This window comes from Lontra canadensis, unplaced genomic scaffold (genome assembly GCF_010015895.1).
Source record: "Lontra canadensis isolate GAN:19392208 unplaced genomic scaffold, GSC_riverotter_1.0 scaffold171, whole genome shotgun sequence".
In the NCBI taxonomy this organism is placed as follows: domain Eukaryota; kingdom Metazoa; phylum Chordata; class Mammalia; order Carnivora; family Mustelidae; genus Lontra; species Lontra canadensis.
This window is the reverse complement of record NW_022631165.1, coordinates 878719-994935: the sequence shown is the minus strand read 5'-3', so window position 1 is coordinate 994935 and position 116217 is coordinate 878719. Positions and strand designations below refer to the sequence as shown.

General features: G+C 65.7%; 5 protein-coding genes across 6 annotated transcripts; 4 read left to right on the top strand and 1 right to left on the bottom strand.

Annotated features, from left to right (window-relative positions):
- Window positions 1–1464: 1464 nt before the first annotated feature.
- Window positions 1465–2949, top strand: LOC116860135 (serine protease 29-like). Its single transcript, XM_032846021.1, has 5 exons — window positions 1465–1522; window positions 1684–1864; window positions 2013–2278; window positions 2493–2656; window positions 2742–2949. The coding sequence occupies exons 1-5, from the start codon at window positions 1465–1467 to the stop codon at window positions 2904–2906; spliced, it is 834 nt and encodes a 277-aa protein (XP_032701912.1). The 3' UTR covers window positions 2907–2949.
- A 2902-nt stretch (window positions 2950–5851) lies between these two features.
- On the top strand, window positions 5852–10788 carry LOC116860165 (serine protease 33-like). Its single transcript, XM_032846057.1, is given in 8 exon segments — window positions 5852–5942; window positions 5945–5997; window positions 6252–6304; window positions 7065–7220; window positions 8996–9279; window positions 9598–9743; window positions 10593–10601; window positions 10603–10788. Coding segments are annotated over 8 exon segments (978 nt in total).
- Window positions 10789–13996: 3208 nt separating this feature from the next.
- LOC116860085 (tryptase-like) lies at window positions 13997–15597 on the top strand. The gene is made up of 6 exons (XM_032845922.1): window positions 13997–14013; window positions 14223–14283; window positions 14438–14609; window positions 14703–14968; window positions 15110–15273; window positions 15433–15597. Exons 2-6 carry the CDS (start codon window positions 14223–14225, stop codon window positions 15595–15597), a joined length of 828 nt encoding a protein of 275 aa, XP_032701813.1. The 5' UTR covers window positions 13997–14013.
- Window positions 15598–20373: 4776 nt separating this feature from the next.
- CACNA1H (calcium voltage-gated channel subunit alpha1 H) lies at window positions 20374–75544 on the bottom strand. The gene is made up of 35 exons (XM_032846005.1): window positions 75417–75544; window positions 74816–75135; window positions 41727–41838; window positions 41510–41643; window positions 40968–41065; window positions 39804–39963; window positions 38709–39027; window positions 38456–38548; window positions 36619–37405; window positions 35637–36079; window positions 34061–34212; window positions 33265–33450; window positions 32863–32980; window positions 32530–32685; window positions 32217–32307; window positions 31894–32102; window positions 30377–30787; window positions 29843–29943; window positions 29590–29713; window positions 29429–29497; window positions 29143–29327; window positions 28909–29035; window positions 28646–28771; window positions 28445–28534; window positions 28050–28242; window positions 27634–27651; window positions 26232–26383; window positions 25480–25589; window positions 25191–25324; window positions 24875–24945; window positions 23798–23876; window positions 22846–22967; window positions 22342–22735; window positions 22079–22242; window positions 20374–21473 (listed from the first exon to the last, which is right to left on the bottom strand). The coding sequence occupies exons 2-35, from the start codon at window positions 75115–75117 to the stop codon at window positions 20460–20462; spliced, it is 7044 nt and encodes a 2347-aa protein (XP_032701896.1). The 5' UTR covers window positions 75118–75135; window positions 75417–75544; the 3' UTR covers window positions 20374–20459.
- Window positions 75545–109030: 33486 nt separating this feature from the next.
- Window positions 109031–115116, top strand: TEKT4 (tektin 4). 2 transcript variants are annotated; one of them, XM_032845948.1, is made up of 6 exons: window positions 109031–109458; window positions 111638–111708; window positions 112111–112254; window positions 112739–112961; window positions 113811–113965; window positions 114824–115116. In XM_032845948.1, the coding sequence occupies exons 1-6, from the start codon at window positions 109153–109155 to the stop codon at window positions 115038–115040; spliced, it is 1116 nt and encodes a 371-aa protein (XP_032701839.1). In that variant the 5' UTR covers window positions 109031–109152; the 3' UTR covers window positions 115041–115116. The 2 variants fall into 2 exon arrangements, with proteins under 2 accessions (XP_032701839.1, XP_032701838.1); XM_032845947.1 differs by having other exon boundaries at window positions 109031–109686.
- The last annotated feature ends 1101 nt before the right edge of the window (window positions 115117–116217 follow it).

The window sequence follows — 116217 nt, the reverse complement described above, 5'->3', positions numbered from 1 at the left end:
CGGTTGCAAGCCCCCTGCCGCGCGGCCCCCAATCCTTCCTCTGATGCTATCGCTCTGCCTTCTCTGGGTGGTCTGGTCCCAACCCTATCACCGCAAGCAGGTGTCCTGCCCCCGGGGGCCGTTACTCAACAGCTGAAGCACCGGTGGCCAGGGAGCGAGGGGCTGAGGTTGCTGTCCTCTAGATAAGGGACCCCGTCCTCACCACTGGCACAGAAAGCACCCTGGGTGCTGCCATGCCGCTGCTGCTCGTTCGTGCCCCCAGCGTCACTCCCCGCGCTGTGGCAGCAGAGGCTGGAGGGTGTGAGGAACTGGCCATCGGGCCCAGCTCTGAGTCGGGAAGATGCCGGGCCCCCGTGCTCCCTCCTTCCATGCCTCTAGATGGCCGTTTTCCCTCAGTGACCCATGTCCTCCCTCGTCTCTCTTCCCAGATGCTGGGCGCAAAGATTTCTCTGATGGGCTGTCGGTCTCGGGCGTGCTTGGGAGACCCCAAGCCTCCCCTCGAAGGCTGGGGTGAGGGGCTTAGACCCTGCTCACTGACTCCAGGAGGACCTCGCCCCCTCCGCCTGCCCACAGGCTGCCGTGTTTGGCGCGGGGGTCTCCAAGACTAGGGGCCCAGGCTTCTCCATGCACGCATGCCCCGTGGGGTCCCCTGGGCTCACTCTGTCCTCTTCATTGCCCTGTGCCCCCGTGCCCTGGACAAACAGGGCTGGGCCGGGCCACTCAGCACGGGTCCCCTATCACGGCCCTTCATCCTCTGTCCCCGCTGGAGGGGAGTCCGGGTCGAGGTATGCCATCTCCCCAGCGACCTTCCCCCGGGTTCCTGAGGCCCAGTGGCCCCAAGCCAATCCGAATCACTGTCACCATCGACCACAGGCGCTGTTCCGCACTTGGAGCTCAGGGACAGGAGGCTCTGAACGGGGCTGGGGTGTCACCTTCCTGAGTTGCTCTTGGGAAAGATGACACACAGGCTGCTCCTGACACGTGAGAGAAGGAGGGCCTGGGAGGGTATGGGGTGTGGAGGCCTGGGGGCTGCAGCCGGAGGCTGGTTGGCCCACTCAGGGTAGGGCACGGGGCTGGAGACTCTCCCCAGGTGGGGAGGCCCTGGCAGACCCCATAGGACTTTGCACCTGCCCTGACAGGTCAGGCCAACGCAGGGGAAGACAATGTGTCTGCAGTGGGTGAAAGGGGGGATTTGGGGGCAGGCGGTAGGTGGGGAAGCACCCAGGCCAGGCCCGCCCTTCTTCCCCATCCTCCCCTCCAAGGGCATGGCTGACCCAGCCACCTGTTTACTTCCTGTGACCAAGAGATAAAGGGGCTCAAGAGGCCCCCAGAGCAGAGGCCCACGGAGTCCTGGCAAGGTAAGGGTGCTGCCCCTCCAAGACACCTGCAGAAGCTCCCGGCCCTCTCCGTCCCTGAGCCCGGGGCCTGAGTCCCAGCTATCCCTCCCTGCCCTCTCTCCCTCAGATGCTGTGGCTGGCGCTTTCGACCTTCTTCTTGGGGAACTCCATTGCTGGCAGCCCAGGTGAGTCCTGACCCCATGGAACTCCTCCCTTCCCCAGAGACCCCTGGAACCTTGTGTCTAGTTCCAGCTGCTGTGGGGCCCTGGGGTGGGGGGGGCTCAGCTCAGCCAGCTCCTCCGGCCACTCCGGGAGGGCCTCAGCGCCGCCCCTGTCGCTTCCTCAGCGCCCGTCCCTGATCGTGAGCTGGTGGGCATCATCGGCGGCAACAACGCCCCACAGGGGAAGTGGCCGTGGCAGGTCAGCCTGAGAATCTACGCTTACCACTGGGCCTCCTGGGTGCACATCTGCGGGGGGTCCCTCGTCCACCCGCGGTGGGTGCTGACCGCCGCCCACTGCATATCCCGGTGAGTACCCCACGCTGCTGTCCAGCTCTGGGTGGGACGTGGCAGGGGAGTCAGGGCTCACGGGAGGACCCAGTCTGGAACTGCCAAGGCCACCCCCCGTGGTGGCTACCCCCGGGGGACCCACCTCCGTGGCTTCTTTTGACCCCAGGAAGGAGGCCGACCCCTCCGCCTACCGCATCCACGCCGGGAATGTGTACCTGTACGGGGACAGGGCGCTGCTGAACGTGAGCCGTGTCATCGTCCACCCTGACTACGTCTCTGCCGGCCTGGGCGCGGACGTCGCCCTGCTCCAGCTGTCGAACTCTGTGGAAGGCGCTGCTAACGTCAAGCCGGTCAGGCTCTCGTCAGCCCAGCTGGAGGTCATCCCGGAGGACCAGTGCTGGGTGACCGGCTGGGGCTCCATCAGGATGCACGGTGAGTCCGGGGTGGGGGCCGTCATCCCTGGGAACTCCTGGGGGGCGGGTGGTGGCGGGTGGTGGCGGGTTCCGGGAAGGAAAGAGAAGGGGCCACCGGGCGCAGGGGCGGGGTCTCTGGCCTCATCTCCCGCCCACCCCAGCCCTCCTCTCCGGAGGGAGATCTGACCCAGTGGCAGGACGCGCTACCAGCCCCCGGTGGCTTCTCTCCCCAGAGCCGCTGCCCCCGCCTTACCGCCTGCAGCAGGTGACAGTGCAGGTGGTGGAGAACGGCGTCTGTGACCAGCTGTACCACAACGCCTCCGAGCACCACCAGCTTGGGAAGATCATCCAGGATGACATGCTGTGTGCGGGCACCGAGGGCCGAGACTCCTGCTACGTGAGTCCCATCCTGGGCCCCGCCCAGCCCCTGCTGCGGGGGGTGGGGGCCGGGGGACCGCTCAGCCCTCCCTCTCCTCCCGCAGGGCGACTCTGGGGGCCCCCTGGTCTGCAAGGTGAAGCGTGTCTGGTACTTGGTGGGCGTGGTCAGCTGGGGCTACGGCTGTGGCCTGCGCAACATCCCTGGGGTCTACGCTCGCGTCCAGACCTACGAGCCGTGGATCACGCGGCAGATCCAGAGCAGCCCCTGAATCGGCCTGGGGCAGCGGCTCCCGCCTCCTCCTGGCACCTGCTGCTTCAGCCCTGGCCCCTGGCCCCTGGCCCCGGACTGGGCCCCACCTTCTCGTCTGCTCTTCTCCGTGTCCACAGCTTCCCAGACCACCAGCGGATGGAGCAGGGAGATGCTGGGGAGCGGGGTGAGAGGCCACTGGGGCGAGGGCGCCTCATCCTGCTGTCTCTGTCCGATTAAAGAGCTTGAGGAATGTCCGAAGTGTGGTCAGAGTCTTTGTGGGACGGGCTGACCATGGGCAACGTGGCTTTCCAAGGGAGTGTGTCCCCCAGCCCCCATGTGCAGAGGGCTGCCCTGGGGCGGTGTCCTTCCAGGCTTGGAAAGGGACAGCGAGGCTCTCAGTGCCGGCTCCACTCCGGGGTCACAGCCTCTAGCTCTGTCCCGCCCCGGAGGTCACTCTGGTACGGTGGGGGTCCCAAAGGGGACGGATCCGAGTCCCAGGATTTGGTCACTCACCCACCCATCCCTCCGTCCGCCCAACTTCTTTTGCAAGGCTTGTTCTCTGAATTAGCCAGTCACCATGCAAACGTGACCTGGATGTGACTCGGGTGTCTCTCCCCATCCCGGGAGATGTCTGCTTGTTGGGTGCGAGCCTTCCCTGACCCTCCCAGGGTGCCCTCTCAGGTTGGCTCTGAGTTCCAGACGCTGGGCTCCGTGGGAAGAAATGCCCACTGGCAGCTGGGATCAGGGAGCCAACAGGCTGATGCTCCGGCCCTGGGGAGCAGGGGGCAAGAGGAGGCCAGAACGTGGGTGTGCTTTCCTGGGCTGCCCCAGAGCGGGCCCCACGGCCATGACAGAGAAGTCTCTGGACACTCACCTTGGCGGGGTGTTGGGAGCCGCGCCAGGGACAAGTCACACCTTCCCCAGCCTTACCCACGGTCCTGAGGAACTAGTGGCCTGAGCCCCATGGGGGTTCACGGCTCTAGGCATCCCGCAGGACTAGAAAGCTTTTCCACACAGGTGAACGGACAAGTGAATTACGAGTGTGTGCCCAGGTGGAAACAGGAGTAGCTGCAGGTCTCCCTCGGTGGGGGAACGGGCCGTGCGGATGTGTCCACTGACCCCTGTGAGATGAGTCTGAGCCTGGGGTGGATCGGTCAGCGCCTGGGAACTCCTGGACTCGGGTCGTGGGGATCTGCCGGCCCGCCGTGGGGACACGCCGAGGGGCCGAGGGGCCAATGCAGGACATTCCTGACCGTTGACGACAGGGGAGAGGCTGGGCCCTCGGCAGGCAGCACAACTGGTAGGATCTGGGGTGGTTTTACTTCTTGGCCGTGACCTTCCAGACATCTGTATCTTCTGTTCGGAAGAATAACATGTCTGTAACCGGGAAACAAATTACGATTTTTACCACGAAGACAAGAGAAATTTTCTGGTTGGGTTTTTAAACCACGGAAGTGCGAGCTTGAGCCGCCTGGTAAAGCACTCCTGTGCAAAGGCCCTGGGGCTGGGGAGGGCATGGCTGAGCAGCCGTGGAAGGCTGTGGTACCAGTTTGGTGGAGAAAAACACCCCGGAGCTTGGGGCGCCTGGATGGCTCAGTGGGTTAAGCCTCTGCCTTCAGCTCAGGTCATGATTCCAGGGTCCTGGGATCGAGCCCCGCATCGGGCTCTCTGCTCAGCAGGGACCCTGCTTCCGCCTCTCTCTCCTGCCTCTCTGCCTGCTTGTGATCTCTGTCTGTCAAATAAATAAATAAAATCTTTAAAAAACAAAACACCCCAGAGCTCGATGGCGGGAGGGCGGACAGCACTGGGAATGCACTCAAGGCACTGAGCTGTGCACTCGCGCTGGTCCAGGAGTGGAATCGACGTGTCCTGCATGAGAACGTGCTCACACACGCGAAGGCCCGCGCCAGTGCCTGCATTTATGAGGGGCCCGGCGAGGGGCCGAGGGCACAGTCTGAGCCAGACGGAGGGCCGCCCGCCCAGCACGGGCCACTCTGTGAAGAGCCAGACCTCCCGGCCCATGGCTGCCCTGCGCCCCCCAGGGCTGGCCCCTCTGCCTTCCACCTCCCCGGATGGACAGCATTTGCGGGAAGCCAGAGGCCACAGGGGCGGGGGCAGGAAGGGGAGTGGCTGCCGGAGATAAGACGCGCTCAGGTGTCGTCCGCCTTGCCAGAGTCAACAGGGACACAGCTCCCTGGGGCCGGCAGCTCCCGGAACCTCCCAGGCCTTCCCGCTCTGTGTTTGTTCTGCACCCGGACTAGGCAGACACTGAAGGTCACTCCGGGCCGGGCTTCTCACCTCAGATCCCACCCCGTTCCCCGAAGCCTGATCCCTGACCCCTGGTGTGGCCTTGCCTTGCTGGGATGGCTGTGTCCCAGAGCCTGGGGCTGGGCCCCGGGGGGCCAGGGAGCCACCAGGCCCTCTTCCCCGAGTGCAGGGCAGGAGACAGAGCTGACAGCAGGACCCTGAGGGGGCCGGCTGGGAGGGACAGCTGTGTGACCACGGTTGTGTGACACCATTGCCCATCAGTGGGACCCAGCCAGCAGTCACAAGTGGGGAGTCTCCCAGGGAGGAGGCCGGTGGTGTCTGGGACAGTAACTTATCTTCAGGGGGCCCTGGGGTCACTTCCTGGCAGAGGGGACAGGGCTCTAGCCTGATGGGAGCACAGCCAGGGCAGAAAGGAGCAGCTCTGTGTCAGGGAGCAGGTCCCAGCCTGGGACCTGGGTCTCAGTGATGGCACAGACCACGTGGCAGGGACGGCTGACCTTTCTTATCTGTCCCTGGCAGGCAGTGAGGGGTGGAGAGGTCTCCAGGGAACATCAGGAACCAAGCAATCACCTTGGCTGGCTGCCAGCACCTGGGGAACCTGGGATCCCTGTGCTCTGGATCCCTCTGCTTGACCCCCACCCCAACGCCCTAGTACCGCCCTCACACCAGCAGCCAATGGCTTCTGTCCCTGCCGTGATGCCAGGGACAGGGAAGAGATGGGAGACCAAGAGGGATGGGCTGGGTGTCGCTCTAGGCCAGCGTGACACCATGCCAGAGTCAGGAGCCACAAGGCTCACGGAGAACCTAGAATCCCTTGCGGGCTGCGGCCGGCATCTGTCCCGGTGAGGAGGGGGCTGTGGGGAGCAGGAGGGGCAGGTGTCCCCTCTCCAGCCCCCTGTCTGCATGCGCTCATTTCCGGGGCGGGGGTGGTGCGGACCCCCACAAGGGCAGGGTCACCGGCTGGGGGCCACCTGGTTCATCCTCTCTGGAGCCCCCGGTCTTGGCTGTGGGGACACCTGTGGGGAGGCTGGTCCCGCAGCCCCCCACCCCTGCCCACTGGGCTTCCCGCACCCTCCACCCCTGCCTCTGCCTGCAGATGTGGCTCCTCCCGGTGCTCCTCATGCTCCCATTCCTGGGAGAAAGGGGTGAGTCCCCAGGCCAGAGCGCCCAGCTGCCTGGAACCCGGGCCTCTGACTGGGGGGACCCTGTCCACGCCCCCCCCACCCGGGGCCTCCTGCAGCCACACGCACCCTCCACGGTCCCTCCTGGGCTCCTTGCTTCCCGGCTCCCCGGGAGACGGGGCGGGGGAGGGGGACACTCGATCCAGACCGTCCTTGGGGCCCCCCACAGCCCGTACCAGCGGGTCTGTGTGCGGGAACCGTCACAGCCGTGTGCCCTGCCGTAACCGTCAGCTCTCAGGGTCCTTTACCTTGGAGCAGCTCCTCCGTGTGGGACTCAGGAGGACATCGACGCACGGGCTGGGAGACCGAGGCTTCCGGGCTGCCCCCCCTCCCCAAGCCGGGCCGGGACCACAGGCAGGACTTTCTGCCAACTCCTGTTATTTATGCTTCAAAATCGTAGCCGTGGAAACGCCGTCCAGGGCAGGAAGACGGGAGGTCCGCCTCCTTCTCCAACCCGGTGCCGCCAGCCACCCTCAGGGGCTGCTGACGTCTCGATTACTTACAATTCAGATGAAAAAGTCCGGTTCCCAGTCCCAGGGACACCTCCTTCCCGTGGCCAGGGGCCTGGCCCGCACTGGCCCGCACGCAGAGCAGGCGCACCGCCGTAGAGAGTTGCACTGGGCCGTGCTATCTGCGGTTCAGAGAGCTGACCACGGGCTACAGTGTCCGCACTGGAGGCGGGAGGAGGGCCCAGCTCTCCGCCCCGGACCTGGGTCCTGTTTTCCCAGAGGAGGCCGGCCGGTGACCCCGTCTCTCCACCAGGGAGCGGCTTCACCCCGGCAGTGGCCCTGGCAGGTCAGCCTGCGTGACCGGGGCCAGCATGTCTGCGGGGGCAGTCTCATTGGCCACCAGTGGGTGCTGACCGCTGCCCACTGTGTCTCCAGGTGAGTCCGGCCTCCCCACACCGGGTGGCCCGGGCCGTGAGATGCCACGGGGCCGCGCGCGGGGAAGGGGATGGTGGCTGCGGAACGGCACCTGGGCCCAGGTGGCTCGGAGACCCGCGGCGGGGGCTCGGCGCCTCAGACGCCGGACACTCCTTTCAAATTAGGAAAGAAAACACACTTTATTTATCTGAAGGTACTTGGAAGTCACGAACTTGTTTCCAATTTTGGGGACTCTGGTTAAAGGCACAGCCTAAGACCGATCATCTCAATCCTTTCTCGGTGCGCAGTTCACACTGCTGAGGGACCCCCCCTCCCACCTGGGAACACCTCTGTCCTCCCAAACTGAAGCTCTGTGCCCATAAGCTCTCAGGCCCCCCTCCCCGGCCCAGCACACCCCTCCACTTCCGTCTCCATGGTTCTGATGACCGCAGGGACCTCATCGCAGCCAAATCCTACAGTCCATGTTCTCCAGAGTCTGGCCTGTCGCACGGAGCGGAAGGTCTTCAAGGGTCAACCACATTATGGCAGCGAGTGTCAGAAATTCCCTCCTTCTATTGCTGGACGTTGCCCCGCTGTGTGCACGCGCTGCATTTACTTGATTCATTCCTCCCCGTTACAGCGATTGTGAGTCTCGCTGCCCAGCACGGGGCTGCGAGGAAGTAGAGAACGTTCCAGAGCTAGATGCCCCTTCGTGATACTTGAAAACAAAAAGCAGAACAAAGCTATCGTAAAGCAATCGAGTACTGAATTCTATAAAAAGAGACTCCACAATCAAGGTGGGTCCCTCCCGGAGCTAAATTATGGGGTCAGCTTAACCTTAGCAGACATGATAATTAAAACACAATCGGCTGGTCCCAGGTGTCATTTTGGGGTAAATAAGCCTTTGCCATTTCGTGCTGGGGCTGTTCCTGGAATGTCCTCGGGAGATGTCCAGTCCTGGAAATCATGACCGACGGCTACCGGGGGCTTCCTGCCCCAGTGCACAGTCCCAAGCACACTCAGGACAACCTCCGTAGGTAGACACTTTTACCCCCAGGTTCCAGGATGGGAAACTGAGGCACAGAGAGGTGAGTAATTTGCTTGAGACCGTATCACAAGCAAAAGGCAGTTGATGTGGACCCCAAGGAAAGAGACACTGGGGTTAGTGGCAGTCCTGCTGGGACAGCTTATCCCTCCGGGGCACAGGCCTCAGGCAGAGAGTGCATGGTTCCCTGAGGACCTGCACTTTCAGCACAAGCTCCTGCTCTCTGCACTTCCAAATGGGTCCTCCCGGCGGGAGACACGCTGCCTGCCCACCTGCTGTCCTCAGATGCTGGTGGGGGGCCTGCTGACACACTCCATGAGTTCTGCAGCCCCCCAAACGCAGCTCCCCCAACTTGCACCCCTGCCTGCTCTGTGGGGTCACCACCCCAGCCCCTGACGAGAACGTGGTCTCCCTGCCCACCACTCTGGCTCAGCCCGACCCTGCTCCCCCAGAACCCCGACCCACCATCTTGGCACTGCGCCCCGGCTGTCCGTCTGGCCCAGAAGAGCAGGGCTGTGTCCGCTCTGTCCCCACCAGGACAGGCCCTGCCGCTGGGAGGGCTCGCCACAGCCCAAGGCTGATCTCCGTCACCAGGAGCTGGACTTCTCAGGAACAAGGACCCAGGGGGAGCCCTGTGCTCCTGTGATCCGACTCAGAAGGCCAGGGTAGAGCAGAGGGTCCTTCGGCACCACGCCCCCACCCCAGCAGAGCTAGCCGCGTGAAACCAAGCCACCAGCCTCCGCCCTCCGAGCCCACCAGGCTCCGCGAGCCTGCAGGACCTGAGGGTCCAGCTGGGAGAGGCTGCGCTGTACTCCCGTCCCCGGGGCTCCATCTCCGTGGCTGTCGTCCGCGCCATCCAGCACCCCTTCTTCACCGGGGACGCTCTCCAGGGCGGTGATGTGGCTCTTGTGAAGCTGGCACGCCCCGTGCCTTTCTCCAGCACCATCAGACCCATCGCCCCGGCTCCACCAGGCTCAGACTTCCCTGCAGGCTCCCTCTGCTGGGTGACCGGCTGGGGGGACGTCCAGCAGGACGGTGGGTGAGGGGCAAGGGGCTGGGGGCTCGGGGAGCTGGCCCGAGGGGAAGGCACTCCAGGGGCGGAGGGAGTCACCCCAGTCTCCTCTCTGAGCCTCAGCTCATGGTAGAGGCTGGCCCAGGTCTCATCCTGCACGACTCAGCCCTGCCTTGGTCCCGCATCCGCCCCCCCAATGTTAGGACAGGAACGTGGGCCCCGGGAACAGACGCCATGGAGCTGCTGCTCTGGGCTGTCCACAGGGAGCTGGCTGGGGGCTCGGCGGCACATCACCTCGTGGCCCCTGAGAGCGCCTAAGCCGCTGTCCCTGTGTTCCACAGTGGCCCTGCCTGAGCCCCGCAGGCTGCAGGAGGCAAACGTGCGCGTGGTTGGCCTAGACAGCTGTCGCAGGCTCTACTACCCAGAGCCCATCACCAAGAACATGCTCTGCGCTGGTGACGTCCAGGGCCAAAAGGGATTCTGTGAGGTCAGTCCCGTCCAACCCGCATTCCTGCCCCTGATGCACCGCAGGCTCTGGGAGAGTCACTGGACCCCCCCCAAAGGCCTCAGTTTCCCCCAAAGTGCAGCGGGAGTAAGGGAGCGGAGCCCCCCCTTTCACAGGGAACCTGTGATGTACCTCCCTCCTCTGTGCTTAGCCAAAGGCTCTGGTCACCTCCCTAACCCTAAGAGACCCTGGAAAGCAGGCGGGATCCTGGGCTTGGGGCAGGGGTGGCATCTTCCGATCTAGCTCCCCGAGGCCAGGGACTTTTCTCACCCAAGGTAGAACAGCGTCTGGCTTGGAACCGGACTTGACAGTATTTCTTGTAAGAATGAGTCCAGAGCCATCCTGACAAAAAAAAAGCAGAACGCGCGGGCTCCAGCTGTCATAGGATGTGAGCAGGTGTGGCAGGGGTGAGAGGGACAGGGGTCCAGGACCAGAGACGCCAGGCGACCTGTAAGGGAGGCAGAGTGCATTGGAAGAAGCAGGAAGGCTTTGGGAGAACAACAACAGCAACCATAAAAAAGCGACTGCATCCCAGCACTGCTTTTACTAGCTGTGCAACCTTCAGCAAAGTGCTTGACCTCTCTGAACCGTTAAAAACAAACAAAAAAGAGGCAGCTAGAGCTGATACGCAGGCTGCAGGGAGGAACAGCTCCAAGATGGAAACTGGGGCGACCACGCCTGCTACCTAGAGCCCCAAGGGGACCTCCCCCTGCCTCCAGCATCCGACCGGCTCCCAGGTGCTCCCTGACGTTAGCCTCAGTCTGAGAGCTCCCACCCCTGCCGCGCAGACCAGAGTCCCACTGCCCCATTTGTCATTCCTGTTTCCTTCAGGGCGACTCCGGGGGGCCCCCTGGTCTGTCAGCTGCGGGACAGGCGCTGGGTGCCGGCAGCGGTGGTGAGCTTCAGCAGGGGATGTGCTGAGCCCGGACTCCCCGGGGTGTATGCCCGGGTCTCTTCCTACTGGGCCTGGATCCAGCGCCACCTGCTCCCGCCCGGGCACTTTCGCAGGAACTTCCGCAGGGGCTGACCCCTCCCCTCTCATCGGCATTCTTCCACGTGTCTCCCACGTGCCCGAGCGCCCCTTCTCCCTTCCGTCCCGCTGGCTTTGCCGCTCGCGCTCCATCACCGCCGCCTGCCCCGCTCGGTGCTCCCGGTCCCCACCCGCCCCCGGAGCCCACGTCCCGGCTCTAGCGGAGAGAGAGAAGCGGGCGGGAGGCGGGCGGTCTGCCTGGCACCTGCTGAAGGATGGAAGCACGAGGGGGGCGTGGGGGCGGCCGGGGGCGGCCACCGCCGGTCCGCGCGGAATAAATGCTTGGCTCCCTGCGCCTCCGGTCACTTCCTTCCAACCGTGGGAGAGCGGCAGGACCGCGCTTGCCCCAGGCAGAGACCGCGCGGGTGCGCTGCACGCGGGGGGCGTGGGCGGGGCCGGCGGGGGTCGTCGGCGGGGTCGGCCGGGCCGGCGTGGGCGGGGCCGGCCCTCCCAGGAGACGCCCGGGGCTCCAGCCAGGCCGCGGCGGCCGCTAGTCGAACCATTCTTCTCCGGCCTGTCGGCGTCTCTGCAAGAGTTTTCAGTTTGCGGCTTAACGCCGGACTCCGCCGGGGCGCGGGACACCCGCCGAGGGAGCACAGAGGCCGGGAGCCCGGGGCGCAGCCGGGCAGGGCGGGAAGCCGCTCCCTGCTCCCCGCGCCGCCTGCAGCCCCGGCACCGCCCCCGCTTTCTCCATAGCCCCGCCCCCAACGCGCGCGGCCCCGCCCCGTCCCCTGCAGCCCCGCCCCCGCCCCGCTGAGCCCCGCCCCCTCTCCGCAACCCGACCTCCCGCCGGCTCTCCGCAGGGGGCGGAGGGGGGTGATCCCGCCGCAGAGGGACCCCGGCCCCGCAGGGGGCACACAGGCCCCTCCTGACCGGTCTGAGGGGCTGCGCGTCCGCGCTCTCCCATTGGCGGCTGGAAGGGAGGGGCTTGCTGGCTGGGGGCCGGCTCTCCCTCTCTCTCAAATAAATAAATAAATATGTATATTTTATTTATTATTATATATTTAAAGATTTTATTTGTTTATTTGACAGAGATCACAAGTAGGCAGAGAGGCAGGTAGAGGGAGAGGGAGAAGCAGGCTCCCCACTGAGCGGAGAGCCGCATGCGATCCCAGGACTCTGCGATCATGACCTGAGCTGAAGGCAGAGGCTTTAACCCACTGAGCCACCCAGGCGCCCCTAAATATGTATATTTTAAACACTTCATCTGCTAGAGACAGAGAGAGAGAGAGGGAGACAGCAGACTCCCCGCTGAGCAGGGAGCCCCACTCCAGGACCCGGAGATCAGGACCTGAGCCAAAGGCAGAGTCCTCACTGACTGAGCCACCCAGGCGCCCCGACCAAAATCTTTAAAAAAAAATTCAAGTGTCCAAATCGATGGGTCAGACAAATGCATGAAATCAAGTAGCCGCCACCACGATCAAGTTTAGACACGGTTCCCTCTCTCCCTCTTTGCCCTCCTGTGTCCCGCACCCCCAGCAGAACAGTCCCACAGGGAGGCAGGACAGAGGAGGGGCTGAGGGCAGGCCCCACCTGGTGCTCCTGCGCACCCCGAAGCTGTGGGCTCTTGTCCGCCCTTCGTCTGGCGATGAGTGGCCGGCTCAGGGACACAGACCACAGCACGACCAGGTCAGACCCGAGGTGCCCTATGTGCAAACTGTGGCTTCCTCCTCAGCCAGGCGGGGGTGGGGATCGGTGCCCCCCACCTCCAGGAAGCCATCCCCAGACTCCCCGTCCCCACACCCGCCCGGGGCTCCCGTGGTCTCCGCCGCACATCAGATGGGCACAGCGCCCAGCTGCCTGGCTCAGGGCGGGCCCTTCCTAACGGTCCTCCGTGTGGCCAGGGCCTCATGACTGAACCGCTGCGAGGCCCTGGGAGGGGCCGGACTTGCCTGCACCCGACCTGGGTTTGAGAAGGAAACTCTGAAGACCATCTGGGGAGCCCCTCCATGTCCCTGACACCGTGCCCTTTCTGTCCCCTTTGACAGGAGAGCAAACTGAGGCACAGGGAGGGGTGTTCTGTCCCTGCATGCCTCCCCGCTCTGGTCCCCGGATGCCCTCCTGGGTGGGTGGGCTCTCCTGCTGCCCAGATGTGGCTCATGTGGGCCTGTGCAGTGGACCCTCAGTCCAGGAGGACCCCTCCTCCTTGTTCCCACCCTCACGCTAGCTGCTCAGTTGGCTCAGGCTGTCGTTTGGCCTTGACCTTTCCTTGTCTGAGCTGGGCTTAGCTGATCTGTGAACAGGAGCTGGCTGTGTGGGCATGGTTTTCAGGGATATGGGACACCCCAGGTGTAGGTTCATCCTCTGCCCTGCTCCCCTCCCCGGCCCCAGGGCTGCTCAGGTCTGCAGCTCTGGGCTTGAAGGACCCTAATCCCGTCTTTCTGCACCCCCCGCCACCCCGTCCCCACTGAGCCTCGTGGGCTGAGGAAGGCTTGGACGTGCAAAGGCGAAGAAGGCTCCTGACTTGGTCCTAGAACCTCTCGTGACATGGAGATCCGTTCTAGAAGGATTAGAGGCAAACTTGTGTGTACACGTGAATGAATAAGAATTAAATCTGCAGTCTATAACACAAACACCTCCAATTTTACAAAGCAGACAAAACAGTTTTTAGCAACTGTGAAAACCAAAGCATAAAGGTGTTCATTTAGTTAAAAATCTCCAAATGCTGAAAAGAAGCCTAGAGCTCTATCTGACAGAGGAAGGGCTGAGCCAGAGGCGACAAGCCACTGACCGGCACAGGGACGCTCCCAGCTGCCCCAGAAAGGAGACGCACGCAACTCTCGAATGGAAAGGGGGCCTCCCGATGGCAGTGTGGGGGCTGCAGGGGGTTCAGGGAAGAGGGAGGAGGTGGGCGGGTGGACAGACGGGGTGGGGGGCCAGGGTCTATATGTGTGGACTGGCAGGCATCCTAGTCATCCAGAGCCTAGGGAGCCAACCGTGCGCCCCTAGGCGGAGGGGTGTGTGTGTGTGTGTGTGTGTGAGAGAGAGAGAGACTCATCCTCTGCTTGGCTCTATGCCCACCCTTGGGGCCTGGGGACACCCAGATGGGCATCTGGGTGGTGGGGACATGTGCCTGCCATAGGAGGGCCTTCCTCTGAATCGTCCACTCCCTTGACCCTGGATTGGAGGATGCAAGGGCCCTCCTCTGACCACATCCCAGCCAGGAAGGATAAATGGGCAGGGGAGAGTGGGCTGAGTTCACAGCAGCAGTGGTCGGCCAAGGTAAGCCCCCCACCCGAGACCCCAACATCTGGGTGTCGCGGTGGAACAGAGCAGAGGAGCCCCAGATCCAGAGCATCGAGACCCAGCCCCCTGGGACTTGACTGACCCCCCCCCGATTCCGGGGGCGGGAGGCGTCACGCCATCCGCACGCCATACCCTGCAGACCCCAGCCAGGCCCCACTGCCCCCACCCCACACTGCTCCTTTCAGATGCCGAGTCTGCTGGCACTGGCGCTGCTGCTCCTGGGGAGCCTGGTCCACTTGGCCCCTGGTGAGTTCTGACCTGGGCCTGCCCTGGCCCTGCCCCCTCACTCCGCACGCCCAGCGATGACTGGGTGGATGGTGCAGAGAAGCCCAGGGTCGGGTGGGGCAGGGAAGGGCCCGGGCCAGGCCATGTTCTGTGCTAAAGGCGCTTCTCACCCCAGCTTCAGGCCGGGCGCTGGAGCGAGTGGGCATCGTAGGGGGGAAGGAGGCCCCCGGGAACAGGTGGCCCTGGCAGGTGAGCCTGAGACTTCACGAAGGTTACTGGAAGCACATCTGCGGGGGCTCCCTCATCCACCCACAGTGGGTGCTGACCGCAGCGCACTGCCTGGGACCGTGAGTGACCCCGGGGCCTGGGGGTGCTGGGGCTGCCTGGAGCTCCCCTGGAGCAGCCTGCTCAGGCCCCAGGGGCCCGCCTGCTCTCCCCAGGCACGTCACGTACCCTGAAGAAGTCAGGGTCCAGCTGAGGGAGCAGCACCTCTACTATGGGGACACGCTGCTGCCCGTCAGCCGGGTCATCGCGCACCCCTCCTTCTACATTACTGAGAACGGGGCCGACATCGGCCTGCTGGAGCTCGAGGACCCGGTCAACATCTCCCACCACGGGCAGCTGGCCACCCTGCCCCCGGCCTCAGAGACCTTCCCCACGGGGACGCCGTGCTGGGTGACAGGCTGGGGGGACGTGAAAAGTGGAAGTGAGTGTCAGGGGCAGCTGGAGGGCTAGGGTGAGCAGGGGCGGGTCGAGGCCCTGACCCAGCCTCTGGGACCCCCGCTGGGGGGCTTAGGGCCACGGTAGCTTTGCCCTCCTGACATTGCACGCTTGCCTCTCCCTCCAGCGCCCCTCCCGCCGCCGTTCCCCTTGAAGCAGGTGAAGGTGCCCATCGTGGAAAATGGCATTTGTGACGCACAGTACCACCTTGGCCTCAACACTGGGGACAACACACAGATCGTCCGTGAGGACATGCTGTGCGCGGGGGGCCACAAGAGGGACTCGTGCCAGGTGGGCCCTCACGTCCTCCCCAGCCCCCACCCCCCCACTCCCCAAGCCCCCACTGACTCGGTCCCCCCCAGGGCGACTCCTGCCAGGTGCGTCCTCACGTCCTCCCCCAGCCCCCAGCCCCCTGCCTCGCGAGGCTCCACTGACCTGTCCCCTCCCCAGGGCGACTCCGGAGGGCCCCTGGTCTGCAAGGTGAGGGACACCTGGCTGCAGGCGGGCGTGGTCAGCTGGGGCGAGGGCTGCGGTCAACCCAACCGGCCGGGCGTCTACACTCGGGTCACCTACTACTTGGACTGGATTCACCAGTATGTCCCCAAAGATCCTTGAGCCCAGGCCCCGGAGCTGCCACCCGGATGGGCGCAGAAGCCAGCCTGCTGCTATCCCACAGCAGTGCCCAGGTGGCGTCCTTCCGCCCACCTTCCCCATGCCCTGTTGGGGAGCCCCTGGTTGGCACAAATCCTCATTAAAGTGGATGGAAGCAGACATGGTTGTTGGTTGTCGCTGCGGCTTGAGTCGCGCGGGTCACTGAGGGAGAGGGAGGGGGTCCAGGGCACAGCCGAGTGTTCCTGCTGTCAGCGTGGGGCCTGAGCACGGGGGGTGGGGTTGCTGCGAGATGCCCCCTGCCCAGCCCCTCGGACGAGGGTCCATTCTCAGCTCACGGTTTCGTCTCATGGGGAATGACATCGCCCATTCGGAATAGGAGGAGCAAGGCAGACTCTGAGATGTTTGTGGGGACACCCAGGCACTGTGAGGGGGTTGAGAGGGCACCGCCCCTGTGCCCTGTCCCCGATTCCCCGCACACTGTCATGTCTCACGGCCGCGCCCACTCCTGTCCCGGGCGGCTGTCCAGGCTGCTGCAGGGTGCAGGCTGTCCGCACTGGGGGGTCTTGGGACCACGTGGCTGTGGCCATTGCTGCGCGCACCCCCCGGTGACGGTGGCATGTGCGGGCGGGGTCTGCTGAGGTCTGGGGCCTGCACGTCGTCCTCCCCTCTCTAGATGGGGCCATGGGCTCTGGCACGCTGCCCTCCTCGACCCCCACAGGGGAGGGGAGGGTGCCCATTCCTCCCCACCCTGCCGCCCTCTTTGCTGGACTGGGTGGTGGTCTCGTTCCATTTTTAGTTGGTGTTTTCTGGAGTTTGGATGAGCGCAATCCTTTCCCTACGAGGCGGCCGCGCCCTGGGTGGGGGAGGGGAACGGCTGTCCACCCGCACCACGGCAGCACCACAGCCCGGGGGCCCTTCCTGAGCCCCCTCCCCTGCACACAGGCGCCGGGCCTGGGGGTGTTCCAGCATGACCCTGGCCGTGGCCAGGTCGCTGCTGACGCCCACAAGAGGTGCATGTTCTAGGTTGGGCTGCTTTGCACTCGGGGTTACGGGGCCCCTCGCCCTGTGGTCTTGGCCCCAGGAGCCAGGACGTGGACTCCCGCTGCCTGCCGGGCCCCCCGGAAGGGCCGGTCCCTGGCGCAAACTGTTCCTGTCCTCCGCCGATGGAGGAACTCATTCGTTTTCGGGTCCTCTAAAGTGAGGGGCTAACGTCCGCCTTTGGGGGTGTGTGTTCCCTCGGACCCTGCTTTTCTGTGTAGGGTCGTGCGCGTGAACATACAGAACGCTGAACCAACGGCTTGTTTTCGGGAGTTTTCTGGGCTCTTCAGGCCAGAAAGAACTTTCTAGATCCAACATTCACCTCTCTCCTTCCAGTTGTCGGATGCAAAGATGCACATTTAACCTTGGAGTCTCTAGAAATGACCTCTGTGACCTCTGGTCACAGGAAGGCAGGGGGCCTGGTCTTGGCACACAGAGCCTGGCGCGCACAGAGCCCTCGCTCTGCTGGAGCCACCGTGACAGACGAGGTCCTCGGCCAGGACTTATCACCGCCGTTGCGTGTCCACTCCAAGACCATGAAGGAAGGAAGAACCTGGAGAGCTCACTCCTCCCCCCGCCATCTCACCCCTCGGGGTCCCCTCCCTCAATTGTCAGCCTCACATACGTACACTTAAACCTTTTTTAAAAAAAGATTTATTGGAGAGAGAGGGAGAGAGAAGGAGAGAGAAGGAGCAGGGGTAGGGGCAGAGTCCGGAGCAGCCTGCCCCCTGAGTGCGGACCTCCATCTCACGACCCTGAGATCCCAACCTGAACCGAAACCAGTCGGGGGCCCGACTGCACCCCCCAGGTACCCCCACACTTAAACTTTCTTAAGAGTAGGTTGTGGGGAGAGAGACCGAGGGATGAGATCCAGAAGCTCCTGGATTCCTTGAGATGGGGGTGAGGGTCCCAACCTGGGGAGTGGGGAGGGGGCCTCGGACCCCTGGCTTCCCCATCTGGTCCAGGGAGCTGAGGAGCGCAGCCTGTCAAGCAGGGGCGGGTGAGAGACCTTTTACTGGGGAAGTCAGGCCACCCTTGCAGGGCAGGCTGAGCCCAAGGGGGTCGGCCCTCCCACCACCACCAGGCAACAGGAGACCCCGCTGGGCTGGGAGGGCATCCCCGGGCCAGGGGAGGGGGGCACCTTGGGACAGGACAGCCCCCAGGAGCTGAGTGAGGGGGTGCCGGTAGGGAGAAGTGTCCCCACTAGGGGAAGCAAACTGAGCCAGGACAGTGAGGGCCCTGAAGTCCTGCCTGTGGGGACCCGGGGATGACTCTGGGGGCTCAGGGGTCCTGGGCTGGGATCCTCCAGACCTGCCCTGCTCCCCAACACTGGGTGCCGTCAGGGCGGCCTGGGCCGAAAAGCTGCCACCCCAACCAGGCTGGCAGGGGCAGGTGCCCCCTCTCCCGAGGCACACTCCCCAGGTGGGGGGCCATCAGGCTCAGCATAGGCCCCACACACAGAGGTGAGGCCACTGTTGTCCTTCATCATCAGGACAAACGCTGAACACACCTTCTGAGCCTCAGCTCCCCACCAGAGGGAAACAAGCATGTGCCCTGAGAACCCACAACCCGAGAAATCGTCAGGCAACCACCCCGTGCCTTAGTTTCCCCGCCTCTAAGAGGGGATCACGGACTTAGAGCGTCTCATAGGGACCCTCCCACCTGGCCTGTGACCTGCAGCTGGGCAGGGAGCCGGGGGCGGGTGCGGGCAAGTCCGGCCCCTCCCAGGGCCTCTCAGTGGTTCAGTCATGAGGCCCTGGCCACACGGAGGACCGTTAGGAAGGGCCCGCCCTGAGCCAGGCAGCTGGGCGCTGTGCCCATCTGATGTGCGGCGGAGACCACGGGAGCCCCGGGCGGGTGTGGGGACGGGGAGTCTGGGGATGGCTTCCTGGAGGTGGGGGGCACCGATCCCCACCCCCGCCTGGCTGAGGAGGAAGCCACAGTTTGCACATAGGGCACCTCGGGTCTGACCTGGTCGTGCTGTGGTCTGTGTCCCTGAGCCGGCCACTCATCGCCAGACGAAGGGCGGACAAGAGCCCACAGCTTCGGGGTGCGCAGGAGCAGGTGGGGCCTGCCCCTCGGCCCCTCCTCTGTCCCTCCCCCGCACCACAGGTATATGGTGCTCCCTCTACTCCCCGCCCTAGGCCGACGCATGCAGGGCTCAGGTAGCCCCCTGACCCTGCAGGACCCAGCCATCCTGAACCTGGGGCATAGTGAACCCCTGCCCAGCTGGTACCTGATGGGGGACGCTGTGAGTGGCTGCGGGTGGGGAGGGTATGGGCTTCTGCCAATTCTGTGGGCCTCTGGCTGGGGTCACTTTTCCAGCAATCGTGGAGCTGAGCCCCTCAGCTGGACACCCTGGCCCCAGGAAAGCTGTGGCTGAGAGAGATTGGGATGAACCTGGGGGTTGAGACAAGAGAGAGTCCCTGTAGGCTTGGTGTTTGCCCTACCCATTGGGGTCAGAGTGCAGGACTCTGGCCTCAGCCAGGTGGGGCCTCCCGCCACCCAGACCCCCCTCCCCCGGAGGTGGCTGTGGTGGGCCACGGCCGGGTTCCTGCTTTGCTGTGTGGTGGGAAGGGCCTGGAGCCCACCCTGGAGCCAACCAGCATGGTCACAGCCATCGCCATCAGGGATCCCAAGTCCTACCCTGTCTGGGCCATCGGTACCCACTCTCATGCCTCCCACGAGCCCTGGGTCCTGAGAGGCCAGTAGGGCACCAGGCCCGTGAAAGGTCAGGGCCAGAGCCTGGAAAGAGAGGCCAGTGCCCTGCAGAGCCTCAGCGGCTCTCCCCAAGGGCCCCGCGCTCTGCCCTCAGCACCCCTCCATGCCTGGAGCCTGGCAAAAACTTGCCCCGAACTTTCCCCAGCATGTGACTGGTAACCCGTGAACTTGGCTCCTACTGGGAGCCTGACTCCTCCCTCAGCCACCAGAGGGGACAGGCTGAGCCTCTCGGGGACCCCGTGGCTGGTGGCACAGCCGGCCGCAGCCCCGCATCCCCCAGCCCTGCTCTCAGCAAGGTGACGGCTCACCACACTCCCATGCAGTGGTGGGGGTCCCACCAGCGGTGATACAGTGCGTTTCTTAAATAAGTTAATATTTATTCCATTTGGCTTTGCCTCCCACCCCCGCTTCCGTCCCCTTAAGAAGCCAAATGTCCCATATCATATTATTGCAACGTTTAACCTGAATTTATGAAAGAAAGGGCCACGAGACACAGGGGGTCGGCGGACACCTCAGCCCGGGCCCAGGTGGGGCCGCCGGCCGTGCAGGGACCCCACTGCCCCACGACGTGGGCGTTTCTGGAACACCCGAGGGCAGAACCATGGGGCGTCAGAGACGGTGACAAGGAGTGGGGACAGACAAGTGAGAACTCAGACTGAGTGACAGTGAGCGTGGCTGTGGCGGCCCCGGGGACCAAGCTGCCACCCAGGAGGGCACAGGCGGCCCCAAGCACGTGTTCCCTAGAAAAGTAAGTGGGTGTGAGAACGGGGCGCACCCAGGCAGCCTCGGACCGCCTCCTCCCGGTCGTTTCCCCATCTCTGTCGCGGGGGCACAGCAGCTGTCAGCGCCAGCACAGCCTCAGACCACGGTGGTGAAACAGAAAAACCCACCGGTTGGAGTCGGCAGGCTGAGGGGCAACCCCCGCCGCTGCGCTCTGCTCCACCCAGACCTGGCATCCGCCTCCCTCCCTGGGCGGATGGCCTCGCAGGCCTCTCTCCTGCAGCGGGGCCCGCGCTGGGGACCACGCACAGCCCCGCCCGGGGCTCCCACCCCGCCGGGTGCACACCGGCCCCGCTGCTCAGACCTGTGTGGCACCATGCCCTGAGCTACACGGGCCTGTCTACGCTGTCCCCGGGGGTGGGGGTGGCTGGGGGAGACCCTGCTTTCTTTGGGGGACTCTGGAGGACTTTGAGGTGCAACCCCCATTCCTTCTCTGGGGGGTCGCTGGAGGACACAGGAGGCTCTGTTTTGTGGGGTTCAGGAGGCACCGTGGCCCCTGAGAAGGAAGCCCTGGGTTCTGGGGCCACATTGTGGCCACCGTCCAAAAACGGGCCTCCGCCAGGGCCTCCCGCGTCCAGCGGCTCGAAGGCGAAGTTCGGGACCGTCAGGTGTTCCGCGCGGCAGGCGGCCTGAGCCCGCCGCTCCCCCTTGGCTCCAGGGTCCACCCCCGCCCCCGCCCCCTCCACGGGCTCCAGGGAGTCCCTGTGCAGCACGACCTCACAGGACGGGGTTCGCCGCCGCAGAGTGGTGCTGCTGCCCTCGGCTGGGGGAGGCCGGGCCGTGCCCTCGTCCTCCACAGGGGGGTCCACGGAGATGCAGGGGGGGCTCATCTTCTTCTTCCTGCGTGCCCCCAAGGCTGGCTCGGCCTCCGGCACCCGAGCCTTCACCTCCCGAGCCTCCGGGGGCCCATCCCCGCCCCCCTGCTCCCCGGAGGCCCGCCTCTGCTCATCTGCCTGGCCCGGCTGTTCCAGGAAGCCCTGGGTGTCCATGCCGTAGAGCCCGCACAGGTCCGGGTCTCTGCCTCCCACTCCGCGGGCAGTGGGTGAGGCTGAGGGGCCCCGGGCTGAGCTGGTGATGTGGCTGACCTCCTCGTCAGCAGGATCTGGGGTCTCGGCCTCCTCCCCTCCTGGGGCTGGCGGCCTGCTGGAGACGCAGCGCTGTCCAAACGTGTGTTTGCGGATGCGGATGCTGCTGGGCCGCGGGGACCGGGGTGGGGACCGTAGGGAGGGCCCCAGGGATGCCTGCCTCACGGGGGTTTTCCTGCCAGGCTCCCCCCAGCCCAGGCCACTGTCCCTGGGGCTGTCAACGTGTCCTTCCTGCGAGTCCATGTGCAAGGCCTCCTGCAAGAAAGGACCCAGGATCGGATGCGGAAGGCCAGGCAGGACCCGGCCGGCAGCCAGGAATGCAGTAGCTGTGCTCCCCAGAGAAGCCCCAGACTGGGCTTACGAGCGCCGGACGAGGAATCAGGGATCAGCCCTGATACGTGGCCGAGAGCCACTGCGGAGAGCGGGGAAGGGGAGGGAAGACACTCTGGGCCCAGCCCTGCCTGTACTAAACACAGGGCTGGGAACCAGGCTGTGTGCAGATGCTCTCCACGGGCTCTGGTCATGTTGGCGGGACCGTGAGGATGGGGGGCTGCGGGGCCGAGCCCCTGTGGGCGGAGCCTCACCCTGCCCACCACCACCTCGAGAACAGGGGTTGTGGGGAGGGAGAGGCTCTGAGGCTGTGGGGCTGGTCTGTGGGTACAGGTGAGGCTTGGGGGTGCTGCCAGGTCCTGAGGCTGCTGTCCAAGCAGATGGGGTCACCAGGGCCCTGCACTCTGTCTCAGGTTCCAAGGACGCACTCCTGTTCTCTTCTCTGGGGTCCCCGTCCCTCACCCTTTGGATGGGGGAGCCACAGCAAAACCCCCAGCTCTGGGCCACGGACCTGGGGCAGCTTCTCCTACCTGTCTGTAGAGCAGCCGGCTGAGGCTGGGGGAGCGGGCTGCACCCCGCGGGGACAGGGCGTGGAGTGTGTCGCTGTCCCGGGCTGGGGAGAGTGTGGCCGTCGAGGGGACCTGGAGAGAGCTGCAGGGCTCTCCGGGCGGGGGGTGCACGGAGGTCGCCGGGCCTGGGGCAGGAAAGCGAGTGCCCTGCAGCAGCCAGCACCCTGCCGGGGCCCGTCCCACCTGTCCCGCCTGTGTCCCTGGACCGCCTGCAGGGGCCGTACCAGCAGCGTCCGCTTCCCGTGGCAAGCGGGGGTGTGGGGCCGAGGCGGGTGCCACGGGCCGGAACATGTAGCTGTCATTGGGCAGGGACAGCACCCTGGACACGGACACCTTGCGCACCACCAGGGGGCCGGGGGCGTCCGGGCTGTGCGGGGCTGCAGGCGGGGGCCCGGCGGGGGGCCCCGGCGCCTCCTCCAGGTCCGGCTCCGCGTCCAGCTCTGCGTCTTCGCGGGCCTCCTTGTTGCTCTCCTCCAGGTGCTTCATGAGCACGGCCACCACCACGTTGACCAGCACGAACTGGGCCACCAGCACGAAGGTGACGAAGTAGATGGGGGAGATGGCGGGCAGGTAGCTGAGGCAGTGCTTGTCCTCGCGGGCGCACTCCCGCAGCGTGTCCTGAGGGGCAGGCCGGTGGCTCAGGGACTTGGAGGGGCACCCTGCCTCCTGGCCCGCAGCCCCTGAGGGGCACCTTCCCCGGGGGGGCACCGCCGGGCCCACGCCGGTACCTTCATGATGCCGTTCCAGTTGTCCCCGGTGGACACGCGGAACAGCGTGAGGAAGGCCATGCCGAAGTTGGAGAAGGTGGCGTGCCGGCTCAGGCCCTCACACGGGTTGTCCTCGCTGCACTCTACGGGGAGACCCTTGCCCGGTTAGCCCACCGGCATGGCAGGGGCAGGGCATACCCGGCCCCTGGGGACTACGCTGACCCACTGTAGGCCCCGCCCTACCCTGGGGAAAAAATCCTCTTCTCTGAGGGTAAAGGGCGAGGCGGGTAGGCACGGGGCTCTATGGGGGCTGCGTCCTTCCACAGCGGGGGCAGAAGTGGGGGGACAGGACTACTCCCCTCGTGGCAGTGGAGGCTGCTTTTGGGCCTAGAGTCTCAGACTTGGGGCTTTCCCAACGGACATGGTCCCTGTGGGTCCACAGGCCAAGCCCTCTGGGGCAGCTGGGCACGGCTCAGCCCCAGCAGAGAGCTCCCATGCTCCCTAGCCTGCTTGCGGGGTTAGCACGGTCTTGGGCCTCAGCAGCAGGACAGGGGAGAGGGAGGCACCGTAAATGACGGGCCAGGCCCCGAGTCGTCAGGGCTGGGATGTGGGGCACCAGCTGCCCTGGGCAGACCTGAACTGGGACGGACAGGTCAGTCACCTTGTGGACAAGCCCCCCGGGGGGGGGGTGTGTGTTCAGCTAAACCAGGTGCCCAGGAGATCCCCCAGAGGCTCTGCGGTCACAGGAAGCCCTGCCAGATCCCCGCCCGGAGCCTCGGGCCTGGGGGACGAGGGAGGACGGGGGCAGTGTCTGTACCCCGCAGAGCACACGAAGTTCAGGAGGACTCGAGCACACGTTCGTGGCTGCACAGGGTGTGTGCGTGTCCACGTGTGCACGCGTGGAGATGCTCCCGTGTGGGTCTGCCCGGCCGGCACCCAGGGTGCCCGGCTGCGGGCGGGGCTGTGCACTCACCGAGCCTCCCGAACAGCTCCACCCCCAGGGCAGCATAGATAAAAAACAGGAGCATGAAAAGTAGGCCGAGGTTCCCTACCTACACGGGGAAAGAAGCAGAATGAGGTCAGGGGCCGCCCCAGCCCCTCCCCCCGCTGGGCACCTGGTGCCCCGCCTCGCTGGCCTCCCCCGCGTCCCAGCCAGGCTCCTCAACACGACCTCGGGGCTTTGCTCTGACCCATGTGTCCCCGCACCCGAGCTCTGCAATCCCCATCTCATCCCGCCTGATGCCCAAAGCCTCCCCCGCAGCACCCCCACCTCGGTGCCTGCTCTCCTCACACCTACCCTGCACCTTGGGCCACAGACCCCACTGCCCACAGCTCCTCTGCTGTTCGGACCCCACCGGCGGACCCCGCACAGGGCCTGCCTCCAGCCTTGGGGGCCCCATGGGGGTCAGCCGTGCAGATGGAGGGGGCCCCGACCCCTGTCCCCTGCCTGCTTGTGGGTCTTGCCAGCCCGTCCTCCCCCTGGCTCGGCAGGGCACCCCTGACCCCTCCTGTCGCTCCCACAGACACGGACTGAGGGGCTGCTGAGGGCATGGCTGGGGCCCACTGAAGCGGGGAGGCGGTGAGGTCCCGAGGGGGTGAGTGAGCGGCCAGACAGGGGGACAGCCGGCACGGCTGCATGGACAGACAGGAGGACACAGAGTGGCTGAAGGGCTGGAGGCCGGCAGAGGGACTGGGCACAGCATAGAGGACCCGGGTCTCCTTCAGCTGAAAAGGCCGCAGAGCATCGGGGCCGGCACCGTTAGAGCACCGAGGGAGGACCCGGGGCCGGGGCCGGAGAGGAGCGGGACCAGCGGCCAACACGTGGTCCCCTGAAGTCCGATGAGCGCATCGGGACCACGTCCCCTGCCCGCCGCATCCAGAGCTGGGCTGGGGGCACTAATTTCTGGTCTTTCCCAACAAGCTGAGGCCCGGAGGGCGCCGGACCCCGTGAGCGCCACCGAGCGCGGCCCGCCCGCGGCTTGTGCTCCTGGGGGCGTCTGACACGCGCCCTGGGGCAGGGACGGCAGCCCGGCCCGCACCGCGGACCTACCTGGGGCAGGGCTTGAACCACCGTGTCCAGGAGCGCCCGCATGCCGGTGGCCATCTTCAGCAGCTTCAGCACTACGGCCGGGAGCCGAGCATCAGGAGGGGGCGTGTGGCCTGGGCCGGGCGGACCCTCCCTTGCTGGGGGCGAGACCAGGGCCCACCCCCGTCCCTTAAACTCCCAGACGCCACACATTCCCCGGGCAGAGGCTGCAGGGTGAGTGGAGGAAGGACACTGGGCTGGGGCCGGGGAGCCCGGCAGCAGGGCCACCCCCCGCCCCCGCCGGCCTCGGGGCACTGGGAAGAGCCGGCGGGCCGCCTACCGCGGGCGATGCGGAGCACACGCATGATGCGGATGATGGTGGGGTTGATGGGCAGCGCGGCGCTCATCTCGATCTCCTCCAGCGCGATGCCCATGATGGACAGCAGCACGATGGCCAGGTCCAGCTGGTTCCACCTGTGCCGGGGGTGGGGCGGGCTGAGCACCGCCTCCCTCCTGCACCCCCTGCCCAGCCCCCGTGCTGCTCAGGTGGGCTTGGGGGAGAGGAGGGGCGCAGCTCTCGCCTGACCTTGCCCCAAGGACCCTCCCGGCCCTGGCACGGCCCCACACACCTGTCCTTGAAGAACCTCCGGAACCCGAAGGCCACCAGCTTCAGCGCGGCCTCGAAGACGAAGACGACGGTGAAAACGTAGTTGCAATATTTGAGGGCCTCGTCCAGCGACTGCGAGCAGAGCGTCACGCTGTGGGGGCCCCCGGCTCGCAGCAGCCCTGTCCGACTCAGCCTGCTCCCCTCTCCTCTGCACGCAGGGCCGGGCGAGGCCCCCGAGGCATGGCCCGGAGGTTCCCTTGTGGTGTTCTGAGCCCGCAGGTCGGGGGGCACCTGCCCCTCCCAGCACAGAACCCCCGCCCCACCTGCACTCGGCCCCCACCCACACAGCAGACCCAGCTGAGACCGCTCCCTTCCTCTGCAGAGGTGGGGCGGGGAGAGGAGTCCCTTCTTTAGAGCAGGGCAGGGACACAGATACAACGTCAGTGCGATAAAAAGCTAAGCGCCTTCCACTTGGCCAGCTTGCTCCTGGGCAGCTGGGCTCACAGATGTGCCCCCAGCCAGTGTTTCCAGACTGTGCGGAGGGCCCTTCGGGGCCGGTGGCCCTCGGAGTGTCACCCACACCACACCTCCACATACCCTGGGAAACCCGGGCAGGGCTTGGCCAAGGCCGCAGACCTGGGACCCCCAGTGCTGATCCAGGCCATCCCCTGAGCGCTGAGCCCCACCTAGGGGTCCACCCCCACCCTGGGGGCCTGTGTCCCCGCGGCCGTCTTGAAGGCAGATTGAGCGGGCATCTCCAGGCACTGGGCCCACCTTGGGCTGGTTGTAGTGCTCCATGGACATGGTGATGACGTTGACCCCGATAATAAACGTGATGAAGAGATCGAGGTAGTGGCTGGTGCACAGCGTGTGGATGGAGCGGCGGGTCGGCGAGTAGTCCGCGTAGTAGGGGCGGCGCTGGGCCTCTGCGGGGAGAGGGTGTCCGTGAGCTGGGGCGGGGGCTGCCTGTGCCCCGGTGGCACTGGGATGTCCCTGTTTGTCGGCTGGGAGGGGTGCAGCATGGGGACTGCTGGGGGAGGGCCCTGGGCTCGGACACAAAGCATTTACCGGAGCCTGGAGGAAAGGGTTTCTCCCAGGAAGGGGGGCCCTTCTAGGTGGAAAACGGCTCCCTGTGAGCCCAGCTCCCACTCCTAGCTGGAACCACAGGTTAGGGGCTGGGGCAGGTCACTGTGTGATCTCCTGGGAGCCCTGGCCCTGGGACAGGTGCTAGGTGTGGGCCAGGCAGCGGAGATCCCACCTGGGCCCTGGTCGGTCCCCACCCAGCCAGGGGCTCCTGCCACGTCGGGGTGCAGACACCTTGATGATGGACACTGAGCAGACAGGGGCCTTCCTGGGTGCAGGACCAGTCCCGTCCCCAGCCCCAGCGGTTGCTGGGCACGGGGACCCACTGGCCCCTGCTCCATCTCAGCCTGGACATGAGCTGCCTCTGGTCACCAGGCCCACAATGTCTCTCCTCCTTGTACTCTAAGAGCTCAGTGGCCACTCCCTGCTCTCTGGGCTCTGCCGAACCTCTGGTCCATCTGACGCTGATGCCCACAACCTGGAGAGGTCCTGCGCCAGCCAACGGTTCTGCCTGCACTAAACCCTTTGGAGCTTGTCAAAATCCACTGAGCACTGTGTGAGGGCACAGCTGCCACTACTGGACATGGGAACAATCCTGGGCCACAGAGCCCCGCGTAGGCAGCGCCCAGCGTGACAAGAGCTACAGCTGCCCCGGCCGGATGGCTCAGGGCCTGGGAGGGCAGAGGCTGATGGGCACTGACCCCACCCTGGGACCCTCATGCCCCTCGGGCTGGCGTGCAACCACTAGAGAGATGGTTCAGCTTGACAGGCTGGCAGCCAGGCAGGCGGAGCAGCCACAGGCGGGTGGGGGTCTCAGAGGGCAGAGCCGCAAGCAGGCATGCAGCCAGGCAGAGGGCGGGACCCAAACTCAGAGGCAGCAGCACGACACCGGGCAGGTGAGCCAGCAAATCCTCTTCCCTCGCACTGAGACCTGGCGCCCACCCCTCGCCACCCTGTGCCCGTCCGGCAAGCAACCCCAGCAGGCCTGGCACGACAGCCACAGAGAAACCGAGGCCGGGCCCACCCACAGCCCCATGCGCCAGCTGGCAGAAGCAGGGGCTGACACATGCAGGGCGGGGGTGGGGGCAGATACCTGGGCTGGGGAAAGTGCCTGGAAAGACAAGGAGATGGTCTGAGCTGGCCTCGGCGGGGTTGGGCGAGAACTCCACACGGGGCAGGCCGGGTGGGGACACTCAGCAGGCCCCCTGCTGCCCCCAAGCTGACAGGGACTTCCCTAGGACCCTGACTACCTCTGGCAGCTTCACTTGCTCGACCCGTGGCCCGTGAACTCTCACAGGCACGAACCGTCCCTTAAAGCCACGGCCGTGAAGACCACGGGTCTCGTTCACATCCTGTGCCGCTTGGGAGGAGACCCCTTCCTCCTGCCACGCGGCCCTCCCCGCCCCGGCCATCCGGGGGGTGCTGGGGTGCTGGGAGCCCGCCTCTTGGCCGGCGCCGGGATCGCAGGGCACGGGGCGCGGGGACCAACCGCAGCCAGCAGCGCCTTACTCCTGCGCTTGCGCTGCAGCCGCCGCTGCCGCTTCTCCTCGCGCCGCCGCGCCTCCTCGGCCTCCTGGTGCTGCCGGCACTTGTGGAAGTTCTCCACCACGACGCCCACGAACATGTTGAGCACGAAAAAGCTGACGATGAGCAGGAAGGAGATGAAGTAGAGCAGCATCCAGGGGTTGTGGTTGGGCACGGGCTGCGGCACACAAGTGACACGTGGGTGCCCGCTCCCCGCTCCGGGGCACCCCTTCCCAAGGACGGCACATGCCCTCCGGGGTCAGAGACGGGGCCCCGAGATGGCCGGAAACCAGCCTCCTGGGAAAAGGTTCCTCGAGATGCCCGGAAGCTGGGGGACGGGGGATCCCTGCGGGAGGTGGGCGCTGACCCCAACCCCGTACCTGCTGGTCTATGCCCACGGCGTCCAGCCCGTCATACATGATGTTCACCCAGCCGTCCTTGGACGACAGCACAAACAGGGACATCAGCGCCTGTGGGGGCAGAATAAGGCTGGTCACTGCAGCTCCGCGCCTACCCAGGGGACCACACCACCCAGGCTGACCGCGGTGCCGGTCCCCGCCCCCACCCACGGCCCTGCCCACCTGGCCCAGGTTGTCGAAGTTGTACTTGCGCCGCACCCAGCGGTAGTGAGCCGCCCAGCACTCGGCCTTGGTGGAGATGTTCCTGGTGTCCGCGCCTTCGCAGTAGTAAAACTTGCCTTTGAAGAGCTGACCACGGGGCAGAGGTCACCCGGCGGCCTGGTCCCGCGCCCCTGGGCCCCCAGACCCACCCGCACATGACCCTCTCTGGTCTGCCGGGCCGCTGCGGACCACAGCCAGATGCCCAAGGCAAGCGGGGCGCGCACCTGCACCCCCAGGATGCCAAAGATGATGAAAAAAGCGCAGCAAATGAGGACGATGTTCCCGATGGGCCTGAGTGACGATATCAGGGTCTCCACCACCAGCTTGAGGCCAGGAGCTCGGCTGATGACCCTGGACGCACACAGCGAAGGCGGGTCCCTGATCCCATCCCATAGCCCGCGCCGGCCCTGCCTCCCTCCGGCCCGCGGCCCCGCCCCCGCAGCCCTCGTCCCGCCCACCTCAGGGGCCGGAGCGTCCGCAGGAGCCGCAACACGCGCAGGATGCCCAGGATCTTGGCGCCCCCCGCCGAGGCCATGGCTACGATGATGTCCACCAGAGACACCAGGACCAACAGCCCATCCAGCACGTTCCAGCTGCTCTGCAGGTAGGCGTGACCGCCGGAGACCAGGCCCAGGGCCACCACCTGGGAGGCGCAGGGGGGAGGAGCGCAGGTGGGTGGGGGGGTGCGAGGAGCACAGAAGCTGGGGGCTGCCGGGCGGGCGGGGATCCCCCCAGGCCTGGTACCTTCACCATCATCTCGGCCACAAAGATCGCAGTGAAGATGTAGTTGGAAACGCTGAGGAAGACGCGCTCCTGCAAGCACAGGGCGGTGGGACGGGCCGGCCGCGCCCCCTCGACCCCCCCACCCCCGACTCCCGACTCCCCCGGCCGGAAGGGCGCCTCACGGTGCTGCCCGGGTCGATGTCGGGCCTCTCTAGGGCGATGGTGATGCAGTTGAGAAAGATGAAGACCAGGACCACGTGATCGAACATCTTGTGGGCGATGATCTTCTGGCAGGAGACCCGGAACCTGGACGGAGGACGGGAGCCAGTGAGACGCGGGGGCGGGCCCGGGACAGGGCCCACGTGGTGAGGACCGCAGGGGGCGGGGTCGGCCCCACGCAGGCCTGCCCCCCAGCTGGCGCGCCCCACCCCTCACCTGTTCTGCGGAGAGAAGAGGTACAGGGCCCAGGGCTCACGGCTGCGACACCACGCGGGCTTGTAGGGTTCCAGCACCTTGTGCAGGCGCAGGCAGCAACTCTGGGGGGGGGAGGTGTGCAGGTCCTCAGGGCCCCTCCCTGCCAGCCAGCCCCTGGGCTCCCAACTGGCCCACCCGGGGCACTGAGACCCACATGGGGAGTCCACGGGGACCCCCTCCCCAAGCTGACCTCCATCCTGCAGAGCTGCCCTGGACAAGGGGAGTGCCTCCCTGAGGGAGCCCTGCGCTCCTGCCCATCTGGGGACTCCCCTTGGCCGGAGGCCAGGCCCTGGAGCAAAGCTGCTGCAGAGGTCCCCGTGGAAGAGCTGTGGCCACATCGCCCGTTGAGTGTGGCTCAGCCAGTCCTGCTCCCCCTACCCCCGACCTGGGGCGGCCGAGACCCCACGCATCGCATGCCCAGTCCCTGCCTCTCCGTTCTGCTGTGGGGAACGGGTCCACGATGGGAGGGAGGTGTGGGGACGGGCCTCCACTCACGTCCTCCACGTCGTCGTCGAACTCCGTGGGATCCTCCTTGTGGCTGTCGATGCGCAGGAAGAACTCGCCGGGCAGGGCCAGCACCTGCCCATTGCAGTCCTGGGACTTTGGGGGCAGCAGCGCAGCCGGCCGCGGGGGCCGCACGTCCAGGCTGCTGCGGTGGTCCAGGGACTCAGCACGCCGCAGCGGGATGGGGCGTGTCTCCGGGGAGGCCCTTGCCCCAGGCCTGCCGTCCTCCGCCTCCTCATCCGTGCTGCCCTTGCCCTCCCCGGACAGCAGGGACTCACGCTCCCCACACTGGCTCCGCCGCTTGAGGCTGGGTGCGCGGCCCAGGCTGTTCCAGCTTGAGCGCCGGCTGCTCCAGGCACTGTTGGGGCCCCAGGGGGCGCAGGGTGAGCTTCGGAGGCTGGACTGTGTTGGGGGGTAAGGAGTGAGCAGGGCCAGTGCCCCGAGTCCCCCCACATATCCCCGGGGCCCTGGCCACAGCGGTCTTTCCTGACCAGCAGCATTACTGTGAACAGAGTGGTGGCTCCTGCAAGGGATCGCCCCCTTGACTGCACAGATGGCCGTGCCAGGCAGCACCCAGCGACCCGGCATTTCAGCACGTCCCTGAGGCACCAAGCCCATCCCCCGTGAGTTAGAGACACAGGCAGCCAATGTCCGAGGGCCAAGCTGGGCTGCGGCTGGCCACAACTGCAAGCCTGCGGTTGGGGGGCAGGCACAGGTGCTTATCCACGAGCCGGCGCCCAGCCTCAGGCCGGGAGTCCTCACACATGGCGCCAGTGGCCAGGGCGGGGGCCCACATCAGCGCTGAGCGGGCAGCGTCTGGGACGTGCAAAGACAAACCGAGCGGCTGTGTCAGGGTCAGGGATCTGGCTCCGCTGCTTCACCCTCCCTCCTGTCACTCGCGTCCCCTCCCAGGGGGCAGCTCCGGCTGGGCATCCCCCCAGGTGCCTGTCCCCACCTCCCAGTGGATGCATCTGCTTGCTGTGCTGCCCAGGGCCTCCGCTGCAGGCACAGCAGATCCTATCTCCACGGGGCACCCCTCCCCCGTCTCCCTGCTCCCCACCCAAGCAGTGAGCCGCGCCCCTACTCCGCCCACCCTCCCTGCCTTCAGAAGCAGCTTCTCCCGCATCCCCTGGGTCCGCAGGAAGCCCTGTGGCTTGGGCTCTTTGGGACACCTGCCCTGCTTGTCACAGCATCTTCGGCTCCCCTTGGACGTGCACTCTGTGCCTGCCAGCCTTTACCCTTCACTGCGGTCAGGAGACAAACTCCCGGCCTGGCATTCCGCTGGAGAGGACGCAGCCACGTATTCTCCGTCTGCTCTACGCGGGCTCCTTCCGCAAGAGCAGTGGCTCCCGACTCCGTTTATAGACAGAGCGGTTGTCTCCGCTTGGGAACAGATTTGTGAAGCGTGACTAGGGTGTATGTGGGGGTCCACACTCCTCCTGGGGAGAGGCCACGAGGACCCAGGTGAAGGGGGGTGCCCTGAGGCCGGGGCAGGGAAGGGTCCCTACCAGCGACTTCTGGTCGCCCAGCTGGGGGTCCACAGAGCTGCTGCTGCCTCGCCGCGAGTCCAGGAGGCCGGGGGCCGGGTCCAGGTGCGGGGAGCTCTTGGGGGTGGGCATGGGTGTAGCCGCCGTGCGCATGATGAGGGGAGGGGCCAGGCTGCCTCGGCCCTCTGGGTGCCCGTTGGGGGTCACAGCCAGTGAGTACATCTTCATCTCTGGTAGGAGAAGGGGGATGCTCGCCCCGCATGGCTTCCGGGAAGGGAATCCGCCGGCCCAGAGCCTGCCTGCGGGAGTCCCAGCTGTCCCAGCCCCGCTGCCCACACGCTCACCCGTGGCCCGGAGATCTGAGAACTTGTCAAAATCCTCCTCCACGTGGGTGGACGTCTTGTCTTCGTCTGTGTCGGACCTGTTGGCGTCCCCCTGCGCCCCGCAGAGCGGGAGGCAGAGCGCAGCCCCCTCAGGTGGGAGCCATCTGTGCCCAGCACCCACGGGCAGACTCCCCAGGGACGGCGGGGCCAGTCCGCAGGCTGGGCCTCCGAGTTACCGCCGGGGTGGGGTGGGGGGTGGCTGCAGGATGGAGCAAAGCCCCCTCTCCACAGTGGTCCGGGCAGGACTCCCACTCCTCCACCCTCCACCCCTCACCTCCGCCTGAAAGCCCTCCACCAGGATAGCCACCAGCAGGTTGAAGAGCACGTAGTTGCCGAAAGTCATCAGCGCCACGAAGTAGAGGGCGGCCCAGGAGGAGGTGGAGGCCATGCCGTTGTAGAGGACCACGTTCCAGTCCTCCTGGGTGAGGATCTGCGGGGAGGGGCACAGCTAAGTCCCGGCTTGGGGGCGGGGCAGGGGCTAGGCACGGGCGTCTCCGCAGCCCTGGCCTCAGACAGGCCCAGGCACACCCTTGGGGGCTGCCTGGAGCTGGACAGTGGCTCTCCTGGGGACCACCGTCCTGTCGGGGGATGCCCGCACACGCTTTACCTGGAACACGGTGACGATGGCCCACAGCAGGGAGTCAAAGTTCTTCCTGTCCGGGACCGTGTCTCCGGTGTCTGTCGTCAGGCTGAACTTGCAGCCAAAGAGGTGCATGCCCAGGATGCTGGGGGCAGGGCAGGGGTACGTGAGCTCAGGAGGGGTGCGGGGAGGCGGGCAGCGGTCACCTCCACGCCTAGGGACTGCTCCGCCCCCGCCGGCCCGCCCCGAACCCTCCCGGTGCCCACGGCCCGGCCTTCCCGGTGGCCGGCGGGAAGACAGAGGCTGGGGTGGGAGTGACCTGGGGTGCCCATCCCCGGGGCCTGCCTGGGCCGTCCTGGGGCCTGGAGCCCAGGCCAGCCGGCCAGCCGGACGCTCAGACGCCCCCGCGCAGGGCCGCGCCGCGCCCACCTGAAGATGAAGATGAAGAGCGTAAGCAGCATACAGAAGGTGGCCACGTTGTCCACGGTCTTCATGAGCACCACCAGCTGTCGCCGCAGCGCCGGCAGGAAACGCACCAGCTTCAGCACCCGCAGCAGCCGGAAGGTCCGCAGCACCGACAGCCCGCCGTCCGCCTGCCCCACGATCTCCCACACGCTGCGGGCCGGCCGGCCGGGGGTCAGCAGGGGCCCCTCCTTGTCCCAAGGGGGGGGCGCAGACTTGACCGCACGGCGGAGAAGAGGTGCGGCTGTATCCGGGCACCCAGGGGGCCGAGGGGCCATGGCAGGGTGGCCAAAGCCCGCTGGCTAACTGCCGGCCGCCAGAAGCTGCCGGAACTCGGGCTCTGGCCTTCCCCACCCTCGTCCTTCGTGGACAGCTGTGCCTACCTCCCACCCTGCTAGGGGAACCCCTGGACTGAGAGCCCTGCTTCCTCCTGGGAGAGGATCACCCCAGACTCTCCCCCTCCTTTACGTTGACTTGGCTGCAGCAGACACCACCCAGGCGAGGTGGCCTTCCTTGCAGGGGCTGAGACCTGAGCGACCTCCAGCCAGGCGGCTGGGCGCCTACTCTGTTCCTGCAGGGAAGGGCTCCCCCGCGTCCTAGCAACACCTGCCCGAGAAGCAGCGGACTAGTGCAGCTGCCAGCAGGGAGGGACGTGGCCCGTGACAGCTGGTGCCCGATTGGGGCTCAGCTCTGTGGGGCGGGGGGGGGGGGCGGGGGGGGGGGAGAACCTCCTGGGCAGTCCAGGAGGGAGGCAGGGGAGCACCTGATGACCACGATGATGCCGTCGAAGATGTTGTAGGGGTTGTGGATGTAGCCCAGCGGGCCACAGGCCAGCAGCTTCAGCAGCATCTCCAGGGCGAACATGCTGGTGAAGACGATGTTGCTGATCTCCAGGGCGCTGGTCAGCTCATCGGGCTGCGGACGGCGGGGAGGCTGTCAGTGCCCCTCCACGGTTCCCACCCACCGGGGACGAGGCCTCCCTGCCCCTAGGAATCCAGGAGCAGGCAAGGCTACATGCGGGCAGCGCTGGGAGGCAACCTGACCTGGCTGCCCCCCCGGGAGAAATTGGACCCATGCTCTGATCCCGGCTGTCCCCAGCTCCCCAGGAGCCCTGCTGGCTCAGCCCGGCAGCACGTCCGAGCTCCGGAGCAAGTGCGGGCCACGGGAACTGAGCCCGGAGCATTCGCTCCCGGGTTCCAGCGTGGGCAAGGGGGAACCCAGGGTGCAGAGGGCATGGGAGCCACCTCAGTGGCTGCCACGGTGTCTGGGAGCTGCCCCGGTGTCTGGTGGCCTCACACACCCCTTCTGGTGGCAGAGGCTACGGGGGCCTTTCTTACCGCGGACATGCTGGCTCACCTGTGTGTCCGCACCTGCACGTGCGTGTGCGTGCCCACCGCTAGCACCAATATTCCCACCCGCGTGCACGCCCAAGCACTTCCCAACATGGGGCCTGCCGCGTGCATACATGCGTGTACCCGTCCAGGTGCACACGTACGTGACAAAGTACACGAGAACGCGGGTATATACGTGCAAAAGTTCCTCCTTACCACGGACTCCCCCAAAACCTCCCGGTGTTCCTGCCTCGACCTGTCCATACCCCCGCCCTGAAAAGAGCCTCTGAAAAGAGCCTCTCGACACGGGGCCACCACAGACTACCGCTGCTCAGATGATCCCTGAGTTGTTCCAGAGTGAAAAAGTCACTTAAACACCTGGAAAAACCCCAGGAGTGGGACTCAAGAAACACCCATTTGGTCACCAAAAGTGACCCAGCCTGGTCCCCAGAAATGACCCCCTCTCCCTGACAAATCTGGCCACTGCCCCTCCCTGCTGTGGCCCTGGTCTGGGGCAAGGACCAAGGAGGCCCAGTGTGCACGGTCGAGAGCTTCTACGGCTGCTGGGGGCACCAGACATGACCCCACCGCCTCCTCCTGGGGGCCACCCTATGCTCTGGCCTTTTGTGAGCACCCAGTGGTCACAGCCAGTGGTCCCAGCTTGTAGAAGGGGCGTTCCCTCCACAAGAGCTAAGCCGGGGGCATCCTGTCCTCGGAAGCACCAGATGCCCTTGGCCCTGCTGCCTCTAGTCTGTGCTGGCCCCCCGGACCCCGGGTCAGGAAGAAGCTCCACGCGGGAAGTGTGGCGCGTGTCCGTGCTCGCTATGGACAGAGCCCCGGCCCAAGGAGACGCGAGCATCTCTCGAGCAATGGATAGAAACCTCCTGCGGCCGAGCACACCTGCTCCAACACCGGCCCTGCCCCCGCCGCCCCGCAGCCTCTCCGCAGGGTCCCACAGGAGCACGAGCTCCCTGGGGGGCACGAAGGCCATCCCAGCGCCTCCCTCACCTGCTCATGGTACTCAACGCCCATGCTCAGCGTGTTGGTGAGGATGGCCACCATGATGCCACGGTTGAAGTACTTGCTGTCCACGATGCGGCACAGCTTGCCACTGAAGGCGGCCCACGCGTGGCCAAGACCGCCCTGCTTGCCCGGGGTCGCCCGCCGCTGGGCCCGTGGCCGTGTGCTGCCCTGGCCTGGCACGTCGGCTGCCGGTGGGGCCCGCATGGTGTCACGGCGGTCCCCGTGCTGCACATCCTGTGTGAACTCGTACACCGCGTTGCCTTCCGAGCCTCCGCTCTCAGAGTCGCTGAGCTCGAAGTCAGGGTCGTCCAGGGCGCTGGCGCAATACGGACAGTCCTTCAGCTCGCACGTCAGCGTGCCTGCCTGGGGGCTGGGCAGGGGGCAGGGCACGCTCAGGCCCGAGAGGTGGCTGGGGGCCTGGCCCAGTCCTGCGGGGAGAAGGGCACGGGCAGGGTTAGGTCACAGCCTGGCGGGGCTCCTGTGAGGTACACCGGGTGCGCAGCTTGACCGGTAGCAGAGACGCCCTGTCTGCCGGCAACTGTGTTTTCTGCAGAAACGGCACGCGAGGGCCGTTCTCGTGCCCACATCGGACAGGAATGACGAATGGCAGTGCCTTGTCCCAACTTGTCTGAACCCTCGCTGCTCTGATCCGAGAAATGCACGCGTCACCCAGGGCCCACCGTACGGCTTCCTCGTGCAGTCTCTGGAGCCGGAGGCGTGGCTCCCACCAACCGCCCGCCGTGCCTCCACGTGCCACAGCTGCAGAGCCCTACAGGATAGGCTGGGCAGCAGCACACACACCACGGCGGGCTAGCTACACCCCCCCACCTGCTCCTGATGCCCAGGGGCCCCCACCTTCCCATGAAACTCGAAAGGAGAAAGGAAGACATCCAAAGAGTCCTGTCTCCTCACGGCTCACCCAGCCTGGGTCCCAACCTCCACCACAGGTCGGGGGCTGGGTCCTTACCGTGTTCCCCGACCAAATGCTGGATCTTCTCGTAGGGGTCGGCACCCCTCAGGCTCAGGGGGCTGTGCTCTCCAGCTCCTGGAGGCCCGCCAGGCCGCTTCCCCTTGGGCCCGGGGCCGGTGCCACCTTTGCCGCCCCCCGCGGATGAGGGCAGGATGGTGGGGTAGTTCATGGCTCCCAGCCCCGTGGCCAGCTTGAGGTTGGCGGCGGCTGCGGCCGCGGTGGACGCCACCCGGGCCCTCTCCTGTGGCCCCTCCACGTGGCAGTCTGCGTGGTACACACTGTGCACCGACTCGGCATCGGGGGGCCCACGGCCCGGCGAGGGCGGCGAGGGCAAGGCCCCGGCCCGCACCAGCCGGGTGTCCCCAGGGCTGGGCTCGGGCCGGCGGGGGCTGCCATGGCTGAAGTGGTAGTGGTGGTGGTGGTGGTGGTGGTGGTGGTAGACCAGGTGGTGGACGGAGGCCGTGGGCCTTCCCGCCCGCCTCGGACGCCGCCCGGGGCCCTGGCTGTGCAGGCCGCTGCTGGGGTCCACCTTCTGGCGCCAGCGGCTCTGCCAGCGTGCATATAGACGCAGGCCGCGCCGCTTGACCTTGCGGCAGATGTGGCCCACATACTTGAGCAGCTCCTCATAGCAGCTGCCCGGCTCTGAGAAGCTGGCCAGTGTGCTGTCGTTGGACAGGTAGCGCGCCCGCTGCTCCCGCATGAGCTGGTTCTCCCGCTGCTTGGTCTCCGAGAACTGCGTGGCGATCACCACCAGGCACAGATTGATCATGAAGAAGGAGCCCACCTGCGGCAGGCAGGCAGTGGTGAGGCTCCAGGGGCTGGCCGTGACCCGTTGCCCCGCCGGCCTCTGACCAGGGAGCTGGGGAAGAGGGCCGGGCAGGGCGGGCGACGGCCAGCAGGGCAGTGACCGAGTCCCCGAGGGAACACCGAGCCCTACTGTGTGCTGCTTGTTCTCGGGGCTAGGGACGCAGCTGTGAGCGTGGCTGGGCGGGTGCCCGACGATGCTGGGGTCCCCGCTGATGCGAAGCCGGAACCCAGCACCTGCCACAGGCGGCTCAGGGTAAGTGCTCCTTGCCCATCTGCACGGCCCACATGTGGACAGTTGAGTGATACACGGAGGGGGTGGGGAGAGACCCTCCTTCCCATAATCTGTACAGCTAGCCACCCCCACCCCTGACCCCGCAGCTTCACTTCCTCCAGGAGGGGTCACCAAGCAACACTTCTCTGCTCGTGCTCGTGATCAGAAACAAGGGAGCAGGACACCTCCCTATCTGTGTTCACAGCGGGGTCCTCGCAGACCCTGCCCGGGTCACCTCCAAGCCTGGAAGCCCACGTACACTGTGGAGGGCTGTGCCTGGTGGGGACACCTATGCTAGAGAGACCCATGCCTTCGGAGCAGCCTGCTCTACGAAGGACTGGGTCTGTAGGCCCATGAGCACTGGGGCAGTCTGGGAACCCCAGACACGGTCCTGCATCTCCTGCAGCCTCCAGACAGGACCCGGCTGTGGGAGGGCCGGGGGCGCTGCCAGAGGCCTCCTGGAGGTGGGCCTTCCCCAGCAACGCCGTCCTGTTGGAGGCCGGGCAGAAGCCCCCCGCCGCCCCAGGGGCAGCCCTGGCCCTCTGCTGCCCTGCCCTGCAGCTCGGCCAGCTCAGCGACCCTGAGCGTCAGCGGAGGCTGGGAGGGTGGGGCGTTGGGAAGGGGCACAACAGCGCCCGCTGGAAGGGGACTTTGGTGGTCTGCAGCCAGCCGTCACGCTGCTGGGGCACCCCCACCCGCAAGCACTGGTGAGCACCCCGCCCAGCCCCTGGGACTCGCCCCGTCGCCCGCACTCACGATGATGAGCAGAATGAAGTAGATGAAGTTGTAGAAGGAATGCGCGTCCATGACGTAGTACATTATGTCCACCCAGCCCTCCAGCGTGATCACCTGCGGGGGCAGGCGGCTGCACACACGCATGGCCCCCGGAAGGGCGGCGGGCCTCCTCACGGTCCCCCTGCGCCCCGCACTCGCAGTGCCCCCTCCCCCGCCCTGTCCCGGCTGATGGTCAACCTGAGGCCGGGCCCTCCACCGCAGAGCCGGGACCCACCTGGAAGATGGCGATCCACGCGTAGCCGATGTTGTCGAAGTTGATGGCGCCGTTGTGGGGGTTGGAGCCGCCGGAGCGGCACACGTTGTAATACTGGTTCCAGTTGATGCAGGCGTTGTGGGTGGCACCGGCCGCGCCCTCGCGCTGCGGCTGCCCATAGGCCTCCCAGCCCAGCGTGCACTCCACGCGCAGCTCCCGGCGGCTGGGGATGTGCGAGCACTTCTGCATGCCGTTGTCTCGGCGAGAGGAGCAGATGAAGGGGTTCTCCTCGCCCTCCTCCGTCTGGTAGTACGGCCGCAGGAAGGTGAGGTTGTTGTTTCTGTGGGCAGACGGTGGTCCCGGAGCCGCAGAGGGACGCAGAGACGAGACGGACGGACAGAAGAGCAGAGAAACACAGAGAAACGAAGGGTGAGATAGGCAGCGACGAAAACAGTGTGACAGGCGGACAGAAACGGTGAAACGAGCAGATTAACAGAGAAGTACCCAAAAGCACCCATAAAAACAAAAGAAACAGATCCGGAAAAAAGATCCGCATCTAACAGTATTCTAAGTGCGTCCCTAGAACCGGAACTGGAGGGGAGGAGCCTGAGGAGCTGGAGAGATGGAGCATCTGGAGGCTGCACATCTAGGACCTCTAGGGGCCAGGCCGGAGCATCTGGGGTGGGGCTGTAGGGGAGGAGCCTACTGGGGGCGGAGCACCTAGGGGGTGGGGCATCTGGGGGCGGAGCATCTAAAGACCGGGCTGTAGGGCCGGAGCATCTGGGGCGGGGCCCTAGCAGTGGAGCATCTGGAGGCAGAGCATCTAGGGGCCGGGCTGGAGCATCTGGGGTGGGGCTGTAGGGGAGGAGCCTACTGGGGCGGAGCATCTAAGGGCCGGGGTAGAGGCTTGCAGCATCTGGGGTGGGGCCGGAGGGGAGGAGCCTGCTGGGGGCAGAGCATCTGGGGTGGGGCCGGAGGGGAGGAGCCTGCTGGGGGCGGAGCATCTGGAGTGGCGCTGTAGGGGAGGAGCCTACTGGGGCGGAGCATCTGGGGTGGGGCCGGAGGGGAGGAGCCTGCTGGGGGCACGTGGCCCCAAGAGCCCACAGGGCCCCACACCTGGCAAAGGTGCTGTCCAGGAAGCAGCGGTTGCGCAGCAGGCCGGCCCACAGCTGGACACCCACGATGCCGAAGATGAAGAAGACGAAGAAGCAGAGCAGGAGAACGTTCCCGAGCATGGGCAGTGTGTCCAGCAGCAGCGTGACCAGGATCCGCATGCCTGCAGGGGCAGGGAAAGAAGTCAGCACAGCAGAGCTCTCCCGGTGCTCCCTCTAGCCCGCACCCCTACGGAGCGCCCTCAGTCCTCCCAATGTTCACACATGGGATCGGCAACTCCGGGGAGGGCTTGCAGTGGTCCCCACACACTTGGCAGGCCCTGAGCCCCATGACACCTGTGAATCAGACCTACATGAAGGAAAGCAAGGCTGTGGGCCTAGAAGGTCTGGGGGCTGGCGGAGTCCAACTGCCCCCGCCTCGGGGCCCCCAGGAGCGCAGGCTCTGGGATGCCTCCAGCACTCAGGAGCCCGGGGTCGTACAACGAGTACGGGTCGAACGAGCATTTCGTCCCAGGCCCTGTGTGAATCGTGCTGGAGGTGAGCCCTGCCCTGGAGGGAGGGACCCCAGGGCAGGGGCGGTGCGCTGAGAGGCAGTGCTGAAACCTGGGCGCCTGGGGCTGGATAGATGCAAATGAAATCGGGAGCGGGTCAGGGGAGCCCCGTGTGGTCACCGGCCCCTACCCACGTGAGCCTGACCCCGCCCAGACCTCAGCAAGGACTGACTCCTGCCCCGGAACAAGCGAGGGCAGGGCTGAGGCAGCAAACCGCCCTCTGGGCCGGCAGGAGGGGGGTGCAGATGCCAAGGCCTCGGGGAGCAGCAACCTGGGGGGTGGGCGCGACATGGTGGAACAGACCCATGCAGCCCCCGGCATGACCCTCAAAGGCAATGCAGATGGGGAGCCTGAGGTTAGCCCAGCAGCACGGTGGGGAGCCCGGGCCTGCGCAGACCGTCACTCCCCAACCCGGTCCTGGTTTGTTGTGTGCTCTCCAGAAAACAAGCGGCCAGTCCCCAGGAGCCCCTTGCGGCAAGCGGCAGGAGGCTTGCCGCACCCCCCCCCACGCCCCAGGGCTGGGGCCACCGCATCTAGGAGCAGCCCCAGCAGATCCCGGTGAGCTCTCTGCAAGGCCAGCAGGACACGCAGGCCTGTCCTGGGGGAGGGTCACTCACTGGGCACACGGTTGATGGCGCGGAGGGGCCGCAGCACGCGCACAGTCCGGATGGCCGAGAGGCTCACATTGTGCCCGTCCAGCGAGTACTCCATCATGCTGGGGAGGGGCAGAGGGACAGGGAGGCTCGGGGGCTGGGGCCTGGGCAGGGCCCTGGGGGCAGGGCTGAGCACCACCTTTCTCCAGAGCACCTTGCCAGCTGAGGCCAGAGGGCCTGGTCCCTGTGCCTCCCTGGGGTACCCCTGGGTCCCCTCGCCACTCATGGAACATCTGCATCTGTCCTCCGCCCCCCCACCCACCGCTGGCCATGGGGCAGCGTCCTGCTCCCTGTCAGAGACCACACTGACCCCACCCCCAGCTGCCTCCCAGTACTGGCTCCACTGGATCCCTGCAGAGCTCACCTCCCCCTCCTGGTGGGACCCTGGTCACTAGCAGGGCCCCGGGGGGGCAGGTGCCCAGCCAGGCTTGGCTGGACACACCTGCCACCACGGGTCCAAGGGTCTCCTGGGCCAGCCCCAGCTCTTGGGGGGCAGGGGAGCATACCCCGCCATGACAATGAAGAAATCCAGCCTGTTCCACGTGTCCCCCAGGTAGCACTTCTGCCCGAAGAGCCCCAGGGCCACCATCTTGATGATCATCTCCACCGCGAAGAAGGCGAAGATGAAATCGTCGAAGGCCTGGCGGGAGACAGAGCCTGAGCACCGGTCCTGCCGGTGCTCCCCCGGTGTCGGCCGCCGCCACCCCGGCATCCCCGGCCCACCTCCAGGATGCTGCAGCGCTCTGACTGGCACTCGACGTCCTCACAGGGCCGGAACATGCCCAGGGTCACGCAGTTGAGCATGATGACCAGCATGCTGACGTGCTCGAACCACGTGGGCCGGGCGCCGAGTTAAGGATCAACGGTGGGGACAGGAGCGGCCCGGGGAGCACGGACCCGGGACCCACCCCAGCACCCAATCCCCGGGGCCTGCAGAGGTAGGGGCCACGACCCTGGCCCCTGTGTGCCATGCCGGCAACCCCCTGCTGTGGGCCCCTGTCCTCCAGCCCCTGCCCCTCTGCCAGGCTCCCCCCTGACACTGGTGCCCCAAGCTGAGGCCGGTCACTTAGGGAGTCATCTCACGGGCTCCATCCAGCCTGGGCCCCCACGTGCTGCGGACATGCACACACCGTGAGGGGAGCGAGAACGCGTCTTGGCACTAACCCCCACGTGACTCCAGCAGGCCGACGGGGCCCTGACCAAAGCTGCTGGGACGGGGAATGAAAGCTTTCAATCCGCTCAGCCACTGGGCGCGGGGGACCCACAGTCCTCCTGAGCACCTGCACCAACGGGGACCCAGGATGACACCTCCTCGCCCCCTCCCCAGCTGCCCCCAGTCCCAGAGCCAAAGCTGCCCATGGTGACCGGCCCTGTCCAGGAAACTCTGGCTGACAAGAGGACGTCCCCATGGGGTGGGAGCCTCTGAAGCCAGCTCAGCAGGCAGTGCCGCTTCCCCACACACTCCGCACCCCTGCATCCCTGGTGTGGGGACCAGAGCCCCCCTGTGACCTCCCGGACATCCCAGGAGTAGCCACCAAGGGGGCGCCAGGGCTCCACACAGGCCATACAGTGCCCTGGCCCAGGGTGGGGGTCTCTGGGAAGGGGTGCACCCAGCACCCCCACACCAGTTGGTGCACTAGGGACTCGGGGCACCCTGTGCTGGGCTGGCTGGGCCAGGCTGCGTGGGGAGATGGGCGCCACGCAAACCCTGTGAATATGGACAGGTACGCCCAGCGGCTGGCAGGGCTTGCGGTATTCTGTGCACCCCACACGCTGTCCCCACATCAGGATCTGGAAGCAGCCCGTCCCCTTCCCTCTCTCCCCCAGCACCCCGTCCCTGGGCAGAGGTGGGGCCAGCACCGTCACTCCATTCCCACCCACACAGCCCCAGCCCTCAGCCCCCACCCAGGGGCCTGGCGTGCCTGTGGATGGGGATGGGAGGCCAGAGACCTGTGGATGACGACCGCACCTGCAGTGCGCCAGCAAGCCTCCACCGGGGCGTCTTGGGGTCCCCCTGCACAGACCAGATCCCAGGCTGTCAAGGGGTGCTCAGGTTGCACCAACCCCCTAACCCTTTGTCCCTTAAAGGCTACAGTCGTACCTCTGAGGAGGGACATCTGTGCGTGTCACCGCAGGGGGAGGGTGTCCCCAGTTTAGAATGGCTCAGCAGACCCTCCTGCAAGGAGATGAACCCCCCACATCCCCACAAGGCCCAGCCGGAGAGCAGGAGGCTCTGGGTGGGTGACGGTCAGAGGGTGTGAAGGAGTGTGTCCCACCCCTGACCCAGGTGGACGCAGGTGCATGCCCCCCCTCCTTGCCCCTGGCTTGGAAGAAGCCTACCAGCTACCCTCAAGGCCCTAACCATCATTGCTACCCACCCTCACTACTGCAAGACCCGTAGCCACTGTTCGGGGTCCTGGCAGAGGCAGGTGGGGGTGAAAGGGGCAGGTACAGCCATCTCCTGGTCTAGGGGATTCCCGCAGGGGACCTGCCCCAGACCCCACAGCTGGTGTCGGGCAAAGCTGAGGACCTCTGCCCTCGAAAGCAGAGCAGACACAGGCCCTGGGCTCTTCTAGGCCAGAACCCACAAGACTATTCAGCTCAAGGGCTGGGAGGGCCCCTCACTCCCCAAGACAAGCCATAAACCAGGGCCCTGTAACGGGAAAAGACAGCCCCACTTGGGGTCCTACCTCCACATCTTCCCAAGCTGCGGACAAGTGAAGCCTGGGACCCACCAACCGTGGCTTCCGACTCCGCTGGTCCTGTGGGCGCGGGCCTGCCTGCCCCACCCATGAGGCACGTCTGGCAGCTCAGGACCCCTCGGGCAGAAGCCTGGGTGCCCAGCCGGGAGGGCATGAGTGCCAGGTTCATCCCAGAAGTAGGCACACTACTGGGGTGACTGATGACCAAACCGGTCAGCACGAGCCCAGCACCTCGGAAGTCCTCCATCCACCCCCAAGAGCTCTCACCCCTTTGGGGTTTCTCTCCTAACGATAATGCCTGCCCCCCAACCAGCCCAGACACACACCTGGGAGGAAATGACCCTAGGGTCCTGCACCTGCGCCCCAAGACCTGGCCTTGGTCTGTGTAGGGGTGTGTAAGGGTGCTCACATGTACACACGGTTCTCCCGAGACCCCCCAGAGCCACCCTGCAGATGGCTGGGGGCTCCCCAGAGAAAAGGGCAGCCGGCCCAGGGGTCACCACACACCAAGGCCACCCCCTCCCCCATCACACCTTAGCGGGCAGCCGAGGACAGGCAGAGCCAAACCTGCTCCTCACCCGGAGCCCGGCGACTCCCAGAGACTTAATCACACAGATGGATTTTCTGGGTTTTAATTAAAAATCCTTTAGGTTTTGAACCAACTTCTACAAATTAGAGTCCGCTTCCACCAGGGTTCCAAGAAAGCCTCAGTGATGTACAGCCAGGAGGCGGCGGCCACACTGGCACAGGGTGGGGCCGAGTCCGACGCTGAGTGACGCGGTCTCTGCCACAGGACCCCAGAGCTCTGCAGGCTGTCTGGCCGTGAGCCCCCTGACCCACATCCTGCGGCTACCCCGGGCCTAGCTGTTCCAGCTCCAGGGAACTCCTGGGGCCTGGGCTGGGCCTGCACCACCACCCAGGCTGGTGGGGGTGGCCCATCAATGAGAGACCGGGTCCAGACAGGCCTGATGAGGGGTCCCAGAGCCCCTCTCGCCACTGGGAACAAAGGTCCTGTCTGTCGGGGACCTCTCAAGGACCATGCCCACGCTGCGGGCACCACCCTTCCAGCATATTCCCCCTGGCCTGATGCCAGCCTTTCCCACTGCCTCCCTCCCCTCCAGGTCTTCCCGGGCCTGGTGGGGCTAGCAGGTGCCCAGCCAACGCTGCGCCACCTTCGCACTCTCCCAGTGGCGCCCGCGGCCAGGCCTCCCCCAGCTGAGGTGGAGGAGGAGCCCAGTCCTGTCCTGACACTCTTGGTGCCGGACTGACGGCCTCTCATGACACCAGGGCTCCGATGCACCCCACACAGACACCCTAAAACCAGGCGGAGCGGGGGAGGAGGTGGAATCCAGGGCCGAGCCAGGTGACCGCTGTCCGTGGTGCTGAAGACATCCTGCCCTAGGCCCGCTGGGGGCTGGGGAGGAGGCTGTGGACCGGCCACCTACTGAGCAGCCCTGAGGTGGGGCGAGTGGGGGGTGCTGCTCCCCCTGACCCAGGCTTCCCGGGGAACCACCACCAATCCACGTTCTTCCTCAGACTGCCAGCTGGCTAAGCAAAGCACACTAACTGAGGCTTTGAAGATGGTACAGGCCTGAGAGCACCCTCTCCCTCCTGTCCCTGGCTGTGGGCACCACTGTGGGTGGGGACAGCCAGGAAGTGGGGGTGACCGTGGCAGGAACAGTCATCTCTGCACAAAGGCATCATCGGCTGGAAGCGTGAGGCTGCTAGGACTGGGCTTAGAAGCCAGAAGGGGCTCATGGACACTCAGCCCACGTTTTAGCGGCTGTCAGCCCCTCACCAGCAGCTGTGCCAACAGGGACCCTGACGCTCTGGGAGGTCCCCCTGGAGATCGGTAGGTCACAGGACTGTGTGACTAAAGGGTGGTCCTGGACCTCTGAGCTGAATCCTCATTGATGGCCACCCAGCCCTGCTGGCTCAGGGTCCCCAGAACCGTGGAGTGGACCATCTTCTCTCCCCCTGCCCAGCTCGCAGTCTGGCCCGACAGTACCACTACCACTACCCCTCACCCTGAGCCTCAGTTTCCCCAGCTGCAGCATGGGAGTGATGGCGGGTATCATCAGACGTGGAGGGGAGCGCCCAGTAGGCTCCTGGTCCCCGTCCCTCATCCTGACGATGTCACTTTAGCTCCCTGGCTGGCTGCGGACATGCAGAAAGGGGACATCGTGTTTTCGACAGGGGTGCTGACGGGGAAGCTGGATACCCCTCCTTGAGGGATGCAGACCGGTGGGGGACACGGCTGTAAGGCTGCGGGGGGGTGGCCACGATGCAGGCTTCATGAGGACCAGGCCCTGACCACGCAGGCTGGGCTCCCCAAGGGGCAGCCATGAGCTCACAGGGACAGAGGGAAGATGAGAAAGCCCCAAGCAGGCCAGCCCTGCCTGCCGCCCCCCAAAGCAATCTGCTCCACCACCTAAGCTCCGTTAGGCCACGTCCACAATAGCTTGGTGAGTGTCCCTGTGCCTGGGAAGGTGGTGGGGCACAAGCAGCGGGAAGGAGGGGGCACAGGGCAGGGTGGCCCACAGCCTCCAAACTCTCAGGCTGGCACCTGTCTCTTCCTCGTGGCCTCGGCCCAGGTCAGGCCAGCAACCTCCCCCACCTCCCTGTCGTCCGCCCTGTACCCACGGCAGCCCCCTGCCGCCAGGATCTACTGACTCAGAGCACAGCCAAGAGGCAGCCCGGGGCCACCCTGATCCGCTGCCCATCAGGAACACCGAGCCCAAACCCCCCACTCCAAGCCCTCGGGCACCAGCCTCTGACCTCGATGGGGCTGGCAGTCTTCCTGTGTGGTGTGGATGAGGGGCCCCGACAGGCAGGGGAGGTGTGGGGATGAGCTTGGCCACTCCACAGGCCCGCACCTGCCCTCAGACGCACAGTGGCCCCACACTCGGCACCAAGCGCTCCCCCCACCCCATAGACCGCTGGTGGGCAAACCCTTCCCTACAGCTGTGCTCATGAGGCCTGCTGCTCCTGCCCCTGGCCCCCCAGCCTTCGATCGCTCGAGCATTCAACCTTGCTTTTGCAATTTGTTCAAGGAGAAAAGCCTGTGTTTGTTCACAGGGGAGAAAGCCCCTTCTTCAGGACAGAACAATCCTGGGTCACCAACAAGACGTCTGTGGTCCCCACTCAGCCGAGTGGGCGGCTACAGACAACGGCTCTGGGGCGGGAAGGAACACCCCCCATGGGACCCAGCCAGCTGCAGATCAGATCCTGGGGCCCAGCGGGCAGCACCAGAGATCCCTAGACCCGGCCAACCTCACAGAGCACAGTGCGGCCTTCCCCAGCCCGGGTCCCTCCAAGCCCCACATCCGACGCCTGGGACAAGGGCAGTGCAGGGGAGCTGGGGAAGGAACCCAAAGGCGCGTGCGGCCAGGCTGGTGAGCCCAGAAGTGCAGTCGACAACCAGGGAAGCTGAACGTCACGTCTCTATGGTCGGGGGTGGGGGGGAGGCTGCGGTGAGGAGCACAGAACCCCACCCTGGTTGGACGGAGCGGGGCACGGCAGCGGCGGGAGGCATGCACGGAGAGAATCAATGTGCAGAGGCTCAGCTCCCTAGGACACAGGTGGACATACGTGCATGAAGAGGCATGTGGAACGTCTGGGAAAAGCTCCCGTGGGGCGGGGGCGGGGCACGGCTCAGCGCAGGGAGCAGGGGAGACGGGACCTGGGCTCTGCCCCGCCTCTGTCCTCTGGGCCTCTGCAGGCCACGTGGGACCGCTACAGTGAGGCATCTCACTGCCCAGGCCCACACTGCGTGGTTGCCAGCGTGGGGGAGGCCTGGGAAGGGCCCCCACCCACCAGGGCAGACACTCGGCCCCTTGCTCACGGTGGCGGGAGTCCACGGGCCTTCTGCTCCGCTCCTGGCTGGCAAGCCCACCTCCCAATGTTGCCACAGCAACACGCTGGCGACAGCCTCCTCCCTGGCCCAGGATCTGAACAGGAAGCAGCATGTTCTTACCAGAGACGCACACCATTAACGACACGGCTCCTCCCAGACCAGCCTCGGCGCGGACCCGCTCCTCTGCACCGTCGGGGACCCACTAGGCCTCTGTGAGCACGGGGAGCCCTCAAGGGAGGCACACAAGACGGACAGCGGCTGGGCTGGGCAGCCGGGCCCTCTGGGGATGGTGGACTCGGCAGGCAGTTCCCCCGCCCCAGGGGCTGTGCCCAGCCCACTGTCCGAGACCCTCCAATGGTGCACCCCGACGTTCCCGCCTGGCTCGGCAGCGCCCCCCCAGCACACCCAGAGGTGGAAACGGGTCCTCGGACACACGTGCATACACACACACAAACACGTGTGCGTTCCCAGCAGCAGGGCTTGAGATCACCCCAACGTCCACTAATGCACAGCAGCACGTGGCCCATCCACGCGACGCTGCTCCGCCGTGAGGAATGGCGTGTCGACACTGGTGCGACCGGCTGACCCAGAGAACTGGACGCGCAGGGAGAAGCCAGGCGCACGAGAACAGGGCTGTAGGACCCCGAGTCTACGAAGCAGGGCAGACAGACGCGGGCAGACCAGGGACCCATGGCTGCTGGGGGCAGGGGGGTTAGAGTTAATGGAACAGGCTCCCTTTGGGGTGATGGAATGTTCTGGAACTAGGGAGGGCACTCCCCTCCCCAGGACTGCCCACGGAGGACGGGGAGTTTTACAGCCGGTGCAGGTCACCTCGGTGACCAGAACAGTCCGTGTCCATCCTGCTGGAGTCCCAGTCCCATCACTGCGGTCACTCACTCACAGGGCAGAGACACAGGCCCTGCACCGGCGTGGGTGGGGGTCCCCTCCTGGCTCCCCGGACTCTCAGCCCCCCTGAAGGGCACAGCCACCCCCCAACTCAGGGCCACCAAGTCCTCCTCGGGGCCAGCGTTCCTGAGTCCTCCTGGTGGCTCCCCACCATGGGTCCAGCTGCCCACAGGGAGGGCATCCGAGGACGCCTCCAATAGCTCCCGGTAGCCGAGGTGCCGGGGTCAGGGGGTCTGGCCACGGGGGAACCTTCAGAGGCATAGTGGCAGCTGCAGGCCGGGGACTAAGCCAGTGTCGCTCAGCCCCCACCCTGGGCCGTGAGGCCAGTTAACCCCCGTGACCTGCAAACTGGGCCTGGCCCCGCAAGGCACCCCCAGTCCTGGTGGGGCCCAAGGCTTTGGCCATACAACCCTGGGCCTCAGGAGGGTCCACGCCTGTGCATCTGCCAATGATGCCCCCAGCCTGAGGGCACCCAGGCCCCAGCTGGAGCCGCAGGCAGGGGGCCGCTCCCTGGTATCAGCGCCCCAGTGGGACCCCACTCCTGTGGCAGCCTGGGCTCCTGGGGCTGACTCCATCCCTGGAGCACAGAGGCCCCTTTGGGCAGAAGGTGTGAAGCGGAGACCTTTGTGGGTCCTGCCCATTTCCCGGCCGCCTGGGGGTCCCCTGAGGTCTTCAGACTTCTGCCCCAGCCTGGGGGTTCGGGCACAGCCCCCCAGGGCAGATGGACCTTCCCTTGCTACTGGGCAGAGTTATAAACACTCCCGTTTACTTCACTAGGGATGTTACGGAGCGAGGCTCTCCCTGTCGTGCCAGGCCCGCCCAGGCTGGGATGTTCACCTGCGGACGCGGGGCCAGGGGGGGCAGCGGGACAGTCACCTGCGCACCTGCTCGCACACCAGGTCCCTGCAGAGTGGCGCAGCCTTGCTAGGGCCTGGATGCTTCTGCTGCAGAGGCTCCCCTGTATGTGGGACCCACCCTCGGGCCCAGCCGGCTGCTGTCCACACTGCAGGCGGCCACAGTGAGCGAGGACGCCGGCACGGCCTCAACAAGTGGTGAAGGGATCCCACGGCAGCTGCCCAGCTCCGCCAGGGGCCTGCCAAGTGGGCACACAGACGTGTCCGCAGCTGCACCCCTCTGTGGCAGCCTGGTGGCATGCTCACCTTTACCTGCCCCGGCATGCCTAGGTCACTGACCACAGGGACACGTTGACAGCCATGCCCACTGCCCAGATGTCGGGGGGATGGGATGCTGGGCTCTGGGGGGAAGCAGGCATCCTCCCCTACAGCTGTGGACAGGGCTAGTTATGCCAGACCTGCCACTGTGGGAGCAGGGGGTGTCCTCCAGCAGCTGCGGGAACCGACGGTGCCCATGGGGCTCCTGGAACAGGGCCTCTGTGCCACCAACCCCGATGCCCACACGGGCACTTAGTCCAGTCGCCTGGGGGGCCCTCTGCAAGGAGCAGGAGGCAGCCACTCCTGACCATGATGGAAGGAAGTTTCTCTCCTTCCCAAGCTTGCTGCCATGACGACTAGCTGCTAGAAAGGGGAGGAGGGGACTCTAGGAGGGGGATCCCCCAGCTCACACCCTCCACCAGCCCCACAGCTCAGCCCAGACCCTGGTGTCCGGACCCCTACCCCGGGGGCCACCACCCCAGGGCTTTATCTGGGGGAAAAGGGTGCAGTCCAGAAGGTCCTGTCAGTGTCTGGGAAAAAGGGGAGGACAGGAGTGGGGTCCGGGGTACCAGGGGTCCCCGCCAGGTGCAGCTGCAGGCACACTCTTTGGAAGTCGCAAATGAAAGGCTTCCTCAGCCTCTCCCCACCACACAACGCTGGCTCTGCGCAAGGAAGGGCCTTGGTCCCCTGTGGCCAGCCCCCATTCATCCCCGCTGTGGGACACAGGACCACTGCCCCCGGGGATGCCGCCTGTCAAGAACTCCCTGGACATGGCTCACCCAGCATCCTAGTGACGGGACCTGCCACGGCCCCCGTGGGATGCAGCGGGACCCCGTCCCCTCCCCGCTCTGACACAGGGGCCAGCCTCTGTGCCCAGTCTGTCCCCCACGGCCTTTCCTAGATGGTTCCCTCTGCTCAGAGCCCCAGCCTCCCCCCTGCTTGCCCTCTGGCCAGACTTTGCTGCAGGGAACCCTCCTCCCCAACTCTGTCCCCGTCCCTGTCCCCCCACCCACAGCCTAGGCCTGCGTGACTCATGCTCACTCGGCTCTGGCCGGGGTGGGGAGGCGGCATGGCTGGCCAAACATGGAGCTGTTTGTTCTCGGCCAGCGGCTCAGGGTCACACGGGGGGGGGGGGGGGGGCCGGGGGGGGGGGGGGGGAGCGGCGGCGGGGACGGGGAGTTCAGAGGGGCTGGGCCGTTCCTGGGAGAGCACCTCCCTGGGGAAGCTGAGCGGCTACAAGCCCACTCCCCATGTGCCAGAATATTCTTTCTCTGTTCTGAGAGCTGCTCCCGGTATTGGTGACCTGGAGACTTCAGCCGCCTCTGACCCCGACCTACAATGAACCCCTTTCCCAGGCCCCTCCATGTCCCCTAGCAGAGCCCAGGGCCTGGGTATGTTGCTGTCAGTGGCTCGCGGCACAGAAACCCCTCCTCCCGCCCGCGTGATTTCCGAGCCAATCCAGCCACGGCACTGTCCTGGCCCGCGTGGCACCTGCATCCATCTGCCACAGGAGGGGCGCATGGAGGGCGGGCAGGCCGGGCATGGCCCTGGCCACCCAGACCCCGGCACCAGTGTGAGCCCGGGGCGTGTCTGGGCATGTGCATGCGTACCTCTCGTCCCTGTGCACCGTGCACACCCCGTACACATGCACCTGAGCGGGGCTGTGTGTGCACAATGACACACGCACACAGCTTCCGGTGCTCGCCTTAAGAGGAGGGGGGCCCGTGGCTGGCTTTTCTCCTGAAGGAAGAGCCCCCCCCCCCCCGAACAACATGAAACACTCCCTGACACAGACATCAAGGAGCCTGAGCACATGCCCACAGCTCCCTCTAATTGCACACAATTTTAAAGACCATGCTAATTAGGAAGAGTGCTAATGTCTCTACTTAGCTCTTAATAAAGAGCTTGATTTGGGATTTTTTTTCCAAGGCATAATTGAGTGGAAAAGCACCCCATCCCCACCTCCCATCACTGTACCTGCAGGGCGCCTACCTGTACTGGCCATGGACCCTCACGGGGACCCTGTCAGCCACTTGGTGGCAGCGTGCCCAAGCTCCTTGAGGGCCCACAAGCCCCCTCCCCCAGAGATTTTCCTGTCTGAAAATGGAGCTGTTTCATTCCCACTGCTCCAGCTTTTCTGACGGATCCCCAGGTCACAGCCCTGGCCCGGTTCCTGCTGGGGCAGCTGAGGGCCTGCCGGGCTCCCAGGACCTGGCCACCCCTTTAGGCTGGCTTTGTCCTGAGCAGAAGACCAGAAGGGCCGGCCTTGCCAGGTGAAGTCTTCCCCCAGACCCTGGAAGAGAAAGGCATGGGCAGGGGCACAGAGCCAGGAGGGCCCCCGGGGAAGAGGACAGACCGCCCGTGGGGACAGGCCTTTGGGGCCTGCTCTGGGCAGGAATTCTCCGGGCCAGGAATAGCAGCAGTCAGCCCACCGCACAACTGCACGAGGCCGGAATTAGCGACCCCGGGGGACTGGACGGCCCCTCCTTGGGAACCCAGCCTGGAGGACGCCGTCGGCCCCACCCCCCACCAGCAGGCTTCCAAGACCACGGCCCCAGGGTCCGAGGGAAGCTGGAGGAGCTCCTGCTGCCAGAGAACCAGGCCCCGAGGACTAGGAACCAGGGAGGCCCAGTCCCTCACAGTCTTGCCCACGCCGGCACACACGGCGACCGTGGCGGGAACACGCACCACGTGCAGACACGCCACTCTGTATACATGGGAGCCTGGCTCACCCCACAGGTAGGCAAGGGGGCCCCGCAGCAAGCCTGTTCCCACACCTGCCCCGAACACCAGCCGCCCCCCCCGCCCACCCCGGGAAATCCCAGCCTCCCAAGCGTCGCCTGGCACCTAGGTACTGAGGGGACGGGCCTTCTGGCCATGCCTGTCCACCTGCTCTCACATGGCCCACGGGGGCACCGCAGCCCAAGCCTCCCGCTGGGAGGGGGGCCCCCAAACCTCCCAGCTGAGGTTGGGGACGCCAGAGTCCAAGCCCCATCCACCCACACGACGCACGCCCACAGGGCTCCTTCCTAAACTTTCTGGTGGGTAAGAATCCCCAGGGTGCTGGGAAGAAATGCAGCCCCTGCCCCGGGCACAGGAGGGCCACCTGGGGGCCCCGAGGGCAGGGCGCTCAGACCACTCTGGCTGGTCAAAGTAGCCTGCCAACCTCGGGGGCCACGCGCCCTCCACAGCCGGCTGCCTGCTCCGGGATTCACCCACCACCACCACCAGGCACTGCCGTCCCACCAGGCCCCCGAGGCAGCAGCTGCCCCACCGGATGGGGCCTGCCCTCCTGAGGGCTGAGAGCTGCTGGGCAGGGTCCCGGCCTGAGGAGGACGCTTCAGCAGAGCCCAAGGCTGGGTGGGTGGAGGCCTCACCACCGGCAGAAGGGGCAGCATCTAGAAACTTCCAGATAAGTACTGGGCACCGGGGGCCCCCCAGAGCAGCTCCAGCCCTCGCTGGCTCCCAAGGGATTAATGCCCAACAGACACCAGGCACGGGGGCTGTGGTCCTGTGGGCCCCACCAGCACTGTGTCCCCCGCACTGTGGGAATCCGCCCCAAGCAGGACGGAGGCTCAGGCTGGCCGCAGGAGCCACAACTAGAGCGGGACGCCCTGCCCCCACCTGACAGCTAGGCTGCCTTCCACTCTGAAAAGCGACGGCCAGGGACACTCGGGGTGGGGGCGCTGGTGGTAGATGGGAACACGGGGCTTTCAGATGCCTGCGCTGGGACTGGGCCTGGAGGCGGCGGCAGCAGAGGCCAGGGAGCCCCTCACTGAGAGCCGCAGGTGTCCCGCACAGACCCCCACACACCCCAGCTCTGCTCTTCCTCCCTGCGAGGGCGCCGGCCGTCCACACCCACACGCAGTCCTGACCTGCCCGTGAGGCAGCTGGATCCCCTGGAAAGGCTCCGGAGCCCACGGGTTCCAACGGCCCCCATTTTACACATGGACACCAGAAGGCCCAGGAGAAGCAAGCTCCTGCTCGAGCGGCAAGTTCAAGGCCCGCTGGGCACCTCTCCCGGCCCTTGGAGAGCACACTGCCCCCGAGCAGACCCCCACCCGTGCTGCTGAGACCAGCCCCTCGGGAAGGCCTGGGCAGCCCCCCCACACCCCACAGGGAGCTGCCTCCCCTGGCCGGGCCCAGCCCAATCGGGGACCCCAGAGGCCCTCTGGCCCTGCCCCCAGGTTATTAATAGCGGTGACATTTGAAAAGGACCGCCCAGAACCTCCGATGGTGGGTTTCAACTTGAAAGCAGCAGGACTGAGCTCAGCACCCAGTGCTGCTGTCCACGGTGCCTCCAGGGCCCCTGGGGCCCCCGCCGAGCCCGGCCCGACCCCTGGCCCTGACATTTACACAGGGCTGCCCCTGCCAGCATCCTTGGAGCGCCTGCCCACAGCTCAGGGCTGACGCCGTCCCTCCGACCGCAGCAGAACACACAGAACACAGCAGGGATCTGACCGTGGCTCTGGGTCCCCCACGTGCACCTACAGTACGAGAGGCCCCTCCCGGCCCGAGCAGAGGCGGGGGCAGGACTCGCTCATGTGAGACATCCTGGGGTCCAGGCACAGAGTCTGCAGTGCCAGGCCTGAGGGGATTCCGGCCCCCTGCACCCGGACCACAGGCCCCTTCCCTGCTCAGCCACCGGCAACGGGGCGCTCCCTCCCAGCCCTGACCCCCAGCCCCCGCTGCCACGGGCTGAACTGTGATCCCCCAGATTCCCCCGCAGGAGCCCTAACCCCCAGGACCTCAGAACGTGCCTGCATTTGGAAACGGGTCTTGAAGTGATTTAGGTAAACTGAGGTCAGTAGGGTAGGCCCCGTCCCCTCTGACTGGCATCCTCACAAGAGCCGAGGGGATGCCCAGGAGGACCCGGCCATGCCCAGACCTCGGCCTCGCCAGCCTCCAGCCCTGGCAGGAACACACGCACTCGGTGGTGTCTGTCACAGAAGCTGTGAGCAAAGACAGGGGCCGGTGCACCCCTGGGGGCAGGTGCGGCCCTGATGCCCCGTCCCCACTGAGCTCCAGAAATTGGTGGTGGCCTGCTGCCCAGACGGACGGTGGGCACACTTCAGTCCCCGAGCTTTCTGTGAACATCTCCCAGACACAGGCTCAGCCCGGTCTGGCCCGAGGGGGTGCCGCTCCAGCAGCAGCCGGGTCCTGCCGGTTGGGCGTGGTAGGAAGAGCTCCTCCCTCCCCCACACTGGGGCCATGGACCCAGTGGCCTGGCTCTGGGCTCTGCCCAGGGGCAGGCTCCCCGTGCTGCCTGACAGCAGGGTGGCTGGCCACCAACCCTGTGGGGACAGGCACCCCCTCAGAACCCAGTGGGCTGGACCGGGCACCACCCCCTACACGGCCACCAGGATGTCCCTGAGGCAACGGGCAGACGGAGGACCCTGAGGCAGAGCCCAGGCTGTCAGGGTGGAGAGGGAGGGAGGAGCTGGTGGGAGATGGGGGCCCAGCGGCTGCTGACACAGGTGTGGGTACCTGCTCAGACGGGCCGGGGTCCATCCCAACGCGCCGGCCACCTGCAGTGCACCGTGTGCCTTCTGTCTGGGAGCGCTCTATGCTTGCTTCAGAAGCCACAGAGAGCGCCTCGACCTCCCTCACTGAGCACCTACAGTGCGTCGGGCCAGCTCCGGGTCCCTGGACAGAGTAAGCACGAGAGGGCCCGCCTTCAGGGAGCCAGCCAGAGGACGGTAAAGAGCAGGTGACATGTCCGGCAAGGACGTTAGTGCGGCGAGAATCGCTCCAGGCCTAAGTGAGGGGACGGAGGAGCCTCTGGCCTGAGAGAAGGCCCGGCAGCGGGAGCAGGGGGCACAGCAGCAGGGACAGGACGACCTCTGGGGGACAGAGCCAGGGCCAGTGATGGGGCTGTGCCCTGAGTTCACGAGACAAGCCCACTCCTCACCCCTGCGCAGCACTGGACAGGACAGGGTCCTTGGGACCGCCCGCCCCACACCTGGGGCCTCCTGGGGGTGAGGGATCCTCTTGGGCCTCTCAGAGCACACCCTGCTCAACCCTCAAGGCAGAACAGAGCCTCAGGAAAACCCTGTGCACTGCAGGCTTCGCTTAGTAGGTGCACCTGTGCGCACAGTAGGCCCCCAGGTCACATGTGGCTTGGGCTCAGGCCTCTGTGCACACCAAGATAGCAGTGGATCATACACACAGTAGGGCCTCAGCCCAGCCGGGGCTGCAGATACAGGCTTCTGCACACAGTAGAGCCTCACCTTCCAGGAGTCATGCCCCCAGGAAGGCCGCCTTGGAAGGGTGCACCCGCGCCCCTGGTGCCCTGGGCCCCAGCCTCCCTGCACCCAGCTGACAGCCCAGCCCAGCCCAGCCCACCGGCCCACCAGCCCCAACCGCAGGGGGGCCCTGGGAAGTCTCGCGGCCATGTGACGTGCCGGTCGGCCTAGCCTGGCTCCCCTCCAGCCGCCCAAGTCCGAGCTGATCCCCTAATAACTCGATCCATTATGTTGGAGTAGAGCTCCTGGAAATCGGCAGGAAGGGGAGGCTTCTGTAAATCACCTGAGCCATTTTTTTTAAACCAACAATGGGGCGCCTCTCCCCTCCCTAGGGCAACGGGCTGCCCACGCTTGCTGTTGTCCCCCCACTGCTGGTCAGGCGGCACCGCGTGCCCCAAGGGGTGGGGGTCATGAGCACCGCTGGACCCCAGGGGTCTGGGCAGAGCAGCAACCCCCTCCAGAGCTCACGGCCCCATCCTTCCCACCTCCGGTTTGGCCGAGGCATGGCTTCTCCCCCGTCCCGCTGCCCCGAGGTCAGCCTGGCTGGGGGTCGGGCTGCCCACCAGCGGAGAGATCTGCGAGCGTCTGTGAGCAAAATTCCATCCAGCTGCCCACGAGTGCTATTCCCCTGTCCTGGGGTCCAGTCCCCAAGAAGAAATGGGGTCAAAAGGAAGGAGGGGATTGTGGAGCCCAGAGTGACCCACACAGACCCACGGGCCTGACTGCCCAGTGTCAGGGTGAACCGCGGCTCCCAGTGCCCGGTCCAGGGCGGGCAGTCAGGCCCCTGGGAACTGTGTGTGTTCTCAGGGACCGCGGATCCCCTTCCCTCAGACGACGGGGAGCCACATCCCCCCACAAGATGCCACGTGGGAAGGCGAGGCAGACAGGGACCCTCCCCACAGATTCCTGACCTGACACCACAGCAGCAGGAAGAGGCCCGGTCCGTACGCGGGAGCGGGCCGGTGGGACTCGCCGAACCGTGAATGGCCCCCTCCTCACTCAGCCTCCGTGTTGCCACAGAAGAAAGGCGGACACGGAGCGGGTTCATTACGACCCGAGGATGGCCAGGCCTGCTGTCCTCCAGTTCTAGTGAGGCCAACGGCAAGACGCGCTCCCGGGGCCGTCCGTCCGCCGTCCCCCGCGGCCCGGGCACTCCCCGTGCAAAGGACGCCGCACATGGGGCTCGCGGGCCACCAGCAGGCACGCTCCAGCACCCCAGCCCAAGTCACCCTGAGCCAGAGGCTCCTGCACCCTGAAGGACATCCCCCATTGCCCAGGGACGCCCCGACGGTGCGCAGTCCCTGCACCCAGAGTCCCAACTGGTCTCTGGAACCACCAGGCCACAATTCGCCACCAACACCCACCAGGACACAGGCACCTCTGGGCCCTTCCAGCCACACCGAGGGGTCCCCATGCCCCCGACACGGCGCAAGACCTGCCCTCCCGCATCTGCCCAGGCTCCATGGGGCTGGGGCTGCGGATGGCCGGGGGGAGCGCTGGCCGCAGGCAGAGGGCTGCATGTCTCCTGGCTGTCGGAAGCCGGTGCTTTCATGACAAATCCTGCAATTAGGGAATCCCCGGGCTCAGAGGAGCGTGGGCATGTGGTTGCCTGCTGTGCCCACATCTTGGGGTTCTCTCTGCCCATCGTGGGGCGTATGCTGCCCGGGGGAGGGGGGCCCGGCCCTCTTGGTGGGGGGGTCTGGGGGAGCAGGTGGAACCTGGGGACACAGAGCTCCAGGGGGAATGTGAGGGCTGTTCCCGTCAGACACAGAAGGCACGTTCCGGAGGAGCCTTCGACACCCCCAGCTCTCCTGCACGTATCCGGAAGCTTCTGTGAAGGGGAGGCTCCGGAGGGTGTGGGTCTACAACATGGCTCCACGGGTGGGTGGAGGCTCAGGCAGGCTGGACCTCGGGACGGCGGCCATGGGGTCGGGGGAACCTCAGGCAGCCTGAGGCTGGCCCCCCACAGCCTGGCTGGCTTTCCCAGGGACAGAGTGTCACCAAGCTCCCACCCCGGTTCTGGCCTGGCCTTCGTACCCCCCTGTTGGCCCCCTGGAACGCCCCACACAGCTGCAGGTCCCCAACTTCCAGAGGCGCCACCCCCAAGGAGTGGGGCTGCCCAGTAGGGTAACGTGCGGACCCCACAGCACACTGTTGGAGAATGGGGGGGCGTGCGCCAGTGCGGGTGGGGCGGGCACACGGTGACACAGGCTTGGGGTGGGACCAGAACAGGGCAGCCAGGGCTGGGTCGGGGTGATGAGGGCGGGGAGTGCCAGGGCAGGGGTGGAGGGGCAGAGTAGCCTTGGGGATGTCCCCTAGCCGGCCCAGCCTGGGGGCCCCAGGGCGTGGTCTCCAAGAGCCGCAGGACCCTGGGCCAGTCTCCCCTGCCCCAAGACGCAGCTTCCCAGCCCAGAGGGACCACACGTTGTGTAGCTGTGAGGGAGCCCCGAGCCCTCCGGTTGGGAGCTAGGACGGGGATGCCCCGAAGGCAAGGAGTGGAGGGGCAGGCCCACACAGGGAGCAGGGGATCGAGGGGTTCACCCCACGCCCGCTGAGCACCCCTGCACAGCAGGTGCTGGGAGGGGGCCCCAGAAAGGCTACCAGGAAGCCAGCCGGCCACAGGCAGAGACACACGGATTTTCCTAAAGTCGGAGAGAGGACATTGATCCCAGGGCAGCCTCGGGTGACTTGGGGGAGCTCGGCTCGGGGGGAGTGGCTGAGACACTTTCAAGCACCTGGTCCCTACCCCTCCCTCCCCAAATCCCTCTTTTACGGTAAAACCCCCAGCTGACCAGAGGGACCAGAGGCCGAGGAACAGCCCAGCCCGGTTGCCAGATTTCTCAGAACTCCCTGGTCCCACGAGCCCGCCCCCCACCCCCACCCTGCTCCTTGACGGCTGGCCACAGCCACGGGACCCGAAAAGGCTGGAGGGTGCGCAGAGGGGTCTCCCCTCTTGGGGAGCAGGGGGCGTGGGGCTGACCACGTCGAGACCCATGGGGGCAGGGGGCCGGATCTCGAGGCGAGGTCCCCCCTCCCGTGCCCACCCGGCGGCTGGAGCGCGCTGAAGGCGGGAGGCGCCCTGGGGGGGGCACCGTCTCTTCCCGGGCCCAGCCTCCAAAACTCTGCAGATAAACAGTCTAAATTAGGAATTAAAACATCCCTTGTTCCCACCAGCCAGCAGGCCGTATTTCAAACGTGCAGGAAACGCGCCTGCTGCCTCGAGCCCCAGACTTCCCAGCCAGACTCTGCAAGATCTCCCAGCAGAGGAGAAGGGGCGTGGATGGGGTCCCGGGCCCCTGCTAACACTGCGCTCCGGCTGCCCTGCCTAGACCTGCCACCGGCCCCTGAGAAGACCAGAGCGGGTACGGAGCCTTACCACGGGGCTCCTCCCACTGTCCCAAGGGCCCCTGGGGCCACGCGGCAGGCGTGGGGAGCCCTGTGACCATCCGTGAAGGGAATGTGGGGAGGAAGGACCCTCCCGACGTCCCCCTCCCTGCCCAGAGGAAGGCCTGGTGGGCACAGGGCAAAGATTCCCACCCTCAGGCACCGGCTGGGACTCAGTGGGGGGCAGACTGTGGGGACCCTTCCTCCCTGAGCTCCAATCCAAGACTCCCCTGACCGAGGCTTCTTGCCCACCCCGCTCCCAGTGGGGCCTGGCAGGGCTCATGCCTGGAACAGGGTGCAGCTCTGGGACATAGGGTGCTCTGGGGTGGGCTTCCGGGCATCAGTCAACAGAACGGAGGGGCTCACCCCGGAATTCCAGATGCCTGGCCTAGCGTGTGGGGCTGTCTGCTGTGCCAGGAGTCAGCGGGTGGCCCCGGGGTCAGGGGAGGACCACTGGGGCTAGTCCAGGGGACGCCACCTTCCCTGGGGGGGGGGGGTCCTCGGAGAGGACTTGGAGCCAAGGCAGAGATGGGAGAAGGCGGCATGTCAGGAACGAGGAGAACAAAGGCAGGGAGGGAGGCTGCACCAGAGGCCGGGTCCCTCTCAGAGCTCCCTGCCCAACACAGCCACTGCCTGACTGCCACCAGGGCAGGGGTGTGTCCACTCCAAACCCTCCCCCAGCACCCCATGCAGGGGACTGGCCAGCATGGGGCCCCTGCCCCTCTCAGGCTGTCCCCCACACACACCCCTATCAATCCCAGCCGCGATGAGCAATGCGACAGTGAGAGGGACGCTGTCTGACCCACAGAATCCTGATGGCGGGAGGGGACACCGGGCTCTGGCTCCAAACACCACCCAGCTGCCTCAGGCCAGGAAGGTCACTGAGCCCCAGGAGACACCCGTTCACATGGCCCCTCTCCACATGTCCGCTTAGACACCCTGGCCCCAGAGGAGTCACGGCTGCCCGGCCCTTCCGCCTGTGATCAACGTCCCCGTGAGCAAGTTGAGGCTGACCTTCCTCCAGGAAGGAGACCAGGCAGCGCTGAGAAGCCGGACGGGGCCAGGGCGGCCGCCGACCAGCCGTGCAGACATCGGGCTCGGCAACAGCAGTGAGTGGTGCAGAGCACATGGCCAGGAGGGGCACCTGGGTGACACGTGCAGGGTGGCCACGGGACCCCCGGGGGCGCCCACCGTCTGATGTAACAGCTGCCCTCAGCCCGTGGTGTCAGCCTAGAGAGGGGACACCCCGAGGCTCAGACACATCGCAGGTGGGGACAGGGTCCACGAGACTTCAGGCCTCTGCGTCCCACCAGCACGGCCCCTCCGCCCACCAGCTGCTCATCCGAGGACCAAACCCCACTCCCCCAGCCATGACTCTGCAGCCCATTACTGCCCCTAGGACAAGACCCCAGTCTCCTCTCCTCTCAGAAGCGATGTCCCATGACTCCCAGTCGGGCCAGCCTGAGAAAGGTTGAGGCCGGGCCTGGCAGGACCTGGAGACCCAGACGCGGCCAAGGGCCCAGGAGCTCCAACAGCAACGTGGGGAGCGGAGACCTCGGCCCGGGATCACTGCCCAGCAGCCCACCTCCCTCCCTTCTCTGGTCCCAGCACTGCAACCCCAACGTCAGATCACTCTGCCATCTAGAATTACCTAGAACCTTCCGCACATCCTCCCTGCTGTCCTGAGCACCCCTGAGCCATCAGCCCCGGGCCCCCGGCAGAAGCAGAGCCAGAGGCAGGCGGAGGCAGGTGGGGAGCTCTCCGGGACCTGAGACTCCTGCCTGGGCTTACCTCCACATGCTGCCTGGGACGCGGGGGCACCAGGGGATACAGGCAGACTCCTCCCTCTACCAAGGTCAGCAGGGCCCTGCGAGGGTGCTGTCGATGGAAGGTAGCCCTGGGCCGGGCCACAGAAGGCGGTCGGTTTACTACCAGGGTTGTGAGGCCAACTGTTGCCCCAAGGAGCCCCACGTCGGGCCTGCTGCCGGGACGCTCACTGGCCAGGGACTGTTCCTGGGAGGCTCCAGGGCGGGCTGCAGACGCTGGACAGAGGAGGTGTGGCTGGAGGAGCCCACGTGGGCCAGGAACCCTGCTTGGTGCTCCGGGAGGCTCGGGGAGACCAGGGAGCCCCAGAACTGATCCAGGACCACAGGAGCGCTGGGGAGCGGCCTTCCCCAGACCCTCCCAGGCCGGAACCCTCACAGAGAGACTATGCTTGGAGAGGAATGTTTCAACTGGACAACAAGACGTTTGGGTAAAATGGGCCTAAGCATCCCTGACGCCCTTGTGACCACGAGGAGAAGACACAGACACGCACTTGGAGCGAGCACTTGAGGACACATGGAGCAGCCGGCCCCGTCCAGTCCTGGGTCTCGGACGCCCCGCGCCCAGCACTGGGAGACGACACACCCTGCGCTATGCTGTGGGCTGGGGTCCTCTGTCACACGGCCCAAGCCCACGCACACGGAGACAAGGCAGCACCACAGCAAGGAGTCAGGAGAGGGTGCCCCCAGCGGCTCCCTGAGCTGCCCTCAGAGCTCATCCGCAGCAGGGGAGGGGCTCGCAGGGGAGTCAGGGCCCACGAAACACACTGGGCACTGCCCTGACGGAGGCCCCCCTTCCTACCAGAGCTGTGTGGAGACAGCCTCCTCCAGGAAGCCCTCCCTATACCATCACATCTACTATGGGGACAACTGCACAGAGCCACACGCCTCCCCACCTCGCACCCACTCAGGCAGCCGGAGGGTGTCCCAGAGCAACTGCCAAAGGAGCCCACATCCTCAAGTCAGGAGCCTCCCCACCCAGCTGGCCCTGTCCGAGAGCCGGGCCCGGGCAGGCGGCCAGACTACCGAAAGCAGGGTCCACCTGCCCCAGATGCCTAAGCTCCGGCCTCAGCACAGACACTCGCAGGCGGGAAGCAAGTGGGGGCCCAGGCCACGCACCACCGTCGCCCCCCCATGCCAAGGCCCCAGCGTCGGAGCTGGCTGAGCCGACACCGTGGTCGGTCGGTGTGGCATTCCGCCCACACCTCCTGGCTGTCAGTGTGGGCTGGGGGTTGCTGGAAAGCACCTGGCCTTGAAGGGGTCTCACCACCTCTCAGGGTACAGGTGTCCATGCTCCTTCTAGAATGTTCTCCCATCACCAAGCCTAGGCCAGACAGAGGCCTGGATGCTGGCCCCGGGGCCCCAGCCAGCTCCGATGGCCCTGGGTGGCACACTGCTCCCCCCCCTCGGCATTTACCGACCCCCCACTCTGGGCCAGCCCTCCACGCGCAGCACGTGCGGCAAGCCCGGCAGCAAACGGACCCTCCACAGCCTCTCTTTCCAGCAAACACCCAGGCCGGGGGCCTCTGTTTCCCGTGGCTGTGGGACTGCACGTGTGGCCCGTGGAGGGAGGGGGGATGGCCGGCTGCTCGCGGAGATGGGTGTCTGGGGAGGCTGGGGGCCGAGGGGGCTCCATTCTGGGAGCACTCGCTAAATTGCTTTATGTAACTGGGGCCGGGCCAGGAAACCAGGAGCCCGGCTGGGGATTAGTGACAGGCGTTGCCACGGCAACCTGATTAGTGGGAAACATGTCGTCTTTGGGAGTGCTGCTCGGCAAAGGTAAAAGGAACCCCAGAGATTCATTAGCAACAGGTTCCCATGGCAACCGCTCCAAGCTCATTAATAATTTTTTTCTTATTCCAAGTGTGGGTGTTGAAATTCTCCAGAGGGCTGATGAAGGAACGGATGCCGGACGGACAGACGCGCACACGCGTGTGCACGCACACGCCTGTCACTCCCACCTGCCGCCAGCCCCACCCCACCCCGAGGTCCGCACAGCACATGCCTCGCCCCGCCTGGCTAGCCCCAGGGTTCCAACGGCCCCGACCGGCCTGGATGGCCCCCCATAGGGCAGCACGATCCGAAGGGCCGCTCTGACCTGGGGGGCAGCCAAGACCACCTCCGCGGGGACACCCCAAAGTGTGTGCAGGAAGGGAGGCGGGGAGGGGCCCGCTCACGCTGCATCAGGCTGGGCGTCGTGCCCGCTGCTCGCCGGCTGCCTCCTCCGGGACGACCGCCAGCGCCCCCACAGAGCTCCGCAGAGACCCCACGTGCGGTGGGGCTGGGGCTCAACAAGCAGACGCCGCCTTGGAAAACGCGTCAGCAGGTCCTAGCACAGCTCCACACAGCAAGTCCGCTCTCGGGCGCGCACCCACCAGCACCGACATCAGGGCCAAACGGCGACCACATGGCCGGTCTGCTCCCGGCGCTGCACAGGAGAGCCCGAGAGCCGACGTTCCCACGGACAAACACGCACGGTCCGTCCACACAGCGGGATGGGGCTCAGCCACCAAGGGAACGGAGCCCTGACAGACGCTACGGCGTGGCCCCAGCTGGAGGATGCGACGTTCAGAGGCCACAGGCAAAGAGCCACGTGGCGTGGGATCCCATTTCTAGGAAACACCCAGAAGAGGCAGATCCAGGGACGCGACGAGATCAGGGGTGCCAGGGGCCGGGCTAGGGGCTGGGGTCTCTCTGGGGGGACGAGAATGCTCCAGAGTTGACAGCGAAGGCCGCACAGCTCTGCGGGTTGTAAAAACCAGGCAATCGTGTGCTTTCTGCGTGAGTCGTGCGAGGACACCTCTGTGACAGCACGAGCCGGCGTGTGCTCGGAGTTCCGGAGGCCGCGCAGGGACCTGCACTGGGCCACACTTCCGCGTCGGGACGCAGGACTCCGGTGCTGCATGCCCCCGGGGCTGACACCAAGGCAGGGGCTCCCCACAGTGAACAGGGCGAGTGCTCGCCTCCACCCCCTGCCCCACGGTCGGCGGGAACCGGCGACCAACCCACAGGGCGTGCACACCTGCTACAGGCGGGAACATGACCCAGAGCCCGGCCACAGCCTTCTGGGACGGCAGGGGCCCCCCGCTCCATGCTGGCCATGCGGGGCGGTCGGGCGCCCCGAGAAAACGTGACAACGCAAGCACTCCCTGACGCTGAGCGCTGGTTACTGGGTCTGAGGCGGCGGACGGGAAGCTTCTCCCGGTGCTCCCTGTCCGGGAGCTGGCTCCGGAGCGGAGGGACGCAGAGACCCGCGGTCAGTGGGCGCACGGGCGTCCCGCACTGCACCCGCCTGCTGCCAGTCACGCCCCAGCACAGCCCCTGACCCGATCCGAAGTCGCAAACCCAGCGGTCTGCTCGGTCACACTGGATCCGGCCCCAGAGGGAGAGAAGGGAAGGTCGCGGGGTGGGAGGCCAGCAAATCTCTGGACATCGTACACCAGGGCAGGGCGTGTGTAGGGACGGAGGCCCCAACACCCGGGTGTGCTCAGGTATCCGCCTGGGCCCTCTGAACCCCCAAAGCCAACACCCTCATCTTTGCCCCGATGCCCCCTCCCCCGGGCTCCCCCGCCTCTGCCCGAAGGCTCCCACAGCCTGCGTCCCCTCCTTAACCAAGTGACCCCCGCCTCACAGTAAAATTTAAAAAAAAAAGGCAAGCTCTGAAACATTCAGAAATGTGAGACACGCCCGGTTCTAAAACGTGACACCGCGGTCTGTGGTTGTGGGTCTGTGAGCCTCTGGCCCCAGGCCTCCGGTGGGCCACATCCCCAGTGTGGATTCGGACTTCTAAGTGTTCCTGGGACGGAGGCACAGGCCCCAGCCCCCAGGCAATCCCGGCTAGCAGGGCCAGGCGGAAAGTTCCCAGGCGGTGGCCCCATCCCCCTGCAATCGGCCGGTGTCCTCCCCACCGGGACTCTCCCAACGCACCTTCTGCCAGCCCCTTCCCGGGTCCCGCCCCACCTCCAGCACCCAGCAGCCCCCCTTGGCCTCCAGGGGGCAGGCCATGCGCCCCATGTGAGCGGTCCTCCAGGTCCCAGAATTCCCTGCACCAGATCTCCCCGAGAGGCGCCGACAGGGCACTCCAGCTAGCTCAGGACTTCAGGGGCTGGGCCTGCAACGCCTGAGGGCACGTCACACGCGTGCCAGACACGGCAGGCCAGCTCGGGGCCAGGCCGCACGGCTGCCCTGCCAGCAACCTGTGCCCCAGACCGCGTCCCAGTCCCCATCCACGAGGCGCTAATGCAGGCTGACTCATCAGACTGCGGCCGGCTGGGGACAGGCGCAAAGACAAAGGGACGCAGTGGGTGCACGAGGCCACGTGGCTCCCACCTGGCCCAGGGAATGTCCTCTGGGCCTCCAGGCATGGGCTCCGTCTCTGTGGGGGGCTGAGGCTGTGGACAGGCTGCACAGAGGCCCAGTGCCCCCGCCTGGGCCCACACCCCAATGCCCTCCATGCCAGGTCCTTGGGCCACCGCCCGTCACACAGCACCCTGGGGCCCACGCACCACCTGCCAACCCCTCTGCCCACAGTGGCCCCCACAGCCCGGGAGCAACCGTCCCCCGGACCTTCACACCCTGGCCCTACAGGGTCTGGCTCTCCTCTACCCTCCCTACCCCCGCGACTCAGCCAAGCCCTGCCGCGGCACCCCAAACAAGGCCCCGGGAAGCTGGGGGTCACCAGGAAGGCAGCACGCCCTTGTCACCCAAGAATGAAGGGGTGCTGGGCTCCAGGGTCGGAGGAAGTTCCCCGGGGAGCCCCCCACCCCAGACTGGAGACAATCTCTTCTCTGGCCAGCCCCCAGCCCTTCTGTGGCTTCTCAGAGGGAAACAAGGCCGGCCCCCCGAGTCTCTGTTGCTGCAGAGGGGGTCCCCGGCTGGGAATCCAGCCTCATCAGTCCCTGCAGAAAGTCATCCGCCTGACCACAGGTCTCAGGATGGAGTCATGCTGGGCTCAACCTGGGGCTCTGTCTCTGGTCCTGACACTCTATCTGTATGTCCCTGGGGCTGCAGGGACCTGCAGGGGGCGGGGGAGGACACTGGTGGAATGAAGGCCTCAGACTCCCAGAGGGGTCTGTGGGACTCTATCCTGGGGGGACAGGCCAGTCCAGAGAAAAGGGACTTGCAGAGCTGACATCGGGACAGCTCCTTCCCTGGGGAAGCCCCCCGGAAGCCCGGAGGACGTGGGCACAGAGACAGGTGCGGCCCCTGCCCCTCCTCACCACGGAGCCCAGCCTCTGACACCCTGCCAGGGCCCGGAGCAGGGGGTCCCCCAGGCTCACAGCCCAGGCCTGCCTTGCTGCTTGTGACTTCAGGGGCACACACTCCGTCCACCCCAAACTGCTCCGAGTGGCTGATTTCACGGTCGGTTTTCCCTCTCCCCAGGTGGCTCCTCGTCAGAGAGCCTGACACGGCCCAGCTGGCATGACTCATATCCTAACAAGGACTCCCTCCTGGTCAGACATCCAGCACCCCCTCTATCTCCCTCTGGAGGGACAGCGGAGGGCACGCCCAGGGTGTGCGAGCTGGGGTAGCAGGAGTTCAGTCTGGAGCTGTCGGCATGCCAGGTCCTTCTGGGGGTCCCCCCGTTCCAGTGGCCGCAGGAAAACCTGAGCATCACGGACCCATGACCCCAACTTCCCATGATCTCATGCACTGTCTGCCTCTGTCTTTGCTTCTCTCCTGAGCACACGGCCGCTGTGCCAAGGGCCCCCCACTGACCTCGTCTCACCTTGGTTATGGCCACAAAGACTCAGTCGCCATGGAAATCCACATTCTGAGGTTCCTAGTGGACGTGAACTCGGGGGATACTAGTCATGCCAGTAGAGTGGCTCCCATGTGCCAGCTGGAGTGAGCGACGTGCACAGCCCCAGAGCCCCTGACCCAGGCTGCCCCACGATGCCCTGCTGCAGAGCAGGGGCACGGCCTCTGAAAGCACCCAGCACTGCCACCTTCCCGTTGCTAATTCTCTCCACCCCTGCCAACACCTCCCTGGCCAGTGGGGACCCCTCCCCGGGCCAGCACCAAGGGCAGGGCCCAGAGGACTCACCCTAACCAAGTCCTGAGAGGTCACCCAAATGCCACACAGCTGGGAAACAGCTGGCCCCAGACCCTCTGGGTCGCCCGAGGGGCAGGAGAGGTTCAAAGGTCGCCCCTGGGGCACAAAGTGGGCAGCGTGGGCTGCGGCCTCAGGTCTGATGCCAGGAACACCCACCTGAGAATCTGGGGGGCTTGTTCCCATAGGTACCACCCAAAGGCCATCAGGGAGGACCCGAACCCTGCCTGTCCCCGACAGCCTGGTCCCTGCAGCCCAGCTCCTTGGCCATCCTCCTAGGGGATACGCGGCCCTCCATCCACGGGCCAGCGGGTGATCCCCAGCTCCCCAGCCCCCCAGTGGCCGAGACTCCACGCTACCGCTCCAATGGATGGAGATCGAGTGGCAAAGGGGACCCACACCCAGAACGCACGCCCCTCCCTCAGATCAGGAAACACAACCCCAGAATAAGTCCTTGTCCATCAAGGCTCTCAGCTTTGGGGTGGGGACCCAAGGGGCTGCAGCCTCTGACACAGGAATGAGGTCTGGAGTAGGAGACCCCCCAAGCTCAGACTACCTCTGCTTCGCTCCCTCAGACTTCAGGGACACACACCCTGTCCACCCCAACAGCTCTGCTCTTCCTAAAGAACACCCCCCCTCTGCCTCTCCCTCCCGCATTCCTGTATCCGTGACTGCACACCCTACACGCAATCTGGGGACGGGGGGAACCAAGGGGAGCCCCATGTGCTCTCAGAGCCAGGGACGGCACGGAGGGCAAGCCCAGGGGTCTCCGGGGCCCTCTCCCTGGCCAGCTGCGCACTGGCCTGGGCCCTTCACCCGCTGATCAGGGTCCCCAGTGACCCCACGCTATCAGTGACCAAGAGGACAATTGGGACCCTGTGAGGAAAAACCGAAGCTGGCGTGGGGCCACCGCCAAGCTGCAGGAAGAGGTGCCAGGAACACCTAAGGAATCCTGGAAGGCTCTGGGGCCCTCCCGGGGTGAGGGGGCTCGGCCTTGGGGCCACACGCCCCACCTCTCCGCCCAAGGCCCTCAGGCCAGCAAGGAGCTGAGACAGGGTCCCGCTGCTGGCCGCACCCTCCACACCAACATCCCCAGCATCCAGTGCTCCAACCTCCCCGAACCTAGGAGTGGGGGAGGCACCGGCAGAGCCCAGAACAGAGAGGACGGCGTGACCAAGCAGGCTGGCGTGGCCGGCCAGGCACGTCTCAGCACCTGTGCCAGGGTCCGGCTTCGCTTGGCTCCAGCAAGACCGGGAACGGCACCCCCCAGGAGGGCGCACCCGCCCGGGGCTCTGAGCGGGCCAGGGGAGCTGCTGGCCCCTGAGCACCCCGGGCATGACTGCCCAGCCCACCCACACCGGCCCCTGGCGGGCTCAGCGCTCTCAGTAACGTCAGTTCCCTCTTCTGTGTAAGTGGTGTGGTCGGCAGGCGCGGAGGCCGGGCCTGGGGCCGCCCAGAGTGAGCAGATCGCAGGCCCACCTGTACCAGTCCGGCCCTGGGGCCATCGCTGGGCCGGGACCAAGACTTCTGCGCCCGGGGACAGTGTTTCTGCTCTGTGACACACTAGGTCCTCGTGCGTCCTACAAAGAACGCAAGGGGCTCCTGGTGCCCCCGAACCCTCCCCCACCCAGGAGCGACTCCCCTCACAAGGCTGCCGGCTGCTGGGGTGCACGGGGGGCATTGTGCCCACCCTGTGTGCTGATTTCACGCCCTCATCCACGGTCCCACTAATCACAACTCCAGGAGCGGACAACCCCTCCTGGCAGCTGGGGGGCCGGGGACACACAGCCTCGCCTCCCCTGCACGGCGTGCGTCTGTTCCGGGGGGCCCTGTGAGCAGAGCTGCTACTCACTCAGCGGAGACGCGCAGCAGAGGGCCCCCATCTGTCATCCGCGGCGGGCACGGTGCTCTGGGGACGGTGCCCGAAGCCGCTGCCAGCTCCCGAGGGCGGGGCTGTCTTCCTCTGCACCCCATCCCGTCTGGGAATCCAGGCCTTAAATAACAATGTGGGGCCGTCCCCGGACTCCACTCCCCCGTCTCCTCGCTGGAAATTCAACTGGGCCCGTGACTCAGGGGTGTTCCTGTTCCTACCTGTGTCACCACCGGAAAAAGAGTGTAACCGAGTCGTTGCGACCCTAACCCAACACCCACTTGCTGTGGAAAGAGAAAGCCTGTTCCTGACCAGGCCTCTGGCGGGGAGGGGGCAACAGGAGAAAGGGAGATGGTGGCGGAGAGGGAACAGCGACTGGACACGAGGACACCTGGATGCAGAGGTAACATTTCCCCCTGACCTTGATGGCTCGGGGCCGAGGTCCGGTCCCGGAGAGTCCAGTGAGCAGGCTGAATGGGGGCTGGGCGGGACAAGCACGGCTGCCCCGCGTTCCTCTCAGGGATGCCTGACAGGCCAGCCCACCCCCCGCAGTCCTCCACATCCTGACCCCGGACCAGGAGTCCTGCCAGCCGCTCTGGGAGGTGCTGTCTGGCCCGCTGCACCACAGGAAGACGCAGGGAGCTCCCTGGACCCCTCTGAGTGCTCTGCCATGCCAGGGAGGATGGGACACCCACAGGGTCTGAGAGCGTCCTCTGACAGGCTGGCACCAGTTGTGTCCTGCCCGGACGTCATGGGGGTGGTGGGGGAGCACCGGCACCTTCCCGTCTCCTGGCCTCTGTTCCTGCAGTGCCCTCCACCTGCTCCTCTCTCCCTACCTCCCTTCTATTTTTCCCTGACCCTGGTCCCCACATCACCGCTCCCTTGAGGGCTGAGTCCAACCCCCCGGGGGCAGAGCCCTTCCCTGAGACACGGCCCAGGCCCACCATACTCACTCCTGGCCTCCCTGCCTCCCATCGCCTTTACCTCGCAGCAAAACCTGAACAGCTCCAGGCTCACGGATACATCCCATCTGCCTCAGGACCTTTGCTTGTGCCATTCCCCTGCAGGGGACATTCTTGCTCCATATCCTCCTACAACCCGTCTCTGTGTCCACTCAGCTGCTGCAAACTCCCCAGCCCCCAGCCCCCAAGAGCCTCCATCTGGTCCCCCCAGCCCAGCGCCTCCTGAACCAGGGCCAGCAGAGCCCTGATGCAGAGTGAACGATGGCAGGACACACTGAGCACACGGTGGGAGATCCCCGAGTCCTGCGGAGAACCACAGCAGGCCCAGCACAAGGACCAGCACAGAGCTCAGGCCCAGAGAGGTCCGGGGAGTGAAGAGGGCTTGCAGCCCCCACCGGGCTCTGTGCCCCCAGGGCCCCCAGGCCCTCCGCAGGGCCCAGCTGGACTGCAGATGTGGGGACGGGGCCACACCTAGCCTCACCACGGCACACGCACACCCCATTTAATCAGCGCTTCCCGACCTCTGCCGACTAAGCAGGCGCCAGTAAGCTCGATGAACACCAACCGTCTGCCCAGCTCGGGGCCCCAGGGGTGCCTGGATGGGGGCACAGGGCAAGAGAAAAGTCTAGACCACAACCCTTCCTGGGCCGACCCAAGGAAGCAGCGGAGACGCAGGAAGCCAGGTCCATCCCCACAGATGGACCTCAGCGCACACTAACCCCCTTCCACTGCCTGCCCCCCAAAGGCTGAGGCCGCCACAGACCCAGACTTCTCATCGGAGGCCGATTCCCAAAGACCAAACCCTTCCGCCTCCTTGTGGGAAGCAGAAACCCTTATAAGACCCACAAAAATCTTCCCTCTCCTTCTCTACTACAGCTCCTATCCACCCACACAGCCCAGCCCGACCTCACTTCCGCCAGGAAGCCCTCCTTAGCAGCCCACAGAACCCAGGAGAGGGCACCCCGCTGCCCAGGTCTCACTCAGGGGCCAACGCGAGGTCAGGCTCACATCCGGGGACACCCCCCTCCCACCAAGCCCTCCAGAAGCAGCCACGCTAAGAACAGGGCTCCCCCGACCCTGCCTCTGGCAGGGATTCAGAGCCGCCCCGCCCCGCTGCCCGCCCCAGCGCTCAGGACCAGCAGTCTCCCTGGGAAGCCCCCCACCGTACCTGTCTCCGCTCACGCCGGCCCGAAGAGCAGGGACAGGCCCGTCCCAGCCAGCACACGCCCGGGGCGTAGCATGTACGCGAAGGAACAGCAGCGCGGTCCAGGCGCACGGGACAATCACCGTTCCTTGTTCCTCCTTCAGTCGGAAAAAGGGAGCCACCAGGAGAACTGCCTGCAGCGTGGGGAGCCCAGGGCCTGTGCAGACACCCCATGCCCTGGCCAGCCCACAGAGGGGAGGCCCCCCATTCTGGACACACCCCTTCTGCCTTTACACCCCCACATTCTACCAGGTACGGGTTGGCCTTCCCATTGGCCCACCCCAGGCCCGTCCAGCACCCGTTTCAGAACCTCTCAAGGACTCCCCACAAGAGGCCAGCCTGGGGACTCTCAGTCCAGGCAGAGACACACGTGGGTGCCAGGAGAACAGAGACCCAGGTCCAGGAACAAGATGCTGGCATGAGGAGGGCTTGGAAGGGGAGCACCCCCAGGGTTCTGTCCCCAGAGCACACGAAGGAAGCCCCGTGTGTCAGGCAAAGTGTGCCGGGGAGCACGGCCACAAGGTCAGGAAGGTGAGCACCACATGTAACTGTCCTGCTCGGTTCCGGTGTGCGGGCGCAGCGTGGGCCACGGGATGGAGAGAAGGACTGGGCCTGTTCTAGGTCAATGCCCTCAGCATCCGCACCAGGACACCCCCACCCACTGTGAGCCCTGCGTGCTCGTGACGGCTGGACGGCCAGCAGCAGCTCTCGTGAGATGCCTTTAAAAACTCGGACTGGCCCAGCCTCGCACCCCTGCCCAACACAGGGACCTGAGAGTCTGACCGGGCTCCCCCAGCTCTGCCCTCCAGCAGCCGCGTGACCTTGATGTGTCCTCTGGCTTCTCCGAGCCCTAGGCTGAGGCGCACCCCGTACCTGGCCCCTGGGAGGTGACTCCTAGAGGTGCGTGCCACCTGAGCCCCCAGGGGCCTCCTCGGCACCCTCCTGGTCCCTTACACCCTCGCTGGGCTGCAGCCGGCCTCCCCTGGGGCCCCCTCCAGAGCAGTGATCGTCCCCAGAGGCCCTGCGGGCTGGGTGCTAGGACGCAGCAGCTGCGCGGCCGGCAGACAGGCGCGGAGTCAGGAACCCAGGGGGAGCCCGGGCAGAACATAACCCAGCCACGCAGGCTACAACACACAGATCCCACCCACCTTCCTCTATAAATAAACCTGTGTAGGAGAAACAGCGCTTGCCCCGAAAGTTCCAGCGCCGCTGTATTTTCAAAAAGCCAAGTCAATTGATAAGGACGCGGGCTGCCCTTGTCGGCTCCTCTGCCGCGTGTCAGGAGTCCCCCTTAGAGCCCGAGCAGACCACGCGGTATCGTGGGTGCTGGGGTCACCCCCACGGGGATTCCCGAGAGCTTGGGGGCTTGGGGAAGGCCCCTTCCCGCGTTCCAGTCACCGACTGAATCCCGGCGTGGGGCTGGGACGTTGGCTGGGACTGCGCCAGCCTCCGGCGAGTGTGGGTTCCCAGAGCAAACCCAATTATCCCACTTGGCTCTCTGACTTTGTCCCCTGCAGCAGGGCAGACAGGGAGCTGGCGGTGGCAGGCGCACCCTGTGTGTGCCCGGGGCCAGCCCGTAGACCTGCAGGAATCTGAGTGCTCCGCTGAGCCGCGCAGAGGCCCCACGGGCTTGCCAGGGGAACCAGTCCCCACCTGTCCAGGCGCACGGCTTATTTTAGGTTTGCCCCAGAGCCGACATGCCCCCACTGCTTCAGCCTGGCGTCTGCTGGAGGTCAGCAGCCGCCCCCACGAGACCGAAGGCTGTGCCGTGCCCACCCTGCCTGACAGACGCAGGATCTCCACAGAACACAAATCAGCGCGTCCCGGGATCTGAACCCACCTCCTGCCAGTGCCATCCCCCTCCAGCCCGGTGGCCCTCCTGCTCCCAGAGCGGCAGGGCATCCTTCTCCTTGGGTCACAAGGACGCACAGAGATGGGGACGCCACCACAAGGCCCAGCCGGCCCCATCCCCCAAGCCACTCTGGCTTCACCCTACCTGCATGAGCCACCCCTGCCCCCGCTCCCCTACATGGAGTCATACACATGCGCACCTGTCAGACATGCTCAGGGACACAGAACACCCAGCACCCCTGGGTCAGACCGTTACACTCCCTCAGCCTCCAGGGTCCGGAGCAGCCAGACACGGGGCTGTCAGCGGAGACAAAGCATAGGCCCCACTCCGCTCTTTCCCTATCTGGTCTCTGCACACGCTTGGAAATGCCGCACACGCACGCAAAGCCGGCAGCCAGGCCCGTCCCAGCCTAGGGTGCTCAGACAGACACGACCCCGTCACCCGCCACGCCACCCTCCTGCCAACCACGAGGTGCCCTGGCCATCTCCAAGCCAGAGTTCCAGAGAGGACGGACCATGCCCCGACATGGGGGAGGTGTCGCCCGCTGTCTGCCAAGGGCGCAGGCGGTCAGGCCCTGAGCTGGCCACTGGGCTGCGACCATGACCCCCTTCTTCACCGCCAGGAGCAGAACCGGACTCGGCCGATGTTTGGATATGGAGGAAAAAAGCAGCGTGGGTTTTATTACTTTTCTTGGTACAGTTTCCTCTTTTACATTTAATATTTATACAGTAAAACACACAAGATAGGAAAAATATACACACACGTTGCTGCTTTAGCCTCTGTCTCGATTTTGACAAATAAAGTTTACTTGCAGGTCCCCACCACGGTCAACCCCCACCCCCTGTCCCTGTTTGTCCAGGATGTCCAATCTCTCCAGGGCAAGGAGCCTGAAGGCACAGCACCCGCGGCACCGCCTCCTGAAAACCGGCTCCCACCACCAGCGAGAAGAACCAGAAAGGCAGGACCCAGGGCCAACCGGAGCCCACCAGGACAGCCCCCAAACACCATCTGCTGGGGGGGGGGCACCAAACCTGCCACCTACATCCCACAAGTGCCCCCTGGCTGCCCCAACACCACTCTGGAACCTTCTCTGAAAGTCTGTGCCACTCTGGCTGGAAGCAGAGAGGGGCCCCATCCTCCAAGGCCAGGAAAAGCCCTAGGGGAAGGGACCGGAGCGCACAGAGCCAGCTGCGTCCCTGCCCCCCACCCCCAGCTGCGCATGACTTAAATCAGCCCCAGCACGGAGTTCAGCCTGGAGAAGAGAGTTCACAACCAACGTCACGGCATCTCTCCGTGGAAAAGGGCCGGCAAACTCGCACCGCCTCCCGGCCCCACGGGTCTCCCGCGACGCTCTGAAGCGCAAAACACAGGCTGAAAACTTCGCTCCCCTTACTCTACTTCCTGCCGGCCTCCCCCTCCCCAGCGAGGGTCCCGCCTCTGGCGGACAGTCTGTAAGCCCAGGGGCCAGCACTCCCGTCCCGACCGCCACCCAAGTGGGCACGACTTCCCGCGCGGCCGACCCCTGTTCCCCTCCAAGCTCGTGGTGGCCTCGCGGCTTCTCTCCCACCCTCTCCCATCCTGCGCTGGCTCGGCACCGGGGACACCCCGGCCGGGTATGGAGCGAAGCCCACCCCCTGCCGTCCCTGCCCTGCCCTGCGCTCCCCGCGCGCCCAGCCCGCTCCGGGTCCAACGAGTCCGACCTCGCGGGGGCCACGCGGAGGAGGTCCCGCGCGCTGGACCCCCCCGTCCCGCACCGCCGCAGCCCGGCGGCCCTGGAAGGATATGGGTTACAGACCAGCCGGAGACACCAGCTGCGCGGCCGCGTGGTCTGCCCGAGGCAGAAGAAGACCGTGGCCGCCAGCGCCGGGTACGGGACGGGCTGCTCCTCGTCGGCGCCCAGCTCCGCGCCGCGCTCGGCCGCCGGGCTCTCGGGGGGCGACGCGCCGGGCCCGGACCCCGGCTCCGCCTTCCGCCCCGGCACCCCGGGGCTCGCCGGGGACGCCCCAGCCGCCGCCGCCGCCGGGCCCGGGGCCGGAGCGCCCAGAGGCACTCGGACCTCGTCGGCCGCCTGCGCGCCCTCGGTCATGGTGGCAGCGGGCAGCACCTGCGGGGTGACAGGCGGTAACCGGGACCCGGGAACGACACCCCTCACCCGCCTCGGGCACAGCGGAGCTGCGGGAACAGCCGCGGTCGCCGGGATGTCTTTGTCTTCCCTTATTAGAGACAAATGCGCCCCCCGCCCCCGCCCGCCCCCTCCCTCCGGCGAGGGTTGGGCCGCCCCTCCCCCACCGCCGGGGCGGGGGCCCCAGGGGCCCCCTCGCCCGCTCCGCTAAGTTGAAGAGGGTCCCGCCGCGCAGTGGGGCGCGCGTCCCCGCCGAGTCTCACCTCGCTTCGGCGGCCGGCGGCGTCCCCGCGGGCATCGCCCGGGCGGCGCGGTCACCGCGGACCCGGCACGGCGCTCGGCCGCGGCTGGAGCGCGCCGCCCCCGGCCCCGAGCCCCCGGCCCCGGCCCGCCGGCTTGGGCTCCCGCTCCGGCTGTCCCGGCGGCGACGGCGGCGGCCCCAGCGCGGAGGGGACCGCTGGGCGGACGAGCCGGGGGCGCGGGGCGCGGGGCCGGGGGGGGGGCGCGGGGCGGGGGCGCGGCGCGGCGAGCAAGCCCGGAGCGTGTCCGCGCGCCGCGCAGGAAACTTCGGAGTGAGCCGCGGAGGGCGGGGGCGGGGCCGGCGCGGGGGCGGGGCCGCAGGGGCGCCGAGAGGGAGGGGCCGCCCCCGCCCCGAGGCACGCGCGCGGCGACCCTCCCCCACCGCGGGGGGCGCCTGCCGGTTCCCAGGGTCCCGGGAGAGGGGGGAGCGGGGCGGAGCTGGACCCCACCGCGCCCCCACCCCCTCTCCGGGCGCGCGGAGCGCCATGGGGCGCGCGCGGAGCGGCTCGGCGGGGGGGCGGGGAGCGGCGCCAACGTGCTCCCCGCCCCCAGCTGCGGGGGCGGCCCGAGCCGCGGAGGCGGGCTCTCCCCTCCCCCTCGCCGCCGCCTTCGCCGCCACCGCCGCCGCCGCGCACCGCCCCTACACCCCGGCGACGCGGGCCGGGGTCGCCGAGGGGGCGGGGCCGGGCGGGCGTGGGTGGCCGCGACCGCTTCTGCGAGGCTGCGTGCCCCTCCCCCTCCGCGTGTGTGTTTTGGGTGTGACCGTGCCCGTGTGATGCGCTGCCGTGTCCGTGGGTGGGATTCTGGGCGCGCCTGCATCCGCATCTCCCCCAGCACCGGCGCGCGCACACACACAAGCGGGAGGCAGTTTCTGCGAACTTGTCCGCTGCCTACCCCTCCCGGGTGGAGACCCGTGAAGGCCTGGGAAAGGGGAAGGGGCCAGGCCCTCCAGCAAGGCTCCCCGCTCTCACGCTGAGCACATGCAGGATAGGTCACTGGAGTGCCTGTGTTCCAGGGGTCCCTCACAGCGGAGTCCTCGCGGGGCCCAACCCCGCGCAGGGCCGGCGGCATCTCAGAGCCTGGACCAGACCAGGCGGGCTCCACCAGGCCCACAGAGAGCCCTGTCCGCCAGGTGTCAGCAGGGAGGGCGCCGGCGGCTCCTGACTCCTCCCCACCCCAGCGCCCCGCCTTGGTCGTGGTGGAGGCTCCTACTTTCCCCACCCGTCCCGTCCCTGTCCCCCACCCCCCAGACTTCCTCTGGGAGCACCTTCCCCACACCCCAGGCAGCCCTGGGGAGGGGGGGCTCCCTCCCTCCTTCCAAGCCCACCCTCCGCGCCCAGAAAGCCCCTTCCTCTGGACAAAGAGCAGGCAGGTGGTCCCCAAGAGCCCAGTCCAGGAGCCTTGGTTGGGCCTTGCCAGCTGCTGGCATGGCGTGGAGTGGGGGCCACCTGGCAAGGCTGCAGTTAGGTCCCTGCCGGCCTGAGCTTCCCCACCTGCAGGGCAGCAGGCTAGGTGTAGCCCTGATGGGGAGGGGGCTGTGTGGGGCAGGGGCCGAGCAGGGGCGGAGGGGGAGGAAGGCCCCAGGAGGCAGCTGTGCCCTGGGAAGGCACTGGACGAGGGGACAGGAAGACATGGCCGGGGCAGCTCTGGTGCGGGTCTCGGGAGGTGCCCTGGACAAGCTGCTCTCCGCTCGGCAGGGCCTTCTCTTGTATACGTGAACTTTTCAAGAAAAGGGAAACATTTACTCTATTTTAATGCTACTACTTAGCATTGGAGGGCCTCAGCCAGTAATTAAGGTCCTCAAACAGCAATTAGGGCCCTAGCTAGGGAGGAGAAGGCTCTGGGAGAGCCCAGGGCCTAGAGCTCAGCCCTACAGGGAGGCTTGCAAGGAGGGGACAGACACCAGAGCTGAAGCAGGCCCCTGATCTCCTACACGCTCATTAAGCCTAGGGCGAAGCTTCACGTTGGTTTTAGTTGGAGGCTGTTACTGATTTGCTGGACAAAAATTGGGGGGGGGGGGTGGGTCTGCAGTGTGCCAGGTGTGGGGTGGAACTGGGGGTGCAGTGACAAGGACCAGTGCAGGCCTTGTCCTTGTTCTCTGGTGCTTCATTCCAGGAAGGCGGCAGCCAGTAACGCATCCTTGGATGCGGGACAAAAACATTTACAAACTGTGTTCAGTGCCATGGACAACCGAGAAAGGAAGCAGCAGACATATTGAGAACAAGAAAGCAGCCAGAAGAGGAGCAAAGGGTTATTCCCAGCAGTGAGAGCAGCCTGTGCAAAGGCCCCGTGGCAGACAGGAGAAAGCTGACCCCGAGAGAGCCTGGGGTGTCTGTGTGGTGGGCGGACTGTGAGGTGTGGTGCTGGGGATGGGAGGGCCGGACAGGGCTTCCGCAGGATCTTGTGGTACAGGGAGGAAGCTGTCTGTCATTCTAAATGAGAGACTGTCACCCTCTTCTGTCACGCTCCGTCCTCCAGATGTCTACAGAAGGGACAGGGCCATGGATTTTTAAAGTAGACATTATTTTTTAAAGACAACATCTATAACCTGACAAAGCCTATGGCCTTCAGAAACCCAATGGCCCATTTACCACCGGTGGTGCTGTAAAGACCCCCGGAGGGGCATTTTCCATCTCCAACTACCTTTCCCTCCACTTGCCCAAGCGGAGGACCTGCCAGAATGGTCCTCCCAGGTTCCGCATTCCCTGGCCTGGTGCTCACTGACTCTGCGTCCACGGCGTCCAGTGGGGCTGAGCCGCCCAGCCACGGGCTTGCCCTGGGCCCTCATCGTGCTCACGGGAACACAGCGGAGGCCCACGTGCCTTCCACTGGAGGGGTTCTGCCCCACGTGGGGACGGCCTCGCCCCAGAGGGAAAATGAAAAGCAGATCATATGTTGATAGGAGAAAATGACATTAAAAACAATGAAACAGTGATACGTCCACATTGCTAGAAAGGAATGTTCAAGCAAGATGAAGCATTGGACAATTTGGAAATTGGCATTAAAATTGTTTAATTAAACTGTACAGAGTGTTCAGATGTATGTCTTTTAAATCCTCCAGGCCTCTGGAAAATTTGGTTCTGCTTTTTGCTATTTACTCTTTTTTTTTTTTTTTTTTTTTTTTTAAGGACAAAGCTTTCCCTTGACAAAGATCTGGTGTGTGCGTGTTGGGGGGGCGGTGGCAAGTGGCGCGTTTGTCCAGGCAGCAGAAAGTAGAGACAAGACCCCACCCCCAGGAAAGGGACTCAGACCCCAGAGGTGTGCGGCTGTGGAACGTCCCAGCTGCCTTGGGGGCCCCTCTGCCTTGGCAGGCCTGGCTGTCTGGACCTGGGGCCCCCTCCTCAGCTCAGGGGCCCGGAGGGCACCTCCATCACCACCCCCCCAGCCACAGTGCTGTCCCTCCTGGGCACACTTTTTCCCTTCAGGGCACTCTTGTCTACCCGTGGGCTGGCTGGAGCCCCCGAGGCCATTCTCCCCGTGTCCAGACCTTCAGCTGCCCTCTCTGGTCGTCCCCTTGCCTCCACGGGCCCTCTTCCTCCTGAAGCCCCCACGGGTCCCGGGCTCTGGATCCAGCCTCCTTGAGCCAGCAGGACCCACCTCCGGGCACTGCCCTCCACCGTCTCTTCAGACCACAGATCCACCAGCCTTGGCCTCGCAGCGCCCACCGCTGGGACAGCCCTGCTTGACATGTGTAGCCAGCTATCTGCCAGCCAGGCTCCTCTCGGGGCTCTCCGAAGCCAGCCCTACAGCCCTCCCTTCGCTGCGTGCTGGTCCCTGTCTGCTTTCCTGTGATGCTGGGCCCATGTCCACCCTAGCTGGAGGCACAGGGAAGGCCTAGCCCACAGGGACCTGAGCCAAAGCCGGGACAGGTGAGCCCGGGGTCACCCAGCAGGTCAGTGTGCCGGACTGTGGGCCTCACGGCGCAGTGGCAGCAGGGAGGCTGAGCCCTCTGGGGTGCCGAGGCCTGGCCGGCAGGTTGTCAGCCCGTCGTGGTCTCCTGCAGCCCCTTCAAGCCCACCTCAACAGGACACTGCCACCGACAAGCAGGGCCCAGCCCTATGCTGTCTGGAAGCCAGGCCTGGAGGGACCCCCCGCCTCAGTGTGAGGAAAGCTGGGCCAGGCTCCACAGAGAGTGGATTTTGGGGGCAGACGGCCCAGACCCCTGGCCAGTTGTCTCAGTCCTATACCTGCCTGGTGTCCCCCCAGCTCAGGGGCCGCCCACGATTGCCATGTGCCCAGCCTAAACATCAGTGCTGGACACGGGTGCCCCTTCCGTCCCGTTCCCAGTCCCCAGGACAAAGCAGCAGCTAAAGGAGGGGCTTCTGTAAGTTCACACCCTAACAGGGCTGGACCCATCAGGAGGGGGACCCCTGCGGCTCTCAGCGTGTCTCTGGCCCCGGCCGTGCCCTCTCCCAGACGAGCAGCTCTCATCTGCTGCCCCTGCCCCAGCCTGGTCCCGACTCCTCTGCCGGCTGGGTCCCTGCAGCAGGTTGGGGACGAGCAGGGGATGTACCCGGGACCTCACACCTCCAGCTGCAGAAGTCACACACCCACTCCGCTCCCAGAAGCCTCAGGGTGTGGCCCATCAGACGCAGCAGTTAAAAATACAGGTTGGCCCTGCTGACTTTTGCTGTTTTGTGAGAGACAGGGTGGTGGGGGCAGTGGGAGAGGGAGAGAGAGAGAACCCTAAGCAGGCTCCAGGCCCGGCCTGGGGCCCGACGTGGGGCTCCATCCCACAACCCCGAGATCATGACCTGAGCTGGAATCCAGGGCCAGATGCTTAATGGACTGAGCCACCCAGGCATCCCTCCGAGTTAACTTTGAATCGCAGACAAACAATGATTAATTTTTGGTACAAATACATCCCGTGTAATGTTTGGGAGCTACTTATACTAAAAAATGTGTTTATATCTGAGACTCTGATTTAACTGGGTGGTGTATCTTTTCCCCGGTGGCCTTCCTCCCAGCAGCAGGAGGTGAGGCGTGGCGGGGAAGGAGGAGGGGTCCGGGCCCCACCTGAGCCGGATGCACTCTGCAGGGCCCTGGGGTGCCCTCCCCCAGAGTCAGAGCAACCTGAAAGAGCAGACACTCGGGGAGGGGGAGGGGAGGTCCCCTGAGTGTGTGTCCTGCGTGGCCAGCTAGCCTCTGTCCCCCTGCTCACCCTCTGTGGGCTCAGATGCTTCCGTCTCAGCCCCAGGCTCGCCAGCTCGGGTCCCCTCAGGTCACAGTGCGGGGGTGGTGGAGGCCGTGGGCTGTGGCTTCGGCAGGGCCCCTTCGAGCCCCCAGACTCTAATGGCAGGTCACTCGGAAGGGGAGGTGGCTTCTAGATCCTCACTTTGCGCTGCACAGCTCCGTAGGGCTGCAGATACCGGGGCAGGGGTGGGGGCAGGTGGGGCCTATGGCAGGTGCTAAGGCACGTGGGCAGCTTGCCCAGCCGAGGGGTCCTGCGCTGGGAGGGGGATCTGGCCACCCTGGCTGACGGCCGGAGGGACTCGGGGCTCCCGGCCTTTCAGACGTGGTCTAGAGTCTCAGCTCTCGGGCAGCAGCGAGCCCAGTAGAGCCTTGCCATGAGGTGATCCAGTCGGTATCAGCACTGGGTGCGGAGCCATCTTGTTTGATCACTGCTGGGTTGGAAATAGCATTTTCTGGGGGCACCTAGACCTCCCACTGTCCCCGCAGGGCACTCATCCTGTCCTGTCCCCCTCCTGCTCACTGCCACCGCCTTACCAGATGGAGCACAGGGAGGGTGGAGAGGGCAGGGAGCACAGCCTGAGTGTGGCCCGTGCCCGTGGGAGCCCTGCCCTGCCTGGGACATGCTGCGGAAGGGGACACAGACCAGCACGGGGCCCCGGCCCACGGAGGGGCTCCCAATGTTCTGGAGCCTGCCCGTGCCGTGGGTGGGGGGAGGCTCAGGCCTCTTGAGGCTCAGGAAATCCCGTGGGGGCAGAAGGGCTGCTGGGAGGAGGACCCTACCATGTTCTCCGGTTCCCCAAGCTGGAAACAACCCAACTGTCCTCCGGACACACGGGCCAATGGAACGTAGGCCACCGCCACGAGGGAACACTACTGAGGTGTGAATGGGGAGTGGGCCGGCCGCGCGGCCTGGAGCATGGCCCTCGAGGCCACAGTGAAGCTCAGGGACAGAAGCAGACACAAAAGGCCACAGAAAGTGTCGGGAACAGGGGCAGCCATGAGGTGGAACGTGGATAGGTTGCCGTGGGCTGGAGGGAGGGCAGTGAGGTGCGTGTCTTTTTGGGGTGACAGAAATGTTCTAAAAATGGGGCTGTGTGACGGTTGCACCTCCCTGCGACTTTGTTGGGAACCACCTGCACACTCTGAATTCCACAGAATTCAGGGGGCCGTGTGTGGCGTGTGATTCACAGCTCCACGAGGCCGTGAACGGAGCCACGAGGGAGAGGCCACAGTGCCACGGTGGTGCCCACACGGAGGGCTGTTCTCAGCAGCTGGGAGCTGGAGCTGGTGCTGGTGTAGGTGGCCCTGGTGGGAGCTGGGCGGGCCTCGAGGGGGCTGTGCCCGGGATGGGGGCGGCCTCCCAGGGCTCGCTGGTCCCTCCGGGTCCTCAGGGGCTCTCGGGCGCCTGCAGCAACATCTGGCCTAGGGCGGGACAGGGCAGGAGGCGGGCTCGTGGGAAGTTTGCCATCGCTCCCGCAGGAGTCAGGGCAGCCCCCTGGGGGTTTGGGTGGGACCTCCTCTGAGAGGGGGGCTCAGCCTCGAATCCGGGGTTGGAGAGCAGCGGGGCTGGGTGGAGTGCCCCCAGCAAGATCACACCCCGGGGGGGGGGAGGACGAGGGCTGACCCGGGGGGGAGGAAGTGGGGGTGTTGCTGGCTAGGGTGCTTCCAGGACTTTGATGGGGCCGTGGGAAGTGGGAGGCTGGCGGCAGATGTCAGGCCTTCATCCCCGCCCTGCTTCCTCCACTGACCCCCAGCCCCGGCCCCCAGCCCCTGCCCCCCAGCCCTTCTGCGTGCAGGGAGGCCTGGCCTGGCAGACTCCCTCACAGTCTTCCCTCCAAACTTCAGGGCCCCAGCTTCCTCAGCCTGGAAGGCTCCCTGTGCGTCTGACGCTCCCCGAGACCCCAGGAGACGCAACTCACACCCACTGGGGATTGAGAACCCTGAAACGCAGTCCGTGTGCCGGCCTCTTGCCCAGGTTCTGCGCCTCTCTGACCCCCATGGGCCAGGGGCAGGCACTCACGACCCTGGCGGGAGGACACCCTCAGAGCAACGTGCTACGAGCCAGCCAGCCCTGCAGGCCCCCACCTGACACCCGTTCTCCTAGCTGGGGTGGGGTAGGGGGCACCTGCATTCAGCAGTGGGGCCCTGCTGGGAGGCCAGGCTGCCTCTGATTCCTGCCTCCTCTGATGCATTCGCCCCACGGCCCTGGGGCGTCTGTTTGACCTTTACTGTTCAATGGAGATTTGGGTAGCCCCTCTGGACAGACGTCCTGCTCCGCTGTGGGGCGGTGGGGAGCCCCCCACTGCATGGTCAGGGGATGCCCCCTGCAGGTGGGGGAAGCTCACAAACCCCTGCCACCACACCGCAGGCTGGCAGAGGCCTGGGCTCTGAAGGCATTTCCACAATTTAGTGTCAAACAGTCTTTTGTTTATTGTTCTGATGCTTGCACTTAATACTGGCTTGCCCGGTGCCTGCTCTCGCCTGCTGGCCTGGACACGCGGCCTGCCAGCCCACCCAGCTCCGGGGACGCCTGCCTCCTGCAGAAGGAATTTCAGATTGCCTCGGGTCTGCCTCCAAGCACTACCCTCTGACAAGCAGCCACCTGGCCCGGGGGTCCTGGAAGGAGCCGACGCAGGACGCGGCCAGCCTGGTCCTCAAGAAACCTGGGTCCTCGAAGCCAAAGCCGGTCTGTGGGCAGCCAGGGCCTTGCAGCCTAAAGTGGCGGCTTCCAGAACACTCCTGCTTCCTCCCCTAGCGAGCACCAACTCCCGGCTAAGTCCTGGACTGTGTCTACGGGCTCTGGTCCTCGCCACGTGCCTTGGGGCCGCCCGGAAGACGAGCTGAGTGGTGTGGAGATGGAAGGTGGGCACGGAGACTGGCCGGGGAGGACTCACGGCAGGTGCGGTGGGCGGCGGGGGGAGTGTTGGACTAGTGCCCTGGTGATCCTGGTTCCGGCATGGACCCTGCATTCTCTGAGGCACATGGAGGGGGTGGGGGGTTCCCTCCTGTCGGCCAGAGGCCCTGAGCTGGCTCCACAGGTCCCTGCTGTAACTCCCCCTCTCCCTCGGCCCAGGCTGCAGAGGGCAAGGCGACAACGGAGGCCTTTTTCATTCCTGTCTATTATTAGTGAATCAGGTTCTCACTGTTGTCAGAGAAGGTGTTCCCGGCGGCGGCCTGGGGGGAGGGAGGTGGTCCTGGCTCCGCCAGCCCACGGCCACCAAGCTGGCGGCAGGTCAGGCCGGATGATCCCTGACCACTACAGAGCCCCCAGCCCGATGCCCCAGGGAGAGTGACAGGTGTCTTGTCCTCCCCCGGGAGGGTAGGGCTCACAGGGCGTGTGGGAGCCCCGAGCCTGGCCTCCCCGACGAGCCGTGCCCCCGACGTCCTGCCGCTTGCTGGTGGCTGTGGATTAAATCCTTCCCAGTCCACCATCCTGCCGCGGCAGCCATGCACATGTTGATGGAGTGAGCTTCTCGAGTGCTTTCTGCACGGTGAGTGCAGATGGCAGAGAGTTTAGGGGGCACTGGTGGGCAATGACGCAGAGCTGGGCCTGGGTCTGCCTGTCTGAGCTGCCCCCACCCCCAGGGGAGACCCCCCTTAGCTCAGAGACAGACCCAGGCTGAATCAGGCCTCCCAGGGACCCTCCGAGGGAACGAGAATGGCAAGCCTGGGCCAGGCATACATGGTGTCCAGCTAGAGAAACGGGGGTCCTGGGAGACCTTGTGAAGACAAGCGGGGGTCCCTGGCACCTGAGCTGTCCACGGCCTGGGTCTCGGCAGGGAGAAGTCCCTGCACCTGGGCTTGTAGCTGTGAGCTCCGTCTGGGCTGAGTTTGAGGCTGGTGCCAGCAGTTCAACCCCTCAGAGTCCCCTCTTTGGTCCTAAGTCGTTCTCCTGTGCAAGCTAGACCCTCGGGGAGCTGGCAGTGCCTTCAGGACAGGGTCCCTGGACGCAGGAGGCCCCAGGACCGTCCAGGAGGACCAAGCGTGGGGGCCGGGGGGGCACGTCCCCTCCAGGAGCCTCGTCTAGCTCCTGCCCCCCCCCCCCCCCGGCCAGAGAGCAGCTGTGGGAGACACTGGTTTCTGCTCAGAACATGCCGACACTTTCATTTTCCTGGATTTATGGCCTCTTCCGTGGTTTCATTACTGAGATAAGGACGGAGCCCATCCCTGCCGGGCTCCACGGGGGACACGAAGCCAGCCATCCAGATAAAACACCGACACGGCCGACTCCCAGGCAGCACAGCGAGGCCTCGGGTCAGCAGGGCAAGAGCAGGCAGCCCTCCTTGGGGGGTGGGGGCAGGACAGCCGAGAACCCCCTCAGCCTGATCAGGGTGTGTAGGAAGACCAGGTGGCAAGCGTCCCCCTCGACGGTGAGAGACGGACGCTTGCTTCTCCCCTCAGATCAGGAACAAGCCAAGGATGCCTGCTCTGCCCCGGCCGCTCCGCACCATCCCACTAGAATGAAGACAGCGGCTCCTGAGGGCTCCAGGCAACATGGGAAAGTACATGCCAGCAGCGACGATTGCAAAATAAAATTTGGAAAACTCCCATTTACAATGTCATCCAAAAAGAGCAAACGTGGGCCGCCTGGGGGCCTCGTCGCTGGGCATCCGACTCTCGTCAGGGCTCCGGTCCTGATCTCAGGGTCATGAGATCGAGCCCCACGGGGGGCTGCGCGCTCCGCGGGAAGTCTGCCGGAGCTTCCCTCTCTCTCCCGCGGCTCCCCCCACCCCCGCTCGAGCTTTCTCGCAAATAAATCAATGAAGTCTTAAAACACGTAAAAATCAATTGGGCAAAAGATGTGCCAGACCTCAGGAATGAACCCGAGAGCCGGAGTTCCGGAGGGAGGTCGGAGACACAGCGTGCCTGCGGGTCGGGGCTGCTCCCCACGTGGCTCTGTGGGCTTCAGGGAAATCCCAAACCAAGCCTCGAAAGGCTACTTCCGAGTTAAAGACACGTGTGGAGGTGCCAAGGGCGCAGAAGAGCAAACACCACGTCTTGAAAACAAAGCTGGAGACACGCTCGCTTCTACAGAAGGTCACGCTGCGGCTGGGTGACCGCGAGTGGGGGAGTGGCGAGCCCAGGGCGGCGGGTCAGCCGTGCGCACGTCGCAAGGGCACACAGGGCCCTGTGGGCGCTGCCGAGTTTTGACGAAGGGGCTAGCGTACCCCCCAAAGAGCCGACCAAAACGCACAATGCCAGCAACACAACCTGAGGGCAATCCGAACATCGGAACCGACCGGTCAGCAAAGGCGTGTGGCGGGCAGATCAGCGCAGGAAGGGATGCCCACCGTCCCTAGTCCCCCGGGACACACACAAACCCCCCACCACTGCGGGGGCTCCAAGCCCCGACCGGACATGGGTGGTAGGCAAGGGTCCCCAGGGAGGCTCACGCCGTCTGGGAAAATCTAGAGTAGGGCCTCCACCAGAATGGGGCCCTGCCCAGCCCCTCCCTGCCCAGAGGCCCCTTAGCACCCCTGGCAAGGTGACTGAGCCCTGTGTGCCCAGCCCAGCAGACTGACCGGCCTCCCGTGGCAGGACCTTCTTCAGCCTGAAACTAGATGAACAGGACCTCCCAGCACAGGACCTGGGCCGCGCAGGCTGGGGCTGAGCCGCTGGGGGTCCGACCCCTGTCCATGGAGAGAGAGCAGGGAGCCCAGGCCCCTGTTCCTGCTCCCATCTGACCCTGGGGCCGCACGACCGGGGGCCACCGCTGACCTCTGGGAACCCTGGTTTCCCCTGTGCAAGGGGGGTACCAGCCACTCCCCACCGACCCCTGTAGGGCCGCTCGGTCACAGGATCTCCAGCCCGTGCCGCTCAAGGCACTTGGCGAGTGACCAAGACTAGCACTAGGTCCTAGCGTCCCCGAGGCGGTGTGGGTGTGCGAGATAAGCGTGTCGGGGTGTCCGCAAGCCCACACGGGCGGGATGGGGGAGGGGCTGCATAAATCGGCAGAAACCCATTCTCCCAGTTCTGGAGGCTGGAAACGCGGGATCGAGGTGCGGGAGGGCAGCGGTCCCTCAGACGCCTCTGGGGGAGGGTGCGTCCTCCTCTCGCGGGCTCTGGTGTGCGGCTCCTGTGTCCCCCACTCTGTGGCCGCATCTCCACCCACGGCCTCCTTCTGGTGCGTCTGTGTGTCCCCCTTCTTCTATCCTACGAGGACGCCGTTGTTGGGTTGAGGGCCCGCTGGGCAAACCCAGGACGACTGCATCTCACGATCGTTAACGTCATTACATCTCAGCCCTTTCCCAGATGAGGTCCCAGGCACAGGTCGCGGCTGTTTCTGGAGGGGGTGACGGTCTGGCCCATCTCGCGGCTGCAGGATTCTTCCCGGGGGGCCCTGCCTGGGGAGGGTCCATGGCCCGGCCGTGGAGCGTCACCCCCGGCGTCCGGCCTCTCTGCCGACACACCTGTGCACACCCTCGGAGTGCACAGCGCCTCGGAGAGCGGGGCGTGCGGCCTGGGGGGCCGGCGGGCTGGGGTATGCCTGCCGCTGGCACCGACGGGCAGACTTCCACTGCAACTTCCTCGCGGCTTTATTGAGCGGCCGCCTGGCCGGCCAGGGACCGCCTTGCATTGCCAGGACTGGCGCCTTCCATCTCTTACTTTGAAACGTAGACAGTTCATGTTTAATGTCCCCGTCGGGTGGAGAACATGTGCTCTGAGTCCCCGGAGTCCCGGTCTCTGGGGGCGTCTAGATGCGGCTGAGGGCCCCAGACCAGGCCTGCGGGAACCCTCGGGGAGCCCGCGGCACCTGAAAATCCCAACCAGGGACATCTGGGAATGCTGGCCGAGGGAGTAAGGGAAGGAGAGGGCGATGATCCCTGCTCCACGAGGAGCTCCGGACGGGGAGGCGGCATGGTCGGACACAGAAGGACCAAGGGCCGCTGGGCAGTCTATGAAGCGTGTGGACCCCGGACTCAGAGAAACAGCAAACCCCAAACACACGCCTTGAGTCCATTCCCCTTGGCTCGGCCTCTGGACCCCTGCAAAGAGAGGCCACGGGGACAGGTAGAGCGAGTCGGGTGGTTTTGAGGGACGGCGGGTGACGGATCGCAGACGCCTCACCAGCGGAGAGAAGCCAGAGACCAGGGTGGCGTCCCCGGCGGGCGCTGGGCAGACAGGGAGCCGCTCAGACAAGCCAGGCCGGGAGGGGGATGCGCGGGACGGAGCAGAAGAATAAAAACGCTATTCAGGACACGAAAGAAGATCTAAGTACTGGGAGAGCTCTGATCCTCGTGCCCAGGAACTCGAGGCCGCGGCAAGGGAAACTCTGCTAAGTTAACTCCATGAACTCAACACCGTTTCCGTCAGAGCCCAACTGACTCCCGGGAGCCTTGACGCGTGGACCCTACGGTGTGTCCGGTTGGATGGGGGCCTGCAGTTGCCAAGCCGGTTTCCAGGAAGGACGGTGGGGAGGGCTCCTCACCCCGATGTCGGGGTTTCCTGTCACGCCCCTGTCGTTAGAGCACCTGGGGAGACGGGCCAGAGAGGGAGGCTAGACAGACTGCGAGCCCGGGGGCCCCGCACGGTCCACCCTGCGTGGGAGGCACCCGGGTCAGCAGGTGTCTGGCTGGAGCCGCCACATGCTGGCCCATGCGGACCCGGGTGACGCGTCCCAGAATTCGGTGGCTGCGGAGAAGCAAGTGCTGGAGGGCAAGCCGCGGCTCGTGGAGCGTCCATCGTTGGTGTGAGGGCGAGGCACGGAGGGCCACGTGCGGGACTGAACGACAGACAGCAACCTGGGGGCAGTGGGGCTCCCGCTCCGCGGCCGCGGGTCGGCTCCGGGTGCGGGAGCGGGGCTTACAACCAAGAGTGACCCACATTTATGAGTATCTGCGGACCGTGGCCACACGCTATGTGTCTGGGTACCATGTGCAGTCAGCGCAGACGGCTGTGAGTGGCCCGGTGACTCTCCCTCGGAGACGCAGTCGTGCGGGGAATCCACGGCGGGGGCCAACACCTGTGTGCGTGGACAGACACCGCAAGCCACGCTCATCTCCGGGGAGGGTCCAGCGCGCCCGTGGCTCATCTCCATGCCTCTGGGCGAGCTTGAACTGTCCCATCATTTCAAACTGGCTTCCAACAGGGGTGCCCCCTCCTGAGGGGACGCCCCTCCCCTCACCGGGCAGGAATGTGTCCCCTGCTGCCCGCTGAGGCCAGGAACGCGGAAGGCCACGGGGGCCCGGGGGTCCCGCATGCCCGAGGGAGGGCGGAGGCTTCCTTCATGTGCAGAGAAGGGTTCTCTGTGTCCCTGGCCGTGAGCTTCCCCGGGACTCAGGCCCAGTGGCCTCCTGCCTGGCCTCCTGCCCCGCACCCCGGCCGTAAGGGCAACCCCCCCCCCCACCAACGCTCCTGGCTACTCCATCAGCTCAGGCAGCCCAGAATCGATCCAATCGTAATTGGGTCTTGGAAGAGGGTTAATATTTAACTGGATTAAATATTTAAACAGGACGAGGAGACAGGGCGCGGGGCTGCCCCGGGAGACGCTCGCAGCAGACAGGGTCTGCAGATGCGGGGGCAGGCCTCGGGGAGCGAGAGCCTCAGACACCCAGGCCCGCTGCCCAGATATCAGGGCGTCTGGGGGGAGGGGGGCTCCTGCTCTCTGCTGGCTGGGCGTGCCGAGGACTCTCCAGCCCTTCCAGCAGGCCCTATGTACTGAGCACCAACTGTATGCCAAGCTGAACTGGGGGGATAATACCACCTTGCAAGGGCCCCTGGAAGGCTGTGAGTGGCTGCCTCCTTCAGGAAGACTGCCTGGCCTGGGCCGGCTCCCCATGCCACACATGGTTGCCCTCCTGCACGTCCCCTGCGCCCTTGTCCTCTGTGAGGCTGTGCATTCGGCTGAGCCTGACTCCAGACCTACTCGGCCTGTGTGGTCCCAGCTGGGGAGGTTGCCTGGGGGTGGGCGCTCGAGGGACGGCCTCAGGGCATGAGGTGAGGACGTGGGTGTGGGTTCCCCAGGGTGGCCAGGTCTGGAGGCCAGGATCCCAGGGCTGCCCACTCTCCAGAGGCCCAGGGGAGGGTTCCTCCTGCCTGGTCCAGATTCTGGTGTGGGGCCTTGGCTTGCGGCCTCATCTGCCAACCTTGGCCTCCATGTGGCTGCCTTCTGGTGGCAGTGCGACCAGATCCCCTCTTCTTAGAAGGACACAGGTGCCTGGGTTAGAGCCCAGCCCAATGACTTCATCTTAACTCCATTGCCTGCAAAGACCCTATTTCCAAATAAGGTCCCATTCACAGGCCCTGGGGTTTCAGACTCAGACTTATCTGCTGGGGGGACACAATTCACTCCATTGCCAGGGGTCACCTCCCCGAGTGCTTGGAGAGGGGGGCAGCAGGCAGCCTCAGCTCTCAAGAGCCCGTGGAGATCCCTCTTTCCGTGCAGCTGGGTAAGCCGGGCTGAGCCCGTGGTCACCAGCCCCGAGTCTGAGTCGATGGGTGATGTGGACACAGGGGAGTAGGCAGGGTGCGGGCACCGTGCTGGGGTGCAGAGACCTCCTGGGGTGGTTAAAGACGTCAGCCTTCGGCCCCCCACCTGTCCCTGGCTGCTCAGAGCGGCAGGCCTCCTTGCCGACCCTCACCGTTCTTCCAAGCTTCTGAGTGTGTAGTCCTGCCCCTCCCACAGCAAGAGCACTGGGGAAGCAGGAGGGGTGTTCTAGAATGCATGGGTGGTGGCACCATACCCCTCAGGCTCCCTGCGAGGGTGTCCAGAGATGAACTCTGGGAGGGACGGGAAGGCCAGGCAGGGGGAGGTGCAGCCCCTGGACCCCCTGTGGCCCACACGTGGTTGCCCATTTCCAGGGCCCACGCCCCTGCCGCGCTCTCGGCAAAGCCTCTCGACTCACCGGGCATCGGTCAACTCCAGGCAGATGAGCAAGGCCCCACGGCCGAGGGCCCAGGATCTCAGGCCCTCTTCTGTGGCCGGAGGTCAGTGGGCACCTGGGCGGCCGCCCCATGCCAGGCAGGGCGCGAGGAGGCAGGAGCCCCTGGGGTCCCGCGTCCCTGTCCCCCAGCTGCCCAGCGGCAGGGCGCCCGGGGCCGGCTGGCGGTCTCCCACACAGAGCACCCCACGTGGCCACGCCGAGCCGGGTCTGTGCAATGTCAGCTCCGTGCAGGAGGAAGTGAGAGGGGCGGCCGGGCCCTCATGATGTCTTGCAGACCCCAGGAACCCGGAGAGACAGAGCCCACACCCCAGCCCAGGATGATGGCGTGGTTCCAGGTGGATTCAGGGCTTCCTGAGTCCATCCAGGTCTGGGGCTGGACTAGAGGGCATGGCCAGCGCTGAAGGACAAAACAGAGCAGGCAGGGAGAGGCTGAGACGGAGCCTGAATCCTGGGGGGAGGCACACCGAGCCTCGGTTTTCTGGACTGCAAGGCAAGCCTGAGGTTGACCTTGCTGTGGGCTGTAGACACACGAGCCAAGTGCACAGGCCAGTACTCTGACCAGCCTCTTGAGCTTCTTGCTGGAGGGGTGGACACACAGACAGGGGGCAGGAGGAGGGAGGCCTGGCCGCTGGGGGTCTGCAGCGGTACCCTCCCCCGCCCCGGATGCTGGGGAGGCTGCTGAGCCCGAGGAAGCCGTGGCTGCGACCCAGATTCCTTGATGATGCCGGTCTCAGAGTCTCCTGCTCACTTCCCCGCCGCTGCCGGGGCTCCTCTGCCCCCCGGGGTCCAGGCCTTTCACGGAGTCTCTGCCCTCATTCTGGGCTCTGACATGCTCTGCAGGCCCCCAGCCCTGGGGTCTTGCCTGGGGCTCCTCGGAGGCTAAAGGGAGGGGGGCAGGCAGGGGGAAGCTGGAGTCGGATGGGCCCCCGTGTGCCCCAGGCTGGGTGTGTGGGAGGAAGGAGGCCAGGACAAGGCAGTCCCAGGGGTGGGCTAGTGGTCTAGGCCCCCTCCACTGCTGAGGCCTCCCCTTCCTGTCCTGGAGTGAGCGGGGTGTGCCACACTCTGGCCAGGCCTAGGGACGGGTCCTCTCCCAGCAGGATCCCACCCAGCCAGTGGCCAAGAAGCACCAAGGCAGCCTTGGGGTTCCATGGTCAGCCAGCAGACCCGCTGAGGGAAAGTGAGGCACAGCCCCTTAGAGCCAACACGGTAGGCAGGGCAGGTAGGATTGTGGCCCAAGCAGCCGCTCATGGGGATGAACCACCACTCTCCCCCACCATACCCCACCCTGGTGGAAATGGCTGGATATTTGCTCTGTCTGGTCTGCTGGGCCTGTGGGGACCTCCCAGCCAGTTCTGGATGGATGGATGGATGGATGGATGTCTGGTGGGACCATCTGGCTGGGTTAAAACCCAAACCCAAGGGTTCCTCTTGGGGACCCTGGTGCATGTAGTGTCCCCCTAGTGGGGCAGCTGCTTCTAGGGCTGGGGGATCAGAAGGGAAAGGCTTGGGGGGTACTCAGGATCTGAGGGGTGTTTTGAGCGGAGGCCCTCTGCTCTCACAGGTGGGGCCGGCCTCCACAGTTCTACCTAGAGGATGGACACAGGTCTGAGGGCAAAGGAAACATGACCGCGTCCAGAGGGTGTTGTTGGGGTGTTCTTGCTTTCCGTCAGCAGGCCTCCTCCTTGCAGGGAAGGGACGCACCACTTGGCCGTGACCCAGCGGCTGCCGGAGTCCCTGACCATCCAGCCCCGGGCCAGCTCTGTCCCCGCGCCCCAGGTCTGACGGACCAGCGGCAGCGTCCTGCCCACCATCAGCCCTCAGGGCATGGTGGAGAAGGTCTCGGTTTGGAAGGACCAGCATGAGAGCCTCTAAAGCACAGGGTGCGGGAAGGACCCCTCCTGCCCAAGCTCCGGCAAGGGCTGCAGGTCCCTTGGAGCTGGGCTCCTGCTTAGAACATTTCAAACCCTGTGTGGCTCTGGCCCCAGTCCCGGCTGTGGCCCTAGATCGATGCTGAGGTCCCCAGAGCCTGGGGGGAGGGAGTGTTGCCAGGTGTGGCCAAGGACGGGGGGTGGGGACGGCTGGCCGGTGGCCCTTCTCCTCGCCCTCACCAAGGTCCAGCCCGTCCCTGGGCATGTTTCAGGTGCTGACCTGGTGGGGCAAAGGTGTTGGTGGCGAGGGCCCTTCCCGGGAGGAGTTGATTCCCCGTGTCCTCCTCAACTCTAGGCCTGTCCCAAGTCCCTTCCCCCCAACAGGTCCGTCTTCCCCGAGGTCCTGCCCGGTGCTGGGTTGGGGCCTCAGCCTAGGGGGGACTGGTGGCCAGTGGGTGCTAGGACACAGTGGGGGTGTTGGCCGGGCCTTGGTCCCTGTGGTCCCTATGGTCCCTGTGGTGAGAAGGGGAAGGCTTTGTGGGTGGGGAGCATGTTGGGGGTCAAAAGTCATTGGGAGTGCCCTGGAAAAGGAGCCAACCCCCCAAACACAGACCTCAAGGGGAGAGGTCAGGGGCCACTGGGGGCTGCAGGAGGGCCCAAGAAGCGGTCCTAGCCAGGAAGCTCTCCTGCCCACACAGCCACAGCCTCTCCTGTGCCCCAGAAGGACCTCAGGTTACCTGCCTGCCCCCTGCCGTCTGGGTCTGTGCCCCGAGGAGCCAGGGACGTGGGCATGGACGCAGGGAGGCCCGGAGTGGTGAGGGCCGGCACTGAGGCAGAGCGCGAGGCTCGGCGCAGGAACCCGGAGCAGCCTGCCGGCGGGAAAGCAGGATCCCTCCCAGCTCCCTTGCATGGGGACCCTTGGCAATGCCAGGAATCCCCCCTCCGGCTGTATCTGTCAGGTGGGCAGCCCTGGGAGTCCCCTGTTCTGGGACCCACACTGCCCACACCAACCCACTCAGCTTCAACCCCCGAGGCACAGGGTGCTTCTGCCTCGGTCTCCCCCACCTCTGGAGCACGGGCTGGAGCCTGGGGAGGGGGTGTCTGAGAGCAGCTGGGAGAGGCCTGCAAGGAGCTGCGGGAGGAGCAGCAGGGGGACCGGAGGCCCGGGGAGGCTGAGGCCAGCGTCAGCCGGGTTTTCCAGAAGCAGACTCTGCCCAGAGGGCTCTGGTGGAGGCTTCCCAGGAAAATCCGCGGGGGGCTGGGCTGGGCTGGGGCGGGCGCAGTCAGGAGGTGATGCCGGCCTGTCTGGGCACAAAGGCTACAGGACAGGCTCAGGAGACCAGTGACCGGTCAGGGTTGTCGGTCAAGGCAAGCCCCCGCCAGTATATGGTAGCCCCCTCGATGCTCAGAGGGCAGCCATGAGGGTCAGGGTGGGTGCACCAAGGCGGCAAGGTCAGGTCAGGTCCCACTTACCTCCTCCCCCACATGGGTTCTGGGCGCCTGCCTGTCATGGCACACGTGGCCTGATCCCAAAATAAAATACTTGGTTTCCAGGGCTGATGGCCTTGAAATGCAAATGTTGCTTTTCTGTTTCCAACAAACAGTCACACTTGGGCCTCCTGGAGCCCTGTGCCAGCTCCCGGCCGAGATGCCCAGTGTCCACTGTCCCTGGAGGGCTCCGTGTCAACGTAGGGAGTGGGTGTGGGACCCCCGGCTGTGTAATGGGTTAGGCAATGGAGGCTGGCTCTGGGTGGTACCCCGAAGTCTGTCTCGGGACTCCTAGGCTCTCAGAGGGCCCCCGCCTGGCCCATTGGACATATCGGCTCACCTCTAGGAGACCTGGCGCTCAGATGGTCCCTCCCCCAGAGGCCCCTCCCCCTGCTGCCCCAGGGTGGGTACGGATAGAGGGCCTGTTCACACGTCGGGGGCCTGGGGGGCCTCAGGGCCACAGAGACGGAGGGGCTGCTGTGGCTCAGATTTGGGACGTCTCATGCCTGGGCAGGTAGCAGCCCGGAGGGAGCCCTCCACCCCGCACCCCCTCCTCCGGGACTCAGAGGCTGAACTAGAAGCCCTTGGAGGGCAGAGGTCCACCATGGGCAGCGGGTGGGGAGGGGACCTCCAGGTCTGATCGGAGAAGGGCCTCCCCCTCCTCCCTCTGCTCTGATGGGATCTCTTTCTGGGAGCATCTACCCGGAGCGGAGCAGGCAAGCCTCAGATCACACTTCCCGTTGGGGGCACACCACCGCGGGGCTGAATCAGGCTGTCTGAGGAGCTGTTTGGCCTCTTCCCCGGGCCAGGTGGCTCCTGACCTTGATGCAGCTGGGCCACTCTGTCTTGGTTTCCTGGTCTGAGGCCGAGCACAGGGGATCATTCCAGGCTCCGGTGGGCCTGGGCACCTGCGGTGCGGTGAGACCCCGGGCTTGCGTCCTCTTTCTGGGGTTGGGAGCTGAACATGGAGGGTCAGCGAGCTCAGGCCCCCCAGCGGCCCAGGAACCCTCCCCGCTGCACCACCCGGCCCAGGGGAGCGCGGGGCCCGACTGAGAGGCTGGGGTGGCCTCCACCCCCGTCCCCCGCTCAGACGGGCTGAGCTGGAGGTGCTGCACGGAGCGGGCGGCCTGCGTGGGTGTGGGGGCTCGGGCACAGGCAGCCGGGTTGCCAGGCAACCGCTCGGGCCTCGGCGGTGGTGTCTGGGCTCCTCCAGGCCCGGAGCACCGGGTTCCAACACTCACGCTTTGCTGCTAGCAAAGTTGCTGTCAGTGGACGGAGCAGGGGATGGTGTCCTTTGGGGCCAGGTGGTGGAGTCCCAGGAGGGGGAGAAAGCACGACCTGGGTGCCCCGTTGTGTTCTCAGACAGGGGCTGGGGAAGCCGCCTGATGACAGCACCCCCGGGCAGGGTCCTCTCCAGCCCCTGGCCAGGTGAACCAGTCGCCCCAGCCCCGCTCCCTCAGGACCCTGTGGGGCAGCCGGGTTCTCCAGCACCTTCTGTGGTCCCCTGTCCTCCCCAGCCCGGCCTTCCACCAAGCCGGTGCTCCCTGTTGACCTGCCCGGGAGTGAGGATGCTGGGAGGAGGGTGAAGGCTGGTTGCGCGACCGTTTGTGACCTTATCCTTCCCTGGGGTCCAATGACGGGGTCCACCCCATGACGACCTTGGTTTCCCCACCCGTCTCATGGGCCCAGTTCCTCTGAGCAGGTTGGCTGTGCCAGATTTGCCCCCACTAGGAGTCTCCCCCAGGCCCGGGGTTGGCTGTGCCCCATGCACACCGGGAACCCCATCCCCTCCACTCTCACATCCTGGTGGAGACCAGGGTGTCTCTGGTCTGAGGGTGCCCCTGAGGCAGGGGCCATGCACTCAGGCAAGCCCACTGAGAAACAAGACCAGCAGAGAGCCCTGGGGTCCTGGCATACCGTGTGCAGCCTCACGGGGGACGGGTCCAGTCACACAAGCTCCGCCCGGGGGCTCCAAGGAGAGGCACAAGATGTCTTCCGGGGAAGGAGCTGACCTCCATGGGGCAGCAGCCTGATGTCCCCCTTGGCCTGAGTCTGCTAGGTCATGGCCATGGGGGTGGGGGAGCTCGGTGGCCCCCATGCCAGCCCTGGTCTGCAGGTGGGGGTCTCTGCATCTCGGGACCCTCGGGTCCCAGTATTGTCCCCCGGGAGGGCTCTGGCCATAGCTCCTTACAGGGCTCCTGGAAGCAGGGACCCTCCTCCCACTGGCTTAGGGTGGTTGGGAATTGGGGCACCCAGACATCCAGGCCTTGGTTCCCCCAGAGGCTGGCAGGTTCAGAGGAGGTCCCCCTCGTCAAGCCTGGGGGTTCCCAACACCCCCCACCTGTGAAGTCACAGCCCCACACAAGCACTCGGCCACCGTCTGGAGATGCGGCGGCGGACGCGCACACGGGAGGCAGATAGATCAGGGATTTTCCTTTTACTGAGCGTAAAATGCTTGCGTAAGATTTCAAATAGGCCACGTTGGCTCTGTCTGGTCCCGGGTGCTGGCAGTGGACGATACCCTCAGAACTGGGGGTGTCTGTGCGGAGGGGCCCCGCTTGCCCCCGCCCCCACCCAGGGCCGGGCATCCCCGCACAGCTGGCCCTCTGCTGCTGACCTTCCCAGCCCCCGCTGGCTGTTCCCCTCGTGCTGATGGCGAGCTCTCCCTCCAGCCTCTGACTGAGGGGCTCGAAGCCCCCGGCACCAGCCCTCTGTGTCAACCTCTCGTTCTGGGGCTTTTATTCCCTAGGACACTTAGTGAGCATGTCCCGGCACTTTCTATGGCCCTAGGACACAGTCTGGCACCGGAGACCGAGCACCATGGAGCCCCGGCCTTGTCAGGGACCAGGAAAAGCTGGCCGGGGGCAGGTCGGGGCGCCCAGGAGCTGAGACCCAGGGAGCCCAGGCTCCATGACCCTCGGCCCCGTTGGCCAGCAGCAGCCTGGTCTGGCTCCCAAGGGTGAGCACGGGGCTCTGCAAACCCTTTCCCCTGGCTCTGGGGCCGCTGCTCTCCTCTCTGGGAAGTTTCCCCACAGAAACCCCTTGAGGAACCTCCTTTGTGCCCCTCCGGTGCCTCTGACAGCTGAGACCGGGTGTTTGCCCCGTAGGGCAGAGGATTTAGGATTTTCCCTCCGGGCTAGTGACTGGCCCTACTCACCCTGGAAATGGGGGTCCAAGCGCTATCCCTGGGGACAAGCCTGTGCTTCTAGACCTGAATGGAGGAACAGAGGCAGTCCCAGTGTGGGGGCCGCCCACCATGCCCACCACCTTCTGTGGCTGTCACTGTTGCCCCAGCAGTGAGGCCCCGCAACCCCTCCTCTCCTTGGCTCCCATGCAGACCCCGGCCTAGCTGCTTGCCACAGGCACTCAGGGGGTCCTGAGGCCCTTGATGCTTCCGGGAGCATGGGAGTGGGTGCAGAGACTTCCGGGTGGGGCTGCACGTCCTCGTGGGGACCCTGAGGTACAGCCAAGCACCACCCCCTGCTCCTGACCCCCAACTGTCCTTCCAGGATGTCGGGGCTGAGCTGGGGAGGGGGACAGACGGTAGGGACTGAGGGGGCAGCTGCCCTGGCAGCGGCCTGCCCCTCCCTATCGATCTGGAGAAAATTACCCCATGGCAAATCCCATTAGGTCCCTCACGCACCATTAAAGAGTTTAAAAATAACAATTTCTCATCCACGTCAGTGGCAGGCCAAAGTTCATGGCGGGATGCTGTGTGCCTGGTTCTGTGAAGGCGACTGTCACTTTGATGGGGGGCTGGGATGTTGTAAATCGGGTTCCCCAAGGCGGGGAGGGCTTTGTCTCTCTAGACAGCCGGGCCCATCCTGACCCCCACGTCATCAGGTCCAGCACGCCCAGAAAGCAGGGCACGTCTGTGGGAAGCCCCTGCCTCCCGTCGGGAGACAAGCCTCCTCCTTGCCCTCCGCCCCCTCACCCCCAGTCCCCAGGCCTGGTGAGCAATCCTCCACCCCGATCCGATCCGGAGACCCGTCGTCATAGAAACAGACCGCATTCCCAGAGTAAACCAGGGCCATCTGTGCCCCTCTCTGGCCAGGGCTGGGAGTGGGTAGGGACAGGCAGCCTCTCCCCGCCCCCAGATCGGGAAACAGGACAAATAGGGTTGGGTCCCTGCCCGCACTCCCACCAGTGCTAGCTTCCCACCAAGCAGGAATCACATCCCACAGGCCCCCTGCTCCACCTTCTCCCTGTAACACCTCGCGTGGGCCCTGGGCCCCAGCTGGCCGGCAGACACCCCGGGCCGGAGCCCATCCCATCTTCAGGACCCGTATTAGCCACAGGCCGAGGGACACCGGGAGCCCCTAGAAGCCGGACGAGGCAGGAAGCATCCTTCCCTGCAGCCTCCAGAGGGACCATGGCCCCGTGACACCTTGATTTAGAACTTGTGGCCTCCAGATTAGGAAAAAATAAATTTCTGTGTTAAGCCGTCCAGTTCCTCTCCTCTGTTATGACAGCCCTGGCAAGCTAACGCGTCTCCTTAAATAACGGTTATCGCGGTCATCGAGTCATCGAACGTAGACAGCTAATACTTTACCTAGAACGGGAATACATTTAAGCCCTTCGCTGCCTTTGTTAATTTGCAATAGACAAAGGAAACTCTGTACTCCGGACAGCCCCACCCTCCCTCGGCACTTTTTCCAACTAGACAGGCCCTCCTAGCTGCCCCCCAGGGCCCCCAGACCCCCGTACCGGCCCTCGGGGCAGCCAGTGATGCTCCAGTATCCGGCCGGGGTCTCATTCTGTGACTGTGAGCTGACCGGTCAGCTGGGCCTGGGGTGGACAGCCCCGACCTACCCCACACCTGTTAGCCTCCCCTGGGCGCTCTCGGTCAGCCAGCGATGACCCCTCTAGGCTCTGGCAATGGTCACAGTGCAGGGGGTGGACTCTGGCTCAGCGGAGGGGGGACCGTAGCCCCTTGGCCCATGAGTCTTGTGGGGCTCTCTGCCTGTCAGGCCCTTGAGCTCACGGGGCCACTTGCTGTGGGAGACAGAGGTGTGGGCGGCCCTGGAGGCCCAGCTGGAGGGCACAGGAGGATCTGAGGATAGCTCAGAGAGCTTCTTGGAGGAGGAGACCCCAGGGCTGAGTCCCAAGGATGGAGAGAGCTGGGAGGAAGAGAAGAGTCTGGAAGGGAGAGCATCCTGGGTGGAGGTAGCTGGAGGCAGTGGCCCCATGAGGTCAGCCTGAGCAGAGGAGGAGGCCAGGGAGCTGCGGGAGGCAGGAGATGGGCATGGGGGACGGGGAAGGGGTGGGGAGCTCACCAGGAAGCAGCTTCCAATAAATACAGAGAAATGGTGCCCCTGCCTCACAGGGGTGGGGTCCCCAGAGGGCCTCTGTCTCCTCCAGGAAAGCTGCAGGGGCAGTAAGGCCAAGTACATCAGCTTGGCTGAGGGCTCCCCCCCCCCACAACCGCTGACTGGCCCTGGCCACTTCATGGGGACAGCGCGGTGACCAGTCGGTGGCTCACTGGTGGCTGTTTAGAGCTGCCCAAGGGCAGTGAGGGAGGGGAGTTCCTAATGGGAGGTTGGGGGGTGGTGCAGAGAGCAGGTCTGCAGTGGGCCTGTGGGGTCAGGGGCGGTCCACATCCCATCACCTTTAACTCCTGGCCCAGAGAAACGCTGGGGTCACGCTGGGGGCTCCATGTCTTTCAGGAAACTGTCCTGATGGCTGTGGTTGGCGCCCGTGTCTGGCGATGACCACCGAACACTGGGGGGCCGCCCACCCTGGTTCTGTCCTCACCTCGACTGGGGGACCTGCGGACCAGGCGGAGGGCGGGCTGGCCTTCCCTGCCCCCCATCCTAGCCCCGGCTACCCTCCACTCCCAGCTCCCAGGCTGCCGATGGGCTCCAGGTCTGGCGCCAGCCCCCCATGCCCCCTGCGCCCCTGTGGCCCCTGCTTGCCCTCAGGGATGGTCCCACAGAGGTCCTGGCGTGCAAAGGGCCCTGTCCCTCTGTGGACCATACCTATGGCTGTGCCGACTTCTTGAGCCCCACCTGCTCCCCATTCAGCCAGGCCAGGCAGAGATGGGGGTGTCCACGGACTCCAAGACCCAGCAATCCCGGAGTCCCGGCCTCACCTTGGGGGGGCCTGGCTTGGGAGGGCATCCACACCCAGGAGCTACATTTGCCCTGAGGCCACGGCGGCTAACAGCAGCCCACAGTCGGGATTCGAGAGATGCGAACGGGACAGGGCAGACGGCCTGGGGGACCTGGGGACTGCCCTCCACTGCTCAGAATGCTGGGCAGGGGCGGGGCCGGCAAAGCAGGCTGGGCCGTGCAGGAGGCCCAGGCTGGGGAGACCAGGGAGGCCGGTGGGCGGAGGGCCCGCAGCTCACGGTGACCCTGCCCCGTCCTAGCACTTGCGCGGTGGCTGCTTCTCTTGGGGGAGATGCCGTGACTCTGGCAGCCCGGGGCCCACCTGCTAAGTGGCTTCATGCCGTGTCCAGCGCTCCCATGAGGCCTGTCTGGGCTCAGTGCCTCTGTCTAGCCAGCGTCCTCTACATCTATTTCCAGGGCCTCTTAGGGCTAAGTGCTGCCATGGTCCCGAGAGGGGCCGGAGCTCAGGGCTGTTTGCAACCTTTCTGGGGCCACGGGCACGTGGCCTGGGCTCCTGGTGCCGCCACAGGCCTGCCGGTCCCACAGGTGCCCTTGGGATGCCCTTGGGCTGGGGGTTCTAGGGAACACCGTCTCCTCTTTCCTGCTGGCCGAGGGTTATCTTAGAGAGAAGGTCTGCGAATAGAATACCTCCTTCTAGCACCTCCAGTGGGAAAGAGCCGATGCACCCCTCCTGGGCAGGCTCGTCCTACCTCAGCCCTGCTAGTACTCCGGCTGGGCCATCCCTCGCTCTGGGGCCGTCCCAGGCACTGGAGACGCCTGGGCAGCAGCCCGACCCCCCAGAAACCAGAGCACCCCTCTCCCTGCCACTGTGACAGCCACAATGCTCCCAGACACGGCTAAACGTCCCCTGGGGGCAAAGTTAACTCCCAAAAGAACCCCGCTGCAGAAGGGTCAGGCTCCCAGCCCCACCGCGCCCAGAAGAGGGCCCGTCGCAGGGGTCCCACACCCCCAACCCTTGCAGGCATAGACAGGCCGTGGGACTTGCCTACGGAGCTCCCTAATGGGTCCCTGGGACCTGGGACTGAGAGGTCAGTGGTGGGGGGACACGAAGTGCCAGGCTGAGGGCTAGACACCCTGTCATGGACACCCCGGCCAGGCCACCACGGCTCTTGGTTGGCACACGGCTCAGAAAGGCTAGGGTTTTGCCGGCAGTCCCATAGCGCATGGGCAGGATGTGGGGCCCACGGGGTGGCCTGACTCTGGGACAGCTCCATGCCCTTGACTGGACAGCTCTGCAGGGACAGGCCGAGAGGGAGGGGCGGTCAGGGCAGGAGTGGGGGAGAGAACACATTCTCGGCCGTCCTGGAGTCTGCCCTCCAAGTGACCCGCCCGGCTCTTATCTAGTGCCCACACACCCCTAATCGGCTCGATTACCCACACAAGCATTTGCAGATGTTTCTGGAGCCTCTTAGCATCAGAAGCAGCTCAGAGCAGCGCTGCTCCCTCCCGACACCCCGCAAGGTGGCCCAAGGTCGCTGGGGCCACAACCGGCCTGGGGCTGCTGGAGAGCTGGGGGTGGGGTGCAGAGCTTCCCCGAGGGCCCCCCACATGGACATCCGAGGGCACACCGTCAGGGTCAACTACGCAAGTTCCCAAAGCCCAAGGGCCCAGGGTTCCCCTGGGGACGCCGAGAGTTGTGCCTCCTTGGCAGCCGTGTCCTGTCCCTAGGGCTGGGTCCCTGGGATCAGGGCGCATTTAGGCCACCCCCTACCCCCAGGCCCTGTCGCCTGCCTGGAGTCTGAGGGCTGGGAGATGCCCTGACCTGGCCAGGCCTCGGGTCCCTTCACTGGGAACAGGCTGGCTGCTGGGAAACAAAGTGGGATCCTGGCCTGCCCGTGACAAGGTCGTGGGGGAGCCCCCCCCTAGCCAGGGCACCCCCAGGCCGCAGGCAAGGCAGCCCGGATTGGGCCAGGAGAGGGGAACTTGGGCACAGGGCTCTGCGCACCCATCATCCTTGCTCAGGCCCCTGGAGACGGGCAGCTGGGCGCCCCCTCCCCTGCCCACCCACGGCCCCGGCCCCGGCGGCCTTGCCACGTCAGCCTGTTCCGGGCCCTGCTTGGGCAAACGCAAAATCTCTCCCAAATCCCGTATTTAATTTTGTTCTCTGGGAAATTGTAGGAGGTTTTGGAGATAAAGCTGAGCTGAAAAATCAGGGATTTGGCTGTTCTTGCGGAAACTCTCTGATGACGGGCGGGCGGCGGGCCCCGGGTTGCCCAGGTCGGCAGGGCCCCGCGGCGGTGTCCCCGCAGTGATTCACGGGGACCCCCACCAGCCTGCTAGGTGACAGGTGTGAAGGACGCCAGGGTGACGACAGCACATACGGGGGCCAGACCACAAGGGACGCCCCGAGGTGGTGTTAGAAAGTGGGTCCACGCACACTGCAAGAGGTTGGGGGCCTGAGCCACACAGAGCCCTCCTCTCCGAGTCGTGCCTCTGTGGATCCTTCCCCGTACCCGCCCTTGCTGGCTGCTCTGCCTCGGGCCGCCCCACTTAGCCAACACCCCCCCGGAACACTCTCCTTCAATCTCCCAAGCACGTTCTGGCCAGTGTGGAGTGGAGTAGGGCTATCACCTCCCTCATCTGGGACACTATACTTCTTCTAATGTGACTCAGAGGGCACTGGGTTTGTCAGCCTTGAAATCCGTTGGCTGATGTCCACGGGGGGAGGGGGTGTCTCAAAACCCCCCAGGGGTAGGGAGGTTTTCATCTGGTTTCCTCATTACTGTTGGGTTTGCCCTGGGCATTTCTTTCATTTCCTTAGCAGGTCTGAGTCCCTTTTATTCACAGTGAAGGCTTATAAACGCCAGGTAGTGCCTGTGTGCTCTGGACCACTGAAGGCAAAGGAGGAGGAGGAGCTGCGATACTGTGAGAGGCAATCAGGGAAGACTTCCTGGAGGAGAGGTGAACTCACAAGAAGTGGGGCCTGGGGCATTCCAGGATGGGGTGGGGAGGGTAGGACTGTGGGGAGGGTGGGTGTGAGAAGCCCCTAGATCCTGGCTGGGCCCGAGTCAGTCGGGATAGGTAGGGTTTCCTCGGGGTAACAGAGGTCTGGTCACCTCGATGGCTTCCCACAACAAAGGTTTATATCTTGTCTTGCCCCAGGTCCCCCGTGGACTGTGCTGGGCCCCATGACATCCTCATTCAGGGACGTGGAATATCTTGGGCCCCCTGGCAGGGGCAGGGCCGAGGGAGAATCAGGACTGGCTCGTGAATGCTCTGTCCACGAGGGACTTGGGTCACTTCTCCCATGTCATCCACCCGAGCAGGGACACAGCCTCACCTAGCTTTGGAGGGCCATCAGGGGCCTCCCCGTGCCTGCTGCAGAGTAGAGGACATGGGGCCCCTTGGGGACTGGCTCCAGCTCCCTAAGTACCAGGCTGTCCTCGGCCTCAGCAGAGGGGATGGGGCCCCTCATCAGGTGTGTGGATCCTGGAGTCCCCCTGGGACCTCGGAGCCTGCACCTACCCCCCAGTGGAGTTGAGCTCCGGCCTCAGCCCTGGGGACCATGAGGACAAGCAGCCTTGCGGCCGCAGGAGACTCACTTTCTAGAAAGAAACCGGATTGAAAAATCTGCCTTGAGGTCCTGATGGTAACATTCCACTAAAACTGGCTTTGGACAGTGACATACCATAGGGGAACGTGGGCATCCTATGGCCGCCGGCAGCTCCTGGGGAGGTCTGGCCCATGCCGGCCCCGGGCTGGCCCTCGGCCTGCTTTCCCCCAGCTCCTAAGCGGCTGCTGTCCCCCCACCCCCAGACGGAGGGGAATTAAACACAGGGAAGGTGTTGCTCCCCCACAACTGTGCCCAGAGCCGTCCTGGCCTCAGCCTTGGGAAAAGGTTCTGGAGTCTTCCAGTCCTCTGACTGGTCCCTGCTGTGTGACCTTTGGGTGACCCACGGCTCCATGCCTGTTTCCTCATCTGTGCTCGGGGACCCAACTGCATGCCAGAGGGAGCATCCGACAGACGCAGGCGGGGCCCAAAGGAGGCTTGGAGTGGGGGTCGGTGGGGGCGAAGGCCGGGTGCTGACGGGAGTGTGGAGCGCAGCTCTAGGCTCTGATGGGCTCCATGGTGAGTTCCAAGTGCCGACACGCCTGGGGAGGGGGGAGGAGGGGACGCACGCTGGAGCCCAAGGATGGGAGCCCGGGTCTCAGCCCCCTTGCGTCCTGCTAGGCTGTGGTGGAGTGGGCCCAAGAGACAGAGCCTGCTGTCCCTGAGGTCCAGGAGAGACCAGGCCAGGCGCAGAATGTGGACGGGCTGGAGAGTGTGGGGCCCTAGTACCCCGCAGCCGGTGGGCTGGGCACAGTTCCTCTCGGCCGCGTCCGCACCCAGGTGTCTCTGAGCAGAACGAGGCAGGTACGCTGCACCTGAAGCCCGCTCCCTTCTCCCCGCAACTGCTTGGACTCTGCCAGAAGCCCGTGGGGACGTGCTTCACAGGAGTAAGGAACACATGTGTGCAGGACGGCTGCAGGGGCCCAAGTCCTGTGGACATCGGCGGGGAGGCACCTGGCAGGGAGGGCGGCGGCTCTGAGAGCTGCTTGGGGTCCCCCACACTGTCCCTGATGCCTCCGCCATTACTCGGGGCAGGCCGACAGGGCCCAGTGGGTGGGGCGCCCCAGCACTCGCCTCCGACACAGACGGGAGAGAGCCCTCCCTCTCTCTGTGCGGGATCCGCGGACTGGGGAGCAAGAGCTCTCCCAGGCATCCTGTTCCAGGATTCCCCACTGCATCCTGACGCGTGGCTGCTTGAACACCTCCAAGGACGAGGAACTCACTCCCTGTGGGAAGTAGAGCCTGTACCCAGCGCGTAGGAATTAGGGCCCCACGGGCTCTGAGCTCCACATCTTAGGGAACAAACACTGTTTCATGGTCACATCTCAGGCATCCTTTGTCTGTGCCCAGACCCCAGATGCCGTGGAGCTGAGCCTTCCCGGGGGTCTCCTGCCCAACCGCTTGTTACGTGGCCTCTTCCATTGCTGCTCTGATTATAAACCCCACCGTGGTGGAGCTCGGAACACTGACGTTTCCCTTCCCTTTGAAAAATGCCCCCTATTCGCCGTCATGTTTGAGGGCGAGCGTGTAGGGACTGGGACAGCTTATGTCTCCCAAGGTCACCTGACGAAGTCCTTTTAGAAAGCTCACCGGATCGGCCAGGCCCCAGGACAGATCTGTGGGGCTTCCCCCAGGGCCCGCCCTCACGGGGCGTCTGGTGCCCTGCCTTCCCCTGGGAGATGGGGTGCAGGGAGGCAGCGGCCGGTGCCTCAGACCCCTCGACACATCCCCGTGTTTTCAAAGTCCTGGGCTTTGGGAGTCTCCAAGCGGTGTCTGGGTGACAAAAATATCAACGTACACAAATAACTGAAAATGATTGCTCAAAGTGCGCCCGAGGTCCCAAGAGCTCTGCCCACGACCACCAAAATGTCCCCGGAGGATGCGCGGGTAGCAGGCCACGGCGCACCCAGGCGCTGGGATACCACCGGCCAGGAGAAGGAGCGCAGCCAGACCCCCGCTGCCTCGTGGACGCGCCCGAAGGAGGCAGGGCCAAGCCTCCTGGAAACGCATCTTGATGCCCGGGCTGGCCCGGCGCAGCCAGAGAGGGGTCGGGGAGAGACAGGTGATGTGGGCCGTTTCTATTCGGGGGGCTGGGAAAGTTCTGGAACCAGAGACCGGTGGACGGGTCTGTGTGCCGCCGTGTCCACATGCGCTGGCCCGCCCAGCCCACCCCTGGGGCCTCTCCCCGGCCGCCGGTGCTGCGCAGTCGTCCTCCAGAGCTCAGGGCCACACTCTGCAGCCTCATGGCGTCTTCCAAAAAGCCCTTAACGCAGACGTCTCGGAGCCGGTTCTGCAGGACGGAAGGCCTGAGCGGTTATGAAGGGCAAGGGGGTGCGGTGCCCGGCCCCCACCCCCGTGTCCCCTCTCTATGTGGGTGCCCAGAACAGACCACAGACTGTCCGGGAAGGACCCCTCGGGGACAGAGGCTGACGGAGAGACTTCCAACGGGAACAAGGTCAGGGGTCAGGCCACATCGGGTGGGGCACGCACACCGTGTCACTCCATCCTCAAACACCCAAGAGAGAGGAACCGCCCTTATCCGCAGCTCACAGATGGGGAAACTGAGGCATGGTCCAGGCAGTGTCCAGTGCTGCGGTCTAAATCTGCCGCCCACACCACAGACCTCCAAAGCCTCGCATGGCAGACCAGGCCATGGTGCTGGGGACATCCTGGGTGACCGGGCCATGGTGTCTCAAGGCTGCCAAGGCCTGGGCCGAGCCCTGCGGGGGGACACAGCTGCCCAGAGTGGGAGCCCCACGTGGTTCCAGCTTCGGGCTGGGAATACGGTCAATGAGTGGTGTCCTCTCTGGGCGCAGGGTGGACAGGGGAGCCTCATGGTCCTGAGTCCCCACCTTGTGCCCGTGGCCGGGTCGGGGGACAGGCCCAGGGCTGAGCAGGCGTGAGACCCCAGCCTCTGTCGGCCTCCCTCCTGCCAAGTGCAGGGACGTGGCACGGAGCCTTGACTGGCGGGCACTCGGGTTGCAGGCTGCAGCCGCCAACCGCCCCCCGCCCCCAGCATGTCTGCCCCCACCCACATCCTCCTGCCCTCTCCTGCAGCACCCCCCCGACCCATCGCAGGGAAGGGGACCTCCCCAGCTGCCCAGCGCCTCCATTCCTAGAGCCCACGTCCTGGGCCCATCCACACTCCGCGCTGCTGGACCAGGAGGAGGGCGTGTCGCTTCTTCCCTCCTGCCTGGGGGCGGGGGGCAGGCCTCCCTCTTCCCCAGTGGCAGCTGCTGGGATTGGGACCGGCCAGGCTCAGGGTTGAGACGCTTCAGCTCCTCCAGTGACCGAAATGTCCTGTGGGTCCGGGAAGCCCGAGGATGGGTGAGGCCGTCCTCCAGGCCCCAACGATCCCCCTCCCTGCAGGTGGCTTCCCGGAAATGCCAGGGCCTGCATCCTCTCTCCTCTTGCTGGGGTCCCGGGTCTGAGGCTGGCAAGTGGCCTGCCGCCTCCCAAGGCACTGGCCGTGACTCAGTGTCCCTCTGTGTGAGCAGAGAGCAGTGGCCCGGGGGTGTGGACAGGTAGAGGCCCCAGGGAACGCTTGGGGGGCACCGTTCCTCCACCATCCCCTCCCTGCCTCCTCCTGCCTCAGCTAACTCTCCGGATCAGGCCAGGCGTCCACTGGCCCCGTGAGAGGCCATGAGAGGCGCCAACCCCGGGGGCAGGGGTGTGTGAGGAGGTGTCCTCCAGAGAGACCCTGGGAGGAAGGGAGCTCCCCGTCCCCGGGGGTGTGCGAGGATGATCTGGAGGGAGTGCTGGGGGGCCTCAGGACCTCCCTGACCCCATGGCAGGTCCCAAACTGCTGTCTGACCACGGCAGGGGAGAGTGCAGCGGGCGAGCACCTCGGCGTGTCCCTAGACTCAATTTTCTCGGCTCAAATGCATTTTGGCAGCAAATCCAATAAGCCTGCGTATCACTCAGCCGCTGCTTCGAACCCGACACTGGCAATCGGCCTGCCGCGTCGAGCCCAGAGACCCCGCAAGGCTGGGGGGCTAGAGGGGCGGGAGGGGGCCTGGGAGGCGCCGGTCACTCCCAGCACTGGGCACCGCTCCAGCCGCCCCACGCAGCAGACGGTGTGACCCCTCCGCAGAGGAGAAACAGGCCCGGGACCACCGGCCTCGCCACAGGGTGACAAGGGCAGGGCCAGACTCCAACCCAGCCGTCTTCCCGTGGCATGTTCACTTCTGCCTCTGGACAAGGGACGGATCTGCCACTGTCCGGGGTGGGGGGCCCAGTCCCCTGACAGGCACCCAGTCACGCCCTGCGGACCGGCCTTGCTGGGGACCCGGTCATTCCCGAGCACCTGCCTCGGGGACCATATCCTGTCACGTCCCCAGGGTCTCCTGAGTTTGCCCCTGGCCCCGTGTTCAGCAAGCTCCCTGGGTCAGCAGGTTATTGGGGCAGCTCTGGCCTCAGAGGACAGATGCTGTGTGCAAAGCAGGGTCCAAGTAAAAGGTAGGGCCAGGGGTCTCCCCTTTGGCCCTGTCCTGAGTGGGCCCTGTGTGTGCAATGCCGTCAGGAGACACAAAGCACAGAGAGACCCCCCTGACCTCTTGCCCTTGAGGACAGGCTCAGGTCCAGTCTCAGCTGGGGAAATCTGGGGCGACATTTATGAAAGCTCACATTTATGAAGCACTGGCTTTGGGTCAGGTGGCAGACATGCTTGGCCCCAGGGCCCCTGCCAACAGGGCCCAGAGGTCAGGCCCCCAGGAGGGGGCACAGCCAGGCCGAGGCTGATGTACCTGAGGTCTAGGGCTGGTGTGGCCCAAGCTGGGACAGAACAGCATGGTATGTGGAGGGACAGGGGCTGTGGGATGGGGGGGACGTGGGGTGACATAGGTATCCTGCAGGTGCACTGTTGGGGGGCTCCTCTGGGGCTAATGAGGCGTGCGGGGTGTGAAAGGCCATCCAGGCTGCGGATGGGGTGGGAGACAGGCTCCCGAGGGAGAAGAGACCTTCCCCCAGCCACTGTCCCGCCCCCTTCCCAGAACATTTTTGCGGCCAATGCTGCCCTCTGCTGGTGGTATTGGAGATCGCCCCTGGCGCTTCCGTGGCTGGCAGGATGGGGCGGGAGGAGCTGTGCCCTGGGGAAGGGGCCTCCTTCCTGCTCCTGTGGCCTCTGCCATGAGCCTGGCCCTGCGTGGCCTTGGGGACACTGTCGGGATCTGCTTCTACCCGTGTGGAGAAGATGCGGGTGTCTGGGTCCAAGGTATCCCCTGGAGGCTGAATTCAAACCCCTTCAAAGACAGGCTCACCCCCGTGCGTGTCTGGGGGACCTGCTCCCTGGGACGAGTAAGATGGGCAGGGGACAACGGGCTCTGGCGCCAGGCCACCGTCCCGGTGCAATTCTGGGCAGACGCCACATGTGGGCCAGGATGGGTGCTGGGGCTGGGGCCTGCCTGGCCCTTTAAGAGAGCCTCTAGGGGCGGGGGCCAGTTGCCCAGCAACAGAGGGCTTGTGTGTACCTGTCGCTGGGAGACCAGAAGTGTCCTGCTGGGCACAGAGTGGCTGGGACCTGCCCCACTGACCGCTGCCCTGACCACTGACCATCCCTCCCCGGGGGAGCAGGGGCGGGGAGCACCATGGCGCAGACGGACGTGCTCCTGACCAAGGAGCCGGCCCCGCAGACGGTGCCGGCCTGTGAGCTGCCCCGGAAGCTGTACGATGTGGCTCGGAACACGGGCGCCCACACGTCCTCGGGCCTGGCCACCGCCGGCTTCCGCTCGGCCAAGTACCTGGCGGACGAGTGGTTCCAGAACTGCTATGCCCGCTACCACCAAGCCTTTGCCGACCGCGACCAGTCGGAGCGGAAGCGCCACGAGAGCCAGCAGCTGGCGGCGGAGACAGAGGCGCTGGCCCGGCGCTCGCAGGAGGACGCCACCCGCAAGGTGGGCGCGCGGCTGCAGGACACGCACTGCTGGAAGTCGGAGCTGCAGCAGGAGGCGTGCGAGCTGGCCACGGAGACCGACCTGCTGCTGGCCCAGAAGCAGCGGCTGCAGCGCGCCCTGGACGCCACCGCCGTGCCCTTCTCCATCACCACCGACAACTTGCAGCGCCGCGAGCACCGCCAGCACCCCGACCTTGTCCGCGACTTCGTGGAAATGGAGCTGCTGAAGGTGCTGTGGGAGCCGCACGCCCCGCGGCCCTCCCCAGCCTCAGGGAGCGTGGCCTGCACAGGGTGGAGCAGGGGTGGTTCCCCGGGGCGCCCCCACGACACGGGCTGACCCCGGGCGGGCGCACGCAGACTCGTGGAGCCCACGCCCCTCTGCACACACGGGAAATACTCAGAGCACGTAACCCTTGGCACACACGCCCGGGTCCACACCCAGGCACAGTGACACCAGCTCTGTTTGTAGGTTGGGGACCCACAAGTTGCTGGGGCCACAGGGTCAGAGCTCAGGCCACACCGGATGGAGGCGCCAGCCCTGACCCCGGAAGGGTGCCCAGTCTGACCTTCCCAGAGCCCAGTGCTCACAGTGGACACTGGGGGAGGCTCAGCTCCTTGCAAAGTGGGCCCCAGCTTGGACCTGCTGAGTTGGGGACACCATGGCATGGGGACAGGTCCCAATGTAGGGGTTTGAGCAGGTACGGGGGCTGGAGTTGGACCTCACATCCGCTCACCCCATCCCATGTCCAGGGCCGCTGCGCTGCCCCCACCCCAATCATTGCTCATCCTGGGGTGAGGGGAACAGAATTCACACCTGGATGTGTGTCGGGGACATTTGACTAAGGATGGGACACTCCAAGGCCACTGAGGCGAGGTCCATCCACAAGCCTGATGCCCCCCAGCATACACCCCATGGATGGGACAGGGACTGAGCTGAGCCCAGTTGCGGGGGGAACCTGAGGTCTGGGATGCAGGCAGGGCTGGCAAGTTGGGTCCTGTAGGCTCCTGCACTCAGGGGCAGCCTTGTGGCCACCCTTGGGTCCTGGCACCGGCTGGGTAGACCCTTGGGGCATCCTAGCTCATGCAAATTAAGCCTGAGCCTGAGCTCCTAAAGGCCAAGTGCACCGTAGCTCCCCCTCCCTGATGCCTGTGCTGGGAATCCAGGCCCAGCCCAGTATTCAAGTGCTGATGGGTGAGGGTGGGATGGAGGTCACTTTCATACCCCAAGGCTTCCCCACTCCAAGCTCAGCAGGACCTGTCCTTGGGGGAGCAAGCATCAGGGAATGACCCAGGCCATCCTCTGCTCCAAGCACCTCTCAGATCCTGGGGACCTTACTTGTGAACTGCAGGTTGTGGGCATTCCTGGGAGATGCGGGGCACCCTCTGCACTCTCCAGGCTCAGCCCAGAACCTTGAGTCTCCCCTCTCCCAGCCCCAACGCCCTCGTCGGTGTCCCTCCACCTCACCCCCACGCTCAGCTGCTCAATGAGCTTCCAGGGCTCTGGCTGCAGCCCCCTGGGCCCTTAACCAAGAGACACCCACCTCCCCCTCCCTAAGCGTTATTCCACCTTCCCAATGTGAAAACATGAACAATGGTCCAGGTACAGGGAGAGAGACCTGGGGACAGACCCTGGGTTTAGAGCCAGATGGAGGTAAAAGTCCAAATGGGGGTAGGAGACTGTTTGTGCACAGAAAACAGGGCCATCGCAGGAGCAGAAAGGCACATAGTTTCCCCCTTGAAAGGCAAGAGGAGGAGAGAGGGTCTCTCTGAGCCCAGGGCCCTTGCCGGGAGGGCACATGGTTCCCAGGGACCCAGGGGCCCAGGGCGTTGTTGGCCACCCTGCCTGGGGGCAGGCGGCAGGGATGGCCCCTAGAGCCCAGGGGCTGCTGGGTGGGTGCCAGGTGAGTGGGAGCTGGCCCTAGTGCCCCCCCACAAAAAACCCTGCACTCTGCCACACCAAACAGAATATTCCAAAGCCCAGAACAAACCCAGTGAAAAAGAGCGGGGCTCCTCCCTCCGGCCTCCCGGGAAAGAGATAGGGGTCGACTAGCTGGCTGTGGGGCCCAATCAAGTACAGCCAGGGCCAGGTGTTGGCCGAGGCATTGAAGGGGCTGACCATGGGCCCACACCGGCCTGGCCCTCCTCCGATCCTCACCAGGGAGTGGGGTCTTCTTCCCCAGGAAGCCGAGCTTATCCGGAACATTCAGGAGCTCCTCAAAAGGACCATAATGCAGGCCGTGAACCAGATCCGGTGGGTCTCGGTGGTTGCGCGCCTACCCTGTCTCCTCAGGGTGTCTCCTCACCCCTTGGGCTGGCTCTGGGCAGGAAGTTGGGGTGAGCAGGCTGGGAGTCTCAGAGAGGTGGGGGCTTGTCCCGGGTCTCAGCCAGGAGGACGGGGGAGGTAGGGGCAACTGGTGGGGGTGCAGACTCCTGCATGGCCTGGGGGCCTGGGCATCCAGAACCCAGGCCAGCCTTCCAAGGGCCGGGAACATCTTCTCCTGGACGCTGTTGGCCAGGCAGAGCCTGGGTGGCCCGAGGACCCCTGTCCTGGACAGATGAGGTGGACTGGTTCACAGTGGAGAAGGGGGTGTGTGCTTGCTCCTGGGGTGGTACCTTGTGCCCCCTCCACAAACACAGACCCCGCCCGCCCCAGGCTGAACCGAGAGCACAAGGAAACTTGTGAGATGGACTGGTCTGACAAGGTGGAGGCCTACAACATCGACCAGACGTGCGCGCTCTACCACAACCAGAGCACCGAGGTGCAGTTCCACCCGCACTCGGCCAAGTTCGAGGAGAGGTGGGCCACCTCGGCCCCAGCCCCTCCCAGGGAGCCCCCTCCAAACCCTGGTGCCCACCCCGTGCCTATGCTCCTGCGTCCTGTGCTGGGGACCGTCCCCCAGCCCCCCGCCCCTGACGCTCTTGCACGGAGGGCCCTTTGTGCAGCTCTTCTGCCCACAGGCTCGGCGGGCGAGCAAGGAACCCCGCGCAAGCACCCCGGACCCCGCGCAAGCACCCCGCCCCCCCCCCCCCCCCCCCCCGGCTCACCGGGGGCTTAGGGTTACCGGCAGCTCCTCGGGCGGCCGGCAGGGGGCGCGCAGCCACCACGCCGCGGGGCGCGGGGGGCGCTGGGGGCGCGGAGGGCGCGGAGGGCGCGGAGGGCGCGAGGGGGCACAGGGCCGCGGGGCCGCGCTGGGGGTGCTGACTCGTGCGGGCGCAGTGGTCTCGGGACGCAGGGGAGGGCCGGGTCACAGGAGCCGTCGGCAATCCGTGCCCGCCCGCAGCGCCTCCACGCCCGAGACGTGGGCCGGGTTCACCCAGGACAACCTGCACCGCGCAGAGCGGGAGCGCCTGGCCTCGGCCAACCTGCGGGTGCTCGTCGACTGCATCCTGCGGGACACGGCCGAGGACCTGCGGCTGCAGTGCGACGCGGTGAACCTGGCCTTCGAGCGCCGCTGTGAGGAGCTGGAGGACGCGCGCCACAAGCTGGAGAACCACCTGCACAAGGTGAGGCCCCGGCCCCGCCCCGCCCCGCCAGACCACGCCCAGACGCGGCCCCGCCTCACGCCCGGCCCCGCCCCACAAGGCTCCGCCCACCAGACCACGCCCAGGCCCGGCCCCTCCCTGTAGGGCCCCGCCCCTGACCCCCGTCCCGGCCCAGCCCCACCCAGGCCACGACGCGTCCCTCGCCCTACTCCAGCCCCTCCCAGCTACCGCCCCTTCAGGTCCGATCCGCGCCCCTAGGCCCCGCCCCCAGGCCCCACCAGGGCCGGCCCCACCCAGGCCACGTCCCGTCCCTCGTCCCACCCAGACCCCATCAGGCCCCGACCCCGTACCCACCCACCCCCAACCCCCGCTCCTTGTGGACCAGCCCCGCCCCTGGCTTGGTCACAACCTGGCCTGATCGGGCCGTTATCCTCTATCCTGTCCAGCCTGAGGGACCCCAGGCTCCAGGCACCCACTCCTCCCTGGGCCCTCACTAAGCCAATACAAAACCAGGTGACACTGGGGGTGGCTGTCAGGCAAGAGCAAGAGGGAAGGTGGCAGGAGGTGGCCAGGCCTACTAGGGCTCTCTGACCCTGGGCTCTCAGGGTGCCCTTTGCTGCCGCCATGTCTCTCTGGTTCTTCACCAGGGTTGGGGCCCAGTGGCCAGCAGGGTGGGGGCAGGGGGGCGCTCAGGCCAGAGCTGCTGGACAGCAGGCTTTGCAGCCCCACCCTGGCCCTCTGGGTGCCCTTGGTGGGGCCGAGGGGGCCGAACACATCTTCCTGCCTCCATACGTCCCCCCGAGTCCGTGGACAGGGCCGGGGGTGCGGTGGGGGTCACGCTAGCTCCCCCAGGGACTGTCCTGTGTGCAGACGCTGCGGGAGATCACAGACCAGGAGCACAACATAGCCACGCTGAAGCAGGCCATCAAGGACAAGGAGGCGCCCCTGAAGGTGGCTCAGACCCGTCTGTACCAGCGCTCGCACAGGCCCAACGTGGAGCTGTGCCGGGACGCCGCGCAGTTCAGGTGCCCGCCAGGGCTGTGGCTCAGGGGCAGTCCTGAGGACAGGCTTGCCTGTGTCCCCCTCAGCCCGGCCCCCTTGGCCTCTGGGCCCCACAAACACCCTGCCCCCCGCCCACACAACTAGACGCGGATGTGCCTTTCAGGGCACTGAGTGTCACGGACAGCGTGGCACTTCCTGCCTCACCCTGTGCTGTGCAGTCTTGCCGGCAAGGGATCTCAGGGTTTGAGAGGCTGAGCCCCGGAGGCCCCTGGCCTCCATGCCCACACCGCCTCGGGCCCCCCATCCAGACCCCCCGTGGCACGGGTGGCCCCTTGGCCCTGGCTCAAAGCCGAGGCGGGATGGGGTCTCGGGTGTTTCTGCCCTTGTTGGCAGAATCCCCCCGGCATGGCTCCCTCCCTGCCCTCAGCACATACAGGGGACTGGGGCCTTGGGCAGCACCAGGGGTCCGTCCAGCCTGCCTCCAGGCTCCAGGAACACAGGGACCCAGGAGCCTCCATGCTCCGCCAGCATTGCACCTAACTGCGCAGGTGTCCCTGAGCTCAGCCCTACAGAGTGCTGCCCATGTGGGCTCTTCCGGCTGGGCGGGGGCAGGGGTGGCAGCAGAAGTCCCAGCTCAGGCCCAGCGTGGTGGCCCTGTGGGGCTGCGGGCTGAGAGCACACTGCACGCCCTCTCCCACCTGCCACGGGGCTCGTGTGGCATCCTGGCCCGGCCCACTCCACGTGGCTGGCAGGTCTCCCTTTGGACTTTAGGGACCTCCTGTGGCCCCGCAGCTTGGCCTGGGACCCCTCACCAGGGCTCCCAGGCCTTGCCTGTCCCAGCCTGGAGGCCCCAGCTCATGCCTTCCTCCCCGGCCCCCCAGGCTGGTGAGTGAGGTGGAGGAGCTGGACACGTCCCTCGCGGTGCTGAAGGAGAAGCTTCTAGAAGCCGAGCAGTCACTACGCAACCTGGAGGACACGCGCATGCACCTGGAGAAGGACCTGGCTGTCAAGACCAACAGCCTCTTCATCGACCGCCAGAAGTGCATGGCCCACCGTGCCCGCTACCCCACCGTCCTGCAGCTGGCCGGCTACCAGTGACTGGGGCTGGCACCACGGCGGGTGCCTCTGCGGCCTGGCTGGACGTGGTCAGGGACTGTCCCCAGGCCCCCAAATAAAGAGTGTATTAGCTTTCTACTTGTCGGCGTGGTTCTGGGTGGAGGTGCCGCAGCCTGGGCAGGTGCGTTTTACCTACGGATCCCCTGCCCAGGCCGGGGGAGGTGGGGGTTCAGAGCCTTTGCCCGGGCAGTTCCTGCTGCCTGTGGTGGCCTTGGTTCCCATCCGGAGAGGACCGGAGAGGCCCCTGCATTGCTCACCTCGACTCAGTGCCCCCCCCACCAGCAGCTCTGAGCCTGCTGAGCCTCGGACTGGGGCCCTCTGTCTGCCGGAGCTGCCGGCAGGACCCCGCGGAGGAAGCGTCCCCTCCTGCCACCGTGGAAGCCACAGCCGTCGTCACCCCAGCCGCGACCAAAGCCCCAGCTTTCTCCTCCGTGTGCCCTGGACGCTGTCCCTGTGCGGCTGGCTGGCTCTGCCCTGGGGGACTGGGCCCAGGGTTGTGAGCTTCTGCTGCAGGGTGCCAGGCACGAGACCCCTGGGGCCTCTCCCTGCCACCTCCCCCTGACACTGGGAGGGCACCCGGGAGGACAGATGCCTGGTGACTCTGAGCCAGGGGTGGGCCCCCCACTCTCAGGCACCTCGGTCACCTTGGGTGGCCAGTGTCCCGTCTGGCCTCTCCTTAACCGGAGGGTGAGTCAGGCTCAGGTACGGCAGGTACCGGGCTCCCAGTGCCCACCTGTCCATGCACCATCCCTCACCCCTCACCTCCGTGAAGGAGGGTCCTGCAAGCACCCACCCCGCCCGGGGCACACAGCTTCCAGTCCCTGTCCACCCGTGCAGGGCAGCTCAGGAGCAGAGCTCAGGGAGTGTCCAGCCCCTGCCCCCTGCGACAGCTGCCAGGGGACTGAGGGACAAGGTGGATGCTGAGCGGCTGCCGGCTGGCCGTTCGTTGTCCCTGGTTGTGTCGTGGCTGCCAGGGTCTGGAAGGTTTGTCCCCCTGTAGAGACAATCCACCAGACCACGGAGCTGAGGGATGGTTTCCTGGGATCCTGGCCCCCACTGCCCGGCCAGGCTCGTGGGAAAGGTGAGGCCACGACACAGCTCGGTGTTCTCCAGCTGCCTCAGCGACCTTGACCCTTCTGGGCTCGCAGTGGCACAGCTG

What these genes read in the sequence shown, in the direction of transcription:
- LOC116860135 (XM_032846021.1), top strand. Translation starts at nt 1,465, where the DNA reads ATGCTGTGGCTGGCGCTTTCGACCTTCTTCTTGGGGAACTCCATTGCT. An exon ending in GCCGCCCACTGCATATCCCG is followed by an intron (nt 1,865 to 2,012) that starts GTGAGTACCCCA and finishes TTTTGACCCCAG; the next exon opens with GAAGGAGGCCGACCCCTCCG. An exon ending in GGGCTCCATCAGGATGCACG is followed by an intron (nt 2,279 to 2,492) that starts GTGAGTCCGGGG and finishes TTCTCTCCCCAG; the next exon opens with AGCCGCTGCCCCCGCCTTAC.
- TEKT4 (XM_032845947.1), top strand. Translation starts at nt 109,153, where the DNA reads ATGGCGCAGACGGACGTGCTCCTGACCAAGGAGCCGGCCCCGCAGACG. An exon ending in TGGAAATGGAGCTGCTGAAG is followed by an intron (nt 109,687 to 111,637) that starts GTGCTGTGGGAG and finishes CTTCTTCCCCAG; the next exon opens with GAAGCCGAGCTTATCCGGAA. An exon ending in CAGGCCGTGAACCAGATCCG is followed by an intron (nt 111,709 to 112,110) that starts GTGGGTCTCGGT and finishes CGCCCGCCCCAG; the next exon opens with GCTGAACCGAGAGCACAAGG.
- LOC116860085 (XM_032845922.1), top strand. Translation starts at nt 14,223, where the DNA reads ATGCCGAGTCTGCTGGCACTGGCGCTGCTGCTCCTGGGGAGCCTGGTC. An exon ending in CCTGGTCCACTTGGCCCCTG is followed by an intron (nt 14,284 to 14,437) that starts GTGAGTTCTGAC and finishes TTCTCACCCCAG; the next exon opens with CTTCAGGCCGGGCGCTGGAG. An exon ending in GGGGGACGTGAAAAGTGGAA is followed by an intron (nt 14,969 to 15,109) that starts GTGAGTGTCAGG and finishes CTCTCCCTCCAG; the next exon opens with CGCCCCTCCCGCCGCCGTTC.
- CACNA1H (XM_032846005.1), bottom strand. Translation starts at nt 75,117, where the DNA reads ATGACCGAGGGCGCGCAGGCGGCCGACGAGGTCCGAGTGCCTCTGGGC. An exon ending in TGGCCGAGATGATGGTGAAG is followed by an intron (nt 29,328 to 29,428) that starts GTACCAGGCCTG and finishes TGCGCCTCCCAG; the next exon opens with GTGGTGGCCCTGGGCCTGGT. An exon ending in AGCACTACAACCAGCCCAAG is followed by an intron (nt 25,590 to 26,231) that starts GTGGGCCCAGTG and finishes CTCTGCTCGCAG; the next exon opens with TCGCTGGACGAGGCCCTCAA.